The following is a 144,179-nucleotide window of genomic DNA, read 5'->3' on the forward strand; positions in this document are numbered from 1 at the left end:
AGAAACAATGTAAGTCCTTGGAGGACTTTCTGTGTATGGAATAGCAAATATTACTTTCATTTTGTTTGCAACTATTATTGTTTCAACCAGATGTCAACAGAGGGGGGAAAATCTCCAATCTCAGATAAAATCTGGGATGAAATATTTTACATCCCCAGTTTTCCACTGAGACATATATAATTTGATTGAACCCCGTATTCTGAATTATTTTGCTGCCTGGGAATTTTTTTTTCACTGACAGTTGGAAAGGGAATTTGATGTCTGTCAGCAACATATAACAAGGGAACTGAAGCCCAGACATTTAGACAGCTTATCTGAGAAATAGGCTGCCATACCTGTTTCCCTACAACACTGAAAATAAAGAAATAGTGATGACCTATGGCACTTCCCTTTGAAAAGGGGAATAAAAGGTATCAATGGGTCCATGTTCTAGGAAAGGTATGGCATGGGTAATCTAAGAGATTTATGAGCAGGTGAAATTCTATTTACCCACAAGTCCTGCTATGCTGCCTCATGTGATAGAGGTTGGTGGTGTGGCATTTCATGGGGCTGGATGAGCAAAAATTGTTTGGTGTATATGGCAAAAATATGTGCTTCAAGGTCCTCCTAGCTGCCCAACTAAAACAAGCAAGCCTATATCAAGCAGCAGCAATATGGAGGCAAATGATCACTTTTTATGGGTTTTGAACTGGGTGATGTGATCCTGACTGACAAACAAAAATGTTCTGATTGAAATAGTCCAATTCAAACTCTGTATCAATTCACTGATGCATAAGATGTACAGTGTGCAGTGTATAGTCAATTCATGTAATCTTTCATTGTGTTGAGCTTTTCCATGCTCATGCTTCTTACTTTCCCTCTTCCCACTTTAATTCTTTGTTTGCTCCTTTAGATTTTCTTTTGCTGAATTTACTTTAATTTAGTTTAGCCATGTTATAAAGATACCTCCACTCATTTTCACTGAAATACATAATAAGGAAATCTAGTGACCATGGCAAATATATCATTTCATACTGCACAACAGAATGATAAAACACTGATGTATTTTACCAAGAAAGCCACAAGGATAGATATGATAAAATGATTGACAATATTGTACAGAGTGATAGAACTCTCAGGATGAGTGAAACCCAATACGCTACTAAGGAACTTCTGAGTACTAATTGTGATTATGATATGATTAGAGTAAATTCTGCATACATAGGTGTCACTAGATGAAATACCCAGAAGCCAGATTGAATGCATTCTTGGTAAAAGATAATCTTAGATAATCAGAGAGCAAAAAACTGGCCAGGGGAACTAAAACTCCCATTATGCATGTTTCAAATCAAGCTAAAGCAGCAATTAGCCACAATATGATATTGATCACATGCACACAATTTTAAGGAGACCATTAGGATTTTTTTTTTAAATCATGAACTTTACTGAGAGGGAATCAGAGGAACTGCAGAAAGAAAGCAAAGAAGTTGTTAAGAATAAATGAGGGGGGGGAGAGACTTTCGCATACTAAGAAACAGAGGAAACCAAACTGGTTATCGCAACCTTCTGTGGAAACTGCAAAGAAGAGAAGAAGAAAAATGACAAATGGCAAAAAGACAAAGACATCAGGGAGGAACTTAGTAAAGAATGATGTTAGGAGATACGGAGACAAATATTACAATGACATTCAATATGTAAAGATATTGAAGATAGAAATAGAAAAAAAAATCTCTGAACTCAGAAGAAGATTCTGACCTCATATTAGTATCTTAACCAATGGACAGATAAAAATTGCTTCAAAGAAGAGTCTACAGATATGGAAATAATATTGTGACATTTGGTACAGTAGAAATGTCAACATCCACAGAACCTTAAGAAATACACACAAATATGGGAAAGGTTCCCTTTGCACATATGTGCTAGTTGTTCCTGACTCTAGGGGGCGGTGCTCATCTCCGTTTAAAAGCCGAAGAGCCAGCACTGTCTGAAGATGTCTCCGTGGTCATGTGGCCAGCATGACTAAACGGCAAAGGTGCACTGAAAGCTTTTACTTTCCCACCGAAGGTGGTTCCTATTTTTCCTACTTGCATTTTTACATGCTTTCGGACTGCTAGGTTGGCAGAAACTGGGACAAATAACGGGAGCTCACTCTTACACAATGCTAGGGATTCGAACTGTCAACCTTTCTGATCAACAAGCTCAGTTCCTTAGCCACTGAGCCACTACACACAAATACACACAGACAAGAAATCATGGAATATCCACAGAGACAAGAAAGCAAACTGTACCAGCAAAACTAGAGAATGACCCAGTGGCCAATAGTTTGGAGGTCAGTCTGAATGCTAATACCAAAGAATTAAGTGACAGAATGTGGAAAATATAATATAATATCCATAATTTCATGTCACCAATTAATGTTTAGGATCCTCCAACGCAGATTAGAGCCTTCGTGGAAAAAGAGATGCCAGATGTTCAAGCTGATTTCAGAAGAGACTGAGGAAAATAGGCTCACTAATTGGAAAGCCAAAGAATATACAGAAAAAAGTCATTATGTGCTTCATTGATTACTTGAAGGCTTTTGATTATGCCAGCCATATCAAGCTGTGGAATATCTTTAGAAAAGTAAGAATCTTAGAAAATCTTATTGTCCTCATGTAAAACCTAGAGACAGACAAGGAGCCACAATCTGTAAAGAATACAGTAAAATAGTCTTACTTCAGGTTGTCAAATGATTGAGTACGGCTGTATGTACTCTCTCCTAATGTTTTAACCTATTTTTAACCTATTTTTTTTTAAACTCCTAATGAAGAAATATATCACAAACTAACATTTGATAGGATAGCAATGTATGTCTTTGGCGAGATATTGAGATGCTATGATGGATCCATACCTACAAAGATAAGAATTGCTTTGAAATGAGATGGGCGGAGAAAGAAAGAAAGAAAGAAAGAAAGAAAGAAAGAAAGAAAGAAAGAAAGAAAGAAAGAAAGAAAAAAGAGAGAGAGGGCAGAGGTTTTTCTTGTGACACTTGATGGATATTTCATCCCTGTATAGTATAAAATGACTCATTCATCTAGAATTATATTATATTTTTTAAATATATTTTTATTTTTTATTTTCAAAACAAACACAACACAAAGAATCCTCCTTCTTTACATACTAAGTTGGTATAAGTTGGTTACAAAAGACTTTCATGCATCTCTTCCACAGTCATCAACTCAAGTATTTTAACTCAGATATTTATACATATTACCATCACCATACCTCCATTTTCATTTGACTATAATTGTTTAAATGTCCTTCATCATAAAATATACCAAGATTTAAAACATAACCACATACTGGCATTTCATTTCCTATTTCTAAAATCCTCCAATAACACTGAGTCCTTATGGCCTATTCTAACAAAACATCCATAATAATTAGTAAGAAAAAAAAATCTAATCCTCCTTTCCAAATCACTATTTACGATTTATATCCAGTTTCCTTATGTTGTACCCATACATATATATACATTGTTATCATTATCTCTCCTTTATTTGACTGCATCCTGTATCATAACATTTTCCCCCTAATAATCAAAACTTAACTAAATTTAACTTAGTTCTTTTTTATTAGCCTTTATATATAACCAAAAAGATTTCTAATTTTCCTTTCATGGGTACCATTCAATATTCATATCCAATTATTACTTATCATAACAATACATATTTATACATTATTATCATCATCAATTATTTATTTGACTATAGCTGTTGTCACTAAATTTCACTGTTTAACTAGTTTTAAATTATACACTTTCATCTATCAACTTGTATCTTTCCAGTAGCAAAACAGTCTCATGTCTTCTGCCATTTGTGATATCAGTCCTCTTATTATCTCTTTAATCAAATTTGTATGGACTCCTCTTAGTAACTCCTTGTTTATTAAGTCTCTCATGTAATTTCTATGCCCTTCTTCTGTTTCCTTAATCAGCTTATCTGTAATTGTCAGTAGTGTTATCAGTGATGTTGCTAATAAAATTTCTCTCTTTAAATTCATAAATTATTTTGTTTCTTCTTCTGTGTCTTGCCATCTGGGGTAGAGTTCCCCTCCATTTAATTCCTCTTTCAGTGTTCCACTCCTTCCATTTCCAGACACAAACCAATCACCATAGATATCAGCGGATTTAATTTCTTTATGGTCATTTTCCTTTTCAATTTTTAGGACTCTAACCTCCACTTTTTCCACTTGATAAACATCTCCAACTTCTTCATCATATTTTACTATTATATGCTTTGGTTTTCCAACTTCTCTGTCCTCTCAAGTGTGTTTTATAATTTCTGAATTTCTAAGAATATCTTTTGCAGACTTAAAGTTTCTCTCTGCTGTTGAAATTGTGCCATTATCTCCAGGTGACAAACACTGCTGCTCTGGCTTTGGAAGGTTTTTACAAGATTAAGCATAAATTCACAATAAGGTCTTATTTTCACTTTTCTCTGGTTAAAGATATACTTCAAAGGAACATCTGTATTCTTTTCTTCTTATCACTCTCTATAAACAAACAGTGAGATCTTGAAGTACTAAGCCAGAATAATCAGTGAGGAAAGTAAACGTGTTTTATTTGCAATACACAAACCTCCAGCCTCCAAGTAGGAGTGTTTTTCTTTCCCTCTGTTGTTACAATTTTCTTTGTTTACTTTTATATCTTTTTTATATTCCAAGTTAAAAAAAAGTCCAATTCTTGAATGAGTTAGAGAAGAAAAGGGGAAAAGCACTGGCAGTAATGAAGAAGGAGAATTTCAGTCCATGGTTACAAAGAATAATAATAAAAGAAAAAAAAATAGAAGAAAACTTAATCCATTCATTTTAAAAGGCTTGCATAAATTCCATCCATGAACATAGCATTTAAAAAGTAAGATAACCCACTGTCCAAAACCATTCAAAGCTTAATTCCACCAGTTATTTCTTCTGTTCTCAAATTTAAATTAACTTTAAGGTTTTTACAGGCAGACTCTTTTAAAACGGTAAAAATTCCTCACCAGCTGGAAACACTTTCTCTTTCCATATCCTTCCATATTTATAGCCTCCCTGACTTCATCAGCCTAATGGCTGGATTTTTTGTTGCCGGCTTGAAGAACTTCTCTTGGATCAATCAGGGACTTTGCAATGTCCTTGAGATCAGGAAGATGTATTCTTCCTGTTCACCATCTCTGTGGGACAGCTTAGGTCCGATTGGACCACCCAGTGGCAAAAGTATCGGTTGCAGTCTCGGAGCAGCGAGACTGCATGTCCATATTGCTGCAATGTTGGCTCCTCCTCCCAGAATTATATTTTATTGTGGTAGGCTACAGTTACAGAAATGTGCAAGTTTGACTGCTGTTCTTCTCTTCCCTCTTGTGTCCTGGTGAGTCAGGGAAGAGTCAGCCTTCCTCTTAATATGGTCTGTTTCTCTAGACTTCAATATCTTTTTTCCCTTTTTGTAGCATTTAGTAATAACAATAGATATTGTAGTACCTGAAGACAGTAGAATAGGAGAGGAAAACTGAAGAAAATGACAAAATGCAAAGACAAGCATATAGAAGTAGAATGACTGTGGAAAAAAAGAAACCAAACATAGTACCACTAATAATAAGTGGATGCAATCCCAAAATATCTGGAAGTCCACTTTTATTTATTTAGAAAATGTATATAGCTGCCTACTCGCTCACAACGACTCTAGGCAGCTTACAAACAGTAAAAGCACAGAATAGAAATAATAATAATTTTAAAAAGCAATGACCTCCTCCAGCCACTCTGGCAACAGCACATGATTAAATAAGCCACTTCAACATAGTTGGCATTGACAAAAATACTTTAGTAAGTAAAGGCAGCTTTACTTACAACCTGTGATGATGCCTCTAAGAGCATCAAACAATAATATCTCAGGCCCTTGAGAAAAACTTGAGAAGTGAATAAAAATGCCAAATTCATACTAAGCATCTGACTGATTGTGTGAGCAATGCAAATAACTACTTTTAAAAAATACTTTATTGGATCATTAAAACACAGAATGCAGTTATTCTCCCTTGAAATGGTAGTAATAGAAGGAAAAAAAATATGCAACAGAGAATGGGGACAAAATGACCTGAGCAAGGTAGCTTTTATGAGTCATTAAGAAAATATACTTCAAATACTCTTAGTAGAAATTGAGCTAGATTTTTTTTTTTGAGTGGATTTAGTTAACAGGAAAGCTAGGACTGTGAAAAGATATTAACAACATTTTAATAGGAAAAGTGGTTGATTTGAAATAATAAGTAAATAAATAGATAACCAATTAATCAGTGCATTGCATTAGCCTACTTTAACTTGCCAGGAGCAACATCTTCAATGTTCTTTTAAACATCTGTTCTGCCTTTCTTGTCTCCTCCTCTCTCTCAGTCTCTCACTCTTTTAAAGTCGCCACTTGCTTGAACATAAATCTGCAATTGTTTTCCAATTTATCCTCTTGTGATTTAGAATTCATAGTGTCATTTGCACTTGCTTATAGCCCTGGCTTATGGCTGCCTTCCTATGATGAAAGATCTCATTATAGTTAGCACTTTGTGTTGAGGAAAAGCAATCAGTTCTTTCAGATATCTAATTTGATCCCTTGGATTCAACCAGCTTCATTTTTGTCCTCACCTCTTATTACAAAACTCCTACTCACCCCCATCTCCTAATATTAGCCTATTTTAGTACTAGGCTTTGGGACCTCTCCTGGTGATTGGAAACTGGAGGGGGCATTAGTCTTATATTTGCTGAATACAGCAATTCTCTTCATAGAATCTGTTTCCTGCATTCTTGATGGTAGCATTCAATGAATAGAGTACAAGTCATTTCCTAGTGACAGATCTCCTCATGGTCAAGAGCTATTTTAAACTTTGTTTGCCAGTTACTTTGACATTGGAGCAAGCCTTAGTTTTCGCTTGTCTTCCCCCTTTCCATGCTTTCTAATCCTGTTCATATGTTAATTAATTTCTTCAGCAACTGAGTCCTGAATATGAAATTTCTTAGAGCAGGCAAGCTGCAGGCCAAGTATTATTTGCAAAGTTAACCAGAGGATATCTTAAATAAGGAATAAATTTGCAATGATAACAATATTCTTGCAGGTAATCTACAAAATAGCCAAATGATCAAATAAGTTTTGGAATTGCTTTGTGGAGTTGTATTTTATGTTATGTATCTAGTTCTTACTTCAGTAATATTGACATGGAGATAGAAAAGATAATAGAAAGAAAGGATAAGTAGAAACCATACAACTTCAGTAAAAATGAACTGCAGAGCAGTTTTTTTTAAAAAAAATCTGCTTATCTGAATGCATGCATTATAATTATGCCTAATATTTAATAATGGTGTCATGAAAAGTCTATATTGTTCGGACTCTGAATGCATACAATGTTATGAATAACTTTTATCTTTGATGCTCTTCATAATATCAAAACCATGTTGTCTAACACAGGTAATCCTCCATATCTATGGAGAGAGGAAATGAATTTAGGTTTGCTCTGAAATATTATGTAATTGCTTCTCTTTAATTACAAGCCCATTGTTATTAAGCACTTGTCACTCAAGTATAGAAAGGGTAACAATAGTCTCTATACCAAACTACTTTTAAGCAATCTTTAAAAGCAACCTTAAAAAGTATTTTATTCTTATTATTTGATGCTAGGGAAGTTTATTATTATATTTGCATTCTACATAAAAACTATAGCAATAATTGCAGATTACGGCATTTTTGTTCATTACTAAGAGGTTTTTTTGACAATCTTTTTAGGGGTGCATTAAACCCATCCAAGATGGCACAGATGACAATTAAATCCACAAAAGAACTACCAGATTAGTTTTTTTTTTAAAAAAAATCAGAAACTGTAAATATTAGCAGAACTCATATACTTCATCTGAGTGTAGAACAAGAAGCAATGGGTGGAAACTAATCAAGGAGAGAAGCAACTTAGAACTGAGGTTAAATTTCCTGACAGTTAGAACAATTAATCAGTGGAACAGTTTGCCTCCAGAAATGCCCCAACACTGGAAGTCTTTAAGAAGATGTTGGATAGCCAATTTGTCTGAAACGGTATAAGGTTTCCTGCATAGGGAGGGGGTTGGACTAGAAGACCTCTAAGGTCCCTTCCAACTCTGCTATTGTATTGTATTGTATTGTATTGTATTGTATTGTATTGTTTCAACCTGCATATTACACAAGGTTCTTTTAATAAACCAATAGAAAGACAGCTTTTCAGCTTGTTCTTGTTACTATTGTTTTTTCCTACTACTTTTTAATTCTTTTTAGATGAATAAAAAATAAAATCCAAAGGAACGGAGGAGAAATGAAGTGAATCATTCTTCAAAAGACACTTTAAGTTTTGATCTGAGACTAAGAACTGCACCTTTCTAATAAATGAATGAATGAATGAATAATTAATTACTTAATTAAATAAATAAATAAATAAATAAATAAATAAATAAATAAATAAATAAACTAACTCACTGTGAACGTTAACCTTTTTGAAAATGGGAATATAATTCTGATGGCTTCATTAGCATATAACAAGAAAGATGATAGATTTTTTTTGAAAGAAAAGATTAACATAGAAGCCTATTTTATGGCCCTGCTGTTTTAGACAGCTGTGATGTTTGTGTTAAAACTGAATAACTCATTCCTAATTCCTACTTTCAAGGCAGAAGATTATTATGGAATACAATAAAAGACCTGTATGTTATAATATCACTGAACAGCATAAATTTTGTTGAAATCTATATTACCAATTAAAGAGGCTTATGCATTCCATAACCTAGAAATATTAACAATAATGTGCAATAGCAATAGTACCTAATCTTATATATATCACTTTGTGGTGCTTTACAGCCCTCTCTAAGTGGTTTATAGAATCAGCATATTGCCCCAACAATCTGGGTCCTCATTTTACCCACCTCAGAACGATGAAAGGCTGAGTCAACCTTGACCCTGGTGACATTTGAACTGCCAAATTGCAGGCAGCCGGCAGGCAGCAGAAGTTGCCTGCAGTACTCTAACCACTGCACCACCGAATGCATGGTAAGTATACAAACCTCTCACAATGCTTCTATTAAGCCCTCTAACATTAACAGATACTGTTAGATCTGGGCAACGAGAGAACAGACTGCGGACACGAAGGCGGAGACCCTTTTCTCTGATTCTGGCCAAAACAGTTCTGACTCTTTTATTTAATTGCTCCTCGTTTGCAGCGGACACCAAGATGTCATCAAAATAGGGGACGACTCCCGGTATCCCTTGCAAAAGTCGTTCCATGACGCTCTGGAACAATCCTGGAGCAATACTCACACCGAATTGTAGCCGGTTGCATTTGAATGCTCCTCTATGCGTCACTATAGTTTGGGCCTCCGCTGTGGCCCTATCAATGGGCAGCTGCTGGTAAGCTTGTGCCATGTCTAATTTTGCAAATACCTTTCCTGGCCCCAATGAGTGCAATAAGTGCTGTACTACAGGCACAGGATATGCGCTTTGTTGTAGCGCGACATTAATTGTGCATTTATAGTCCGCGCAGATGCGGACTGATCCGTCTGGTTTGACTGGGGTCACGATGGGCGTTTCCCAGCACGCGTGATCCACCGGCTCAAGGATTCCTTGCTCCACTAACTTATCTATTTCCTTATCTATTTTTGGGCGGAGCGCAAAAGGCACTCGTCTCGGTTTAAGTCGGATTGGCGCCACTTTGGGGTCTAAATTAAATGAAATCGGTTTACCCACATACTTACCAAGACCGGGGCTGAACACATCCTCGAACTCCTTAAAAATCTGCTCAGCGCTGCTGTTTTCCACGGCGTTGATTCCGGTGACTTCTAGCCCCAAGGATTCAAACCAATCCAGTATTAGGAGGTTTTGTAATGGTGCGCTGGCGATGGTCACGGGCAGCTGGGCTACGATGTCCTTGAAACGGATCTGGAACATGCCTTGGCCTACGATGGGGACTCGGTTCCCCTGGTAGTCTCGTAGCAGGATGTCTGGAATGCGTAGTTGGCTCTTTTTGAGGCTAGGGATAGCCTGTTTCATGGATGCCCATGAAATGATCGTCAGGGACGATCCTGTGTCAACTTCCAGCTCGCAAGGTGAGCCCTCCAAGAGGACTGTGACTTTCAGCTTTTTAGGCCGCTTGGTGCGGACCTGGCTTATTGTTGTGAGATACGTTCGCAATTCCTCTCTCTGGGTCAACTCTATCTCATCATCTGTATCCTGAAAATACTCTCGTTGAGCGTCTTGATAGAACGCTCTCTCAGCTCTTTGTGTGTAGTCTCTCTGGGAATACGCTCGCTCAGCTCCTTGTGTGTAATCTCTCTGGGGATATGCTTGCTCAGCTCTTTGGGAATTTTCTCTCTGGGTAAACACTTGTGGATTTCTCTCTGGGCGCCCTTTTTGATTTCGCCAAGCCCCTGGGTTGGGCTTCTGTTGGCGGTACATGGGTGGCTGCCGTGAGGCAGGGACTTCGCTCCGGCACACTCGTGCGATGTGCCCAAGTTTGTTGCAGTGCGAACAAACAACGTTCCTGAACCTACAGGTAGACCTGGGGTGATTCCCTCCGCAACTTGCGCAGGGCGGCAAACGGAATCCGGGTCTCCCCCCAGGCCTCATGTGACTGCTCCGCATCAGGTGACTGTCCTCGAACTCGGAATCCTCGTAGTCGGGGCTTGTGTCCTCGTAGTGAACTCTGGTTTGCCTTGGTACTGGCTGGTTTACGCTGAAACCTCGTTGTATGGTTACCGATGATTTCTCTGCTGACTCTGACGCTCTTGCTTCGTTTAGAGCTATCTGTAGGGTTAAATTCGGGTTTGCCAACAGCTTCTTTTGTAGTGAAATGTCTCTTAACCCACAGATAAGCTGCGCTAAGATATGCTCGTCCAGATCCCTGAACTCGCAGTGAGTTGCTGCTTTACGCAGGGCTGCAACATATTGATTGATTGATTCTCCCGCTTTCTGGTTCCACGTTTTGAATTCCTTGCGGCAAACATGGCGGGAAGGTTTTGGCGCGTAATGGGTCTGTAGAGCCTGTTGCAACGCCGTCCATGATACTGCCTGTATTGGAGTAGGCGCGGTGAGGTCTCTGGCCGTGTTGAAAACTTCTTTCCCGCAGTAGCCGAGGAAGATGTTTTTCTTCCGGGCGTCGGTGATCCCCGTGTATTCGTTCGCTTCGAGAAAACACTCGAAACGAATCATGAAGGCTTCCCACTCGTCGTTCGCTGGGTCGAATGGAGCGGGGGGAGTGTGCATCGCCATTTTCTCTCGTTTGAATTTGCCGCGCTGCGGTGACCGAGATGGCTGCCGGAATTTCTGCCGAATTCCTGGGCTAGATCAAATCCGGAGATTCTGGAGTAGCGTTCTTCGTCCTATCTGTCTCTCGATCCCACCTTCGTCACCAATGTTAGATCTGGGCAACGAGAGAACAGACTGCGGACACGAAGTGACTTAACAGCTCTTTATTAATAGTAGTAGTGATCCAGCTTGCTCTGTGGCCGGAGGGTTCCCCTTTTATAGTACTCGGGTACGCCTCTCGACCAATCAGAGCGATACCTGTTTCCCGCTGTAGCAGCGGACCAGAGAGGAGACTTCCTCCGATATATGTTAATATCTAACAGATACTTTTTTCACAAATATTGTTAGTCAGGATTATTGGTAGATAAAATGACTTAAATTATGGAATGTTGGAAACTAGATTATAGTGTACTTTAACCTCCCTTTTTACTTTATTTATTCATTCAATGTATGTAGCCATATTCTCACCAAGTAACTCTGAATAGTTAGCACTAAAACAGCAACAATTGAATAATGCAATCCAATGAACTAGTAAAAAAAATCACCTCACACCAGGAACAATCATTCCCATACACATATTGACATAACGTGATAATTCACATACCATCATGGTTCAATACTTGGGGAAATAACCAGTTTTTTGGAACTCTGCTAAAGGCGAGAAGGGTTGGAGCCTTTCAGATATTGGAGGGATGGTGTTCCATTGTGGCAGAGTGACAGGAATGTCATGTTTTCTGGGTTCTACATAAAGAAATTGTTTAATGAGATCTGGAGCCTGGAATTCAGAGTATGTTAACCTGCCTGATTTCTTGGCAGGCAAAAAATCTTTGGAAATAGTCATTCTCTGAAATATTGGTATGTACCATAAAGTACTTCATAGATAACAACTATCACTGTAGATTGTGACCATAACCAGTACAGATTATACAATAGTGGTGTTATATGGGTATGCAAATATGTGTCTGCAATTACCGATACCACTCTGTTTTCATTTGTAGCTGTATGCTGTAATAATCTAGATGAGAGTTTCCCAAAATATGAGTGAACATGAACAGGGTCTCACCAATCAAGGAACAAATACATCTGGGACATAAGATGGTTCTGTGCAAAGGCCCACCTAGCCAGGCAGTCACCTAGTGTTCAAGAAGTCATCATAGGTCTAGTGGGACTCCTAGTTTGTTCACTCGTACTGACTGGGATAGAGCGGCCACATCCAAAATTTGATATGAAAACCTTCTTGGATCAGATTGTTCCAAAGCCACAGTAACTTAGGCATGTTAGCGTTGAAACTGAACCTATTCCAGACTCCCACAGTGTCCACAGTTGAGATAGAACTTGGGCACCATGACTTGATCAATGAGGATATGAGATGTTTACTACTGGATATAGTCAGAGTATTGATGTAACATTCTAAAAACTTAAAAAGTGTCTTATGATATCTCTCTGATGATGCAGCCTAGAACAGCATTGACTTTTTTGGCAACTAAAGCACACTCCTGGCTCATATTTAACTGGTGGTCCACCAGGACACCTTAATCCTTCTCACAATCTCTCTGTGAAATCAGGTACAGTATAGTCTGTACCTGTACATTTGGTTTTTCCTGATTAAATGCAGGGCATTATTTTTCTAATCACTGAATTGCATCTTGTTGAATAAGGCCAGTGCTTAAGTCTGTGTGAATCTTGAGTCTATCTTCCAAATCAGCAATTTCCCCAGCTTGCTGTTCTCTGCAAATTTGATGGGTAATTCAACCCCCATCATCTGGGTAATTGATGAAGATATTGAACAGCACTGGGCTCAAGACAGAACCTTCAGGTACCCCACAGCAAGCTTCCTTCAATGTGGATGTAGTTCCATTGAGGATCACACGCTGGGTGCAGATGGTCAGCCAAATGCAAATCCATATAGTGATGGTACTACCTATCCCACATTGTTCTATTTTACCCAGAAACCACAATATCAGTCCAAATAAAATAAACACAAAAATGTTAGAACATGACATACCTCAGTGATGGCGAACCTATGGCACGCGTGCCACAGGTGGCACGCGGAGCCATTTGTCAGGGCACGCGAAGTGCTGCCCTGCTAGCTGGCCAGCGTGCTTGTGCGCGCTGGCCAGCTGAGTTCACAATTTTTAAAAGCAATTTTTCGTCCTCCCCAGGCTCCAGAGGCTTTATAGGAGCCTGGGGAGGGCGAAAAGAGCCTCCCCTGCTCCCCCGAAGGCTTCAGGGACCATCAGGAGGCTTCCCTGAAGCCTTCGGAGCGCTCAAAACAACCCTCTGTCACTTCCAGTTTGCTCAGAGGGTTGTTTTGAGCACTCTGAAGGCGTCAGGGAAGCCTCCAGATGGTCCCTGAAGCCTTCGGAGCGCTCAAAACGACCCTCTGAGCAAACCGGAAGTGATTTCCAGTTTGCACTGAGGGTCGTTTTAAGCGTTCCGAAGGCTTCAGGGAAACCTCTGGACGATCCCTGAAGCCTCTGGGGGGCCTCCGTGGGGGGCTGGGGGGCTCTTTTTGCCCTCCCCAGGCTCCTATAAAGCCTCTGGAGCCTGGGTAGGGCGAAAAAATCATGTAAAAATGGGAGGGAAGTGCCTTTTGTGCGCGCATGCACACTGGGGGGTGTCATGCATTGCATTATGGGTGTGGCACGCATGCACACGACACCCCTGCGCTTCCCCCAGTTGTGGCAAGCGAGCCAAAAAAGGTTCGCCATCACTGACATACCTAGAAAAAATCAGCCAATAAGCTGATACTATTCTCTGGGCCAATCCTAGGGGGCAAAATGGGTCTTTAAATCTTTTCAAAAAGCAGGTAGAGTGAGAACCAATTAAAATGGGATGGGTAGCAACAGAGAAGGTGCATCTCTGATCCTGCTATGTGCCATTGCCCAAATAATACCCTAAGCTCAACCATTCACCCTTAGAGAAACATGGGGGTACAATAACATGCCTTCTACTTTAGATGGCTGGTGGAATATTATATATGGTGGAAAATAATATTTTTTTTCAACATCCAGATAATTTCATTACTTAGAATATTGCCATAGCAGGGTTTCAGGTTAGGCTAGGAAGACAGGCCATCAGGAAGATTTGCTGTAGCCATTATCTCATATATACCTATCAACCATGCTATTTATTTGTGATAGAAAAAAAATAGTGGAAAAGAAAAAAATGACAAGACAAATAAATCCTATGGATGAGATAAGAAAAGAAGCCAGAGATAAAAGTAGTTTACATGAAATTGTATCTCTATCTTTCTGTCCTTACAAACCATCCTTGCTTCTACCAAGTCCACGTCATATGGTTTTTGGTTATTTAAATTTCTTGTTTCTTTCTTTTTCTACAAATTCACATCATGCAGTGAATCACCTGGGGACAACCATCCCTCAGTGAATTGCCCAGGACAAGGGGACAGGGAAGGAGTACTGGCATTGCTGGTGGAGGGCCCACTGAGCATAAATATGGTTGATCGGCTGCAGTGGGGGCCTGCGGAGAAGTGTGTGCAGCAATGTGGCAAGTGTCAATTGTCCTAGAACTTCACAGACTATAAGCTGTTCCAAATAAAGCTGCTTTTTGCAATTGACTATTGGTGAATTTATCAATGCCAATTGTGTTCAAGTGGTGCTCCAGTTGTTTTCGGATTGCACCCAAGGCAGCTATAACTGTTGGGACTGCATTTGATTTCTTTTGCCACAATGGTTCTGTTTTTATTTGCATTTTGTTTTCTTCTCCAATTCTTTCTTTTCTATTCTGTTGTCTCCAATATTACCACATCCACTAGCCAGATTTTTTTTATTTCTTATCAACTGTTGTTAATTCTGGTGTACTATGTGGCAGTTGCTGTCTGTTGAATTTTAAAAATCCTGAGTGCTTCAGCTTCTTCATTTTCTATTGATTTCTATGTTTTATGGTACCACCAGTTCTTGCTTGAAGGCAAATAGTATACTGTAATTCATTTATTCATTGTGCTCCTTGTGTCATACTTGTTGCCAGCTAACAACCTTAGCCAATTGTTTTACCGTTGGATGATGATGATGATGATTTCTACTGCTTTTTTCTTTCATTCATTCAATGGCATTCAATTCTTAGAGACTGCCTGGGTTTATCCCTACCATTTTATTGGCAAGGTGTTTTTTTTTAACAAGTGATTTGCAATTGCTCTTTCCGAGGACTGAGAAAAAATCATTCAGAAGGACCTAGTCATCCTAAACAAGGATACTGATAAAAGTTAAGCCATATATTGTATGAAGATAGAAAAAAAATGTTTTGGCACTCTTATGGCCACCCTGCCACAATGTGGCTATTATTTGTGTTTGGTTGGACATGTTACTAATTTTTGTCCATTGATCTTCATTCGTCTCCCAGAACATCTCTGTAAACCCAAGTCATCTCTTGGAGGACTAACCCAAGGTCACCCATCTGGCTTTGTTCTAAGATCGGAACTAAAACTCAGTTTCCTGGTTTCTAATCTGGTCCTTAACCCCTACATCAAACTGGCTCTCATTTCTATTGCAGCTTACCTACATTTTCCATTTTCCTCTCTTCATAGTTCTGATTTAACAGTTATAATAAAGACATATGCAACATTTTGCTGGTGATCCTACCTAAAGTGGCAGTACATTAGGACATCTTTTGAAATAGTCATACAAATCATCCTAAGAGTTGATTCACTGGACGTATACTTTGTGGAGCACCATTTCAAACATTTTAGTGTATAGTAGCTCTAATATCAGAGATAATTAATTAGAAACCCAAATAAAAAGATGTTACAATGTTAATGCATCCTTCAAATAAACCTTTGATCTAATCCACATAGTTCTTACTTTATTTCAGTTTAGATGATGACAAAAGAAATTCTTTCATTTGTGCTTCTGCTCTTATTTCAGTATTGCTATTTAGCATTCCTAAGAAGCAGTAACAGGCCTTTTCCAAAAAGGAAAAGAATTTCACAAACTAATTTGAATTTATTGGCCAAATTTTAGCTGCAGGAACTTATGCCATCTTTCCAATGCTAAAGTATTCCTATCTAGATGTGATGATAAGATCATTCAATTTATCCCCTATCTCAATTCATGCAATTCATTAAGGTGTTCCAATATTGTTCCTTTCATTTTCACTGGAAAAGGAAACAGCTTTAGCCTCTTTTCAGAAATTAATGGGAAATGGCTACCATTTATTTTAAGTGCCTATTAAGTAAAGCATAACTGAAACTAAGTTACAATGAGTGCCTTCTGGGGATGTATATATGAATCAAGCACGCAAACAGTAAATGATGACAGTCACAATAATCAGCCTTTGTGGAATAAACATCAAAGCAATTCATAATATGAGGGATCCTTATGAATCTAGTTCACACAGAGAATTGGAGAGATTGTTTGGTTTGAGAAAATTTTTGTCTTTACCATAGACTCATTTAAACTTTATAAAAACATTTGGTTTTTGGCAGATTGGACTAGAGTATTTAAATCATTCCTTTGATATATTTCCCCTTAGCTAAACTACTATGGAGAGAGAAAGTCTCATAATGAGTGTGTGTGAGAAAGAGGGGGTGGCGGAGAGACCTAATTGATTTCTCCTTAATTTTAATCCGTTCCATCCTTACATTGTCTTTATAGGTAGGGTCATTGTAGCTTTTCTAATCTTTAGAGATTACTTTTGCATATTTTTAAAATCCTTTCATTTTGAATCATTTAAATATTTTGGCCAATTATTGGAGCTAATGAAGATAAATTGGATTAAGATTAAATATTTAATCAGTAGAAGGTGGAGGAGAAAAAAGTATATTTCATTTTCAATGAAAGGCATAAAGCTGTTTTTCGTTCATTCCATCTCTCCCTTTTAATATTGCTATATTTCATCTTTCTGTTTGTTTTGTCATCCTTTTTATTCTTGATTTTATTTGCATTTTCTCTGATCACATACATTTTAACAAGAATATATCTAAATATATATTTAGACCCGAATACAACAATATCAGGATGCATATATGTGTGTGTGTGTGTGTGTGTGTGTGTGTGTGTGTTGTATTTGTACTGATAAATAAATAAATAAAGGGAGACTATATATATATATGTGTGTGTGTGTGTGTGTGTGTTGTGTGTGTGTGTGTGTGTTGTATTTGTACTGATAAATAAATAAAGGGAGACTAGTATAGATCCATTTCAAGCTATTTAGCTCTCATCAGCTAGCCATATCCTTACTGGGATTCGAACCAGGGCATACATATTGGGCATACCAGGGGTTGTAACACAAATACATATACATACATACATACATACATACATACATACATACATACATATGTGTGTGTGTGCACACACACACATATGCATGCATACATACATACATACATACATACATACATACATACATACGCAGGTCTTGGCATATTTGGGTCTTTTCCTGTGTAAGATTGAGAGTATCTTGTTGACGTTTCGACGAGGTCCCATTCGCCATCTTCAGGCATGTGCCTTTGGCTTCGTGCTTGTGCAAGTAAAGCGTGATCAGTGCTGCCTTCTTTCTATAAATATTCTTGGGGGTGTGTGGAGTGCTGGCAGAATGCAGTCAGAAAAGAAGAAAAAACTTCCTCCCTCTTCCAGCACCTTAAAGCAACAGGACATGAAATTGATTTTGAAAGAACCAAATTAATCTTCAAAACTGAACACTTCAACAAGAGAATAAGTATGGAAGCCATCGAAATAGAGGAACACCCCCACAACATGAATAAACATGATGATACCTCTCGCCTACCAGACATCTGGAAACTAACCTTAGTCAACAAACGAGTCCCAGCCACAAAAACCGACACCGGACTCAGAACAACACAGGACGCAACCACCAATCACCCTCACCAGACTCAAACCCAAACCCATCCCATAGACCAAATGCAACCATCATCCAGAAGCCAAACCATGGCAGCATCACCAACTGCTGCACCCCCCTCCGACCCGCACACAAAGCAAACTGACACATGCCATGAACACATGGCCAGGCCACAAACTCTGAGCCAAACCAAAGCCTGGGATGTTACACCACAGCCATCTGCTCAGGACATTATATCACAGAACTCAGGAGGTTACAACGCAAAGTCTCAGGATGTTACAACGCAGCCAATTCCCCAAGAAGGTTGCAGCGCATGACTCAGGATATCACTAGAAACAGCTCAGAATGTCATCACACAGCCCATTACCCAGATAGTTACAACACAAAAGAACAAAGGCCCACAGCCAGCACCTCAGCCACACAGGATGTTACGAAACAGCCAACTAATCTGCAAACATCAACTCCATCAACTAATCAAGATGTTACAACACAGCCAACCAATCCATTTACAGCAACAAAGCCAGTACTCCTCACCCCCCCCCCACCAATATTTATAGAAAGACGGCAGCTCTGATCACGCTTTGCTCGCACAAGCATGAAGCCGAAAGCACCAGCCTGAAGATGGTGAGTGGGACCTTGTCGAAATATCACCAAGATACTCTCAATCTTACAAGGGAAAAGACCCGAATACGCCAAGACCTGCATACCTGTACCCATGAAAAGCTACAAATACACACACACAAACAAACACACAGAGAGAGATTATGTTTTATTAAATAATCATGGGATCAGAATTTCTTATTTACAGTGGAATATTGAGTGTTATTAATTTATTAACATGGGTTTCAGAAAATTTAAGCAGCTGGTAGACATCCTCAGTCTGGTGCCTTCTAGCCATGTTTAGATAGATTGTTTAGCCTTTCGTGTCCAGCATACTAGTAGTGTAAAGATAGAAATGCTGATCTAATGCAATATGTGTTAGGAGAAAACTAGATGTGTTTTCTTGGATTTTAGATATAACCAAGGAAAATACTAGTGATTGAACGCCGGAGGAGGGAAAGATGTTATAAATTATACTTTTTTCTGAGCTGAGAACCATACTTGACTACTAACTAGTGTCTTGGAGAGTTGCATTCCAAAATTGGTAGATTGGTCCAGGTAGATTTACTAACATATTTTTTGGAGAGCTCTGAGAGTTTCGCTTAGGATTTGAGGCTTGGGGAGTTTTATATCACTAGTATAAAGGATTTGTTTTTCACAAAGCCACAGTTTATGTATTGTCTTTTCATTAGATATGAAGAAAATTGACTTTTGAATCTCTGACTCCATGGACCCCCCCCCTCTCTCTCACCAAAAATTATACATTCTTCTATTTATAGATCATTTACTTTTACTTCCAGATATTCTTCTGAGCACCAATGCCTTCCATGCTTTCTACTGATATGTGTGGCTGAGGCTTCTTGGTGCAAAACATTGATCAGGGAATTCTGTCATGTGTATACTCACAAACACAGGAGTTCATGAGTTTGGGATAATAATGAAGCACTCAAGAGAACTCACCGTATTTGGAGTGTCTATAATATCTTAACAAAAGCTTTATTTATAATAGCTGCCAAAGCCTTATGCACATTCACATCAGGGGTGGGTTCTGGCTGGCAGTACTGCTGGTTCACTCATGTGCACCTGTGCTGGATGCACACTGCATGCACATGTGCAGTTCAATAGAAATTGCACAGAACTAAAAACTAAATTTTTTTTAAAAAACAGATGCGGCAATAGTGACTGGAGAACTAGTTTGGAGGCATGTCCAGCCTGGATTGCTGTTGGTTCTGTGACCCAGGCCGGCATACAACTACCATTTCGGCTGCACCAGGCCAAACCAGTAGGAAATCCCCTCTGATTCACATGTATACAATCATATTTACAGGTCTACTACAAAATTAATGAAGTCTGAACAAGATAAAAGCATTCTGTTGCTGATAGATAATAGTCAGAGGCCTATAAAACTTGTTCTTTTATCCTTCCTAGCTGCATTTATGTCAGCATTTTCAACTGTCCTATTGTTGATCTGTTAGGCTGCCAGGATGACCATGACTTGGTAGTACATGGTAGTTAACTGTAACTTCCTTACATCTGGTTGCTGTCCTCTGGTCTTTGTCTGATTTTGATGGATTATTTCCTTGGTAGCTGGTCTGGTGACTTTCTTTCTTTTCACCCTCCTCTGCAGATACACATTTTCCCCCTGGATTTAAATTATATAAATTGATTCTTCCTAATATTTTATTTCTTGTAACAGGGACACTTTAAAAAAAACACAACTTTGGCTCTATTTTGAGATAGCACCTTTGGTTTTAGAGGAAGGACAGATGGTATCCTTAATTTTAAAAATTACAGAAACAAAAATGTATACATTTTTTAACGAATACCTCAGATTTTAAAAATAAGGTTTCATGGAGTGGAATCAAACAAATCATAGCAAAAACAAATAACAATGTAGGTGATGATTTACATAGAATTTTGCAGGTGTTGTTTTTGCATTTCACATCTCATTTGATCCATTTTCTCTCCCTCCTTCCCTCCTGTTAATATTCCTACCAGTTGAAGATAAAACTTATATGTATCTGAAGAAGTTGGACTGTAGCTGGACACAAAAGGTTATTTCTTAATAAACAAACAAACCAGTCCTTAACATGCTATAAAGCTATGTGTATACATGTTGAATTTTGAGAAGAGAAGGTCTATGCATAAAATTGGTTGAACTTCCTTTTCTTGAGATAGATCTTTGCTTGGCTATCCTTTTTCTTTCCATCAACCAAAAGAATAATCAGAAATTCTGCTCAATCATTCACATTAAAGATAGTCCTAATGATATACCCTGTTTCCATGAAAATAAGACCTCCCCAGATAATAAGCCCAATCAGGCTTTTGAGTACATGCGCTAAAATAAGCCCTCTCCCAAAAATAAGCCCTCCCTGAAAATATTGCAACACAACAGCAGCCATGAGGTGACCATGCTTGCCACCTCCTGCACCTCAAAAATAATAAAGCCAAGTGCTTATTTCAGGGATCAAAAGAAAATAAGACCCTGTCTTATTTTTGGGGAAACACAGTAGCTATACCCACATTCACACATTTTCACTATGTCATTGAGGGTCAACTCCAAATTTCTCATTTTCTATACCCAATGAAATCCCTTTCATCTCTGTACAGAATTCTCATCTTCCCTCTCATCTTATTCATTTTGTAACTATTCTTGCACATTGATAAAATTGCAAGCTGAAAGGAGCTATGCCAGAGCTTCCCAGGCCAAGAAAAGCAAAACAAAGACAGAGAAAGCCAAATATGTATGCACAAAGGACCAAGTCCAAAGCTGGTTAAAAAAAATAATATTTTTGGGAGCTTGAGCTAATACAGTCATGCTATACAGTTATGTTAGAGAAGTGCCAAACATGCTTCTCTGGAAGCTTCTCTGGAAGTTGTGAATACCAAACCACAAAGATTCTTTATGTAGTTTACTTGTAAGAAAAGCTATAGGCCATTTAATGGCAAATTTATAAATGGCTTTGAATATGCTAAAATTGGATCCAAAAGGTTGATGACAGGAGATCCGGTATACTCAAATTGCTATTACTAACAAGGAAAACATGGCTGAAAAAGTGGAAGCTACAATAACATTGAGAGAAAGTGACCGTATCATCCTAGAATTCACCATATTGTAGACATGGACAGCTGGAGGTTGTGGGAATCATGCGATATGACTTCAAGGAAAGGAAAGATTTTAAACAGAAAAACAGGTGACAAAGGATGTTAAATTCTAAACAATGTTATCTGTAATTAAGAAAAAAAAAACTCACACACACTCCAAAGAAAAAGAAAAAGAAATTATTGATGCTCTGTGTGCTTGTGTGTGTGTATGTGTGTGTGTGTTGTCATTACATTTGTTTTAACTTTTATGTCTCTATTGTTTTTCAAGGGTTCTTTTTATTTGTACCTAATATGTTATTGCTGTTGTTTTTATTTGTAAACTGCCCAGAATTGTTAAGGAGTTGGTCAACTTCTAAATATGGATAAACAAATGAACAAAATGTTCTCTGATGTGCTAAAAGCAAGGTCAAGTTTTAAAATAGAAAGAGGGGCATATTGCAAAATCAGAATATCATGAAATAGACAAATATGCAAGGATGGCGCCAGTCCGGCTTCCGACCCGGGCACAGCACGGAGACGGCCTTGGTCGCATTGGTCGATGATCTCTGGAGGGCCAGAGATAGGGGTTGTTCCTCTATCCTGGTCCTATTAGATCTCTCGGCGGCGTTCGATACCATCGACCATGGTATCCTGTTGCACCGGCTAGAGGGGCTGGGAGTCAGAGGCACCGTTTTACGGTGGTTTGGCTCCTACCTCTCTGGTCGGACGCAACGTGTGTTGACAGGGGAGCAGAGTTCGACCCGGAGGCCACTCACATGTGGAGTGCCACAGGGATCGGTGCTCTCGCCCCTCCTGTTCAACACATATATGAAACCGCTGGGCGAGATCATCCGTGGTTTTGGAGTGGGATATCATCTGTATGCTGATGATACTCAGCTATACATTTCCACTCCGAACCACCCCAATGAGGCCGTCGAAATGATGTCCCGGTGCCTGGAGGCCGTACGGGTCTGGATGGATGGCAACCGACTAAAACTCAACCCTTCCAAGACGGAGTGGCTGTGGCTTCCGGCCTCCCGGTTCAACCAGGTGCTTCCATCTCTGGCCATCGGGGGCGTCCAACTAGCCCCCATGGAACAGGTGCGCAATTTGGGCGTCCTCCTGGATACCCGGCTGTCCATGGATAACCATGTAACAGCCGTGGCAAGGGGGGCGTTCCATCAGGTTCGCCTGATGCGCCAATTGCGCCCCTTATTGGACCGGGATGCCCTACGCACAGTCACCCATGCGCTAGTGACGTCTCGCCTGGATTACTGCAATGCTCTCTACATGGGGCTTCCCTTGAGATGCACTCGGAGACTACAGTTGGTCCAGAACGCGGCCGCGCGGGTGATTATGGGGAGGACCAGATACTCCCCTGTAACACCTCTCCTGCGCGAGCTGCACTGGCTGCCTGTGGTCTACCGAGTGCGTTTCAAGGTTTTGATTATGATCTTTAAAGCGCTCCATGGCACAGGGCCTAGTTATATGCAGGATCGCATCCTGCCCCACACATCCCTACGACCAATTCGCTCACACAGAGAGGGACTTCTCCGGGTGCCGTCCGCCAAACAGTGTCGGGGGGCGACACCCAGGAGCAGAGCCTTCTCTGTGATGGGCCCAGCCCTATGGAATGACCTCCCCCGTGACATCAGGATTACTTCCGATCTCCGCTCCTTCCGTGTACAGCTGAAGACCCACCTCTTTCAATTATCCGGCCTGGCTCAATCGCAATCGTAATTTTCCCATTCCTCCAAACTATTTTTTAAATTGTTCTTAAATATTAATTTTATTGGGTTTTTACAATTGGGGTATTTTAAAGTAGATTTTTAACTGTCTATTGATGTAATTTGTTTCCTCCTCCGTGTATATGTATATGTGTTGTGTATGTATGTACGTTTGGTGTTGTTATGTATTTTATGTTATATGCTCCATTGTACGCCGCCCCGAGTCCTACTTGGAAAGGGAGCGGCTAATAAATCCAAATTTATTATTATTATTATTATTAGGAAGATGAAGGCTTCAAAGGAAGTGAAATATGAATCAAAATAAATAAAGAATTGGTGAGACAAAATTTAATTGCTTTGAAATAGTCTGCTCCTGGACTTATGGGTACTTCATTTGTAGAGTTTTCAGGAAAAGGCTAGACTCATGGATTCATGAGTTTGAACTAGAGATATTTCCCAATCTATAATTCTTCCTCCCCCATTCTGTAGGACTAAATTAAGGAAACATTTAATTATCCTTAGCAAAGTCAAAGGTAGAATAGAACAAAAGACTAGATATACTGAATAAACAGTGGAATGAAGCAGGAAATTCTAGGTTTTCACATTTCCTACCAGCATCTTTTAGTTGTTCTCTATGCATGTCTGCGTAAGAGGAATTAGACATTCCTATATCCACATTCCTATAAATGCAGGCACTTGTAAGCTAGTGTCTCTTTTCAAAGGATACTATGGCATTTTCTTTCCTAGATTGTTCTATTCCATAACATCACAATTCAGCCTATTAAAGCCAGAGCTGCAGATTAGATGCCAGTAAGAAGCTCATCACCATCACACTGTACTGCATCTAGGTGAAATATCAACTCTATCAGCCCTGACATCCATCACCTTAATGAGCAGCAGAAATCAATCCATAATTGACAAAAACATTTTTAAATCAGATATGAGGCATTTAAAGCTTGGCTACAGCCTTTCATTTTCCATTCACACTTACATGACATAAATTCAAGGCGTTGCATGTGACGGGGCAAAATTTTGACTTTTCATAAACAAATATGGAGAAAGGAATATAGCTTGGCTAACATGTGACTGAATGGCAGATAAAATGTGTATTTAGCATTTTTTGTATCTAGCATTCTTTTTGTTATTATTATTAATATAAGAACATTGGAACACCTCATGACTCTTCCAGTGTGACAGCTGCAGGGAATGTAAACAGCTGCTACTTGAACAGATGTTCTGCTTACTAAAACCTGGAGCAGGTCAAAGAGGCATTTTTAGAACTCCTCTCTTAGATGTGTAAATCATCAGCAATGATTTTTTTTATTAACATACTTATTAACAAAAAAAAAGTTCTACATTTAGACAAGAAAAACAAAATGCATATGTTGTACTTTGCTCAATAGTAGTAACTGTGAGAGGGATCTTGGAGTCCTAGTGGACAACCATTTAAATATGAGCCAGCAGTGTATCACTTTAATGTCACTTTATAATGCCTTGGTAAGGCCAGACTTGGAATATTACATTCAGCTTTGGTCGCTACAATGTAAAAAAAAAATGTGGAGACTCTAGAAAGAGTGCAGAGAAGAGCAACAAAGATGGTTAGGGGACTGGAGGCTAAAAAAGATGAAGAATGGTTGCAGGAACTGGGTATGTCTAGTTTAATTAAAAGAAGGACTAGGGAGACATGATAGCAGTGTTCCAATATCTCAGGGGCTGCCACAAAGAAGAGGGAGTGAAATTATTCTCCAAAGCACCTGAGTGTAGAATAAGAAGCAATTGGTGCAAACTAATCAAGGAGAAAAGCAACTTGGAAATAAGGAGAAATTTCCTGACAGTTAGAACAATTAATCAGTGGAACAACTTGCTTCCAGATATTGTTAGTGTTCCAATACTGGGTGTTTTTAAGAAGATGTTGGATAACCATTTGTCTGAAATGGTATAGGGTTTCCTGCCTAAGCAGAGGGTTGGACTAGAATACCTCCAAGGTCCCTTCCAACTGTGTTATTCTTCTCTTCTCTTCTCTTCTCTTCTCTTCTCTTCTCTTCTCTTCTCTTCTCTTCTCTTCTCTTCTCTTCTCTCCTCTCCTCTCCTCTCCTATCCTATCCTATCCTATCCTATCCTATCCTATCCTATCCTATCCTATCCTATCCTATGCTACTTTTCTGTTCTGTTTTTTTTTTGAAATAAAATATTGTTTCCATCATATAAGCCCCATACCTTAATTTCCATCTTTATTACTATAGCAAGATAGAGTTACTTAAGCAATTGCTTTATGATTAAGCATCCATATCCATACCTACATTCCTTATTTACAATACACTCTTCTAATTATGGTACAAGTCATCCTTTTTGCTTGGTCAAAGATGTCTGACGTGAGAGCTTCCAAAATTTCCAAAGCCATGTTTGGCCCCTGCTGAGATGCAGGATGGATTTGTGCTAATGAACTACAAGAATTTTTGATCCAGGGAGCCCATGGCTCTTTCTCTTCCTAGTACACCCAGTTATCCCTAATTTTATATTTTAACTGCCACTGTTCTAATATTGCAAAGAAACAATATTGCACATCAATTGTTTTCAGGATGGCTTGGGGATGTGCTTCTCCTAGATCTCATAACTGATTGAGGTCAAAACCTTACCATTAAACATGAAAAGGAAATCAGCCAATTTCTTTCCAGGGAGCAGACTTTGCAAATGAAATTAGAAGAAAGCCACACAGAGTTCAGCAGACCCACCGAACAAAACACACATGAACAGATGTGGGAAGCAGTATGTTCTCTGTCAAATATGGAATCCATTCATTATTGGCAAACGTTGAGCAGGATTTGTTTTCATAGTTGGGTGGCCTTTTAGTCTCTTTTTATAGTCATGATATGGTTATATAATTATTTTATAAATCACAGACTTTCTCTGTAGTAGGCACAGTGTAATATAAAACACAATTATATTTTGTCTGGTATAAAATGAAGATGTATAATGATACATAAAATCAAATCAAGTTATTATTACAATCAAGCACGAGTAATATATAAATGTACATAAAGCTCTGTAATAAAAAAGACAATAAAATTAGATAGGAATAAGACACAGCATAGAGCAATAGTACACAACTCTGGCCCAGCATGTCAAAGTTCTCTTTTAGGAGTCTCCATAGCCCTTCCTAATTATGATTGATAGAAACTAATGCCACAGTTTCCTACTGTTTTTAGATAGGAAATTGATAAAAAATATAATGTAAGCCTTAAGATAAGCATATTGGTAAGTTCAAAAGGGAAACCCATATAACTCCCTTCAAATCTCATGATGATGACATGCTCAAGTTATTGCACATGCAACTGGCTTTCATTGGCCAGTTGAGCCTTCTATGGGCACATGCTATCACCACGGGGCATTTTTCTCCATCATCATTTTGCCTTAGGCTGCAGGAGAAACTGGACACCTACATTTCAAATAAAGCATGAGTCAATATAGTGCCATTTAAGCATTTTTCGGACTCCTTACATACTGTACATCAATATATCAGTCTTTTAGGAAACAAGTAGACCTGTTAAACAAATGCTCAGCAGACTTTGAAAAGACTAGTAGACATTTTTGTAAACAAAAAAGAGACCTTTGCTCAGTTTAATTTGGAAACAGACGCATCTTTGATTTTGATAGAGAAGAATATTTGTAGCCCAGGGTTGAAATGAAGGACCCTTGGTGTTCTCTGAGCTTGGTTATGTACTGTGATGTTACCTAGTTTGGGTAATGAAATACCTGCAAGAAAATCACCAACCTCAGAAAGCACCAAAGACTCTTCATCTTTGGTTCTATCCAAATTAAGTCTTTGATATGTTTTCTTCTGATTTGCAGACAGGCACACAATCTCAAGGGAATATTTCAGGAGGAAGCTCCTTTGTACAATGCAGATTCCCCACTGTTTCATTTTGCACCTTTCTTAAGCTCTGTCAACCTGTTGCTCATATAATTTTTTTTGGATCCAGGTCCATGAGTCTTCCAGATCCTCTTTACATGCGCGCGTGCGCGCGCGCGCACACACACACACACACACACACACACACACAGGGGGTGGTAAGGAGAGGGAGAGAGGACTGTGCTCATTTTGTCACAATTTGAAAGCAATTGATGGTAGTTTATCCAGCCAGCTGGGTGGGAGGAAAAAAACAAAACTAAATTGTTTAATGTCTAATAGTTAAGATGATAGGAAAGGATCACTGATGTTACTAAGTACAAATTAGAGTTTGGCCATTGGTACAGCACACATTTTTTTTTTGCCAGCTCAAGGGTTGTCAATATGTACATTAACGTGAGAGTGAAGAAGAGTCCCTAGTTCAAGTGTTTCCTGTAGAACCAAACTATGAAATGTGTTGCCATACAAGCTACACTACTCTTACATCTGAATTGTGACATCACATGCAAATATTAAGGAAATGAGCTTGTATCATGCCTTTGCGGCATATACTTCATCATTTCAGCGTCATATAGTTGACATCTCTGCCTTGATAGTTGTCTGTGTGCCTTAAGAAAACAGTGTTGGACTGAGTTTTGAGACCAGTGCAAACCTTAAAGGACAAACTAATTAAGCTGTATTTTATCCATGCTTACTGCATTATATTTCCCTTCTTTTTCTTAAGGCAAAATACATGGAAGTATGTGCTAAATTTAGTCCCTGTACCACCACACTTGTGAAATAGGCTGCATTAAGAAAGAGGGGTTGATCTTTTTCAATAATCTAAAGGGAGTTTAACCTGGATCTCCAGTATATTTCAGTATATTTACCACTAGTTTACACTGAGTATATCATTTTCTACTTACTTTGCCCCTATAGCAAAGTATCAGAAGCAAAATGAACCACAGACTTGTCATATGGAATTTCCTAGAAAATGTGCTGACTTCCTGGAATGACAACTTACCTTCCTTCTCAGCTCTGTTTGCCATCTCTTTTGGGGTGCTTAGTGGCTGTCAGTGTTGCCTAAAATAACCCCTATAGCAGTAGCAGTTGTTGCTTTTAAGTCTGAGCAATGCAATGTGCTATGTTGTTACAGCCAAGGTGCACCATCTGAAATGCTAGGTTGCCTTCCTAAATCATTGGATTTGACTCTAGGACCTTTCAGAAGTTACCCCTAAGTTGTAATTTTCCTGTAACTGAAAGATTATTAATGACATGGAAATAATTATGTTAGGTGCATTAATTTAATTTAAATGCAAATTTAATTAAATCAAATTTAATTTTCTGTGTTGACCTTACTTTTTTTTTTTTTTTTTTTGCGAACAGAGCCCCAAGCATGTTACTTAAACAGAGTCTATAACATGAGAAACGCTTTGTACTACTAGAAGGAGAGAATTGGACTGAAAACCATTTTGCTTCCCAGTTAGTTATAAAGCTCATTGGAGAGTTGTGGCCCAAGCTTCTTTTCTTAACAGGAAATTGTCATATTCTTTTGAAAATAATTGAAAAGTGGAGGGGGCTCTTACACAGTAAACATTTTATTATGCATTTATGTATCCAATGCATCCAAAAGGAGAGGTTGGCTCAGTGACTAAACACTGAGCTTGTTAATCAAAAAGGTCGGCAGTTCGGCAGTTCCAATTCCTAGCGTCGCGTAATGGAGTGAGCTCCTGTTACTTGTCGCAGCTTCTCTCTTCTCTTCGAAGATGGCAGGTGAGATCTTGCCGAAACGTTGCAAAGACAATCTCAATCTTACACGGGAAAAGACCCGAATACAACAAAACCAGCATACATACACCCGTGAAAATCTATGAAAACAATATCTATCTATCATCTATCTATCTATCTATCTATCTATCTATCTATCTATCTATCTATCTATCTATCTATCTATCTATCAACACAAATACACGGCTCATTGCAGAAAACCATCCAGGCAGAAAACCATATTTTTATTTTTAATGTTGCCTTTTTATATTTGTGTTGTATTTGTGCTGTAATGAGCCGAAGGACAGAAAGGGGGAGTAGTGAGCTCCCTCCCATATTTGGGCATACCAGGGGTTGTAACACAAATACATACCTATTTCCCTGGCTCAGCTGATAAGGAGGAGAGCCTGTGGCTTAGTGGCTAAAACAACTGCCTAATATGTAATACAGCCCTGGTTCGAATCCCAGTAAGGGTATGGCTAGCTGATGAGAGCTAAATAGCTTGAAATAGATCTATACTACACACACACACACACACACACTTGCGGTGGCTAACAACAATTTAAAAAAACTAGATGACATGCCAACATAGCATTAAGACTGTTGGTTAACTAACATTTACTTTGTAAGAATCACAAGAATAAACAGTCAAAAATCAAATATGAATACTGCACATCTGCTAGGGAAATATACATTGCTGCAGGCATTAATCAGATTTCACTTCTCCTCCCAGAGAGGCTTGTTAACAGTTCCTCCTTTGGTTTGTGTCATATACAGCATTTTCTAGGGAAAAGGCCAGGAATGCTGCTGCTGCCATGCAGTTTGGGAATTTGGCAGTCCTGCCATAATTTGTGGAGGAAACCATGGCTTAAAAAAAGATGCAATCACCGGCCTTGATTGGGGACCTTGGTATTTTTGCATATGTTGCAAGTAATTGGCATCTGCTTTGAGTACCTTTGTGTCATTGCCAGTGTTTGCAAAGAAAGCAATGGGGAGGTTGCTGTCATAGTTGGACTGCTTGATTCTGTTGGCACTATGAATTCTCACTGAAAATGAAGAAATATGGAGTTATAGTGATGTCTGTGCCTCTTGGCACTGTTTGTGGGGTTGTTGTGTTTTTTTTTTTTTTTTTTTGTGGGTTTGGGTTTTTTTTCCGCAAGGAAAGCTGGGGGAAATGAATGCATCATTGCCATCTACCCTTGCCAGTGTTTGCAAGGGAAAGAGTCCAGGGGTTGCAATGATACCCAGCTGCCATCTGGGAATCCTGGCGGTTTTGCAGGTATTTGCAAAGCTGGCTTTGGATGATGCTTTTCTTTCCCTCCATGGAGAAAATAGCAGAGGGCTTTGAATGCAAACTGTATATGTGTGTGCATGTGTTCATAAATATTTGGGTTTTTTCCCCAAATGGCTTGAATGCTTCTGGAATGTTAACAGCACCCAAACAACTTAAATTGCAGCCTTTCCAGGAGAACTTGATGTTTTTATCATTATAAATTGGAAAATTATTAGGTCAACCTATCCTCTCCACATTATATCTGGTTTGCTCCTGACAGCAATTTGTCTAGCATTTTGTTCAGTCTAAAATTTCAGCTTAAAGTTACAAAGCCCACTGCCTTGATTTGACATTCAGTGCAGCTGCTCAGTAGAGATTTTGTTTACATGGGCATGACACAAAAGGAAATCCAGTTTGTTTACTGGCTAGTGACAGCTTTTTAAGGGGAAAAGTGACATCTGTGTTTATTTGACTAATAGCAAATTCTGAGCATTACGATGGTATTTTCTTCTCCCACCCATTTGTAAGATAGAACAAAAAATAAATTTATTACTAGCAATTACGTTAATTTTCTGTGTGGTCTTCCTGAAACAATATCAAAGTATTTTCCCCCTGACTTATTCAGGCAATTCTCTTAGAAGGTCCCATCTAGTTCATGCACCTGGGATTTTCTAGTGTTTTGTTATTCAAATTGTAACCTAATGCAGGGCTTTAATGTAATGTGAATGAGTAAGTTTGTGTGTGTGTGTGTGTGTGTGTGTGTGTTTGTGTGTGTGTGTGTGAGAGAGAGAGAGAGAGAGAGAGAGAGGGAGAGCGAGAGAGGGAGAGCGAGAGAGCGAGAGAGAGCGAGAGAGAGATCCCAAACACATTGAAAAACACTACACATTAAAATACACACATATGAACACATTTGACCTAACTGGGAATACATAATTAAACTTTGGCTATATACTGTAGAATTTTGTTTGATTTTTCCATTTTACTGATAAGGAGTCAGTTAATAAACAAATACATATTTATGTAATCCCTATGCCATGCATAATGTATGTCATGTGATTAAGTAAAATTGATGTATGATAAAAATATAAGTTTGAGGTTGTACTCTCTACACCATTAAGGAATACTATTTTTGTTGCTATTCATGTTCATAAATTCACAATGTTTGACATAATATCATGTCCCATGTTTTTGGTGCTTAAGAGTACATTCACATCTTTAAACTATATGGATCTTTCTAACCCAATATTGTGGGGCAAGCACATATCATGTAAATATTTTTAGCCAGTTGTACATTTCCAACATAACATCTCAGTAATGCTTTCTTTTGTCAAGAACAGAACATAATAGAATAAAATAGCAGAGTTGGAAGGGACCTTGAAGGTCTTGTACTCCAACCCCTCTGCTTAGGCAGGAATTGATCTTAAAACCATGTGTATGATACAAAATAAGGAATATGGAATAAAAAATACCATAGATTAAAATTGATTTGGCCTCAGCATATACAGAGAGAGAACTATGAATTACCATAGTAATCACAAAGAACTAAAGCAGAAATTAAGATTTGTGTTAACAAAAAAGAAAGAAGGAAAAAAAATAAGGTAAAATTTCTATTGGACTAATCAAGATACCTATTGCACTAAGTGATAGTAGAATCACTTAGAATCGAAAACGTCATGTAGGGTTTCCAATTGTTCACTTTGATTTTGGAAGAAAGAGTCTCTTATTTCACATCTGCAGTAGTGAAGTGAAACTGTTTTCACTTTTGTTTCATTGTTCACAATGGAAAGCTGAAAAGCTTCCAGTTGCAAATGCCCTTATAGTTCTATTGTATCAATGAGCAAAAAGGAAAGATGTAGTGGATGAAAAATAATATGACACAAATAGAAATTGTGTCCTCATACATTTCAATGCACTCGCTCAATTCCGGATTGGGGGTGGGATGGGGGATTCTTTGCTCGCCAGTCTTGTTGTCTGTATCATGTTGCACAGATATGAAACAACTTTGTCATGCTTCAATTTTGTCTGATTTCTGATTTAATTCAAGCAGTATTTTATCTGCACAAAGATTCAATAGCCTAATGTTCAAATGATAATTATCTATAAAGGCCCATATGGCATAAGGCCCAGTTATTTGAAGAACCACCTATCGCCTCGTATGTCTGCCTAGTCGATCTGAGCTAACAGACTTGGCATGCTCCAAGTTGGTGTGATTAAATAATGTCAGTTTGGAATAAGCTTCCCCCTGAGATCTAGACGGCTTCCATTATGCTGGTGCTCTGAAGAGCCGTAGAGATCTGGCTGTATTGCCAGGCCTTGTGCTAGTGGTTGATGCCCTCTTTGTTATAAGTTACCTGTTAGTTAGATGTTTCAGGAATAGCAGTGTTCATGATCTTGCTCTTTATTCTTTTGCCTGTGTTTCATTCTTTTGAATTTTGTTTGTTTGTTTCTATTATTGTTATATTGTTTTGGTGTAATGTGAGCTGTCCAGATTCATTTGGAGTCACGTGACATCAATTTAGCTAAATAAAATAAATACAATCTCAGAACCTTGAAAGTTCAATGAGAATCTTCCTGTATTACTTCTCACCTGGTTCCCAAATTATCTTGCCATCAGTTTCTGAATACCATGTTCTGGTTATTAATTTTCCTTCAATGGGTATGGGTTATCTGTTTCTATGCTTTTAATTTTATGTGGATATACTACAAATATGTGGATAAGTACATCCCATAAAGCAACATTGATGCTCGTGTTCCTTCGGTTTATTACACTGCAACCACACAGGGGATGAATAGTTGCCAGTGAATCCAGAGATAAGAAGAGAGAGCTAAATGAAATTCCACATTTGATTAAAGTCTGACAGTGAAACTAAGGGCAAGATGGATGAGTCTGAGGAAAGTAAGGGGCCAGAAAGAATAATTTTATATTAGAATCAGGCTGTCAATGAATAGGAGAGGAAGAAAAAAGTGAGGAAAAAATCCTGCCCTTAAACAGATATTTCCACCAAACCCCAAATTTCATAATATCATAAGGAACAGTTGGTAAACTATGAATAAATAAGCAAAGAGGGAGGAGGAAAGTCTATTTTTGCATGTAATTTTTTTTCATTGTGATCTCTTTTCTGGAAAACAAAATAAAACATGATGTATATTTTCAAGGGTGTAGGTATGCTGGTCTTGTTGTATTTTGGTCTTTTCCCATGTAAGATTGAGATTGTCTTGGCAATGTTTTGGCGAGGTGTCATTCAACACAATATCAAGACAGCCTTCAACACTGACCAAAAAATAGCCAACATCTTAAGAAACCCCAAAGACACGATCCAGCTAGAAAACCAAGGAGTCTACGAAATACCATGTAAAATCTGCCTGGCAACATACATGGGACAAAATGCACGCATCTCAGAACACAAGAACACAGTAAGAAAAAAAATGAAAAAAAACTTCCTCCCTTTTCCAGCACCTTAAAGCTACAGGACATGAAATTAATTTTGAAGAAACCAAATTAATCTACAAAACTGAACACTTCAGCAAGAGAATAATTATGGAAGCTACCGAAATAGAAAAACACCCCCACAACATGAATAAATGTGATGATACCTCCCGCCTGCCAGACATGTGGAAACCAGCCCTGGTCAACAAATGAGCCCACCCACCACCCAGGCCATTACAACACAAAACAACAATTGACACACCACCAGCACCAAAATCAATATCAATCTACCAATCATGATACAGCCACACAGCCAATGAATCCACTTACTGAAACTATGCCAGCACTCCCCCCCCACCAAGATTTATAGAAAGATGGCAGCTCCGATCACGCTTTAAGCCGAAAACACCAGCCTGAGGATGGCAAGTGAGACCTCGCTGAAACATTGCCAAGACAATCTCAATCTTACACCAGAAAAGACCCGAATACAACAAGACCAGTATATAAGAGAGAGACTTGCTGGATTTCAAGGGAAAGAATGTTCCATAGGTCAGAGGCTGTCAGGGAAAAGTCATCCTTCCTAATTCCTGCAGGATGACAACATTTGAAGACCTGGAATTGTCCTCAGTATGTGATCTGATGGGATAAACAAGAATGCTTTCTTAATGATGTCACTTTTGAAAAGTGCAGAAATAATGAAATTTCTTGGATGAAGTTTCTTGGATGACAAATGAAACATTTTGTTCTTCTTCAAAGAAAAGACAAACCAGTTGCCTTTTGAAGAAGGGGAAAAAAACACTTTTGAGACATTATACAGAAATATTTTGGGATGATTTCTTAATACAGACACAGTGCAAACTGTGAACTTCTCTCTTTGTTTATTTCTACCGGACCTGAAATGCACATGCTTTTAGTGCTTACTGTAGATGTGTCTGTTCATCCAGGCCTTTGTTTCAATTGATGTTGCTATGCTTTCAGTCTATTATTGACAGTCTGGTTCATTCATAATAATGTTGTTGTAATCTAACGATGTTGCTGATGATAATAATGGCACACACCTGGAGGATGCCCAGATACCAGGATAGGAACGGCATTTCAATTATTTGAAAGAGAAAAGGAACAAATATCATATTCAGCTTATCTTTATTCTATTCATCTGAGTTTGTTCAATTCATAGATTTAAAAAAAATACTTTTCTTGCTGAAAAGAATTTCTTAATGCACATTCCTACCTATTAAAAAAGAAAAAGAATGAAGAGTCATAGAAAATGAGTGGAGACTTAAGAATACTTTTTTTCTTTTCTTTTTTCAGCATAATTACATGGGAAGACAAATGTACGCATTATGCCAATACAGTTTTTTTTTTCACATTTTGCTTGCCAGGTTGACAGAAGCTAAACTCTGTATGAATAAAAACTTGCCATTCCATAACTTCTGAGATGTGAAATAATTTTGGGACAGTAGTCCTCTTAAGTTATCCACCTATAGGTGTCTAATTAAAATCCCTATACTTCATTATTTGCCTTCTGTGAGGGGAAAACCATAGATTATAAGCAAGAAGTGCTGAATTACAGCCACCCACTGGGGAAAAAAATCTCTTTATGTCTTGACAATCAGGGGAAAGTAGCATGGAACCCTCTCCAAGGCAAGATTATCAGTCATTACGATTGGCAATGCTTCAGGTTTTGAGCTTGCAGTTCTTTCAATAAACCAGCCTTGCAGTTCAAAGTGTTGTGCATTCAGCTGAGGAAAATGGCATTTTCAAGCTTATCAGTTACTAGGAACAAAGGTCTGGCACTAAAGTGGGTGATTTTCTTATCCATATAATACTTGATTGTAGGTAAAATGATCAAATCTGTGTCACTGAATCAGATGAGAGTTTTATATTGCCAAATAATTTGGCTGTAATTGTGCCCATTTGGTACTTCTGGATATATTAGTGAATGAATAAAAACATTTACAGAGCAAAGGGACCTCTGCTGTATTATTGTTCAAGATGTATCAAGAGCCTAAAGTATTTGAGATAATATAAGTAGCTAGCAGTTTCTCAACTTTCTTTCCCTATAGTTGGGTTGGGATCACAAGTCCCATCATCCCTAGTTGAGGATAATTAGAAGAACTAATGCTAATTAATTCTTAATTAGTAGATTAATTAATTAGAAGATTACATTTAGAGGATATTAAAATGGGAAAGTTTACTGTGAGGAATCAAACTTTTCTTTGGATTCAGAAGTCGTTGTTTTATTCCAGAGCTTTCCTAGGTTTTCTGAAGTCTTTCTGACAAAAACCTCACTCAGAAAGCAAGTACTGCAAATAAGTCAAAGTTTGCATGATAAGGAGTTAATAAGAAGGGTGCTAAAAAGTTTAACCTTGCATTTCAGCCTTTTGTGCATATCAGTCTGATATTAAAGGCACCCAGGGAGGAAACAATATTATTAGAATTGCAACACTATAGACTTTATCAAAGAGTTACTGAGGTGCAGGAACCCTTTTCTTCCTGAGCTTTTTTTCACTTTGTCCTCATTTTAGCTTGGCTAAGGAAGAAAGGAGAGACATATTTGTGTAGTGTTAAGAGACTATGAGTTTTGTGTCCTGCCTTAGGCAGGAAGCTAGCTGGTAGACCTTCTGCCAGTCCCTGTCTCTCAGCCCTAAGAAAAAGGCATGTCAAAACCCTTCCAACGTCTTGCCAAGAAAACTGCATAGACTAATCCAGGCTGTCAGACCTGTCCCAACTAAGATCCTTAGGAAAGAAAGATTCTCAACTCAATTTGTTTGAAGTGATAGATTATTTTACTAAAGTTAAGTGGTTGGCAGCAGAAGTAAAGCAAGATCTGAAAAATCCCATGCAAAATGTTCCAGTTTTCCCCTTTCCCTGGTCCCCCCAACTTTCACCAATTCTGCATTGTCCAATAGCATCCCGTTTTGATGTTCTTGGAACCAGTCTGATGCTGGGCTCTTCTCAAAGTAGTTTCACATTCTGTTCCCAGGCCAGGTGTCATTGATGGCTAGGTTATTCTGGTTTGACACCTCTTATAACCTGTCAGCTTGTTTCCTTCCCCCTTTCATTTTTACTCTTTTCCCCCAGCCCAAGCTTCTCAAAATTCCTTTCCTCACCACTTTCAGTTTATGGCTGGATACCAGTGAAGAGAGGCAAAGCAGCTGAAGATGATATACCTGACACAGGCACTCTCCAGGAGCCAACACTGACTCAAAATCACAAACACACATGCACTGACACACACATATACAGACATTTAAAAAGGGAGGGAATCCCTCAACTTTTTTGGTTCAGTGAATATATTTGGAATTTTGAGAGTACATCACAAAATGGTCTGAGGCATTTATAAAATGGGAAACAAGTGAGGCTACTTTCCTTCTTTGGCCTTGAAGGATAGACTGTTTACCAAATGCCTCTTTTCTGCATCACTCGGCATATTTCCAAACAACCATTGAGTTTTATCATAGTTGTTTTTATATTTGGAAAATCCTCCTGGGCTTCATGTTGGCTCTGTGGCACTACTGGAAATTTAAAAAAAAAATGTTGAGAGACTGATGCTCCATTAAAATGGTTTTGATCCTTTTTCTTGTGCCTGGTACAATAGAAACAAGTCTAGAGTCCACCAACATAATTTGTTGCTACCCTGTCCACTGCATTTTTCATTTATCCATTGATGGAGAATTAGGTAATTTCCTTAGGGAAATTATTGAAATCTTGGCTGATATTCCATTCAAATGTATTCCCTAACTCTTTTCCATCCCATTGTTTCTTGTTAGCTCCTTTTATGCTCTGCCAAATAATTCTATGCCTTTCCTTAGCCTAATACTTACAGACTGATTCCTTTTTCCTTCATTAAACTGGTTAATGTCTGCTTCTTATTAGCTTTCTACTTTTCAATAGAATTTCTCTGACTGTGAAGCTCCTTTATTTTAAATTTGACAGTTTTGTGTCTTCTCTTTCTCGTCAGGCTCCAGATTTTATTCACTCTAATATTACAGACTTTTCCCCCCTAGAAGTTTCATTTCAGCTTGTTTCACAGGTGGAAAATTATTCAAGGCGGATAAGAACAAACATCAGCAAAGTTGGGGGAATAGAATAAAACATTGGATGTTTCTTTTTAGTTGGGTGAATCAAAATGGGATAACTGATAACCAGTCGGAAACTTGGAGGGAAACCATTACTGTAACTCAATGATAGATAATTTTTAGTGTTATTCAAGAAAGGTAAAGATAAATGGATGAAACTTGTTAATTTTGTACATTTCTTAAATGTTTATAGTTACCACCTAGCCATAGGGTTCTACCCTGATATGTGCTTAACAATAGTTTAGACATTCTTAAATATATCCAAATTTAAAGTAATAGCTAATTTTAAAAAGTGTCTGGCATATTTTTAGTTTTACTCAACTCCAGGCTGTAGTTCCCACAATTCCCCACTAGCATAACCCTGTTGAAAATTTTGGCCCATGAAGTTTGTATTTCCTTATTTCTCTACCATATTAGGCTAAAGTCTAGTTAATGACAGTTATTCAGTGGGACTGAACAAACCATGGTTCACTAAACTATGACCAATGGAAAGCATTCTAGCTTGCATAGAAGAGAATTAGATGTTAGGTAAGACTTTGTTTGCATTTGTAGTTGAGGCAACAAAAGTTGCAAGTGATAATCATAATGACAGCCCATGTAGGTATATTACCTTATGTCTTGGTAAGCAAGAGGTATGGAATATTGGGACTAATCATACATTGGTAAGATATGCATGTTATGCTCCAGTCAACAGTGCAATGGAAGAAGAAATATGACATTTCAGGAAATATCTGTTCAATGCTCTGAATTAATGCAATCAAGGAGAAAATTATTCTGCCCTGAATAGGAGCAGAGCAGAGTTAGAGCAAATGAAATAATACAGAATATTGTTTTTAAAGTGGAGAGACCAAACTTGTAATAGAGTAAATGGAATTAATAATGAAAGCAATTAAGAGATTGGGGTTCAACGATGAAAGATTTGTATGAGAATAATGATAATAAGTTATGTTAATGAGGAAAGCCAGTTTGGCCTAGTGATTTAAGTTTAGAAACTAGGAGACTGTGATTCCAGTTCCACCTTGCCATTAAGCCAACTGAGTGACCTTCAGCCAGTCATTTTCTCTCGGTCCTAGGAAGGAGGCAATCGTAAACTGCTTCAGAAAAACCTTGCCACAAAAGCTGCAAGGATTTTCCAATCAACATTGAAGAATCAGACACAATTGAATATAATAAAAACGTTGAGGAATGAAAATGGAACAGATGCTATAAGTGTTAAGACTCAAGGAAAAAGTAATGAAAAATAAATCATACATTTTTTATTTTATGTATGATTTCTATAGCCACCCATCTCAACAAGTGATTCTTTTTATAAAGACTGTGATAATGTCAAAATGTGGAAAAGCTTTAGATATAGCTGGTGTATCTGTAAGGTTTTTTTTTAATGTAAGTAACATGCTTATGAAATAGCTGTGCTTAACCTGCTTTTAAAGGCTGAAGCTCTGCCTAACAATTGGAAGAATACTCTTATTGTTTCCCTGTACAAAAGAAAATGTAGCAAGAATGCATGCAAAAACTACAGTAGAATTAGTTTATTATGTGTGCCTGTGAAGATGTTAAGCATTTCCCCCCTTGAAAATATACAATATGTGACTTAGAGGAAAAATACAGCTTTATATTTGCTAGGTCTATGGTCATGCAGTTCAAATGGGCAGTGAAAAATGTATGAATACAAAGAAGATTTTTTTATGCATTTCTTGACTTGGAGGAAATATGAAATCAAAAGACTAGATTTTGATTATGATTTTTTTCCCCATGAATATGTATCTGAACTTAAGTTGCTATAGGTGATAAGAACAGCATATGAGGGGACGAAAGCTTACATGAACATACATTGGAAGTTTATTAAACGGGTCAAAAATGGGTGAAAGATGAATAAAGAGTAAGACAAGGATGTGGGTTGTTCCCATGATTTTTTTTAATGTATCCATGAATAATACATGGATATGGTGGCATTATAGATGTGTTGCTTGCAGATATGAAAAATTGTATACATTTGTAAACAGATGACACAAGGTTATTGACTAACAATCTTAATCATTTATGGGAAACATTAAATACTGCAGATAGAAATAGATAGATAGATAGATAGATAGATAGATAGATAGATAGATAGATAGATAGATAGATAGATAGATGATAGATAGATAGATAGATAGATAGATAGATAGATAGATAGATAGATAGATAGATAGATAGATATAAACACTATGTTTCAAAGACAAAGATGCTGACAGAGAAAAAAGAATAAGAAGAATACAAGTTATCAATAAATGGTGGAAAACTACAGTGAGTATATGAATTTGTGAACTTTTGTAGCAGGTTTATTAAGGCCACTAAGTGTGGGAAAATTGCTGGAGAAATTTTGTAACTTACAGATGCTTTAGAGGGCAGAGAGAATGGGCATAGGGACAGGAGAAAGAGATGGTATCAAGGCAAGGATCAGATAAAAGAAATTCGAGTCTAGAGCAGAATTTCAATGTAACAAATTGTCTCAGACAAGCTTCCTAATTCACATGAACATAAAGAAAGAGAGGGAGGGAGGGATGGAGGAAGGAAGGAAGGTATTTTCAGATTTGCAAGTTTCTGTTACTATAACTGTATAATAAAAGTGGTATTGGCCTAAATGGTTTTGGTTTTCTAGTGTTAGAAATTAGTTAGAATTATTCTATTATTTCAATACCAATGACTTATAATAATGAAAGGTATATGACAGCAGGATTGGCTTGCAATAATAGAAAAGTAGGAAGGAGAAGAGTGATTTATGTTTTTGCAAACCAGTTCAAACTATATTTGCCATTGTCATCTCAAGATATTAATTTTTTGGGGTTACTATTCATTATTCCTTTTTTGCATGTTTTGCACTACATAAGCTACACACAAACACACACGAGTATCTGTACCTGCTGCAGATAGGCTGAAAACATTAGACTTTCCTTAAAACAAAGAGCAAAAACCCTCTCCCTAGATAACAAGAGCACAATCTTCAGAATTTCCATTGTGTGCTAAACTGTGTCTCAGGGCTTATATGGTACATTTATATGGTATACAAATTGTAAATTAATATTTTTGTTAGGGCTGCCAACCAATATGGTTTCATTAAATGCAATTCTCTGAACATCACAAATCTTCAGTAATGTTTTTAACATAATAAAAGGATAGAACATTTGAAATATGTGTTTGCAAGTTTTATTCTAATAACCCAAGACTGTTTTATACATTATATATAAAAAAACAATCACAAAAACAAACATATATTTTTGAAGGAAATTATATTTTTCCTACTTGTCATTCATGTTAAATGAAGTAATTACAGTAAAATACTTTCAAAATCCAAAATCTAATTAAACTGAATGATAAAACTTCAATTGATCCATTATTTAGATTGGTGAGATGTGAGCAAGCAAGTACATTTATGAGGAAATTAAAGTACTCTTTTTCTTTGGGAACTCATGAATGGAAGATTTAAAACTGTACAGATCAATTTGGGAGAAAGAGAAGCAAGAACTGGTAAAAGAAGCAGAGCTTTCCACACATCTAAAAGGTTTAACAATTTCTTCTTGATTGCTTTGTTGTTGCATATGTTCCCATTTTTCCAGTCCCAAAAGTATCCACAGTTAATACCAATAAAATTTTGGGCAAAATTATCTTCTTTTGCACCCAGCCTCCCTTGTATTTAAACCAAAAGGCACAAAGTGAGTGAGGTGAAAATATTTGGCCCTACAGCCCAACTCTTGAGAAAATCAATAACCAAAGTAAAAAAAGAAAAAAGAACAGCAGGAGATTGCTGTTGCTCTTCCATAGTTTCCTTAATATTTTGTGATTGAGAAAATGTGAGTTATTGATAAATTTGGCCTAAAAATTAGAAACCTAGTTTGATGAAAGAATGCATCCATTTTTTAATTTTTTTCATCAGATTTGACAGAGAGGGAGGAGATGAATTTTCAAAAGCTGATTCCAAGTAAAAAAAAATCTCAGGGCAATCAACCACGTTGTAAAAGAGAGGGGAACTTAAATACACAACAAGATATATAGAAAGAAAATAAAGGGTCAGTCAAAATGATTCAGGTGACTATACACTAATACTCAAAGTACGAGGTATAAACATGGTGAACTTGAGATCCTAGGACATGAGAACAGATATGACATTATTTAAATGGAACAGGATGAAACCCATAAATTATTTTTTTAAAAGAGAGAGGGACCTAATAAAACTAAGATGGAGTTGCGCGCGCGCGCACACACACACACACACGTGTGTGTGTGTGTGTGTGTGTGTGTTGTATTTGTGCTGATAAATAAATAAAGGAAGACTAGTATAGATCCATTTCGAGCTATTTAGCTCTCATCAGCTAGCCATATCCTTACTGGGATTCAAACCAGGGCTGTATTGCATACCAGGCCGATGTAATTGCCACTAAGCCACAGGCTCTCTTCCTTATCAGCAAGGCCAGGGAAATAGGTATGTATTTGTGTTACAACCCCTGGTATGCCCAAATATGGGAGGGAGCTCACAACACTCCAGAAAATAGGCTCAAGACTCAGAAGAATCATGACAGACTTCAGCACTGGGCCTTATCTAACAAAATGCAAATCAGTGATGAGAAAAGTAAGATTTTACACGTAGGCAAGAAAAAAAATGCACAGGTAAAGAATAGGTGATATCTGGCTCAATGGCAGTAACTGTGAGAGGAATCGAAGAGTCCTAGTAGACAACCACTTAATTACATGAAGGATGAATCTGACTGGACATGACTTAGAGTCACTATTAAGGCCAAATTCATGGCAATCTGAGTGATGAAATAACATTATATCTCCACTATTATTGTATTCACAGACTGTCCCCATCAACCCTGTCCGAATTACTCAGTATATCTTGAACATGGGAGCTTGTTTATTTGTTCCCAGTTGGAATACAAGTGTGATGCAGACCCTTGTGAGATGCTTGGGGAAATATCTTGCTTGGTGGTCTGGGAATGGTTTGATCTTTTTGGTCCTAAGGCGATAGACAGAATCTTCTGTCAACTTCAGAATACCCTCATGAAACAGATTTCCTTGACTCCTTTCAGTCAGCTTTCAGGTGCAGGTATGGGACAGATTCTGCATTGGTCACATTTGTGGTCACTTGGCAAGGGCAGGATGGTGGTAGTACAACCTTCCTGGGTTTTCTTGACCTCTCAGCAGTCTTTGATATCCTTGACCATAGTATTCTTTTGGACTGACTACAGGGGTTAGCATTGGACAGCATAGTTCTGCACTGGACAGCATAGTTCTGCACTGCACCTTTCTCCAAGGTGGAGGAATGGTAGATGCCCAATTGCACATAAATAGTGTTTAACTTACAATCCTAATGGAGCCAAGAACGTCTTATGCATGATGACCATAAGTCAAGGCACCCATGTGGCTGACCTGATTTTATGACATGTTTTGCTACTCTAATAAAGCAAATATTGCATATGCCACCATTGTTAAATTAACCCAATTTTCCTCAATCAGTGATTTTGCTTGAAAATAGAAGGAAACACAGCAAAAAAAATCCACATTGTAAATTGCAGTCACATGAATGCAGGATGCTACAGATGGTTGTAAATGGAACTTTGAATCCAGGTCACAAGTACCTTTTAGGAGATAACTGTCAGGCACAAGAAATTGGGAGCCAGGTTTAGGTCCAAAATGAATACAACCTTATTTCACACTATCTCTAAACAAGAATCTGAACTACTAACAGTTCACTGCTAGTTCACTTAGTAGTAACTACTACTACTATTGGCAATAATAAGAATCAATGGAATTCAGAAAAGGCTGCCCTTAGATCTCTTATGAGCAAAAAGGGGCTCTAAACTGATAAAGCACTTGAACCTTTCCTCAAGTTCAGCCTACATCAACTATGCAACTTTGAATTTGGTAATTCTGAACAGTTGCTTGGTGATAAATCATAAATTGAGAACTACCTGTATATTAATGTACCTTAATTTGAATATTTTCTTGCAAGCATCATTTTGTACCTGTAGCTTGTTGGTACTGCACATTTTGACAGAAGTTCATTAAATGTGTTAAAATTATGCTATATTAAGGAGCAAAGCCATATGCATTTGTGGTCATGAATGGGACCAAGAATATTTACAATCAACTATCATTTATTTCATTTTTATACAGCTCTTCTTCCTGCATCAAATTTTAGTTCTGTATTAGTGTGTGTGTGTGTGTGTGTAAGAACACAGTGAACTTTTTTTTCTTTTATTTATAAAAGATGTAGCCTTTTCTTGCAGCTTCTGACCTTGTACCAAAAACCTTTGAACATCAACATTCAAAACACTTGCCAGATTATTTCCAGTTAAGGCAAAGTGTATTTTACCCATTATGAAGCAATAGCTGGCAACTTTGGTACAACTACAGTACATGGCAGCAACTCGTTAAAAAAAAGGTTACTCTATCTAATTGGAAGTATATACCACTGTTTCAATACAGGGATAAAGAGGTCATTCTCTGGGAACACTGATACAGGGATAAAGAGGTCATTCTCTGGGAACACTGAAAGCCAGTAAAACGACAATGGCAGTGTTTGGTCTTTATATGGAGTCCTTTTCTTTTGTTTGTAAGGTCTTATGTGATCAACTGATTGAGCTCTTCTTATAGCAGCTTATGAGTGCTTTGGTGGTTTTAGTAGGTCTAGAGAGGATTTGGGAAGGAGAATTCACACAGCGTTATATCACAGCAAAGTTAACAAAGATTTGCACAATCCCTTATCTCCCCAACACTTGTGGTACACAGAAGTTTAGGAAAACACATCACACATTGTACTGCATATCATAAACATTATTGGAATTCTTTTTACTATTCCTGTTGCTAAATAGTAATGACAGAAGTGGTTGCACCTTTATGCTATTCTTTTTTCTATATTATAAGGTTTCTTATTTATTTTTCTATGTTTGATGTTTGCTCTTTTATTTAATAAAATGCTTGATCCAAAATATATAGCAATAGAAGTTAAGCTTATATATCACTTCATAGTGCTTTTACACTCTAAGCATTTTATAAAGTCAGCATCTCTCTAAGCCTTTTATAAAGTCAGCATCTTGCCCCCAACAATCTGGTTCCTCATTTTACTGACCTCGGAAGGATGGAAGGCTGAGTCAACCTTGAGCCAGTGAGATTTGAACTGATGAACTGCAGCTAGCAGTCAGCTGAAGTATCCAGCAGTACTGCACTCTAACCACTGTGCCATCTCAGCTGCCAATGGCATTTGAAGCAGTTGGTTTTGAAACAAGTTGAATTCAAAGAGAACTCCTTTCCTTAGTGGTTTAAACTTTGCCACTCACTTCCATATATTCTAAAATATAACTTGATTAGAATGCAGTTCTTTCTTTGTATGACTTATTCCCTGGATGGATTTAAGATTAGAATGTGTTCAGGTCTTTGCTATATATTTGTCTCCTTTTGGGAGAAAGTCAACTTTTTTAATCTAACAGTCATATTTTTCTATAGTACTTCAACCTGTAAGTCTTTAAAACAGACCCCATTTTTGATTTACTACTCTTTTGTCTTACCTTAGAGTTAGTTGTCAATAAAAACTCAGACAATTCTGGGTGGCCTATAGAATTTTGTGGATGAAATATATCCAGCAATAAGAACTTTATCAACGATTTGTGTCCTAGCTGGCTACAGCATCTTATTTTGCTCTGATTTCCTCAGGTGATAAGCTGATTTCTTTTCTTGTCTGTCAGCCATGAGAAAAGCTGCCATTCTAGAAGACCTCTTAATAGCTCTTACTGATGTTATTAAGATGCCTTTGATGTGTTCTTCTAAACATGAAGTAGCTGAAAATAGCTGCTAAATCGTTAAATCCAGTTTCATGCTTGGTTGTTGCTACGATGCTAAGTTTGTTGTTGACATAGCTTATGTGTCACTTTATAAAATCTCTGGGGACTAAATTACTAATTATAAAATCATTTCTGATAACACAAGACACATTCAGATGATTACTTTCTTTGCTTTTGTTTAGTATTTTGTATTAAACAGAGAGTCATTCTTGCACAGCCTCTTCCTTTGCATGAACATAAAAAATACGTAGAAGTTTGCACACATTGGTCCTATCCCATATCTTTCTGGTATTTCCAGCCTATTTTTTTCCATTCTCAGAACTCTTTCTATTGATCAAAAAACAAACAAACAAATGAACAAACAAATGAAAAGACAGATATATTTGCCATGTGTTACAGCTTTCTGTGCATTTGTACCACATTTCTCTCACCTTCATGAATTCATGTAATATGAAGAGAATGCAAGTGAACACAAAATAAAATGCAATGCACACTAGGAAAAAAAGGACTACATAATAGTCCAAATGATCAAGTTTTTCTTTATCTAGGGTGCTAATGGGACTGGCAAGGCAGAATTAAAATAAGATGAAATCTTATGTATTTGTGAAATACCAGTGGCTGGATGTTCATTCATGGATGATGCACACCCAGTAAAATGACCTTAGATAAGCGTCAGTCTGATTGCCTCCACATACTGGAAGTGCTGCTTGCTGAATTTTCACCCAGCATGATTTTGGGCTATACTGAATAGGAATTCTCTTAATTGTAGTCCAATACAACTGGAAGCCATACATTTGACAAGTCACTAATATATTCTTCCTTTCTTTCTTTCTTTCTTTCTTTCTTTCTTTCTTTCTTTCTTTCTTTCTTTCTATCTATCTATCTATCTATCTATCTATCTATCTATCTATCTATCTATCTATCTTAAGATTTTAATATCTTTAAAACATGCATTCACATTTGATTGTCTAAGGAACCAGTGCATAGACCTTCTGCCCACCCAAATCAGTTTAGACTTTGGCCCTCTAGTTTCATCTTCAATTATTACTTGTTTTCAGTGAATTTACATATTTACTAAATTTAGTTTTAATTTAGTTTAAGATTGGAATCATTAGATAATTTGAGTCATAAAGGGAGTGATTGGAGAAGGAAGGAAGGAAGGAAGGAAGGAAGGAAGGAAGGAAGGAAGGAAGGAAGGAAGGAAGGAAAGCAATTTTAAAACTCATATCTGCTTTTCTTCTGCTTACAACCAGTTTCCTCATTGCTCTCCTGCATGTATTGTCCCAAAATAACACATGAGACCAAAAAAGAAGTCTTCAATCCCAGAAGATTTGAGCATCTAAACTACAAAGGTTGAAAAGGACATTACAGATGAAGCTTTGGGGGGGGAAAAAACTCCTAAAAGAGTGAAAGAACAAGATTTTTTTTTATCAGTATTGTAATATTTCTGTGATATTTTTGATCAGATAGTGGTGACACTTCAATTCCGGAATAGAGCCTCAGATGGTTAGCGTACTATCTTGCTCTGTTGATGAATTATAATAATATGTCTCAGATTTGTCTGCTTTTCCATATTTCCCTTGTATTCAGAAGAAATCTTACCTTTTCTTTCACTTCAACTCCATCTGCTGTTTCAGGTGGTAGCTCATCTGGATGATAAAAATACTGTCTTGTACAATATTCTTGCCATAACTGATTTCACTTTCTGTCAGATTTGCTACAAATAAATGTTGTTGGGATCTGAAAAATATTCAGTGGAGATGATGAAATCTTTAACATCTGTATCTGTTATGAAACATATCCAATATAAAACCAACTTTGTTTTCTAAACAAAAGTATACCGGTGTTGATTGTTCTGCCTTTAGAACAAATGTTACCATATGGATTAGCAAATTTTAAACTCTAAATTGATACATATGGAATGACAGGGTTGTTTGATAAACTGATTGTGTTCACTCAAAAATAAAATCCAAATCCATGTTACATCTTACCATGGTGTATAATTCCAACTTCTGTCAAAGAAATATCATAATTTATTGAATTTTGGAACATCTCTGTTTGGGCAATTGAATATTTGGTTTATGTGTCATGTTCTGGTGTTCACGTTGCATACAAACAGAGATTCAGTTTGTTTGGTGAAAAACTTTTATCTCTATCTAACAAACTATGTGATAACCAGCACTAAATGACAATGATACAAAGGTAATCAAATCCAAGACAGTTCTAACCAAGTTGACACAATCACCCATATATATATATATATATATATATATATCATCCACCATCACCAATCACCATGACCCACACATCCAGCCACACTCCCACTCAGTGTCATCATAGCCTCTTTCCTGGTTAGCCGCATCCGAGCAGAGTTATATCAGAGTAGGCAGTTGCATCCGAGTAGAAGAGTTACATCAGAGGAGGCAGTTGCACTCGGGTAGAAGAGCCACATGCAGCTACAGGCTCGACCGACATCAGAGAGGCAACGTCAATGTGGCAGCGTTGCATGGTGGGCATGGTAATGGACAGGGTCCCCCTGGATGGCAGCCTGAGGGCTGACATTATGTTTGTGTTCTAATTAACTGCTAAAGGTTTTCACGTATCCAAAGAGACATATAGGGAAATAGGTTTTATATTATGTTCTCTTAGTTATTTGTATTTTCTGTCTGTCTGTCTGTCTGTCTGTCTGTCTGTCTGTCTGTCTGTCTGTCTGTCTCTCTCTCTTTTCTGTGTGTGTGTGTGTGTCAGTGGTGGGATTCAATTTTTTTTTTACTACTGGTTCTGTGGGTGTGGTGTGGCTTTGTGGGTGTAGCTTTGTAGGTATAGCAGGGGAAGAATACTGCAAAATCCCCATTTCCCCCCTATCCCACTAACTTGCTTTCCAGCTCCGTTCTACTGTTCAGGGCAACAAAAGAAGATTTGCTGGGAGACTGGGAGGAAGCAGGGGAGGGGGGGGGGGCAGTGAACTTGAGGCAGCCAGAAAATGCAAGCACTTTGAATGTGCTCATGCCCAAATGAAATTGTATACAAACGCAGAATCACTCATTAGGGAGGGAACTAGAGAACCCTTGAAAGCTGGATCCGTGTGTCACACAAGAAAAAATATAGAGATATTTACAGTTTCCAAATAAAAATGTCTTAGAAATGCAAACCCTGATGTATAAAAAAGAAAACCAAAGAGAAAACAGAAGAGGGAGGAAGAACAAACTGGCTTGCTGACAAGCTTCCCCAGCTTGCTTTGTTCACTCTCTTCTATGGCATGTTCCACTTTTTCTCTCTCCACGGAACTGAAGCAGACAAGGAAACAAATAAAAGAAAGATACATGGTATTGTATGACTATACACTATAAGGAAATAATTTCACATGGAATCCAATTAATGATAATCTGCATCAACACATATACAGAACCTGGATTAGCTTACTTTATCCCCATTAGTGCTTGTCATATAGATTGGAAGGAAAGGGCAAGATGCAGCATTTTAAATTAGAAGCATAACCTAGATTTATGAGTAAAGAAATAAACGAAGACATTTCATTTTAACATTTCAGCTACAGTCATCAAGAGATTGTTTCAAATTAGAAATGAATGAGTTAGAGTCCAACTCTACACATCCCACAAATGTTCTCAAGTTAGATATACAGTGTTTATCATGGTTTCATGGTATTCTCTGATTTATTATTCTCCTGGTAATTCTGTTACCAGATTAGGTAATACCATTAGTGCCCCAAAGCCCAACAGTTCAACCTTAGTTTACATGCATTTTCTACTATTGGAATCCACTGTTTTCTATTCATTTCATATATAATAATCATTCTTTGGCCACCTAATGAGAATGAAGGACTCACTGGAGAAGAGCCTAATGCTGGCAATTGAGGGCAAAAGAAGAAGGGGATGACAGAGAATGAGGTGACTGGATGAAGTCACCGAAGCAGTAGGTGTGAGCTTAAATGGACTACGGGGGTGGTACAGGACAGGAAGGCCTGGAGGAATGTTGTCCATGGTGTTGTGATGAGTCAGACACAACTCCACAACTAACAAGGAATCATTCTTTGCAATTGAAGTTTCTATGGATGTTGGCAGCCACCAAATTCAACAGGTCTCTCTTATTAACTGAAGGTCACACATATGACATCATATCACACAGCATTATTTTTTTGCATTCCATTGAATTGTCTTATGGCAGGATCATCACAGAAAGATCAGTTGAGGGCAGCACACAGCATTGAAGCTACAAAATCTGCATGGATGATGGATAGCATTAATCAGCAAGTGCTCATTTTAGGCATAGCCGCTGAACCTCTTTCTATATATATATATATATATATATATATATATATATATATATATATATATATATATATATATATATATATATATATATATATATATATATATATATATATATATATATATATATATATATATATATATATATATATATATATATATATATATATATATATATATATATATATATATAACTGATGATGGCAACAACTAGACGATATAAAATAATAGCATCATGCAAAAGAAAGTGCTGTGTTGGTGGAACAGTGAAATTGCAGCTACTGTATGAAGCTTTTAAATTAAAGTGGGTCCCTGATTGGAAATGGCAGTAAGCCATTCTATACATATCACCTGTCAGCATATAGAGGAAATCAATACAGTTTTGTTTTATTCCCCATAACTATTCAGATTTGTGTTGTCTTATTTGGTGTGTTTATCCTTAGCAAATATATGATTTTGCCTTCAGGCTGTAGAAAAATCACAGCTATTCCAACTCAACTTGCAATAACTGTTGTGCCTTTGAAATTCCAGTGCTACTTAGGAAGCAGTTTTATTTGAGCTAGCCTTGACAATAGTCGTGTAAAATGACACAACTGCCTGCAAACCACAACCCATTATTAGGAAGCTAATGATCAACTCTTATGCTTGATTTATTATTTTATTTCATCATTAGATATGCATTCATCTTTTCCTGCAAGAATAGAAAACAGTGTACATAAGCTCCATCTTTTCTAATTTTCTTCACAACAATCCTAAAATTATTTGGTTTGAGACAGTTTGACTGTCAAAAATTGTTGAATCATTTTCCTCAGCTGAGGACAGTCTTCAAGTTTGGTAGTCCCAGGCCAAATTCAAAATTCTTACGGTTTTGCACACAATTGCTTAGAACAGTTTGAAGCAGCCGCCGCTTCAACCAAATTAATTATTAATATTATGTAAAGACAGTAGAGTGTACGTTATTTAATTCATCACAATAAGTTTGTGTGTGTGTGTGTGTGTGTGTGTGTATTTGGGATTATTGAAGGAGCATCTATCTATCCAAATTTGCAAAAATAAATTGTATGTAATTTGGTACCATATAGAATTTGTATCAGTTTATACAGGGATTCATTGAAATAAGCAATTTGACAAGGATATCTCATTTTTTTTAAAATGCAGGCATTTATGCAAAGCCCCTTTAAATGGAATCTACTAGTAGCTTATTTGCATAATATTTGTCAATCTAGGCCAGGGGTGTCAAATTCAAGGCCTGCAGGCTGGATCCAGCTCCTGGGTGCTTAGATTTGGCCTGTGGGCCTGCCCTGGAAACATTGAAGGACTCGCCCACGGTGCCTCTGCCAGAAAAATCTATGCTCAGGGGAACACGCATGGTTCCCCAGGCTCCGTTTTCACCTAGCCATGCCCACCACACCCAAGATAAAACAAAACCCTGATGCAGCCCTCAATGAAGTCAAGTTTGACACCTCTGATCTAGCCAATCTACTTCAGCTTTCTGCTTTTGGTAGGCATTTCAATGCTAAGAAAAGTTTACAAGGAAGACATGAATGTAATATTATTTTCCCATGTCAACTAGTATTCAGAAGAATATTGGCTTAGACACTGGAAATAATCTATATGCATCATTAGAAGCCATGGGGTAAATGTGATGGTAGCAGTTAGATTTCCTGAATAAATAAAGTTATACACATTGGACAATTTAGTTATTGTGAAATGTGATCTGAATTTATCTGATTTGCGCCGTTTGCAGAAATATATGGATTGAATTACATTGTAGAACAAAATAGATTTGAAACATGCATTTTATAAAGAACAATTTAAAATATGTATTTGGGAAAAGATACAATATTTAAAAAAAACAACCAGTTAAAGATTATATGTAGAAGAGAGGTGGAAATTGGATAGAGCAGACTAATCATAAAACTCATGCAGGATTGTCATGGCATGCAATGTCAACCCTTATCCTCATTTTTCATATTATCGGAAACTTAACAGACATCTTCAAGCTATGCAATAAGAGGTCCTTTTGGTGCAATGCAGCTTCAAATTGTCCTATTGAGTTTCAAAGAACCTCTTCTTCATTTTCTAGTGTGGTTTATCTTCAGGAGCCATTTTGTGATAGTTAGCTGAAACTGTGGCAGGAAAGGGGCTTTCATTCATTCTAGTATTAAATAAATCAGGTGGAATTAGCTTGGAACGGAAAACAGCAGCTGGCTTTTGCAGTGTTGTGACATGCTTCTCTAATTATGCAACACAGGTAAAATCCATCTTATTTCCTTAGCTCCTATGCCATGACAGATCTTGAAAGCTTGTTTTGTAAATTCATCTGATCTAGTCAAACAGATTTCCTCTCTTGTGGAGTGGATTTAAAACTGGATTTTTTGGTCAGATCATTGCTTCCCAAATATTGGCTTTCCCAACTGTAAAAAAGGAAAGTATTTTAGACCTCCTAGAATCTAAATCTGAACACACAAGGGCCTACTGAGGCTGGACAGGTTTGAACTTTGCTATTCTTAATGAAGCAGGCTTTTGATTTAATGAGTTAGCCAAGCTGTCTTTTTTTTAATGCTTAGAGCAGCAAAATGAGGTCACTGTATCCAAGCCATGGTCACCCACCCTAATTATCTAGCAAGGTTAATTTGAGTCCGGATGTATGCTTGGAAGATTGATTCTGCTGGATGCTAATAGGAAAGGGGGGGGGGAGAAGAGTGGGATATTAGTGTGAAGAAGGGTTTTTTTGTTAGTGCTGTTGTTGTTATGGTACTGCATCGAGGACAAAGTGAGCCTGAAATAAAATTAGAGCTTAGAGGTTATTGTCCTGTAAATAGAGACCAAGGTGGCTCCGGAACAATGAACTTTTCAAGGATAAAGGTCTTCTCTGCTTGGAAGCTAATGACAAAATTGTTTGTTGAGCATTGCACTTGAGCTCCACACAGTTGTTTTTAAGGGTTGCAAGGTCGCAGGGAGAGAAGGAGATGTGTGCTTAAAGGGAAATTGTTAGCAAAATGCTCTTGTAAGCAGATTGGAGGGCATTTACCCAAACACATTGTTTTGCACTTCTTATTGGTTTTATACTGTAAATATAGATTTATTTATGCCAAAGGATTTTCTAGAATTTATTGAAAATCCTACTTATGAAAATAAGATAGGGACAATCCAGGGGAACATGCAGAAATCCAGAAAAAAAAATATATGCAGACAGGTGTGGTTACCAATTTAGACTAGGATTGTTCTTTTTTCTCCCATTAAGAGTTCAAAAGAAAGTATAGCTGATTGCTTCTTATGTAAAGCATTTTACCCCATTGTGTTTTGCTAAGTTCATCTTTCTGAGTCACATCAAAAAGAAGAATTAAGGATGCTTCTTCAATCTAATATGACATGTTAATATATATTAAATATTAATAATAAGCTATGATTGCCTCATTTTGAATCTGGAAACAATGAAAAAAAAAGATATTGTATTGGCAGACAAACGTATTTGTCCCTCCTTCCTGTTTCTGAAAACAACATTATTCTAATCCAAAAGGTCTAGATCCTATCCCACCAGGGATACATTTTCAGACAGTTCCAATTCAAAACTCTTGTGATTCATATTTAAGTGTCCTTTTTAATTGGTAACTATTACTGGAAATGTTCCTGTAAAGCAAGCCTCTTGCTCACAAGTGAAGCACTCTCTTCACCCTCCATGAAGTTTCAAAGTAGCCTTAACCATTCAAAGTCTCAGCATGGCTCTTTTAAAGTCCTACCAATGTTTTCTGGACATGCATAGCCATACCCAGATGGCATTTCTGCCAAGATGGTGAATTTATTTCCACAGACTATTCTTAAGAAAGGATATGTTGAGACCAAAATGATATTTGATGCCAATTTCTCTGGCTCTGACTAAATTATCCTTGATATGCAGCAATTGCAGAACAATTTAAACTAGGACCACACATTGTCTGTATAGCTTATATCCCAGAGCTATAATTGCACTCAACATGAACTAAATGGCCATCATCAGTGACCTATTGGACAGCACTACTTGGTCTGTTGTGCGAGTGTTTGGTGGGGAATTCTTTGGTGGGTGGGGGGGTGTTTGGGGATTGTTATGTGTGTTGGGCCTGGTCTCTGGGTGTAATGTGAATTTCGTTGTATGTGTAAACAGTGTATATACATACAATGACAATAAAGTAAAGTACTGTTCCGTTAAATTCCATTGGTACCAATGATGCATATTTTTATCTATTACCCAAATGTTAGTGCTACGTGTAGGACCCAATTTAGATTGCAAAATTATTCTAATTCTGATCCCTATCCCACCAGTAGTCTGAATCAATCTTTACAGTTGCTTGGGAGTCATCAGTTGCCTCTCTCACTTCATCAATAACATCATAAATCTCTAGTGAGATTCTCACTTATCCAGGTCATGGTTGTCCCAAAGATGCTTTTTCAAGAGGCAATTGGACTTTCTGTTTTTTCTTTGAAGATGTTTCCCTTTTCATCCAAGAAACTTCTTCATTTCCTGATATTCACCACCATCCAGTCAGAGCTGAAGAAGCTTCCTGGATGAGAAGCGAAACATCTTCAAAGAAAAACCAAAAAGTCCAGTTGCCTCTTGAAAAATCAGTCACAAATTACCACAGGGACAATGATGTCATAGTATCATCAACTTATGTCTTTGGAACATAATAGCAACTGATGTACACTTGGAAAAGTTGATCCTGGTATTAATTAGGAACATTAAAAGTTATGTTGGAATCAAAGTTATTAAATCATAACTGGGAATATCTGGTTCAGTCAAGTTTGCCCTTTGTTTTCTTTCTGCGAGCTTCTATTTAAGTTTCCTTGAAATAAGAAATAAACAGTGTGTATGTATTTTTCTTTTGAGGTTGGAAGAATTTGATCTAATCCAAACATACTATGAATCAATTTTGTTTAAAGTAAAATCCAGATCCCATCGGTTTTTGTTGTTTTTATAATAGTTATTTGAAAAAAGTGTAAAAGGAAAAAAAGAGATAAACATAATATATGGAGATAACACCTCATAGATTCAGGCTCAGAACAATATTTTCTAACCCAGAACATAGGAAAACCAAGTGTTTCCTGGAATAATTTCTTAAAAATAGAATTATATTTATAATATTGTTAATTATGAAATAATTGTTTCTTTGCAAACACTAGATTTAGTTGCAAATAGTGGGGCTTACCTCACATAGCACTTCTTTATTGTACAGCAAAGGTGGGTTGTTCCCAGTTCAGCCCGGATTGGTAGTAGTAGCTGGTAATAGCGGTGGCAGGATGCTCCGCCTACCCGCCTGGATGCTTCCGCGCATAGAAGCCTTGCCCATAAAGGAGCACATGGGGGAGCACACCCGAAACGGTAGTAAAAAAAAATGGCAACCCACCACTGCTGCACAGGTAGTCTTAGACTTACAACAGTTTGTTTAGTGACCATTCAAAGTTACAATGGCACTGAAAATAGCAACTTATGACCATTTTTCGCACTTATCACTGTTGCAACATCCCCATGGTCATGTGATTTACATTTGTATTTATGGTGGGTTCCTAATGGTTTGGCCCGGTTCAAACAAACCAGTAGTTGTATGGCAGCCTGGGTTGCTGGACCTGGCAGCAACCCAGGCCTTCCATGTCCCCGAACCTGTTTCCCTGTCACTGCCATCACCACCGCCATCTTGTTTTTTAGTTCTCTGCATGCACAGAACAATTTAATTGAACTGTGCATGCGCGCATAGTAAAGTCAGCCGGAACCCCCCTGATTTGGATGCTTGACAACTGACTCATATTTGTGAGGGTTGCAGTGTCCTGAAGTCATGTGATCCTCTTTTGCGACCTTCTGACAGGTGAAGTCAATTGGGAAACCAGATTCACTTAACCTGTGGTACTAATTTAACAACTGCAATGATTCACTTAACAAATGTGGCAGGAAAAGATGTAAAATAGGGCAAAAGTCACTTAACAAATTTCTCACTTAGCAACTTACATTTTGGACTCAATTGTGGTCATAAGTTGAGGACTACCTGTATTAGCATGGTCTTTTCAGAAGTGCCCCCCATTAACCTTTAGATAGAACTTGGTTTGGTAGGCCCCAACATTGTGCTTTTGGTACTCCTTAAAACATAAAACATACCTGTTTTAAGATATCTGTTTCCATAACATCCTTTTTAATGTAATGCATTAAAACTATTCCATTCTGATCTTTTTTACAAAAAATGTTATAGAATGAAAAAAAGAGAAAAGAGAAAGAAATAAGAAAAAAAGAAATATTTAAAGTTACTCCGATCTTCATCACAATAAGTACAAATTTACTAATGCTTCCCCCCCTCACCCCCCATACAGTTACATGCCTTTCATCAATTGTAACATTCAAATTTTGTTTTCTTCAAAATTTGCTAGAAAGTGCTTTGTCTGTCTGTCTGTCTGTCTATCTATCTATCATCTATCTATCTTCTATCTATCTATCTATCTATCTATCTATCTATCTATCTATCTATCCCCTCAGGGTGTGTGTTCTGTTAAGATACAACCTGTTGTACCTTAAAATGGCTTCTACTGTGCAGTGCAGTGGAGTTGCCATGGTAACGGCTTCACAGTACTCCACAAGGGGGCTCCCTCTGGTAAGGGGGGAAATCCAACATTAGAAATTATGTTTGGTCTGGACATTTTCCCCCTATAAATAAATAAATACCCGGGCAACGCCAGATTATCGACTAGTTGTGTATAAAACATTATCCTTTCATAATATATAAAGCTATGTCAGATCCAATAGAAGCACATGTAGGCCTCACTTACATCTATATTGCCTTAAATTCTTGATATCTTGAGGCATGTAGGAAGAATGTTGCTGTAAAAAAATAATGTCATGGAGAAACCCCTGCTATGATTGAGAAAGTAGGAACTTGCTGACAGTGTAACTTAAATGAGGATATCCTGGGTTTGAATTTGCTTCATCTAGACTACTTCTTTTCCTTAAGGACCTACAGTAGATCCTGGGGCCATGTTCACACCACCCGATTTTTATTGCAAAGCAGTTTAAACGAGTCCCTTTTTGGGAGAGGGGCGGTCTAAAAATCTAAGAAATAAATAAATAAATAAAAACCTTCAATTATCTTCATTCCTGGCAACCTTGAAATATGAGATTGCTTTAAACCGACTGCACTCTCTCCAACTGTCCCATTGAACAATGGAAAAAAAGGGGGAAAGTAATCCAATCAATGTCCTAAACCTTGCAAAACTGTGGGTCCTGAAGGAATAAAAATCCCCTTTTACATACGCTATGCAATAAAGACAACAAAAATTGCCAGAGCTCTCCCATCACTAATGTATATTGTTTTGATTAGAAAGTATTCAAGGGACATTTATTTTAAACACAGCAAGCATCCAAGCTACCTTGCTATCTTTAATGTTCTACATATAAAATCATGATGTGGAGTATTAGATGACCTCATAGCTGTTTGGACAGTAAGTGCTCTTTCCAATAATTCTTGCTGTGCATTTCTGTCCAATAATGGCAGACAAACTCCAGGAAAGTATTTTTAAATGCAATCAGGTTTCACCTGGATGGTTTTGACTATCTGAAGAATTTTATAACTCTTCCTATATGCATAGTAGTCCCACAGTGTTATCACTTTCCCCTTGTTTAGGGCCCAAAATTGTCCCTCTGAAACCCATTACTGTGGAAACATCGGGCTGCTTGTTTCTTTTCTTAAACAATTTTCAGCAGTTACTATAAAACTAATTGGCCCAGGAAGTACAGAGAGGCAAGAGTCTGTACCAATGGCACAGACCACCACATGTTCCAGTATTACAACAACAACAACAAAAAAAAAAAAACAGCAGCAGCAATAACATTTTTGTTTTATTTCATACATTAGTAAAAATAATCCTTTCAATCAAGGTTAACTCAAGAAGACTTCATATACCATATTTTTCGGAGTATAAGACACACCTTTTTCCCTCAAAAAAGAGGCTGAAAATCTGGGTGCGTCTTATACACTGAATACAGCATTTTTGCCTCCCAAAGCCCCACCCCCTTCACCAAAATGATAGCCTCTAGGAAGCTAGAGATATACTGGGGGCTGGGGAGGGCAGAAATGAGCAAAAAACAGCCCATTTTTGCTCAATTTTACACCCCCCCCCAGCTCCCAGGAAAACTCTAGAAGCTTCCTAAAAGCTATCCATGCCCTTCTTTTTTTTACAAAAAAAATAGGCCCGTTTTCATGAAAAATGGGACCATTTTTTGCTCTTTTTTGCCCCACCTCTACCCCAGGAGCACTCTACAAGCCCCATAAAGGCTATCCATGCCTTTGGGGGGGGGGAATGGGCCCGTTTTTGTGAAAAATGAGCCGTTTTGAGGAGACTTGCAGAGTGCAAAAACTTTTTTTTAATTTGCCTCTTCAAAACCTTGGTGCGTTTTATACTCCGGTGCATCTTATACTCCGAAAAATACAATACTTATGATTTTCTTGGTAATAATGCAAGCATGGTTTCCATTATTTCTTTTAAGTATAGTTTTCTGTGCTTAATTCTTGATTTCCAAGAGCTAAGACAATATCACTTGAAGTGGTGTTGTTCTGACCTAGGCTTCCTGAGAAAGCATAAACCACAATATTAGTCCCAAAAAACCCTCTTTTATTTATATGGCTGTGAATTATGGTCATTCACAGCCTATAATGATCCCTAAACAGTCTATGAAGAGTCTGACAGATATCTGCTTGAGTTGCCACAGTCTTCAGGGTATTGTTGATAAGCACCCACCTTTATATCCCTTGAAACACTGCCAGAGAACTAATTGCCAATTAGTTTTGCAAGGCCAAACTTAGCACAGAGTCAAACGGAACTTCTCAGAGCTTGAACCGACCATATGAACTAATTGCTTCCTGCAAAGGCTCACGTCCGTTTGCTCGTCTTTTAGGTCTAATGGGAGGAGCCAATCATCTCCAAGCCTTACGCCCGAGTCACCCCTTTTTTCTTAATTGTTCTTGCCTTCTGGCAGCTCTGCACATGCGCACACTGGGAACAGGTTCACACTGTTCTTCTGCCTCGCTGATATCAGACTCCAGAGCCTGCTGACAGCTTTGCAGGCCGCTGGTGGACCAATTTTGGTTCAGCCAATTTTGAACTCATACTTAGACATATGTTGTTGTCCAAAGTCATTTCCAGAGATCCAAATAAAATTTGTGCAAGAGATTCTCGCACAAACACATGTGTGCATGTAAAGAAATAGTGTTATATCTGTTTCCCAATAATCTTTCAACTTGATCCTGACAAAATGTTTCTCACTTCTTTCTGATTGATGTATAGAGTGAGCAGCTTGTTTTATTATTAGAGCTGTCTCTCTTTAAATGGTGTAGAGTGCTGCTGAAATTGCTAAAGAAGAAAGAGCGAAGGCACAACTGTATAGGTGGAAAGATGTTGGGTTCCATTCTGCCAGTAAGAGATGCTATTAAGTAACTTTGTATATATAGGTCTCAGATGAAAACATTCTACCTGCAAGAAGCTTAAGTGTTCTTTTTATCAGGGCAATCTGGTCTACACAGATATGGGACAGAGCATACTGCTTCCGCTTTCACCTTTCAGCCCCAATCCAGGAGCCTTCACAGGGCTGAAAGGTGAAAGCAGAAGCAGTATGCTCTATCCTATATTTGGGTAGACCAGGTTGTCTTGATAAAAAAAAAAAAATCTCGCCTGGTATAGCTGACAAAGCTAGGAGAGCCTGTGGCTTAGAGGTTAATACATCTACCTAATATGTAAGCAGCCCGGGTTAGAATCTCAGAAGGGTATGGCTAGCTGATGAGAGCTAAATAGCTTGAAATAGTCTCCCTTTCTTTGTTGGTAAATATAAATTTAATACTGAAATAAGCTTTTAACTAAAGTTCTGTATATGAAGAAAAACAATATAAAGGAAATGTGGACGGCATGCACATTACAGGCAGCCCTTGACTTATGACCACAATTGAGCCCAAAATTTCTGTTGCTAAGCAAGACGTTTGTTAGGTGAATTTTGTCCCATTGTACAACTTTTGTGGCTACAGTTGCAGTTGTTAAATTACTAAGAGGGTTGTTGAGTGAATCTGGCTTCTCCATTGAGTTTGCTTGTCAGAAGGTCACAAAAGGTGATCCCATAACCTTGGGACATTGAAACCATCATAAATATAAGTCATTTGCCAAGCATCTGGATTTTTGATCAGGTGACCATGGGGATGCTGCAATGGACATAAGCAGAGGTGGTATTCTACCAGTTCGGAACAGTTCACCTGAACCAGTTTCAGAAATTGCGGGTATCCTCAGCCATTTGTCCCAGCTCTATGGCATCCCATTTAGGTCCCTTTTTAGCAAAAAGTGCTTGTACGGAAGGCTTAGCGCATTTGCACATGCTCACATTTGCAAACTGGTAGGGAAGGTAAGTAAATACCAACCCTGGTCATAAGTGTGAAAAACAGTCATAAGTCACTTTTTTCAGTGCCGTTGTAACTTTGACCAGTCACTAAATGAACTGTTGTAAGTCAAGGACTACCTGTACTTGAATCACTGTAATTTGTATTTGCCAAATTACAATGCAAACTGAAGTACAATGTTCCTTCACTTTTTTATACTGCACTGCCCCAAAATTTTGTGATTTGAAAAAGAAGAGAGCTAAAAAAAGAATGTATAACCTTTGAAAAATAATACAAATATCTGTTCAGATCTTTAAAGCTAAATACAAACTTACACTTGTGCAAATCAAATGTGATAGGAAGCAAAATGAGCTGATTTAGAAAGGTTCCTTATGAGCTTTCATGGAGAGTTGGGGGTCTTATCTTACTTATCTTGATTCCAGTCTGAAGCTGATATGAAGGTATTTAATGAATTTTGTCATACATCTCCTAATAGGCTCAGTTGACAAATATTGAAAGAGAAGCAAAGAAAATGCATGGTTGGTGACCTCCATTTGTCACGAGAAAGTTTTGTACTGCCAGGGAAAGACTTTGTTTCAAGAAGGAAAAATAAGTAAAAGAAAGTAATCGTTGATTAATTTCAAACTAAAGCCATGTATGCTAACCATTAAAGCAATGAAGGGAAAGAGAAAAAAAATGAGACCAGATGAGCTGCATGTCAAAAGTGTGGTATTCCAAGGGTAGCAGAATGAAAGAGCCTGGAAAAAAATAGAATTAAATGTCAAAGAAACTAAATTATTTGAGATGTGTATTGGGAGTGAATAGGTCTTTGAGCTTTGTGGCTTTGCTATTTTTTTTCCTTGACCCTGGAAAATGTGTAAATAAAATCAATTAAAGGTCCTAAAAAAGAATTACTTTAAAATCCTGTAAAGCAGAAAACCAAGGTGAGCAGGTAGATGAAAAAATAAAAATAAAATGGACTTGTCTAAGTCAACTGGTCCTTACATGCACCATTATTGACAGATTTAATTGCACTTCCATTAACAACATAATCTCCATAGACAAAGAGGTTTGCTTCATTCAAGTTAGAGGTACAAGCATTTTATCCCCTTGTTTAAAGTTTACATTAAACATTTATGGAATTATATCTTATAATTTATTTTATACAATCCCATATCAAAAGGCTAATAATACACAATGGGTCCCCCAACTGCAAGAAGGGCTAAGAGCCATACTTAGTAATTTATCAAGTGTGACTCTCCCAAGTACATATATCATCTAAAGAACATGGTATAAAATCAGACAAGCAAAAACTGCCTAATCTCTGAGCTTGTTATAAGTGTATAATTATCTGTCACATTTATTTTACCTACATTCCTATTCTGGAGCCAATCATTACATTGGAAAAGGCAATCTAAAGCCAATAAATAAACCTGCAAGGAAACGAGGAGATTAGTCTTCATAGCTCCATAGGAAAGCTAATGTTGCTCAGAAAAGGAAATTGTGGTAGGATTTAACATATTTGTATCTCTTTTAAATAATTCAATTGTTTTGACATAATGAAATAAAATAAAAATAAATTAGGCAAGGAAAGTCTTGGATGATAAGGTAGATACTTGACACAAGTATCTGTACACACATATCTTAAAGTCCTTCCCTGTGGAATGAAACAAATTGGACCATTCAGTGTGATAGTCATCGTGATCAAATTGATGCAACAGTGTATTTGTAATTGGATAATACTTGATAATATTCTCTGGATCCGGGGAGGGTGTACTGCTCCCTTAATTCCAGGGACATCATTCCATCACATAGTACATTAATCCTGTTACAACAGGATTGAGGATTAAACAATAGAGGATATTGGGAGGAAGGGAGGAACGAAGAAAAAAAGAAAAATGCTCTCCTGTCCCTAGCATTGGGATAGGTGAACTGGAAAAGAATACAGTTGTTCCTCGAGATACAAGAGGTCACTTAACAAATGTTTAAAGTTACAAAAGATGTCCCCAAATTGCATATGACAATTATGCCACTGTTATGTTGGCTGCCCGCCCCTGCAGCCATTCATCCACTCTACAGGGATACTGCAGCCTAATCCTGGCTTCATGTTGGGGAAGGAGAGTAGACCATATGTTTCTGGGCCACATGGCAACAACCCGAACACAACTGCCTCACAATCAGGAGATTGTGAGTTCGATCCTAGGTATAGGCAGATGTATGGAATCCTGCTTGGGCAAGGGGTTGGACTAGATGACCTTTAAGGTCCCTTCCAACTCTGTTAATCTGAGCCATTTTGTCCTTTCTGCCTGTGGGCAGAGACAAAATGGCAAATATCAGACAGCCTGCTTCATTTTGCTGCCTTAACAAGGATTGCACAGTGCTGCAGGAGCTCCTGAATGTTACTGAAAGCATCTGCAGCACTCTGCAATCCCTGATAAAGCAGTGAAGTGGATTATTTTATTGTGTGATCACATGGTGTGATTCTGGAAGGAGAAGCGATACCAAAAATGCAATTTGGCTTCTGGAAGCCTGGCAGCTGTTTCCAGCCACACAACAAAAATGTCTATTTCAGCCCTCTAGATAGCTTTGGAGCACTTCAAAAGGTAAGTGAGGAGGAGGCTATTTGGCCTGGTGCAGTGGGAATCAGGTCTAAAGCTTGGGCAGATCCATTGAGAGTGAGAAAGGCCTGGGGGGGGGGGACCCAAAGGGCAGGAAGCAGAGCACAGGCCATTTGGCAGGGTGGGGTGAGCCAAGGCCTCCCTCACCCTTGAGGTACCCCATGCTCCACTTCACAATGTGGACACTTGTTTAATGATTCATTGGGGAGAGCAGGGATGGGTGTCATTAGTTGAGATGCTTCATTTAATGACTGTTGCAACATGCGACTGAAATGAACAGACTCCATCATTTCAAAGACTACCTGCATTTTGAGTTGTATCAAGGCAGTTTAAGTATGGTACCAGGTTTGGCTGTTTTTGCTGTTTTGTAACTTTTAATTTTCTTTGTGTTATTACTTTCATATTAAGTTTGGGAGTTGTCCAGAGTATTGATTTTAAGAAGGGTGGCCATACAAGTATAATCAATCAATCAATCAATCAATCAGGTAGGAAGCACAACTGTGTAAAACCCAATTCGCCTCAAGGTAGGTATTATACAGTTTGTCTCCTAGACATCTTCTGAAATGCTTCATTGTCCAGAGCGCCGAAAAAAAACTAAGGCGAAATCTGGGTTCCAATATTCCTGACAGGATCCAAAAAGGTGTTCATTTTGTTTTCCTTATCATCATCCATGCTTAGCCTTTGACTAATAATAAGGGAAATACAGCTGTTGGGAAATGAGAACATATAGAGGTCACACATAGAGTCCCTTCGGGGAGAGGGGGCGGTCTAGAAATCTAATAAAATAAAATAAATATTTGTGTAGAAATATCAGTCTGAGAATTCAATTGTTTGTTCAGGATCTTGGCTGGCTCACTACTTTCAAGCGTCTTTTAAAATGCATGTCTCTAATGCAGTTCTGCCATTAAAATCCAGCAGCCAGGTGAAAACAAATAACACCCAGGAAATCCTCCAGGTTATCATGAGAATTGCTAATGAGACTTACAAACTTCCCACCATCTCCTCTTCAAAGTCAAGCAATAACACGCCCGTTTGAACACTGCCATTCTCCTGTTTTTAAATGCCTGAAAATTTGAATTCATTGAGTATTATATTTTAAATCAGTTCAGTAATTATATTTAATCAGTCCAATATAATCCATTATGCCAATATGGCAAGTGCAATTAAAATCAAAACTATTTGTAAAAATGCCAGGGAGAAAAAAAATGTTTTAGAATGGTGCCAACATATAATTGATAATGCAGTCTCGAATATATTTTCACATTATAAACATTTAAAAAAAAACCATTACAGTTTATTCATCCTAAAATAGTATACATTATAGCCCCTCTGTCTCTTCAAGGTGTGTGTGTGTGTGTGTGTGTGTGTGTGTGTGTGTGTGTGTGTGTGTGTGAAAGAAAGGGGGGAGAGGGAGAGAGAGATTGCTGAAACCTGAATAATTCAGAGAATGGAAAAAGTCCGGAAGATAACAAAGTTCTTATCTTCTTATTTTTAGTGGAAGTGCAAATTAGGTCAGTTCATATCAAAATTGCTTAAGCCTCCCTATCTGGTGCTAAAATAATAAGATTTCAGTTTTGGTGATATCAGAATGTAGAAGAGGAAATTCCCTATGCAAGTCACACACATCTATTTGATTTTTCTAGAATGATTGAAGCAGCATGAGCTGCTTCATCAACTGACTTTCTGGACCATGAGTGCAATAGATACTCCCTGAATATATGCATAAGAGAAAGAAATGATTTCTTTCCAGATTCCAGATTTCTTCTCTAAAACATTGCCATTAGCTAAAGGTATGCTCCTTACAGTGGTGGGTTGCAGGTGGTACACCCGGTACAGGTGTACCGGAGCCTGCCCGGAGCACCGGGTACCGTTCCAGTATGGTGCTCCGGAGGGCCCACCCGCCTGCTCGCCTATATGGAGCCATTTTTGTTATTTTTCAACCAACTCTTGTTACTAATTTCTACTACCTTTCTGCCAGCATTTGCACAACTTAAAATTTCACATTGATTTTTCCAGCTTTCATAAACATTCCGTCAAGCCAGACAGACATTTCTGCATGCAGCAGTTTTCATCCTTTATATATAACTGGTAATCATTCACTCAATTTTTTCCCTGTCAAACACAACTACTTTGGTCTATGATACATTAATTTTCAAATCCTTAGTTCTCACTGTTCAAAAATTACTAGGGATAATTTCTAGTTTAGTTTGTACATAGCAAACTGCCAGTCAATTCCTACATCCAGATCAGAGCAGTTCCATTCTTCATGAATCTGTCAGTATTTTTATTGCCATAAGCAACTTGCAGGCCTGCATATCTTTCCTTTTCCTGCATATCTTTGCTCTTCACTTCAGATTCTTTACATTCTTAAGCTTTTGAAAGATTAAAGGTAGTCTCCCTCATAATTTACAAACCTGCCATTCTGAAGGACTCTTAATAGTTTAAAAATAGTTAATGAGCAATTTCTGAAATTGATTAGCTTATTATGGACCTATCTAATTATATGCTTATACCTGAAGAGAAGTCACTTGCAGGCGAATGCTTGGTTCTTCCTCCAGATTTGTGCCAAACCCATTGTTCATATGGCATCATTTTTCTTTTGGGAACTGAGTTGATTTATTTCTCTTCACGGTTATAGGAAACTGCAACAAAGCCATTTGTGAACACACTATTATTTCACATACTTTCCAGAAAGCTCCCATTGTGGGTCTTGAAGCTGTTATAAAGTGGCCCATTTTTTTTCATTTGAGGGAATTCTTGTCTTCCACCTTCTGGTTCTAAGCTTAAGTTATGTTACACATACAGCCATAATGGCTTTTTTTTCTCCCCTGGAAGAAGCTCTGTCAACTTGTTCCAGGAGCTTGTCACTTCATTCATGCATTGCTTGTAACTAATCTTCCTTCACTCCTTCCTCCTTCATGAATCTAGTCACTGTAGCAATGTGCAAGCCTGATCACCGCTATTGAGAAAAGCACCTGGCTGCAAAATTGCTGGTAAACTATCATACCACCTTCACAAAACATAGAAGCTTTATAATGCAATAGTGTACTGGCCTTATATGAATGGGAAAATTTGGCATGTTTTCAGTGGATTTCTTTCCAGTATTCACAATCCACCTCTCTCACAACTCTTTTTATAGCAACGTTTTTGATTATTTTTGCAGCCTTCAGGAAAAGCTATGATGTAGAAATGTGAAAAATAGATTTTGAATTTGGGGGTAAGGAAACAGACAATCCGCACATGACTCATCAAAATGACACTTTAATATCAGGGAAGATATCTTGGATCTAAAAAAAAAATCCTTTCTTCCTTTTTTTTCCTTTCTTCCTTCTTCCCTCCCTCCCTCTCTCCCACCCTTCTCAATTTTGTTTCAATTCTCTTTATGCATTTATTCTATTAAAAACCATACTTGCAAATGAAAAATGTACCCTTCTTATTGTCAGTCTGCCAAGCCACATACATTTGATTATTTTCATTTTCTTATCCTTTCTAAGCTCTTAATAACATTTTTCCCCCTGATCTCCTTTGAATTCCAAGTGCTGTTCAATATCTTGTTGTAAAAAGTCATAAAGGAACATTCCAGTTGTTATCTTGCCAGAAATGCCATCAATACATTTCATAAATTTACAATTTAACATTTTAACATCCATTCATGTCTTATTCAGGTGTCATGATGCAGTGGTGGTATACATTTAGCATCCAGTTCTTACTATTCTACAAGTTGCATTAATTCTGTCCATCAATCCATCCACTCATTCATAAATACATGTATCTACTAAGTTACATTACAGAAAGTCATTGCATAGTAATGCCTTGTTTAATGACTAGTCTCAGTTATGTTCATGATGAAAAAAGCAACTTTATGATCAATCCTTGCATTTAGGATGTCCATGGGTCTGCAAAGGAAAGGAAAGCTGAATTAAGATCATAAGATCAGTTGCTTAGTTTTACTTAGTGATCCCTTCACTTGACAATTGGTTTATAGCCCCAACTGTAATTATAATTACCTATACGGTAAATAGGATTTCATTTTCTTGGTTGCATAATCTTTTTAGGTTCTCTTTATATTGTTCAGTATCATCTTTCATTCACTTTGCTTTCTAAATATATAATGTAATATTATTGTCATTATTAGTCACAGAATTCCTATTCTTTGCCAGACCACGAATATTAACAGATGGTGAGTTGCACCTGGTCTCTCAAGGAATGGCAACGAGCATCTCTTATAACTTGCCCAGGAACAGTCACTGCTGAAATGTTCTGCCTAGCCAAGTATTAATGCTAAGCATGCTTGGCTATTTTACATGTTCCACAGGCTGCCGGGGCTTCCTTCCATAATCAGTCTGAGCACTGCTACTTCTCCTAATCTCCTGCATTTAATTGACCAGTACAGCCAGACATATGGAGGAGCACATCACAAACCAAAATCAGCAGTTGTCAGAAGAAATTAACTCAAACAGGAAACAGAAAAACACTGGATTTCTCTCCTTTTCATGTGCTGATGAAAGCAGTGACTAATAATATCCGCAGCTGTGCAGCAGGCATATGCCAAGATGCTAAAATGCAACCCCTTTGCCCGTCTTCTCATCTGCCTTATGCCTCAAAAGCTTATGTGTATCTGACTGACAAAATTGATCTCAAGAGTAGGTTCACCAGAAATCACTCTGGATATATTAGTTCTTGTGTTAAATGCGTGGACATCATCTGACTTTGGAGAATAGATATTTCCTTATGCATTTCTGGATTAAACTGGAAAGGGAAAAGGGCAATTATGTCTGTTTAACAACTTGTCAATCCCTATATTCATTATGATCCCGTTACTTATAAGCCCTGATGCAGTGGTGCGTTCCAGATCCCATTGCAACAGATACGGGGCCAGGCGTCTACCACATGAATGGCCGTAGCATGCGCGCATGCATACTTACCACCTGCAATGCTCTACAACGCTCCAGCTGTTTGGCGGAGCATCACACAGGCGCGGAAGCCCCGAACAGCTTAAATACAAGTAACGGGCGGGCGGGTGGGCTGTCTGGAGCACGGTACCGGAACAGTATCTGGTGCTCCCAGCAGGCACCAGTATGCCCGTACAGGGGCGTACCGGTTGTATTCCACCACTGCCCTGATGGCACACTGGTTAAAGTGCAGTATTGCAGGCAAACTCTGCCCACAGCCTGGAGTTTGATCCTGACCGGGCTCAAGGTTGACTCAGCCTTCCATCTTTCTGTGGTTGGTAACACGAGAACCCAGATTGTTGGAGATAATATGCAAATAATGCTTACATTGTAAACAACCCAGAGAGTGCTGTAATGTGCTATGGGGTGGTTTATAAGCCAAAATGAAATTGCTATCGCTACCCCTTTTCCGAGCCACTGAAATACTGGATGTTCTGGAATTCTTTGCTATGTCGCTTGCCACAGAAACAAGAGAGAAAGTACATGACTGCAGAAGTGGGACAGTGCACAAATTGAGATGTTTTATTTATTTAGCGTATGATGAGAAAATAGCAGAAGAAGAAGCAACATATATACACACTCTACATAATTATAAGTAAAACTTTTATGGGGATATGGCAGTGGACTCATAACTGGATGTCCAATTCAGAGATTACACCAATTGAGAGAAAGTCTTCCACAGGAATGCCACAGTATATCGGAATAAAAGAAATAAATCATAATCTTTATTATTATCATCATCACTACTGCTGCTCAAATATGGCTCATGGTGGATTAAGTTCTGGGATAAGCATTTGTGAAATTCAGCAACTTGTTCCCATCACAACGTTTACTTTCTTATGCTAAAATGCCTCAATTTTGCTTATAAAACTGTTGCTAATTGTTAATTGTGCCATGAAATATGAATCTTTTAGTAGAAGGAAATGCTTAATAGTAAAAAATAGAGCCCTAGGGAATTTATTTATATGGTTTTTTTTTCTGAAAACAGATTCTTTTCTTTCTATTAATTCAGTATTAAGCAATGTTTTCTAAATAAAATTAATGTCCCAGTCTGTTGCACATGTGACTTTGCAAAAGCCTAATAATTTCATAAGAGCTGACATTTGAGAACCTTTCTTATCTATAATGGCCATTTAATTTTGACAGCATTGGTATTAGCCAAGGGTATGTGGAAATTGTACATTTAAATTTAAAAAAAAACAATAAAAGGGGAAAAGGTGGTTTTCTAAATTGTTTAAATTTGCACGTAAGCATGCCAGCATGCCACTTAATGCTGGTTTTGATTCAAAATTTTCAGATTTTGCATTAGAGATAACATGAGGGAATTTTAATGCCATCAAGCTTCTGACTGAGATTCCAATTCATATTGTGTGTGTGCGTGAATGTGCATGCACACACACACATTCAAGTATATACAGTATATACAAAATTAGTATAAGCAAATTCATTTTAAGGACAAGGTTAAGATATGGAGATGTGAAGAATATCAGAATCCTGAACTCTAACCTTTGTATTAAATTTTGCAATTTTGGCTCTGCAGCCTAGCCTAGAGGCACCTACTGATTTCTGGAGTATCATCTGTAATAGATGGCTTCATGATCTGAACAGCTGGTTTATTTTGTATAAATATTTTAATTTTCCTTCATTTCAAACAGTTAAAGTATGAAGTCACACTCACACGATAAGTCAAATCTAGTAACTGCACAACAGCCTAGTAAGGCTGGTATTATTAAGAAAGTATCACAACATTGATGTAAGGATTATCTTAAGTAGCACAGAATTTAGAGCACAGAATTGTGCACTATAGTGCCTGAGGATACCGTAATAAACTCACAAGAAATATTAAAATTTTATGGAATCTATGAATTGAGAACATTTGGGTATTTCTGACATATATAATGAAAATCAACACAAGAACTGTAACTAGTGGTTGTAGAATACTCCTAGACTTATAATCACAATTGGGTTTAATAATTTCCATTGCTAAGCAATGGAAGTAAGTCATGCCTGATTTTGCAACATTTTTGCCATAATTATTAAGGAAATCACTGTAGCTGGTAAATGAATCACATGACTGTTAAGCAAATGTAGCTTCCACCATTGACTTTGCATGTCTGAAGCTGGTTGGGCAACCGCAGTGGTGTTAATAACACTGAAACTGTCAAAAATAGATGACAGTTGCTGAATGCTCAAACTTTGTTCATGTGAGCATGCATATTATTATTATTATTTTATTATTATTTATTTGAACTTGTTAGTCGCCCCCTCTCTCCACAGGGACTCGGGGCGACGTACAAAAGCAACAATCAAAACAGTATCATATAGAGGAGGTAAAAATAAATAAATAAATTACAGTGCTTAGAAAAAATTAAAACCCCAATAACATTAAAAATTTAAAAACTAAAATTAACAGTTAAAAAATGACCAAGGGGTGGAGAAGCTATAGAGTTATGCCAGGCCGGCTAGCCGAAACTGGTAGGTCTTCAGTTTCATACGGAAGGAGCGGAGGTCGGTTGTTGTCCTAATGTTTGGGGGGAGGTCATTCCAAAGGGTAGGGCCCACCACAGAGAAGGCCCTACTCCTGGGCACCGCCCTCTGACACTCTCTAGAGGACGGCACCCGGAGGAGTCCCTCTCTGTGTGAGCGAATGGGTCGCAGGGATGTATGGGGCAGGACACGATCCCGCAGATAACTAGGCCCTGTGCCATGGAGCGCTTTGAAGATGGTGACTAACACCTTGAAGCGCACCCGGTAGGCCACAGGAATATGGTATGATGTGAGGACTGATCATCAGTCTTCTGCTAACTTAGGTGCCATATATAAATTAAATTAAGATTAGACTTTGGACGATTAATTTAGTTAGATGCAAGTGACCAACACAATCAATTCACAGTTCTAACCAGATTTTACTAAATGTAAGTAACTACTTCTACCTGTCCCTCTCCCTCCCTCCCCCCACTCTATCTCTCGTCTTTATGCAACGTGCTGAGATAAAAAACAAATCGAAGCCTCCTTGTTACAGTGTTCCTTTAGAGAAGGCCAAAATACATTAAACAAAATTGAACAAGACTGGTAAGTATGATCTTGGGGAAAAAAAAGAAATATTTAATGAATGGAATACATTGCTACAGAAAGCAGTGCCACTGTAAATTTAGTGAAATTACAAGTGTGGTTTTAAATTCTAGAAGCATAAAAAAGTATATCAAATGAAATTCAAATCTAAATATAATTTTATATGAAAGTAAATAATCTGCAAACAGTAGGAAATACTTTTTGTTTATTTTTAATCATTTAAACAGGCTTTTTATATTTCTGAATACCGCATACAAAAAGAATTATATTTTTCCCATTTAACTATTTCAGTATTACAGTTCTAAATACAGATTTTTTTTCACAAGATCTTTAAAGAAAGATATCCTCAAGAAAATGTCGTCTTCTCTACTTGCAAAATAATGAAGTTCTGATCCTAAAGTACACAACCTATTGAAGACCATGTGTCACCAAAGATAATCTGGTGGGACTATGCTGAATGAAGTAAAGAGAGATAATCTACTCTCTCTCAAACTAGCATCTCTTCTTCCTCTTACTCCTCTCCCTTTCTGTCTAACATAATATCTCTCTTTGTCCTTTTCTCTGGAGTTGAGGCTGGTAATTCTTTCTAAAATCTAAACAGGTGGGTTCTGGAAAGATTTTGATATTAGATGAGGGATAGATGCATTTTGAAAGAGGGTGATATTACCCCTTTAGGTTTAAACTCACTTTAAATCTTCTCCCTTCAAAGCCATTGTTTGTTTCATCTTCATTAAAAGGATGTTTTATTACATTTAATATACTGTGTTTTTACACCATATCCTCTCATTTTAAAAAAAGCCATCAAGTGTTTTACAATAAAATACCATTTGAACATGAGGTTGAATTCAATTGCTATGAGTGATTAAGGATGTTATTGCTTATTCAACATTTCTTCAATTAGAATAGAATAGAATAGAATAGAATAGAATAGAATTCTTTATTGGTCAAGTGTGATTGGACACACAAGGAATTTGTCTTTGGTGCATATACTCTCAGTGTACATAAAGAAAAATTAAATAGAATACATTCATCAAGAATCATAAGATACAACACTTAATGATGATCATAGATTACTAATAAGCAATCAAATTATACTAGGAAACAAATAAAACAGTTTAAAATTTAAAGATACAAGCAACATGGTTATAGTCATAAGTGGAAAGAGATAGGAACTAGTAAAGAGATAGGTACTAGGAGGGAAGAGAAGAATAATAGTAATACAGTCTTAGTAGCTAATTTGACAGTGTTGTGGGGATTAGTTGTTTAGCAGAGTGATGGCATTGGGGAAAATTGGTAGAAGTTGAAACAATTTATGTCCAGGATATGAGGGGTCTGTAGATATGTTCACAGCCCTCTTTTTGACTCTTACAGTATACAGGTCCTCAATGCAAGGCAGGTTGGTAGCAATTGTTTTTTCAGCAGTTCTAATTATCTGTTGAAGTCTGTGTCTGTCTTGTTTGGCTGCAGAGCCAAACAAGACAGTTATAGAGGTGCAGATGACAGACTCAATAATTCCTCGGTAGAAGAGAATCAGCAGCTCTTTGATTTAATTTGATTTATAACCCACATTTCCAAGGCAGTCTACATTATATCCTTGCTAATCTTTTCAATGCAGTAGGAACCCTATGAAGTAGGGCTTAGGGATAATATCTTGATCAAAGTGACCCAGTGATCTTCCATGGACAAATGTAGATTTGATCCTTGGTCTCCTTAAACAGTATTCATCACTTTAACTGCTGATTCAATGCTGCTGCCTCCCTGATTTTCCCATCTGAAAAGTTAAGTGGTAACTCAATGATATCTCCCTTTAGGAATCCTCAGATATCTCTTGATGATGTCATAGTTAATATAGATGTAGGAATGTATTATTCCACCATGGGGTTAAAATTATCTTTTCTATAGATGGAAGAAAACTTTTTTTTATTAGATGAATATGGTCCAAAACTATTGGAGAACAAAATTATGCATTAAGCTGTAGGCATATATCAGAATTACAGAATGGAAGTTGTGATTAAAATAATACATTGCCTCAGATCTTTGAAAGGTTACCCAATGTCACCTCTAGGACAGATTTTTAAAAAAGGAAAAAGTCTTATTCTGGAGATACCATGGAACAAATTAATCAGTCATTCCACACAAATACCCTTCTTGTCTGCTTTATCTTGCTTCTCTGAGATTTTCTTTTATAAAAAAAGCTGCTGGCCCATACTTACACATGAATGAATATAAATGTGCACTGCACCTGAATCTTTTAGAAAAAGTTAGCATGCCACAACGGAGGTGGAGTAAGGGGGAAGGGGTGGGGGGTGGGAATGATAGCTGCTTTCTAGACCTGTATACCAAGATAGCTTGTTACATTTCATAATTGGTAATTAATGCAGTGATAGATGTTGGCAACTATGGCTAACACACCTCCAGGATATACATTAAACTGTCCCAACACCATATCACCATTCAGCTACTGGGTTTCCAAGTTAGGCTTTCTAAATAGACTCAGGTCAATGCATTTACAGCAAAAATAATTGTCAGCATCAAATGTAAATGCAATCACAACCATAAAATCTAAAATATATCATAGAAGTCTGTTTTTAAGAGAACCCAAAGTAAAATAATGTATCTTAGTAATAAAGCTGTCCTGGATCATATGTATTCTAGTAAAAATGTTGAACCTCTCAGCACTGTTTAAGATTCCAAAATTAAGTTGAAGTTCTTCTTATATTAATATCCTTGTTCTCTTAAGCAGAAAAACAAAATAGAAGTAAGTGCCTCTACCACTAAAAAATGTAATACATTGCTTTGGCCTCCAAATGTCTATAGCAACTCTTAGTATATAACATGTCTTCCCATATTTAATCACCCCTTATGTATTAGGAAATAGCAGTGCATTTCAACTTTTTCAAGCTGGAAACAAAACTCGGTTTGATCCAGATGTCTTCCCCATTTGTCCTGCCTTACAAACTTATTTGTTCTACATTTTTCACTTGTTCTGCCTTTACAAATTTTTCTGGATGGGATAACTGGTGAAAAGTAGACTCAGGATTTCACCATCTACCTGCCTGTCTCTCGCATAGAGAGTCCTCTAATGTCTCTATGGGGAAAGATTGTAAGTGAGGCCCTGAGATAAATGAAGAAACAAATGACGGCTATTCTGCAGTGCCACAACAGACTATGAAAAGATGCATCAAGTCTAAGATTTTTCCAGTGCTCAATATCAGTTTCCTTCAGGAAAGAGAAAGGGAGAAATGACGGGAGAGAGGGAAGTGGAATGGAGTGGAGGAGAGGAGAAGAGGGGAGAAAGGCCGAGGGTAGAAGAGAAGGAAGGAGACGGAAGAAGAGGGAAGCAGAGAGGGGAAAGGGGAGAGGGAAGTGGAGGGGAGGGGAGGAGTAGGAGAAAGAGAAGAAGAGGGAAGTGGAGAAGAGGAAAAGGAAGGAGAGGGAAGGAGAGGAAAGTAGGAAAGGGAGAAAAGAAGGGGACAGGGAAGGAGAGGAAAGTGGAGGGGAGAATAGAAGGGAGGAAAGGAGAAGGAAAGAGACAGAAAGAGATGGAATGTCATTGTAAAATTGAAAATGTGATATATTATAAAGGAAAATGGATAGTAAAAACATTTTTTTAAAATATCAGTTTCCTTCAGAAGCTACTATGCGTGGAGAATGCTGTCATTGGACACCTGACTGTCTTAGACAAATCTTTCTCTTTTACATTTACTTAACTTCCATGGTAATCAATCAAATGCAAGCTTGACCTGAGTTGTAACTGACAACCAAATATCATTAGCTTCAGACTACTGAGTAATAGTAAAAAAAAAAAAAAAGGTTCCATAGTGAGACAATATGGACTTTTATACTCTTTTTGTAACAATAGTTATTATAATGGTAATTGGACTTGTAAATAACATACACATTCTTTTTGTCAGAGATATGTTAGACAATGGTGAATGGAATTTCATCAGTAATATTAATGCATGAATAAAAGAAATAATATTGCTTATCAATATTTGTCATTGGCTTCCCAGATGCTTTTTTTAAACCTTTATATATCATGTTTTAGATCATATACAGTTTTTTTTTTATTTCTAACTATCCTCTGTGATAGGATCTTTCCAAGTGCATACCTACAGAATGATTGGGTACGTATTGAAAGGCAAGTCTGAGGTTATTATTATTTCTTTTGTTTTATTTTTCATTCCTGAACAGTATTGTGTACAAAGTGATCTGTTAGCAATTTTCTGTCTATAAAATCAAACCAACATTCACTTCTGTACTTATGGTCAAAGCATTTAAATAAGTGCTTCTATTATGTTCTTCACTCCTGTTGTAAAATGAAAATAAGAAAACAGGAATGTCTTATTAAAAGCATAGGATGAGATGTTTTTCCCCTTGATATTTCTATTTGGTAAGAATTGATATGGAGGTGTAAACTAGACAATTCTAAATTTTGTCAATTCCATACAAATTTGAAATTTGAATCAATTCAATGAAAAAAATTCTAAATTTGCATCTAATTGACTTAGTCTTCTCTAGAATATAATCTTTTTGAATGCTCACTTAAGAAATTATTTCCAGGATCAATTTAATTTCCTCGGGGTGGGGTGGGGTGATGGAACACTGACACTTTGAAATCAATTCAGCTTTGTTGTTATATGTGAAATGTCCAATTCCATGATGGCAGAGTGACTAAAATAGAATTGCTGATGTTTTAGCATTAGAATAACTCTATTTCAAAGGGGATTCCTTTTCTCATGCAATAGTTAGTTATTGAATAAGCTGCTTTAGATGACTTGCTATGCTAAAACTGGCTTTGCAACCAAGTTTGGAAACATTATAAACTTAGATTCAGGAGAAGCGGGGCCGAAGTTGCGACGGCGCGACATGCGATCTCAATGCTCCGGGATCGCAGTCAACACTTTTGCCACTGGGGGGGGGGGAGGGGTCCAAACGGATCTAAACTGTCCCGAAGAGACAATGAAGAGGAAGAATACATCTTGCTGATCTCAGGGATATTGCAAAATCCCCAAAAGAAGCAAAAGAAATTTCTTCAAGCCGGTGACAAAAAATCCAGCCAAGGCTGATGAAGTCAGGGTTGCCTCAAAATGGAAGGAATGGAAAGTGAAAGTGTTTCCAGCTGGTGTGGAATCTTTATTGTTTTAAAAGAGAGACTGCCTATAAAAACTTAAAAAATGATTTAAATAGAAGAATAGAAAAATCAAGTGGCAAAATTAAATCTGTAACGGTTCTGGACAGTGGTTATCCCATTTCTTTATATACTATTTTCATGGATGGAATTTTTACAAGCTTTTTAAAATGGACGGATCAAGTCTTCTTTTTCTATTTTTTTTTCTGTGACTCTCTGCGATTTATAGACTAAAGCTTTCCTCTTTCATCGCTGTTGTGCTGGGAGGTTTTGTTGATTGGAGCTTTGTGTATTCAAGCGGAACTTTTCCATTTCTTCATGGTTTGTTTTTATGGCTCATTATAGAGCGATAGGGGTAAGCCAAATGTCCCTTTGAAGTGTGTTTTCAACCAGAGAAGAGGGGAAAAAAAGGCTTTTGTGAATCCATGTTTTAACTTTAAAAAATCTTCCAAGCAAGAGCACTTTTGTTTAAGATGGCAGAATGTCAAGAAAATATAGAGATTGTAAGCTTGCAGACAATATTTTCAGAATTACTAAAACTAACAAATATAAATGAGAGAATTGAACAAAAACTGGAATATTTGGAACAGCTAACAGAAAAATTTGATGAAAAATTTGATGATGTTCACCAAATGCAAAATGAGGGGATTAAAATCCAAAGAATTGAAGTGGAAAATGAATATAAAGAGATTAAACTTGCTGATATTTATGGCAATTGGTTTGTTTTTGAAAATGCAAAGAATGGAATATTGAAAGAGGAAATAAATGGAGAGGAAATCTATTTCAAAGGGCAAGATATAGTAGTAGTAGTAGTAGTAGTAGTAGTAGTAGTAGTAGAAGAAGAAGAAGAAGAAGAAGAAGAAGAAGAAGAAGAAGAAGAAGAAGAAGAAGAAGAAGAAGAAGAAGAAGAAGAAGGAGGTAAAGAATTTATGGACTATGAAACTTTATCAGCAAAAATATGGATAACACTGCTGACAATTAAAGATAAGTGGAATAAAGAAACAGAAAGAGGGCATCAGGATTATATGAGAGATCTTACAAGCAAGGAGTTGCTAGGAGTAGTCCATACAAAGCTGATCAAGAAGAAGCTCAGAAGATTGATACCACAAATGGCAGAGGACATAAGATTGTTTTGTTATTGGAAAGATACAGTTTGATAGATGGAATACTATAATTTAAAATTACTAGCTAAACCTAGTGAAATTTAGTGATAATAGGTATAGTTAAATAAAAAAAAATTAATAATGATAATACTGTATACAATGTGTAGTGTTATGAAAAGCAATAATTGGATATGAACATTGAATGATCCCCTTGAAGGGGAAGACTAGAAATCCTTTTGGATTATATATAAAGGTCAATAATAATAATAACAATAAAAAATAAGAACTAAATTAGACACAGTTAAGTTTTGATCATTAGGGGGAAAATGTTATGATATAGGATATAGCCAAATAAAGAAAGGATAATGATAATAATCTATATATATGCATGGGTATAACATAAGGGAACTGGATGTAAATTATAAACAGTGATTTGGAAAGGAGGATTAGAAAACTTTGTTATTAAATATTATGGTTCTTTAGCTAGAATAGGATATAAGGATTTAATGTTAATGGAGGATTTTATAAATAAGTAAATGAAATGCCAGTATGTGGTTATGTACTAAATTTTGCTATATTTTATAATGAAGGACGTTTAAACAATTATAGTCAAATAAACGTGAGGGTATGATGATGGTAATATGTATAAACATTTGAGTTAAGATACTAGAGTTAATATGAATTATACTTGACGGTAGAAGAGATGCACAAAAACCTTTTGTAACCAACTGATACACTTTCTACAGTATGTAAAGAAGGAGGATTTTTATGTTTGTTTTGAAAATTAAAAATAAATAAAAAAGTTTTTCAAAAAAAATAAAGTCAGATTCAGATTATGCATTTTTCTATATGCTGCTAGATCATGGTTAAGCAATCTGTAATTACTATGAAAGAAAACAAAACTGGGATGTACTTGTCAATATAATTTCATGATTTGCTATGGAAAAGTTGGTGAGGGAGAGGTTTTTCCATTCTCTAGTGTAACTTTTCTTTAACGAATGAAGGCAAATATATGTGTCCCAGGATAATGTTGCAAAATCCAGTCTGGGTCAGGGACCAGAGGTTTAGTCTTCTGAGTTTACAGACTGATGCTGGAAGCCATCCTCAGGAAACTTCTCTCTCACCAAAATGTGTGTCTGTAATTCTTAATCTTCTTTAACCTTTATTACTGTTCATTAACTTTAGTTGCCTGGGAATCCACTTCAAGTTTCTCTTTTGCCTTGCTTAGTAGATTGCAGTTATTTTATTCTGCTTTAAATCAGCAGTTTCAATTGGTTATTATTGTTCAAATCAAAAGCCCATCCTTGTTCACAGTAACATCACAATCTATCCTTCAGTCAATAGCCTAGGAATAACTACAAAGAACAGTTTCTTTCTATAGGATATATAGCTAACCACAAGAGGAGTCATAACTTAAATTATAACTGCTTATGATATCTACAATGTAAATTTGTACCCTGTTTTCCTGAAAATAAGATTTTCCCGGATAATAAGCCCAATTGGGCTTTTGAGTGCATGCGCTATAATAATCCCTCCCCAAAAATATTGCAGCATAGCAGCAGCCATGAAGTGACTATGCTCGCTACCTTCTGTACCTCAAAAATAATAAAACCTCCCCCAAAATAAGGCCAAGCACTTATTTCAGGGATCAAAAGAAAATAAGAACCTGTCTTATTTTCAGGGAGAGATGGTATTTACTAACAAAGCAAGGAACAGCTTCTGTTTTAAAAATAATATTTGTCTCTGTTTTAATTCTATTGTTAACTGACAGGCACTTAGAGAAAATCAGAATGTGGAAGCTGAGTCACATTTGAACACTCAGTCGTTGCTTTTTCTGTAGATTTATAATTTTATGTTAAAACTGAACTGATTCATTCAATCACTGGAAGCATGGTAGCTATAATACACCTTCTTTAAACTCAGGTCTATATATGCTCATGTCTTTTAGCAGGGCCTCCTTGTTCAGAAATTGGGCTGAATTGGTACACAAGATGAATCTTTACCAAAGCTCTTCTCACCACAGTTGCCAAATATTCCTCAAGCAGGAACCATGAGTACAGAAGGAGCCTTAAATTGCATGCCAACTCTGCTCAATAAGGTGCAACCCCAAAACTACTCCATCTTACTGATGGGGTTGAATTATTCCTCCATATCCAGGAGTTTATTGGAGCTGGCTCTACAAACTCTAGGGTACTTCTCAGTTTTGCCATATTATACATCTGTTTCATGAGCTGAAACTCCCAGTTTCTTTCTGCCTGGAATTCTAGTTGGGGGGGGGGGGGTCAAGTTATTTGCAGGTCTGCTTCTCCCTGGGGATATCTCCACCAGGTTGGGTTGAGTTATCTTGCTTCAAATACCTTTCTTTAAACGTTGCCATTTTGTAAGATCTAGGAAGTGTCCCTTTTCCATAGCAGCTCCTGTCCTGTGGATCTGGAAGACTCTCATGATTTTAGCCTTTCATAAGGCTGTCAAGAATTGGATCTTCTCTTAGCATCTTGAGATGGTTGTGTTGGAGGCATACAAGAAGGATGGCTGAAGTGCCAGGGTTTTTTTTATATGGCATTTTAAAAAAATGTTTTAGTGCTGTGCTGAGCCACTTAGTTATATTCTAAGCTATACAAAACCTATAAAAAATAAACATATCTTTAATATCCTTTAAATCTGCTTTTGTTTTTAAAGGAAAGTACTTTTTTAGCATTTGGGCAAAGTAAGATGGTTGTCCATTTTGTAGGAATGAAACCTATTGAAAAGTTAAAGAAAGAACGACACTAATGCTCTGCTAACATTTAGTTTGTTATCAGACAGAGCAATGAACAGAACTAAGCTGATTAAAGTGCTGTGTAAGATTCTGTACCCATTTCTTCAAGAATTGTGTGAACTTCTTCAAGACTCTTAAACACAACTACAATCACTCCATGCACACACGGAAACAGCATATGGATAGGTTTTTTTTCTTTTTTCCCCCTAATTATTTGCATAGGGATTATTCTTTATACTGTTTATGCTGTTTGTATTGTTTGTCATGGATTGCACCAGTGAGGTAAAAACCAATTTCATTGTATACATGATGTACAATGACAATAAAAGTTTTACTATACTATCCTTCCTCCAAGATTAAAACATTCTTGGTGAATAACTCCTTGTGATTAAATGATCTGTCTATCACTTCACACTTCTCTCCCCTTTTTTTCCACAGTCCTAGCATTTTCTATACCCAGTGAAGTGTGAGCAAAATATTGTGCAAAACATTTGTTATTTTCTAAGGTTCTCTGGTTTGCTTCTAAAATGTCCTGATAACTTCTGAGAAGTAGGGTTCACTTTGCCTTGGAGACCTTTTCTTTTATGCCTTATCTTGGGATGTGGGTCTTAATTTCATTTTTTAAAAAAGATTTCATAATCTGTAAATGAAAGAAAAGAAGTACAACAGGCTAGTGTTTTGTTATTTCTTCTTTGGTTGTGCATGATATTTTCCTCAAACTACAACTATAGTTTACTGAAACAGTATTCACATGTCTAGAAAATTGCACATTCATGCTAATATGTTTACCATTAGTTAAATCTCTTTGTTTTTCCTTTACAACTGTTTGAATGTTCAGAACTGAAAACTTAATTACTCAATATTGATGCATGCTAAATGAGGAACATTTACAGCAGCTACTTAAGATGGAAATGGAAGTAAGAGAAAATAACATGTGTCACCATTTTGCTTCAAGGTGGATCATATTTTATTGAAAAATATCAACAAAATGCCAGGCAAGGAAGGATTGGAACACAATGTGCAAAAGGAAATCAATTTTATTTCTCAGATAAATGTAAATGATATTTTTAAAGACGGAAAACCAAGTTTTATATTTCAGTGCTCATTGTACAATGAGACAAAGAAAGTTTAGGGTGTTTATATGAAAAGAAAACAATATAGAATTATGTTCCTTTCATTTAAATATAAATCACTTCTAAAGTGATATTAGAACTACTACCGACTTCCGCTCCTTCCGACAAAAACTTAAGACTCACCTGTTCCGACTAGCCGGCCTGGCCCACTTATAGTTCTACTCTTACCTCCTGGCAGATATTTTATTTGGGATAGCTTTTAAGGTTAATGTTTTTAACTTTTTTTAAAAAAAATTTAAAAATTTTTTAATCTAACTTAACTAAATTGTACAGGGAACTTCTACTACCTCCTCCAGCCCTATGTTTAATTTATTTATTGTATTCTTATAACATGTATATTTACTGTTCAACTATTTTAATATGACTGTACACCGCCCTGAGTCTCTTTTGAGAGAGGGGCAGTCTAGAAATCCAATAAAGTTAAGTTAAGTTAAGTTAAGTTAAAGGAAAAAGAAAAAAATAAATTAAAAGATAAATTAAAAAAAAGACATATCCAGTGCCAGATTCCCCAGCATGTCAGTTAAGAATGCCAACTCCAGCTGAATCCTATATGTTTTTCCTCCTCCTTTTTTTTTAACAAAGAGGCTTCATAGCAAATATAACATCAAATAAGTATATTTATATTAATTGAATTAAATGACTAATTGCCACTTAATGCCTGTGAAATTAGGTACCTTGTTTACAAAATTAATTGATCCCCATCTGACTGTGTCAACTATTTTTTGTCACACAAATGCGAAGGGTTCCATCATGCAGAAAAACATTTCCTTCCCCTCTTCCAGGAGAAAGAGAAAGATCTTGGTCACATTTATGATATTCAGGATGATGATCAGGATGATAATGAGGAGAATAATCAATGTGGTTGAGGGATGAAGGTTAGAGGGGTAACTGAACTGGGGAGGGAACAAAGGGGTTAAAAGGGCACAATAAAGTGGGGGAAAGGGATATAAAGAGAGCAGGTGATGATAGGAAAAGAAAGGAACCCATATGTAGTCATATAAATGTGTATTTCAGCACCCCTTCTCCTATTTTAAGGGTATCAACAAAAAATGTGTAATCTAAGTCAAGGCTGCTGCAATTTGTATTCATGCCTGTCAGGAAGGCTATAGAACAAGCTTTTATTTTCCTTGTTATAAACTCTTTAAGTTGTGAGTCTTGAATAGTGATGAGTGTGTTTTTATTGTAACCCACGGAATCAAAGTGTTTATATGATTTATAAGGCTCCCTTAAATAGAACCACATGATGTCTCCTATCTGTAGGAAACAGCTGAGAATATGATAGTTGCCAGATGATATTAGTCAAACAGCACTATGTAGTCAAACTTCATCGGCATCTGCCAATACCTGGCTTCTAGGGTTTTCCCATTTTTGAAATCTGCAGATCTCTTCAATTCTGTATAAAGACATCTGCTTGGGAATTACACATCCTAACTTGAAGAAGGATAAGATTGTGGGTGCGTTCCATCAGTGATTTTCTAGGACAAGGGTCTCCAACCTTGGCAACTTTAAGACCTGTGGAATTACTCAGCCAGCTTGCTGGAAGTTGAAGTCCACAGGTATTAAAGTTGCCAAGATTGGAGACCCCTGTTCTAGGACACATTCTAAAACAATGTGTATAATATTTTTAATTGCAATTTTTTTTGTTTTGTTTTGAAGAAGGTAGCTGTTGGAAATAAAGAGGGGGAGGGGGAGAAAATAAAAAAATATATTGAATACTTTTAATCTTAAATACGTTATGGCCTGATTCACATTTTGTGTCAGGCCTCCTTGACTGGAACTCAAGAGTAAGCTGTGACTTCTTCCTTTTATCTTTCCCAGGTACTTATCTTACTATTTGGATACTTGATATGATGCTTGGTGAATATAAAGCTGAATGATTTTTCTATGTTTACATATAAGTCATTCTATTCTGGTAACTGCTGGTTTCCGCTTTCTTTCTTACACTGAAAAGACATAATTTCTACTAAGAATCTTGGGATGTCATTTCTTTCCACCCAATATTTTCAAAATTTCTAAGAATTTTGGTGCCACAATTGGACACAGTGACTCAGTGGCTAAGAAACTGACCTTGTCGATCAGAAAGGTTGGCAGTTCAAATCCCTAGCACCGCATAACAGAGTAAGCTCCCATTACTTGTCCCAGCTTCTGCCAACCTAGCAGTTCGAAAGCATATAAAAATGCATGTAGAAAAATAGGGACCACTTTGGTGGGAAGGTAACGGCGCTCTGTGTGCCTGTTGTGGTCTGCTCGTGGCTTGCGGAGCTGGCAGCAAGGTCAGCCAGTGAAGAGGTTGGGGAGGTACATGGGCCAGTCCTGGAGTCTGGGGAAGGCTAGGATGAGGCCTCTGTGTTGGAGGCAGAAAGGTGTCCAGGGCCGTCTGGGAGTTATGTGCTGCCTCCGGAGCCTTGAGAGATAGACATTAGTGAGGTAGAGACACAGGGGGAGTCTGTTTCCAGTGAACGCATGCGGAGAGCTTCCAGAAGGCAAGAACAGTTAAGACAGAAGGGACAGCTCTGAAGTAAGGCTTGGAGGTGATTGGCCCCTCCAATAGGACATAAAGGAGGAGCAAATGGACATGAACTTTGTTCATGCTGGTCAGTTTACATTCTGGAGCTCCGTTTTGACTCTTTGCTCTGTGAGGCTTGCAAGCTAATTGCCAATTAGGTCTTTGGCAGCATTTCAAGGATGATAAAGGTGGGTGCTTAGCAGCATTATCCTGAAAAACGTTGACAGAATACTGTTGGATTCTTTACCAACTAATTTGTGACTCATTACAGGCTGTGAATGACCATGTGGATGAGCCTTTGAAATAAAAAGAGGGTTTTTGGGACTAAGTATGTGCTTTTTACTGTATCAGGAAGCCTAGGTCAGAACAGCGCCTTTGGCGTTTAATCATGATCACGGAGATGTCTTCGGATAGCGCTGGCTCTTCGACTTTGAAATGGAGATGAGCACCACCTCCTAGATTCAGGAACAACTAGCACATGTGAGCGAGGGGAACCTTTATTTTTTAATGAGGTTTACCTAGAGTCTGGTTTGGGGCAAATATGTCCTCCACTATTCAGAATTGTAAACTTTCCTTCTTAATCGTACCACAACTTCTGATAAAGTATGAGGTGGGAGAAAGAGGCAAGGTATGCAGTTCATGTTATAATTAGTCAGTGCATCTATTCTCTCTAATAACTTTGATAATCTTTATTTATTATTATTTTTTATTTATTGGACTTGTTAGCCGCTCCCTCTCCACGAAGGGACTCGGGGCGGCGTACAATAAATACATCACATGTTACACGTTAGACATTACACAGAGGAGGTATAAAGTCACAACAACAATTGTTACAATACATAAAACAACAATAATAATAAGGTTAAAAAGCATTAAAATACCCTAAAATTTAAAATTTAAAGTTTAAAATTGCCAGCAGGATTAGGAATAGAGCTATAGTTGAGCCAGGCCGGCTAGTTGGAACAGGTGGGTCTTGAGTTTTTTACGGAAGGAGCGGAGATCGGTAGTAATCCTAATGTTGGGGGGGGAGGTCATTCCAGAGGGCTGGGCCCATCCCAGAGAAGGCCCTGCTCCTGGGCGCCGCCCTCTGGCACTGCCTAGTGGACGGCACCCGGAGGAGTCCCTCTCTGTGAGAGCGAATTGGTCGTAGGGATGTATGGGGCAGGATGCGCTCCCGCAAGTAACTAGGTCCTGTGCCATGATATTAAAAAAATAAACAATCAATAAATCCCCCCCCCCCCCGTCAATGTGTGTGGGGATATTTGAATGAGTTAATTCCTGGACTTCTTGAGTGGTTATCTGTACAACTGCTGTACTACATCAGAAAAAGAGAAAGTCATGTGGTCATGGTCCAGCATATAATGTGAAGTAAAGTTTTGTAGACATAGACTCTCATTGTAGTTTTTGTTTTGGTGCTAATTATTATGTGAGTAGGGCTGAGAGCTTGTAAATGAAATAATTAAAAAAATAGAATTTGAAAGGATGAAGTTCAATCACACAAAAATCCCTAAATGCCATATATTTTATATTTAGTATAATTGCTTTGACATTTTTTGATATTTGATTAAGTGAATCAAAGATTAATTGGTCTCCTTTATGAACAGCAATGTCACTGGATAAGCATTCTATGGAATTACTCCACATCAAAACATGAAAGATAAGTTGTATTTTTCTGTATCTATGATGTTACACTCTCTATTTCAAGGGCTCAAGGGTAAATGTTGTTCTTTGTATGGCTAAGAAATATAGAACTATAGAAAAGTATAGACAAAGGCAAAAGTTCTGAGTTTTATTTCAGACAAATTCAAAAGTTGGGTAGGTTTATGTAACAGAAGGCAGGTCTTTAAATAGAAAGGAATGCACAAGACTGAAGTAGAGCTGTAAAACTCTTTAATCATTAATATTAATATTATTATTAATATTATTATTATTATTATTATTATTATTATTATTATTATTATTATTATTATTATTATTATTAATAATAATAATAATAATAATAATAATAATAATAATAATAATAATAATAATAATAATAATAATAATAATAATAATAATAATAATAATACTTCTGCCTATTCCATGTCTCTGGGAGGGACTCAATAAATGGATAAAAATGCCAAATCCAGTCTGACTATCTAGCTGTCTGTGTGATGAACTATAATAATAATATGACTTTACACATCCTACATTCTTGGGAAGAACTTGATTGATATAAAAGCCAGCTAAATACTGGCAGCTGTTATTTCTCATTGTTGTGAACAGATAATAATAATTTATTAAATTCATATGCTACCCAACTCTCTGCAATTCTGAACATTTATTTTCATAGAAACCTATTTTTATCACTACTTCAAAAAGATTATGATCCCCTATTATATCTGTCCGTTTCATAGCATCTTACATACTGGCCTCTTGCAAATAAAGATTCATTTTTGAAATAATATATTCAATTTGAAAAGTAACATAACTCTTTAATTATTGTTGATAGTCATGATTATGAGAACATGCATAAATGTATAACCTGGCATTATCTTTGCTATACATATTTTTGTTTATATTCTCGTACAAAAGTGTCATATCATTATAACATTGCGTTGTGTTTGATGTTGTTCATTTCCTGCCAGGGCAGAAATACTAGAGAACTATCTGTTTCCACACCTTTGCATCTTGTTCGCTTTCAAATCAGCTTTGGAGTTTTATGGGACACTGTGAAACAGTATCAAGGGCATACATGGAGGCTAGGAGGAAAACTGGGTGAAGTCATCCTGTTAAGCAGAAACCCACTTGCATTACATTAGATGAATATCAGCATCTAATATTGGCTAGAAATATATTATTTAGAATAGAATAACAAGAGTAGGAAGGGACCTCGGAAGTCTTCTAGTCCTACCCTCTTCTTAGTCAGGAAACCTTACACCACATCAGACAAATGGTTATCCAACATCTTCTTAAAAACTTATAGCGTTGGAACATTCACAACTTCTGGAGGCAAGTTGTTCCACTGATTAATTGTTCTAAGTTGTCAGGAAATTTCTCCTTAGTTCTAAGTTGCTTCTCTCCTTGATTAATTTTCACCCATTGCTTCTTCTCCTACCCTCAGGTGCTTTGGAAACTGACTTGACTACCTCTTCTTTGTGGACAACCCTGAGATATTGGAACACTGCTATCATGTCTCCCCAGTCCTTCTTTTCATTAAACTAGACATACCCAGTTCCTGCAACCATTCTTCATATGTTTTAACCTTCAGTCCCCTAATCATCTTTTTTGCTCTTCTATGCACTTTTTATAGAATCTCAACATTTTTTAAAAATATTGTGGCAACCAAAACTGGATGCAGTATTCCAAGTGGGGCCTTATCAAGGCATTATAAAGTGGTATTAACATTTCATCTGATATTGATTCTATCCCTCTGTTTATGCAGCCTAGAATTGTGTTGGCTTTTTTGGCAGCTGCTGCATACTGCTGGTTCATATTCAAATGGTTGTCCACTAGGACTCCAAGATCCCTCTCACAGTTACTACTGTTGAGCAAGGTACCACATATACTGTATCGGTGCATTTTGTTTTTCTTGCCTAATTGTAGAACCTTACATTTTTCACCATTGAATTTCATTTTGGTAAATAGCGCCCAATGTTCAAGACTGTCAAGATCCTACTGTATCTTAAGTCTATCTTCTGGAGTGTTAGCTGTTCCTACCAGCTTGTTGCCATAGGCAATTTTTTTTTAAACAAAGTTTTATTGGTTTTTTTAGAAATTTACAGGGAAAAAGGTAGTGGAAAAAGTATACAAATTTTGGCAGTTGCGAAGTGCGGTAGGTGCCCCCTCCCTCCATATTCATGATATACATCTAAACAAAAGCATTAGTACATAGTGGTATATAGTCATCATATTAATTCAATTGGTAATTTCGATCAGTTTATGTCAAAAAGATTTTCTTGTTCATTTTTGTGATCTGAGCTTTCTTGGTATTGCCCCATCTCCCCCCGCCGAGCGAGCTCCGGCCCCTCCTGTGTCCTGCGTGTCTATTGTAGGATCATCTGGTTTTTCTAGGTGTGCTTTGTTTTTTTCCATAAAGGCCTGCGCCTCTATGGGTGTATTAATTCTAACTCTTGTCTCCTCCCAGAATATTAGCATACCTTCAGGCATCAACCATCTGAACCACACCCCCTTCTCGTATAATTTATTCGCTAATTGTGAATAGCTTTTTCTTTTTTCCCTCACTTTCTTGGGGATCTGCTTCAGAATGGTTATTTCCTTATCTTGATATGTCAAGGCTTGCCCCCTTTGTGTACTCAGAATTTCATCTCTTGTACTTTTTCTGAGAAATTTAATGTGTACCTCCCTGGGTACGTTGTGTGTTCTAGCATAAGCTGAATTCACTCTATAAACCAGGTGCCATAGGCAAATTTGATGAGTTCCCCATTTATTCCCTCATCCAAGTCATTGATGAAGATGTTGAAGAGTACTGGGCCTAAAATAGAGCCTTGAGGTACTCCACTGCATACTTCCCTCCATGTAGATGCAGTTCTGTTGAGGACTACACATTGAGTGCAGTTGGCCAGTAAGTTATGAATCCATCTGGTGGTGATGCTGTCTAACCCATATTTTTCTACTTTATCTAGTAGTAGGTTATGGTCTACTTTATCAAATGCCTTACTGAAGTCCAAATAAATTATATTGACAGTATCCTTTGGTCCACTAATTTTTCCACTTTGTCAAAGAATGCAATAAGATTTCTCTGTCATGATATGTTTTTGACAAACCCATGTTGGCTTTTGGTTATTACTTTGTTTGCTTCTAAGTGTTCGCTAATTCATTGCTTGATAATCTTTTCCAGAAGTTTCCCTGGTATTGAAGTCAGGTTGATAGGTCTGTGGTTTCCTATATCTATTTTTTTCCTTTTTTGAAGATGGGAACTACATCATCTCTTTTCCAATCCTCTGACAGTTTCCCAGCAGTCCAGGATCTTTGAAAGATATAGTTCAGTGGTTCTGAGATCTCGTATGCCAGTTCCTTCAGAATCTTGGGTTATAATCCATCTGGTCCTATTGATTTGAAGCCAGGTGTTCACTTACCATTTTCTTCCCTATTTTAACGTGTTCCTAATTTGTTTTTTGTAGTGCTGTTTTTGATAGATTGGATTGTTTTTTCTCTTTGTGTAGATGCAATAAATGAGTTAAGTAGTTCTGCTTTATCCCTGTGGTTTGTCACCTTCTTACCACTTTCTCCCAGCAATGGACCAATTGTTTTCTTGATTTTTTTTCTTGTTTTTAATATGTCAAAAGAAGCTTTTTTGGGGTATGTTTTACTTTTGTCCCAAGCCTTTGTTCATTGTGAGCCTTAGCTTTCCTCACTTCATCTTTACAGGCTTGGGCTATTTGCTGACATTCTGCCTTAGTTCTTTGCCCCTCTTTCCACTTTTTATACTTGTCCTTTTTGTCTTTCAATTTGTCAGAGAGTTTTTTATGCAGCCATGCTGGTTTCTTTTGAGAGTTGTTATTTTTCTTCTTCATAGGTATTCTGCTAGACTGGGCTTTCGTAATCTCACTTTTCAATTTCCCAAGCTTCTTGAGTTGTTTTCCCCTTGAGTATTTTCATCCATGGAATCCTTACTAAGTTCTCTCTAAATTTATTGAAATTAGCTCTGTTAAAATTCAACAATGACTTTGTTCTACTACTTGTGCTTACATAATGTTGGATTTGAATATTGCATGATCACTTGCCCTTAAGGTTCCTGTAGCTTCAACACCTTCTATCATTTCATCTCTGTTAGTAAGAATTAAGTCCAATATGTCTGATCCCCTTCTTCCCTTCTCTACTTTTTGGGAAACAAAGTTGTCTGCTAGGTTTGTTAGTAACCTATGGATGTTCCATTTGGGGCAGAGTTTGTCTCCCAGTTGATTTCAGGGTAGGTATAATCTCCCATTACTACTGTGATGTGCTCCTATATACCTTAGTTAGCTGACTAGCAAAACATTCATCTATTCTCTCTGTTTGGTTGGCAATCCCCCCCTTAATATTGACCGAAATGCATTCAAGATAATTTTCATCATTGTTGTGCTGTATTTCTGTAGAGATTTGGTTATTTCTTACATACAGTACTCCTATTTTATTTGGTCTATTTCTTTTAAATAATTTAAATCCCTTCTAGATGTTATGTTCCATTTGTGGGTTTTATCCCCCAAGTTTCCATAATGGCAACAATATATCTGCCCTCGTTTACTTTAATTTCTAATTCATCCTGTTTATTCATCATACTCTGCATTGGTGCATAGACATTTGAGTCCATTTTGATTGAGCCTGTGTTTACTGTCTACATAACCTGTGTTGTGCCTGACTGCCCCTACTTTCTTGCCACCTGCTTGATTAGTGTACATGGTATGGCACTCACTATTAAATGCTTGGTTTTGCTTGACAGCAAGGTTGATAATCTTACATGCACAAACATCTATGTTACATACACTAATGACCCTATTAAATTTAGACTGCTCTTTCTCTTACTGTTTTTATTATCTTAATCCCCTTGCTCAAATGCAGTCTATAGAACAGACAGTATTGTAAAGATTGTATGTAGTTTCCATCTTTAATCCTACCCAGCACTATGCATTTGTGCAATTCAACTCTAATATAAATTGTATTATGCAATTTTCTCTTTCCTGTGAACAAATGCACTGTTCAAACAAATGTTTGATCTTTCTAGACTACTAGAAGCGGCTGTCCCACAGCAGTTGCTACCAATTTAATTTAACTGAGGTGGAGGCTGTGGCTGTGACCTTTTGTATGAAAATCTTGTGTTTTTTCTTTCTTCCTCTGTAAAAATCTGTTTCCTTGTGTCTGTAAATAATGCTGCCAATACTTTTCCCCAAGGTCTTTAAAATAATTTTTAGTAATGGCTTTTTTAATGTTGGTACAACACTTTTCCCTCCCATGTTTGAATCTAATTGCTTTGAATTTGAGTACCAAAATATGCTTCTCTCCCACTTTAATTTTTTATGATGGGAAAAGAGGCATTGGTTCTTTGTTATGTACTTAATCAGATGCCTACATAGCCTTGATACCAATTGTGCTATTTAAGCTAAGGTAAGAAAATGAATGTATTATTTCACTGGGCTGTTTCAAATAGAAATAGTTTCTGATATTAAGAATAGATTAACAATAGTGAATGAATGTGTGGATGGGAACAGGCTGTGAGTTAATGATTCTATAAAAAATGAATGTCACAATACATGTGAGAATTTGAGGTTAGCCTTATGTGATGTGTCATGTGTAAGAAACCAGGAACATGAGCGGAGTTAAAAGCACAAAATGTTTATTTTATGCTTCCTATAAACAATAATCTGATATACTAATGATCAAGCCAAATTGGTGAAAGATCAAGGTCAACAGGATTCATGAGAGCTGACTTAGGTCTCTTGTGGGAATGTAGGGATTTCAAACTGATGACACATTTAACCCCACCCTTGAGACTAGACTGCTCATCTCCTACAATTTACTTTCCAAGGAATAAATCAACTTCCCAAATCATCTTGATTATCCTGAAGACTCTCTCCCTATATGATTATTAAGAATGAACAGTTAACTGAAGACAGATAATCAATTAATATTTACATTACATATAAAAAGACTGTTATTGCTTTGTTTCAGAATTATTGCAAAACAATAAAGTTCTCTATAATATCTCCATCTAAAAAGAAAACATCATATCTGAGCGATGGATAAAATAAAATGTAAAAAAACCAAGCAAACAAAATATTTTATCTTTTGGGGAAGCAGATCTAGAAGATAAAGCATTCTATTTCAAAGATTCTGCTTGCTGGATTAAATGCAGAACATGTTCCTGTACTATAGATAGGATTTCTGTGCTGAATGGAAAAAATAAATAGTTTAACTTTCCAGTTCTTTTCCTATTTGCAGCTAAAATACAGACATACAGAGAAGACAACTAAAACACATTTTAAATCCTTATTTAATTTCAGCACTAACATCTGTAGCAATAGAATATCTATAGCAGCATTTTCAATCTGGACTATTCTTTTTCATGTTAATCCAGAATTAAGAGTTTTATCCCTGCCACATTTTAACCTAAAGAATCATGTCTGTCTTTACTCCCTGCTGCTTTCTGCATTGCTTTGTCAGAAATAAAGTCAGGTTCAGCTTTCAGCTATTCTTCAACTTCAAGAAGCTGATACCATTTTAATGAGGAGAGACGTGTTCCTTGTCTTTTTGACTTTGAATCCATAATTTGCTATCACAGTGCAGTAACTACAAGAAAAAGGGAAAAAATTATTCTTACCATTAAATTTATCTTAGCCGTGAATCATACCATACCCACATCATTATACAAAAATCCGAAATTTACCACTTCTGACTTTTCCTATGTGTAGCATAATGTTGAATAACATATTGGGTAAGCATCAGTGTACATGACAGAGGAACTGGGATGGGTAGAGTGAATATAAGCCCAAAGGATCACTACAAAGCCTACTGTTTTAGGATACTTTTGTTATCTGCATTATCTGCATTACTATGGCAAAATACATGAATGTTGCAAAGGCAAGGTAGACAGTAACTTGGATTCCTACACCCATCAGAACACTCAATCTTACTTTTTTCCAAATCTGTAATTTCGTATGCTGAAAAGCAGTGGTGGGTTGCTCTTACCGTCGCTGATCATGGTCTGTTCGTGCATGAGCCTGACATGTGCTGCGCACACATGCGCAATCCACCGCCCCTGTGACACCCAGCTGATTGTTGAGGCGCACACAGGCACTGCATGCTGTGTGCAGTGTGCCTTTTGGCATAAATACAGCTATAGAGTGCGGGCAGAGCAGGAGGGCCAAATGAGCCACTGTACTGGTACACTCTCAGCTGCTCCAGGGCACAACCGGTATGGCCGTATCGGTAGGACCAGCAGCAATCCACCACTGCCGAAAAGTATTTAAATTTAGCTAATACAAAAATCTGATAAGACCATAAGGAAAGGCCTTCAAAAAAAAAAACCACCCTTGTGAATAGCCTAAAGCAGTGATGGCAAATCTTTTCAGCACCCAGTGCCCAACCTGAACATGTGCACGTATGTGTGAGCCATGTGCACACCGGAAACTCGAAGACCAGCTGGCCGGTTTCTGATGCATGCATGCGCACTGGCCAGCTGGTCTTCACATGGGCCAGAGCACAAGAAACCTGTGACAAGCTGGCTCGGTGCACATGCGTGGGAAACCAAAAGAGCAGCTGGCAATGGCGTGTGTGCCCACAGAGAGGGCTCTTCATGCCACCTCTGGCACACAGGTCATAGGTTCGCCATCACGGGCCTAAAGTGATCATATTGGAACCTGTGAGCTTATTTCAAGAATATTTGCTTTTCTCCCACCACCGTTTTGTTGGAATCAAGACCCAAGAGCAATGTCTATAGCATTGTCCTTCCTTTGCAATATCAGCAAAAACAAGCTGACATTTGAACAGATTGTTTTCAGTTAAGAAATGTCAGGAAAGTGCTTCATGTTTTCAAAAACTACCTCAGTGATGTAGTGGTAGTGAGTCACATGAGCCAAAGTTTGCTATTGTGGCAAGTCCAGCCGGAAAACTACAATTCAATCAAATATTTCAGTAGACGTCAAAAACCAAGGAATCATAACTTAACTCCATTTGAAGTTTGTCAGTTGTGAGTAAATTTAGACACAGTCATCATTTTGTCCCCTCCAAGTCTCTGTCCTATTTTCTTTACCTTTGTTTTTCTACTTTTTTGTCTTTCTTCTATATTTTCTACTCTTTCATCTCGTCTGCAGTAAAACTATGTCCCTCCTACATGTTTTTATTCTTTGCAAGACATTCTGTCAAGATTTCCTTTATGTTATCCAATTTTAATCCATTTAGTTTCTCATTTTTCTTCTCTCACCCACCTAAAATTTTATGGAAGTCCAATAAGGTTGTTCTGACATACACGTGTGGGTTTTTAAAGTAAGCTTGACTGGAATAATGCATTTTTCTCCCTTTTCATTTTGGAATGCAAACAAATCTTGTCAAATATATTAAGAGTATAAATGCATCAGTTCCATTATTCCTCAAGTAAGCTGCTACAATCTCTGTATCTTTTTCTTCCCTGTTATTTGTACAGTTGCTGCATTATACCCACAAAAAAAAGTTTTTTCCTGCGGTGATGGACTCAAACCTATTACTGTCACTTAAGCCTCCATGCAATTTACATGATGTGAATATGTGAATAAAACAGACAAGAAGATGCCAGGACTCTATAAAACAATCACTTCCATTTAGATTAATATATGTATGATATTTGGCAAGTGAAATATGTCATACTGAGATAGGACTCAGCCTTTCTTTGTTCAGGAATCAGTTATATTTGGCAGAAAGGGGTTGTATAAGCAGTAGATAGGATGCACAGCAGAAGTGAGGTTGAATATTAGACTAAGAAAATTAGCAGTTAGCGCTCCATTAGAGATGAAGGATAAAATGGTTCTATAGGTTTGGCTCACATTATAAGGAAAACGTATTGAATCCAGTTTCTATTCTTACTAAGCTGGCAACATGACTTTTTATAGAAGTATAGTTGAATAACTATACCTTTATTTACAGGAGCCACACATGAAATATTTAATCTATCAGTCAGTGATGAAATTCATATGATAAAAGGTGTTATTTCATCTACTTCAAATTTATTGGTCATGCAATTTATGTGAATGGTCCATTAATACATAGTTAGTGACAAATAATTTATTTATGTATTATTTCAATTTAAATAGCTGTAAATCTCAAATACATTACTCTAGTTGACTCACAGCAATTATATGTATATATAATAACTCGCCATCTTCAGGCTGGTGTTTTCGGCTTCGTGTTTGTGTGAGTAAAGCGTGATCAGAGCTGCCGTCTTTATATAAATCTCGGTGTGTGTGTGTGGAGTGCTGGCTTTGTTTCAGTAAGTGGATCAAGCCAATCAATCCACTTCATTGGCCGAAAATACCAGCCTGAAGATGACGAGTGAGACCTCGCCGAAACATTGCCAAGACAATTTCAATCTTACACGGGAAAAGACCCGAATACAACAAGACCAGCATACCTACACCCGTGAAAATCTACAAAAACATGTCTGTGTGTGTGTGTGTGTGTGTGTAGACACACACACACACACACACACACACACACACACATATATATATATATATATATATATATATATATATATATATATATATATATATATATATATATATATATGAATATACAACAACAATATTAAAAATAATATTCACAAGAACACAATTAGTGGCAAGATACCACTACCCAACTTTATCATCTCAATCCCTAGTGATCTATGTAATGCCTTAACGACCCTCTTGTGTTGTCTGGGGCTGTAGGGCTTTGGGTGAGGAAAAAGAGGCTTCAGCTGAACCCTGGAAGGATGAAGTGACTGTGGATTCAAAAGGAATTATCAACTGTATTCTGGATGGGGTTACATTGCTCAAGACAGACTTGGTGTGCAATCTTGGGTTTTTGCTAGCCTCATGATACCCAAAGAGCAGTTGTAGCTAAGAGAGCCTTTAAACTACTTTATGTTATAAGCCAGTTTTTTTCCCTTTCCTGGATTGTGAAGTCCTCTACACAGTCACTCATTCCTTGGTCATCTCCTGATCAATTGCAGACTGGGTATTTTTGAGATGTTTGGCTGGTATGGAAGTCAAAGTAATGGATCACTGGACACTTCAAGTATTTAATTTATGTATGGTCAAAACAGACAATGTTAATTACTGATTCCTGTGGGAGGCATCAAGCTTATGTTTCTACTTCTCTGACTTACCACATCATCCATAGACTATTTTGTTCAGAAGCATTAACCTAATAAGCCAAATTATATGTTGGCTGATGCAGGTTAAAGAGCTTTGATGATAAAGCCTACAGGATAAAACAAATTATAGACAAATAATACATTCAATAAAGATGTCACTTGAAAACAAGAACTGGTTGTCTATTTCTGTAGCAGTTTTGAGTATTTAATGACCTTCCCATTATTTGCTTGTATTTGTATGTTACCCATCCTTTTAACTTTGCTACCCATACTTCCTGATAAAGAATTGTTGGTCGCAGAGTCCAGATTGGCAAAAAAAAAGTTAAGCTTAAAACAGGGTTGATGCTGGAAATATTATTGTTCTATGAAAAATAGGACATACACATATAGACTTTTATCATTTAATAACTATGATATATGCAAGATCCCATATCTCGTCCTTGGAAATTTAGGAATGCCTTCTGTTTTTTCGAGAAAAAGTTAAATCAAAAGCTTTTTGTTTTGTAAAAAATATTTGAATGGTCAGAAAACATTCCCAAAACAATTCTGAGATTTCAGAACTAATTTAACTGGTTTTAACATCTAGAGTACTGCATCCAGTTTTGGTCACCACACTATACAAAAAGATGTTGAGACTCTAGAAAAAGTGCAGAAAGCAACCAGGATGATTAGAGGACTGGAGACTAAAACATATGGCGGAAACTGGGTATGGCTAGCCTAGTGAAGAGAAGGACCAGTGTTCCAATATTTAAGGGGCTGCCACAGAGAGCAGGAGGTCAAGCTACTTTCCAAAGAACCTGAAGGCCAGACAAGGAATAATGGATGGAAACTGACCAAGGAGAGATTCAACCTGGAAATAAGGAGGAACTTTCTAACAGTGAGAACAATCAACCAATGGAACAACTTGCCCTCAGAAGTTGTGGGAGCTTCATCACTTGAGACTTTCAAGAAGAGATTGGACTGCCATTTGTCAGAAATGGTGTAGTGTCTCCTGCTTGACCAGGGGGTTGGACAAGATGACCGATAAGGTTCCTTCCAACTCTGTTAATCTTGTAACTTTCATATATGTACCGCACACACACACACACACACACACACACACACACACATACACACACAGACACACAGAATAGATAATTATGGGAGATAGTTAAGATAAAGAAACATTTGCTCTAATTCATTCCAATCTTTTTCATCATGCAAGATCTGGAGCATGCTGTTTGATGAGGAAAATGTTGCAACGGGAGGAAAGCAGTGGGACAAAGAGAATGAAATGCTGCTAGCATTTATTGAAACAGGAACATCAATCATCTGAAGAGCTTTGATGTTGTCACCGCTCTTGCTTGTCTGTTTGATAAGCTGGAAGAACAGACAACTTCTTCAGCCCTCGCTCTGAACAACAGAAATCAATTTCTTAATAGCTCAGGTATATAAAAAATAATAAAAATTCAAGCAGACTTACACCATTAACAATCATTTTTTTGCTATTTTCTATATAAAATCCTCTGACTTGTTTTAATTAATGACAATCGAGTATTTGGGTTTTAAACATGCTGGTGGAAAGATTCAGTCTATATGCTTACCAATGGTCAAATTATTACATTATTTTGGCCTTTTGTGCATAAAACAAATTTGGTAGTTCGGAGGTGTACAACAGTACATTGACTTAAAATCCTAGTTTGCATACTCTGATCACATTTGAGATAAATTTGATTGTGCTTGTGTCATACTGGCCAAAATGTTTGAAGCTATAACCTCCTTATTTTTAACACAGAATGTTGCAGGTGGCAAGGTATAACCCAAAGCTTGTACCCTGATCTCTATTACACAAAAGCCACCACTATCTAAAAGTGGGTTGAAATCCATGAGTTCAATTTAATGATGGAGTAATTTTGAAGTATGTGGCTTTGAATGTAACAGGATTTTCTCTCTCTCTCTCTCTCTCTCTCTCTCTCTCACACACACACACACACACACACACACACACAGAAAGAAAGAGAGAGAGTAATATTAAACTTCTTTCTTTCTGTATATACAATATGTATACATGTATATGTATGTGTATATGTGTGTGTGTGTGTGCATATGTGTTTGCATGATATGTATGTATTTTATCTCATTCATGATGTTTCTTGCCACAGCTGTTAAGTGAATCACTGCAGTTGTTAAGTTAGTTATTAAGTGAATCTGAATTTCCATTAACTTTATTTGTCAGTAAAAGGGATCACATGACCCCAAAACACTGTAACCTTCGTAAATATGAGCCAGTTGCCAAGCATCCAAAATTTGATCACATGACTATGGGGATGCTGCAAAGGTTCTAAGTGTGAAAAACGTTCATGTCACTTTTTCAGTGCTGTTGTAACTTTGAATGGTCACTAAATGAACTGTTGTGAGTCAAGGACTACCTGTACAGGTTGGCATGTTAGGTAAAATAAAAGTAAGTTGAATGTACTGGGAATGGTGTCTGTAAGTCAGTGCAGCACGCATATGCGACTTAGCACCTTTGCGAGCCTCTGCAACGCTCCAGCTGCTCAACAGAGCATCGCGCAAGTGCCGTATGCGCCGTGCACAGAAGCGCTGAAGACTTAAAAGACCGGTAAGGAGCTCGGGCGGGCGGGTGGGCCCACCAGAGCACCGTACTGGAACAGTATCTGGTGCTCCCGGCAGGCTCTGGTACGCCCGTACTGGGGCGTACTGCCTGCAACCCACCACTACTGTAAGTGCAGGTGTGGAAAAAAAATAAAAAGGCATAGACTCAAGAATGTGTGTTAAGTGAATGTCAGTTGAATGACAGTAGTAATCATTAAAGTAATTGATTAATATGAAAATAATACATTAAAATGGTTTAGTGACATGAATAAGTGTGGGTAAAATGTCAAAGCATTGTATGAATGAAAAATGGATATTTGTGGAGATGGTTGGATGGAGTTGAGATACTCAAAACTGGAGAGGTTAGAAGTTGAAAGGACAAAAAGCAATCTATGAATATGATGGAAGAAAGAATAGAAACTTGTGAAGAGGTGTAGTGAAAGGCATGGTTATATAACAATGTTCTGTTTATCTCACAGCTTTGATTTATTCCTTTTATTTTTGTTAATGAATTCTGCATGATATTGCTTACTCAGGAAAGAACTAGCACAATGGGTATGTAGATAATTGTCAGCATTGTTTCTTACACAATTGAGGTTATTTATTTATTTTTACTGACATACAATTAGTTTTTGATGAAACATACTCATTACTGACAGCCAACATGTTAATAATGTGAATAGTCATAAGAAACTCATCAATTCTGGAAACATTACACGAGAGTTCATAAATAATTTTCATTTCCTTTCTCAAGAGCTGTTTTCCCTCATCCAGTAAGAATTCCGAGGTATATTTTTCTTTTTAACTGAGAAGCAACCTTTAGGCAAAATTGAGTCTTATAGTTAATTCTTGAAATCAGTGCCTGGAGTTTCTCTAAGAATTACAAGCTCTGTATTCTCTGGATCCCAAATAGGGATTTATAGATCCCCTCTGAGAACGTTAACTAGTATTAGCAGAACATATTTTTGTATTTTCCATTAAGCCATGCTGACTTTTCACCAAGGCGGAAACCTCCAAATCCACCTTGAAAATTTGTGGTGTTATCACTCAGAAACATACCTAAACAGAAAGTAAGAGGGAGGAAAAAAGACTCCCCATAGACCCCAAGCCCATTACCATAATATCAGATATTGAATCATGCTGTATTTGCCAAAAAGTATGTTAAACTTCAAAATTGCCTCTTTCCCCCTTCCCATATTTGTGGATTGTCACCCACAACTTGAAAATTATCAGGTTGTTCATTGTTAAAGTGACCAACTTTTTTACAATGAAAAGGAGGACAAACAAATTGGAAAAAATATATCTTAAATAAAAGAAATATTTTATTCATTGCAACAATAATACACTAAAATATGATATATGCATAATAAAAATATTTGCAACATTTTATATTGTAATTATGCTTACATGCCTGTTAATTATTATTTAAATGAGTACTTTTCCATTGAATTAATATTTTTTGTCAATGTATCATCTTCTAACAATATATTGGAAATATCTGAACAAGAAATATCCTTCATATTGAATTTTACGGCAAGTGCTGCAGCTAGAGTATCAACATTCAATCTCGATTTCTCACTTGTCAAAAAATCATTGGCAATTGAAAAAAACTCTTTCAACTGCTGCATTAGTTCCAGGGCAGCACAACGTAAATTGAACAAGTATAAATAAATGTTCACATGGAATATGTTCATTTTTGAAATGGCTGAAAATATCCACCCATCTTTTATCAATTTCAACATGTTGATTTTCCCATTGTATTAATTTTTCAGAATTTAAATATACATTCAGTCTTCTAATTTCTTCAAAGAGACAATTGTCGTCTATTTTAATGTCTAGCATTTCTTTAGATAAAAATTCTTGAGTCTTGACGAATTGTCATGTCAAATACAAATACATCACATAACGCGCAACAGATTAGTCTTCAAATATCGAAAAGGAGGACATATAGGAGGACACTTTTCGAGGGAGGACAGAACTTACAAAAGAAGGACTGTCCTCCCTAAAGGAGGACGGTTGGTCACCTTATTCATTGTAAATATATTATTTAGCTGAAAAAATTTATATGGATAGTTGTGAAAATATTTTTTTTACACATTTGGGTTTTCCCCCCCAGCATATACTTTGGCCTGTTTATGCACAGAATTTGAGTAGAGTTTATTATTTCTAAAAGAACAAATGCATCCAATAATATAATCACATCTGCCTAATTGCATACATGCTGCACAGGGATGGGTTGCTGCCAGCATTAATGCCTCTTCAGTGCACGCAAAAAATTTTCTCCCCTCATGTGTGCATTTGCAAATAAAAAGGTCTGTGCATGCGCAAAATCTTTAAAAATGAAAAAAAAATGAAAATTGTTCTGCGCATATGCAGAACCAAAAAACAAGACGGTGCCACCGTAGGAGAACTGGTTGGGGGCGTGGCAGGCCTAGGTTCCTGCCAGTTCCAGCGACCCAGGCCATCAAGTTACTATTGGTTCGGCCGAACTGAGTCAAACTGGTAGGAACAGATCTCTGATGCTGAATTACAGCAAGATGTTTATTATGATTATTATGATTAGGATGATTAGGATTAGGATTAGGATTATTGTTGCATAATCTTTGGTGAGATTCACAGCTTGTGGGGCTGGTTGGTAGCTCAACACCTCCAAGGGCTCCAATTATAATTGGACAACACTCAATTTCTTTTTCCAAAGTCGCTCAACTTCAATTTGCAAGTCCCGGTACTTTGTGATTTTTTCTTGCTGTTTATCTTCAATTTGTGCATCACCAGGTATTGCAATGTCAATGAACCCATACTATTTTCTTTTCAGTTGTTATTATTGTTGTTGTTGTTGTTATTATTATTGCATCAACAGAATTGTATCACAGCGGCCAGTTGTTTCGCCGGATTTGGCATTAATTACTAGTCGGGCCCCACCCAGGGGCCTAGGACGTCGTAATGTATTTTCATAATACGTGTGCGGACCCAAGCAGTGCGGCCTTTTGCATTTGACTGATGGTGATTTTGTCAATTTTTAACTGTTTTAAATGTAATTCCAGTGCTTTGGGAATAGCACCCAGTGTGCCGATTACCACTGGAATTACCACTGCTGGTTTGTGCCATAATCGTTGGATTTTGATTTTTAAGTCCTGGTATTTCGTGATTTTTTCATATTCCTTCTCGGCGACCCTGCTATCACCTGGTATTGTGATGTCTATGATTGTAACCTTATTTTTCTCAACCAGTGTGATGTCTGGTGTATTATGCACCAGTATTTTATCCGTTTGTATGCGAAAATCCCACAAGATCTACAATAAATAATTATAAATAATTTTAAAAATTATTATTATTATTATTATTATTATTATTATTATTATTATTATTATTATTATTATTATTATTATTATTATTATTATTATTATTATTATTATTATTATTATTATTATTACAGTTTCAGTACATTTGAAAAAAATCATTTTATTGGGGCATAAATTTCCAGATTAATTTCTGATATTTAAAGATTCAGCATTCATAGATTTCCCTCCTTCTAACGTTTGTAAGTGAAGGAATTTTCTGGAATATTCATGGAGAAATCACATAAATACTATAAATAAAGCTAAACAATATTAATTAATGTGTGTGATATAATTATCATCTCCTTTTTCCATTAAATTAACTCCCTTATACTTGCAACTGAGGAATGTTATGTACTACTGGCTAATATTATAGTTTAATTTTAGATTGTTTCTTGCCATGTATTTAATAGGCCAACTGGATCTTCTCTTGCTTCCATAAGATATCTTTTAGGGATAATCTATATTTTATAAGCTATTTTTGATACTAGACTTTACCATTTAAATATATCACCATAGTGATAAATTGAGGTAAATAATTTTGTAGCTTTTAAATTGATTTGGGACAGATTTTCAGGAGTTTGGTGACATTTTTGGTGGCCGCAACACACTGCTGGCTCATATGTAAGTGATTGTCGACCAAGACTCCAAGATTGTCTTTCAGTATTTTTGTCTTACTTGTAATATGCCCTGCTAATTTCTATGTCACATCTCTTTTAGCAGCTTTTCCTAATGTTTCAGTTCCCTCTTTTATTCTCTACTTCTCCCAGATAAAAGAAACTTATTTAAAAACCCTTTTTTTATTTCTGCTACTTGTCTTTCTCTGCATGCTCTTCTCTGACTGAGATTTTTTTTTTCATTGCATGACTATATTTGAGACATTGTGCTTGCTGAAATACTATTGTGAATACTGCAGACAAAATATTTATATAATGTTTAATATATGGTAGGCAGTAGCAATAGCACGCTTTTTCACAATCAAATGACTAAAGCAATACATTAACTTTCATCAAGCAATATACCAAGAAGCAAATTGTCTGAAGATGGTGGACCCTTTGAGCTTTCTTTTCAAGCTGTTTTGAATGTTTTTATTTTTAAGTTGGAATAAGGGACAGTTTTTATTGGTTCACAACTTCTGGTACAAAATGTCTCTGTAGCCCTCTGTGTTAATAATTTGTAAGTGATTTTATTATCTTTTCCCAACCAAAATTATGTTTACCCCCAAAATATACAAGGAAAATATTAAACATATCTAGCTAAAACTCTACTATCCATGCTAAATTGGATTTGGGATTAGTTATACAGACCTAATGGATATAAATATATTAAATAATCAGTTTTAATTAACATTTTAATGTATGCTTCAGATTTGTGTCCACCCACAAACTCTAAAAAGGTTTACATGTACTTCTATTCTATTTAATGGGGAAAGAGCATGGCTAAGTAAGGGAACATAAATTTTAATACTAATTTTATTAAAAATCACAATTGAAAATAAACAAACTAATGCAATCTAACAATAAAAAGAATAAAAATTAAGATTTGAGAGTGCAGAAAGTAGCCATTTCAATCCTGATCAGCAGAAGTCAATTAAAAGTTACTAGAGATAATAACAACTTATCTATTTTCACCTTGATCAAATAAACCAACTTTATATTCTTTCCTTTTACTTTTAATAATCTTGATCTCTCATTCCTTCAAATAATGACCTGGAATTTTTTAAATTTTTTCTTTCTTACTTTTCATCTAGCAATATTCTTCAAAATGTTAACAAGACCCTTTTGTAAATCTGATATAGGAAAATTATTCAGGTCACTCTCTTGTTGTTGTTGTTGTTGTTGTTTTTTGTATAAAAAACAAATTTAATTATTAAGGCATGAGTCAATTTCAGTGACCAGTGTAGCATGTTTAGTGTAGAATATATTATTCTTGTAGCCTTCATTTTTAAAACCACTTTCAGATCAGTCTCAGGCTTGTTTAGCAAATTGTTTTCATTAAACACAGTATACCTATAGTGGCAGACACACTTAAAATTCACTTCTGGATTGACTGTTCAAAAATATCCTTCAATATTTCCAATGTTAAGATATTTTGGTCCATTCAATAGTAGTAAAATAAATTTAAATGTTGCACTCTAATTGTAATACTTGCTTCCTTCTGGTTCCTTCTAGTTCAAACATTCAAAAATCCATTTTAGCATTATTATTTTTTAAAAAAGAGTTCAAAACAAAAACTTTTTCCCCAAGGAAGGATTCTTATAATTAATTCATACAATTCAATACAATTTGCTGCATTCAAAAAGTAAAAAACAAAAACAAATGTATATTCTATAAAATTTGTTAATCCAAAGTTTCCAAATAGCTGAAAATTAATTAAGATGCAATTTCTAAAATTGAAGAATTTTCATGAAACTTTGGTCTGAAATATTGTCCTTGTGAAAGTTGTGGATGATTTTTAAAATTGTAATATGCATAATATCCATATTATTTTATATTACAATATATTTTTCATTTTATTCTAATGAGTCATGTTGCTATTTTACTGCTTCAAGATGAATATATGTGGTTGAAACCTCTTTCCTACCTATTTTCTGAAAGTTCCTTTTTTTTAATAATAATGTTTTTGGTACATTTATTACTTTATATCTTCTGTAAGTTGCCCAAAGTCGCTTTTTGTGAGATGGGTAGTCATATAAATTGTATATATATTTATTTTTATATAAAAAAATATATCTTCATCAATCTATCAATCTCACTATCTCTATGTCTATTTGTCACATATTAATGCAAATGAAAAAAAAATGCTATGGATTTCAGACATTTTCCTTGTTTTCCCATGGATGAATATTGATAGCTTTATTTTCATTATTCCTGCTTAAAGTAAAACTGTGAATTATATTTCTCCACTCTATTATTGGTTTTCACAACACTGCTGTCCTTCAATTTTGTTGGAATTTCCAAAATTTCCAGCAGTATATCTGATCTACACTGATTTAATCAATGTCATGTTTTTCTTTTCTTGCTACCATAACTTTATTTGTGGTTTCCATCTTCCAAATTAACTGAGGTCATATTGCCTAGTTATACAGTTTTTTTCTCAAATGCCAGCACATGCTACCTCTTTTTCAAAGAAGACACCAGATGCATAATTAATAGCTTAAAATGAATGCAAAACTAATGTTATAATTTTATTAGTGAATGGATTTGATCCCATGTCTTTCTTGAGCAAAATGATTGCTTCCTTCTGTCAGGAAATCCCACAGAAAATAACTAGGATTTCTAACAATTAGCCAGGAGATTAACTAAATTGATGACAAAGCCACAGCTAAATTTGTTACAGGGAAAGGAAAGGAACAAATATGTTAAAATGGTGGTGGCCTATTAGAATTGAATCTCATACATTCAGCATTCACACCATGAGAGGCTATAAAATCTAAGGCATCTCCACACTGATTAGTTAGGGTCAATCCAGATTTTATTACTTTAGTTTAGTTATGCCAGACTGGCAAATGTGACCTATCTTCCTTCAACGTTCTTCAAAAGGAGATAACATCCATGCTGTTTCATTATGGATTTAGATGAAACAGAACTTTCTAGGAGTCTACAACCATTCTTATTTCTAGTTTATCTTTCAGGTGTTTATTAATAGCTTTGTCCTAGTCAAGAATACTGACATCTGCAGTTTTTATTTTGCCATCTATTATTAACACCTTACCTTGACACTCAATTATTCTCTAGGGATTTATCTATGTTCAGCAACATATTCTATTTTATCTTGAGATGGTTGAATCTATTTATTTTTGAGTCAGGGCTTCTTTCCCATCTATTCATTTATAAAACCACATTATTATAATGGTTTATTATTAATATGATTTAGAAAACTGCACAAAATTTTATGTGATACAGGTTTATAAATAATGTGTCTCAAAATGCATTTCTAAATGCATTTTCTTTTAAAATAAACATTTATAAACCTATCTTCACTAATCTGAAAACTGTTGGGATACAAAGAGGGTGAATAATCTTTTTATTTTGCCTGCCAATGTGTTTAGTAGCTGTTCATATCAGAATTAATATCCATAAAATTCTGAAGCACCTAGGTGGTATCTTTTAGATATTTACAGAGGCTACATATCATACTAAAGGCTGATTTTCAAACCCCCATTGAAAATCCTTTTCATAAGATGCCTTGGTAACCTTTTGGCAGTGGTATGTTCTTTTAATTTCACCTGTATTTCATCTTTAAAGTGCTGCAGAGACAGGATGAAGTTGCCTTTAATTGTTCCAATATTAAAATAATGTTTCCTTTCCTTCTTAAAACAACACTTGTTGCATGAACCTTTCACAATCATGGCAGAGATCTACTTAGCTCCAGTTGGTTGCCTGCTGTGGATATACCTCCTTCCCATTCCGTCCTATAGCTTTTTTGATTTAGCCTGCAGGGAAGGCCAGTTTGGTGTAGTGTTTAAGGTAACTGGAAGATTTGGGGTTCTAGTCCTACCTTAAGCATGAAGCTAGCTGGATAACCTTAGTTCAGTCTTTCTCTTTCAATCCTAGAAAGAAATGATAGGGTTAGGAGAATACAGAGAATAGAAGTACCTATTTGCATCTCATATTATTGCCAAAATTTACACTTGAGATTTTGCCACTGATATTTCATTTATAAGAAGAATGAAGCTTTCCATGTACCATTCCTAAAATATTCTCTGAAGTTAGACTATATCTTTTTCTTTCTCAAGATAAACACATGAGTTGCGTTTTATCTTGACTTTCTCATTTTGCATTAACAGCAACTGAAGCAATGATGTTCACTTTTTGTCTGTATTTGGAAATGTCTCCAAATAATTTCAGCTTTACAGATTCTTAAAGGAACAACAACAACAACAACAATAATAATAATAACAATAATAATAACAACAACAATAAGTCCACTGGTTATTATGTAAAAAAAAATGTGCCCTACCTGTATCCGAAAAGTCATGGAACATGAAGTGAAAAAAGTTACTGAAAATGAGATGGTGAGAACCTTGTGGGACTTTCGAATACAGACAAATTGTCATTGGAACATAACACGTTATATATCACAGTTGTTGAGAGCCGAAGTGTACAGTTTATTGATATCGCTGTACCAGGAGATGCCAGAGTATAAGTAAAAGAACTAGAAAAAATCACGAAATATCACGACCTGGGCATCGAAACTACACAGTTATGAATGAAACATGTAACAGTGACATCCATTGTCATCAGAACACTTGGTATCATTTCCAAGAATTTTACAAAACACATCAAGAAATTGCAGCTTCCTGAAATTCCTGCAACACCAGAGAAACTGCAAAAAACGCGCTACTCGGAACATCATATATTTTAAAAAGATACTTGGTTGATGCTGACAGCAACCCATATCAATTATCAGTGCCAGTTAATAATATTTGTGATACATTTTTAAATGTTCAGTTGACTGAGTTTCATGTTTAATGAATAAAGTATATAATAAAAATATCCCCTTGAAGGGCTGTCCCATTTTAACCATCAGAATGGAAAGATCATACCATTTCACTTTGTTCAGTAAGAGAAGCTTTTGTGAATGCATATCATATGCATAGAAGCCATCCCCAGTTAAACAGATCAGGCAAACAATGTGAATCAATCTGATTTGATACTTTGTCAGGATGGAGCAGGCACTTCACCATGCTGAGCAAAGTGATATGCAGCTGTGCCTTAAAGTGTCTCACGATCTGTACCTCCATATCAAAACTAGAACAAAGTTAGTTAAATTCTGCAAAAAATATAAACTGCTAATTTCGTATGCGTGCCACAGCTGTTCTGCTTCATGTCCATATTTTCTACTTTTTAAAAAAAATATTTTTTTGCTCTGGTTTTGAATTCTTTCATATATATTTTTTTACTGTGCACTGGAAGGATGGCTACTCGTCAAACTATCTCTGGATCTGCAAAGCTAGTTTCAGAATAGAGAAAAGGTTTTAATGCAAGCCTCTTTGCTCTAAGTCTCTCTGCTGTGCACTGTCCATTGACTTCTCACACAGTAGAAAAGTTATTTGGAACAGTGGATAATTCACTATAGGACAACTATTTTTTTTTAATAATCAAATTGCTAACTCATAGGACACATTTCTTTTTTCTAAAATATTCTCCTATTGTTTAAATCAATGGACAAAGATGGGATATTTAGTTAGTAATGAATTTACAGAGAGTGGATTAATGTCCTTAATCTGTCTGACAATGAAAAGCAATATGTCTATTATCAATTGTGAAATGTTGGAGGGATGATTCTAAAGGTCAATTTTCCTGCCCCACAGCTTGGTTGTTATCGCACCACTTGAAATTGCTTCTTTCAGTTACTGCACATGGTCGAAGTCTATGTGTCCCTGTTTGCCATTTCTATAAATAATTCTGCCTATCTGCCTGTTCTGTAAATCTGGATTCAGCAAGAAACGTGATATCCTTCAACCTTTCTGTTAGGCAGCACAGGAAGAAAATGCCAAATACCCCCATCCTTTCTTTCTCTTTAGTGTGTTTGACTCAGCACAGGGATGACAGTCATTCTGACCTTAATTTGCAAGGAGAACACAAAGAAGATGAGAAGACAAGAGACTAAAAGGAACAATGTGGAAATAAAGGCAATGAGGAGAAATTCCCAAGCTACAAAGTATGAAAAAGGGAAATGCTATAAAGCATTGTTTTGGAAAATGAATGAATAAAATAAGTCTTAGAGTCAAGTCTGCTGCTTAGTAGTCCACTGGGAGTTGGCCACGGTGAATGCAAAGCACATCCTACATCATTACCTTGGATAAGTTTTTTGTTCTTTGATTGTAGATTAGTATGTTGTATGAACTCAACCTTCTGTGGTTTATCCACTAAATTGATAAAATTGAAGTGAGCTACCTTGGCTTGGATAGATTTAGAGCAGACATTGTTGGATACAAAATGGGCAGCAAATAAATTTCTAAATAAACAAATGAGTAGAACTTAATTCTCCAAGGCCTCATGTAAGCACAAACCTAGCATTTACACCCACTTCTCTTTGATTAAAAAGGAGAAATAAAAAGTTTCCCACCATTTATAGGTAGAAGACACATGAAAACCATTCAGCCTGCCTGTAGTAGGCTTAACATTAAAATAAATAACCCTCTGGAAACAAAAAACTCCACCAATCCCAGCAAGGAAAGGCAAGGAAAGGACTTGCATCATCCAACACTTCTCAGCAAATAATAGCTTTGTGCTCCCAAAAATGTTGTCCTTATATGTGTTATTGCATCACTCAAAAGTCCCATTTGAAACTAGCAACCAATTTCACTTTTTATAACACCAAGATGCCAGTGAATAGGTTTAGAAGCTGCTGTATGACTCATTTTGGTACACCAGAAAATATATTGTCTCAAATGTATTTCACCAGCCCAAAGATGGTTTAGATCGCCTGGGGGGAAAATGTTTACATAGAAACCACTTTTCACTGTAGCTGCTACAATAATACACTGAATTGCTAAAATTAACAGCAGGTCACTTAGAATTATAACTTTTGGATAACATTATTGCAACAAAATCAGTGATGGTTTCATACCTCATGTTTTTGGATGTAATATTTCCCACAGCTAGTTTTGTGCCAGCATTTGGATGATAAATAATGGATGGAATGTTTGTTTGGTTCAACTGTATGAATTACACTAACCTCATTGTGAACAGTTCTGAACTCATGTTCTGCCATGGTTTATTCTGGCATGGTTTAGGGAGAATAGTTGTGAAGCACTTATGAGTCCTATGAAAATGGTTTAAGTTTCAAATAAAAATACCTGATGAAACAAATGGCAAGCAAAAAATAATGCAGAGTTTATATAGCCAAAGTCACAAGTTATGATATAAACATCAATAGCACTTCGACTCATATACCGCTTCACAGTACTTTACAGCCCTCTCTAAGCAGTTTACAGTGTCAGCATCTTAACCCCAACAATCTGAATTCTCATTTTACCGACTTTGGAAGGATAGAAGGCTGAGTCAACCTTGAGCCCAGCTGGTGAGAATCGAACTGCCAAATTGCAGGCAGCAGAAGTAGCTGCAGTACCTCATTCTAACCACTGCACCACCATGGCTCAAATGGTGGAGTTTGCAGTTGCAACATTGCAAAACATGTTTGAGCATTTTGTCCTTGCTGTCCTCCCTATAAATGTCTCTGGGGCCATTTAGGTCATAAAATGCTGCCACCTACTTAATGCAAAAATTTAAATCAAAGCACCCATGAAAGATGGCCTTTGAATAAAAGTATCCGGTAAAAGGAGCCTATCGCCTCTCTGGGTAATTGATTATCTTGTCAGGTATTTGAAGAGTGATATTATAGTTCACTTAACTTCTTATCTTCTCAAGGCTGATCATCAGGATGTTAAGCATTTGGGATTCTAAAGCAAACAGTTGCAATGGGGCTTGCTTGTTTGTTTTCCTTCCTACTTGTAACTGATCAGACACTCTGAAATATATTCTTCCCTTCGAATGAAACTCTGCACAGTCCTATGACCTCCAGCTCTTTTTAGTCTAACTTCAGATTCCCTGAATCTATGACGTGTGGGGTCCAAATTGGGATAGAAGTTGAATCTAACCAAAATAAAATAATGTCAAATAATTATTGTCTATGGTTTGGAAACTACATATTTCACTTATGAGGGACTCTTCTGTTATTTTTCCTCCTTGTTCTGCAAAATCCTAAGTTGATTTTCATATATGGAAAATATATAAAATTGCCCTGTCTTCAACTTCAAAGCAAAGTCAGAGAAACACTGCACATATTTGCTCTAACACAGCATATGTTTACTATATAATTCATTGGACTAATTTGTTTTCATCATTATAGTCATGATGGCAAAACCAGAACAGGGTTTGTGGCAAAAGTCCTATTTAGGAGAATGAGCAGGCCCACGTCTCTAAATAACTTTTTAAACCATGTGAAAAGAAACTAGGAACATGAAATCCAGAATTTTATTTTATTTAACAACATCTCTGAAAATATGCTTTATCTGGATAGCCATAGTTATTTCAACAACCAAGGATAAAGAGGAACAAAAGAGAAAGTATTGAAAAAGTTGAGATCTGACAGGATGTGGGCAGTGAATATGAAAGAGTGGCCAACAACGAACAATGGGCTTTACCATTTGCTTGTCATAGAGGAGAATAATGGAGCTTACCAACCATCCTCAAAGAATGGATGGAACTGTGGAATTCTCAACAGCTAGCAAATCAGACGGAAAAAAAATCCTTAAAGAAATGACTGGAAATGATAACATTAACTATAAATAATTTATAAAAATGATGTTTTTATCCCGGCTGCACAATTTTTTTTCCTAATGTGGTCTCAACTGACCATTTTAAATCTAAATGTAGCCCACTTCCAAGGACAAAAGAATAGATAATTATTTTCAAACTGTAGGTAAGAACCATTATAAAAAGGGTCATGAGACTTAGAAGAAGATATAGTGAAGAGATCTTTGGATGTATCATGTCAGTGCTGCCTGCATTTAGGTATGAAACGGAGTCTCGGATAGTAGATTTCTGGTAACTTGTGTATGTATGTACTGTATTCATCTCTCCCTCTCACTGTCTCTGTCTCTGTCTCTCTCTGTGTATGTGTAGAAAGAGAAGGAAAGAAGGAAAAAGAGAGACTGCGATAAACTCAAGCCCCGCCTTACAGTTATATAACTTAAAATGACAGATGACAAGCCTTCAAAGGAAACAATGCTTTGTAGTTTATTTATTTCTCATACTGTGAGCTGTGAATTCCCCTATTTATGGAGCCACATTTTTTTTCTCTATTGTTCAGCTCTGTAGGTGGTCATCTATTATCAAGTTGCATGCCACAATTCTGTCAGTTTGATGTTAGGTTGTTGCTAGCATCAGCTGACTTTCATTTCATTTCAATTTATTTTTTACTTCAAGAAAAGGAAGATGAAACTGGAGTTTTGTGTACATGTGCATGGGTGGATGAGTAAACAGCTGCTGAATGTTTGACAATATAGGCCCTTGCCTCTTTCTTGCATTCCATATTAAAAGTTGTGTGCTGGCATCAATGGAACAATGGAATTGGTTGGCCAATAAATCCAAACAATTTATTAATAATAGTTTGTTTATTTAAACTGTATAGTTTATTACTATAGTGACCAATCATTGTATTGAATGATAGTTGGTGGAGATGTAGGTAAAGATACCAGGGCTTAAAACGGACTGAAAATAAAAATCTCAAGGTCATTTCTTTAGAAGTAATTGGCATCTCCTTTCAACATTCTTTAATATTTGTGAGTGCTGAAATTAGCAATGGCACTGAGACTTACATAGTACGTTGTAGTGTTTACAGCCCTCTATAAGTGGTTTTACACAGTCTATATATTACTTTCAACAATCTGGGTTATCATTTTACCAACCTCAGAAGAATAAAAGATTGAGTCAAGCTTAAACTGGTCAGGACTGAACTGGCAGAATTATCCTGCAATACTGCATTCTACCCACTGAACCAGTATGGCTCTTAGGAGGTGACATGTGGTCTGTAAGGAAGAAAACTGATCCAATAGTTCTGGAAGATATTAAAATATAAAGAAAAAGAATCATAACCTATTTCAGGTAAATTTTAGCTGAGCTTTAAGGTGATTTTTTTTTTTGCTACCACTAACTGCACTCAGTAGGTAGGAATGACAAGAATCTTCTGTTTTGGGATGGACTTCTTGGAGATTCCCAGACATCTAGGTTGTGGTTGTCCAAAGGTGCTTTTTTTTCAAGAGGCAATTGGACTTTCTGTTTTGTTTTTTAAAGATGTTTCACTTCTTATTCAAGAAGCTTCTTTAACTCTGACCTAATGGTGGGAATCCTTCCATTCCCCACCATCCAGTCAAAGATGAAGAAGTGTCTTGGATGAAAAGCGAAATGTCTTCAAAGAAAATCCAAAAAGTCCAGCTGAAAAAAAAGCACTTTTGCGATGGATATTAAACATTTCATTTTAAAAATTACATTAAACATATAATAGGATTTATACCGTAAATTTTGTGTGATTCCTCCTAAAAAAAATACAAGAGCCAATCTTTTCAATAATCATGGTTTAAGCACTCTTGAATTGCAACATATTGTGGAAATCATATATGAATTTTATACTGAAATAAGAAAAGACTGAATTCTAGATTTAGAGATTAAAAAGAGATGGGGGAAGAATAAGACAATAATTAATTCATAGAAAGAGTGGAAGAGGTAAACTATGTGTTTTCTACTCTTTTCATTCTTTTTTTCCTTTTTCTTACTATTTGTTGTTGTTTTGTATATTTTTATTGTATTTTTAATGCCATGTACTATGGAATTGAAATGCTCAGACTGCACTCTCTAGACTTGGGAGGGAATGGAAATCTGGCAGATTTGGAAATGCAAGGCACATGCTGCAACTTCATAGGAATTATCTAAGGACGGCAGATTGTATAAGTGCCAGAAATGTATGAATCATGACAGCTGAGGTAAATAGACTTCTGGGCTAGAAGCAATAAATATCTGCATATAAGGTACTAAAGGACACATATTATGAGCAGTCTCACCTTCTTTATGACTCCTGCTAGGAAAAAGATGCTAGGATAAATAGGTCTTTTGGTCTGATACAGCAAAAGTTATACTAGATTCTTCTGAATGCTGTTGATAAAATCAACTTCCATCAGCGCCATCTTTATTGAGAATAATTTGATGCTGGGGAAACTGCATTTTAAATCAAATTTTATGAATGTTATCCAGATTATGAATATTCCATTACTCCTATTTCCTATATAATTCAAGACGGGGGAGCAGGAAGCAAGAGAATATCAACAGCTTTCTTTGTTTCTTTTCTAGTCTGGTATCGTTTGCTTTGTGGATTTGCATACACATTGCCTTTGCAAGCTACTCTAATTAACATATATAAATACAAAAATCTTGTGGGTTTTTGATCAATGTAATTTTATATTTTGGCAACAATATTTTTGTCTCTGTGTGTCTATATATCTATGTGGAATAAATATATTCAGTGTATAACATATTAGATTGCTAAAATTATATTATAAATATACAATTGAAACCATAACACATTAATGAAATAATTTTATATACCTTTCTAAATGTTTCAACAGCAGCTGATTAGGGTTAGGGTTGCATTTGCGAAGGCCACAATTCTAGCTCACGGATGTGTATTTTGGTTGTCCTATAAAAGTCTGTTTTGATTTGAGTCAGTTACGGTGCTTTTATAAATTTGCTTCATTGATCCATATGGACGTTTTCTCTATATCTTTCCATCTATCTCACAAAGTTCATAGTCTTCTTTTCTGTATGTCATATATTGTACATATAAAAGTGAATGGACAGTTCCACAAGAGACATTAACTGAAATGTCTTCTGTGCTTTGCCTAAATGAGCAATGTATTACAACAGGACTGCTGGAGTAACATTTTTGATGAACCATGGCAAAACAAAATGTTGGTGAAATTCATCTATATTTCATCAACACCAGTTTATTGGGAAAGCAATTCCCAATTTCATTTGTAACTAAAGATCTGCACAGTATCACAGTAGTAAAATAAAATATACATATTTGTCATAATAAGCCATAACTTGTTTTTTGTTTGTTCATTTATTACATCTATGTCCCATCCATCTCATCAGAGATAATTCTGGGTGGCTTACAAACATGAAAACTAGTACACATAGCAATAAAAATAAATAATAATAATAGATACCATTAATAGATGAAGAAGGGAATATGAAGCCTACAGGGAGAGGTATAGTTTTTTTTCTAATTCAATAACCCCCTCCCAAATGGGACACCCCTGTTGGCGCTCCAGACCAACTGGCGGAGCCAGGTCTTCAGGCCCTTACAAAAGGTAAAAAAAGGTGGGTGAGGATACTTTCCTCCTGGATCCCATCAGCTGAAAATTATTAATTGATGGAGCCTGCAGCATGCCTTTTCTGCTGGCATTGGTGACATGAGCCAATCCAAAACCTACATTTTTTCAATTAACCTGGACCCATGCAATGAAGGTCTTTAATGGTGATAACTAACACTTTGAATTACACATTAAATTGTAAACCAACAGTTAATGACTCTCATGGAAGGGGGGTTAGCATGGGCCACCCTAGGAGCCCCAAAACAACCTGTGCTTCTGCATTCAACTCTAGCTGTAGCTTCTGAATACTCCTCAAGGGTAGGGCAGATTACAATAGTCCAGGCATGAGATGACTAGGGCTTCAATGACTGAGCGCAGGGACTCCTGATCCAAGAAAGGACCAACTGGTGCACAACATGGAGTTGTGCAAAGCTAGTCAAGACTTCCACCTACTCTTTGAACTTTTGGATTATGAACCTCCAGGTATCCAAAGCCATTCAGTCTTGCCAGGATTCAGTTGAATCATATTGTCTCCTATCCAGATCCCCATAGGTTCCAGGGACCGCAAGAAGGCAGCAACAATATCATATAAGATTCTCTTGGACAGTCTCTGGTCTGCCTAAAACTCAACATAGCGGAGGACTTCTAGACATCTACACTATGTATTGTCTCCTAATGCCACAAATAAAATAGTATTTAGAAATGATTAGGTGTTGTGCTTATGTATGTGTATGCAGAAATATACAGTATGTATGTATACATACTGTATATGCAGAAATATACAGTATGTATGTATTTTCCTTCAACAAAATGTATACCCTCTAAAATGTTTCAAATCTGATTCATACTATTTATAAGCCTAGCACAAAATGCTGTCTACAGCACAGGTATAACTAAGTTTGATAGTCTTCTTTACATCTTCTCTTTCATATTAAAATTTTATATGAAATCTTTGATTGACAAAAGCAATGATTATAGCTTTTGGGGAAAAAATGGAATATAAGAGACTATATGGGGTCAAGGGAAGAAGGGGAGAGATGTATTAAATCTGAATGAAAATTAGAATCCATAAGCATAAACATTAGAATTGATAAATGCATGCATGGAAGCTATGGGTTTGTTATGAATTTAAACATAAGGATAATAAGTAAACTATAATTTATATCTGTCTGATGGTTGCAACAATGCCATTATTGATCTTCCATAAATAGGGAAAATAGTGATAGTGAATGAAAAACTATAGGAGAATTAGTTTAAGGTTGTTTTGGAACCTATTAAGCAGGACATTTTATCACAATTATATGAGAGATAACAAAAAACAAAATTTAGGAAGAGTTTTTTGCTGAACAAAGATGGTGAAGATTTTTCCTCTACAGTACATAGCTTCACTTCTCATCCAAGAAGCTTCTTCAGCTCTGAGCTTCTTGGATAGGAAGCAATTTTTTTTCTAAGGGAAAAAAACAAAACAAGGGACAATCATGAACTGGATGATTGAGAATGTCCATAGGAAGAGTTTTGCAGAGTGATGATATTTTATTTGTGATTTTCCCACTTTGCCATGTCTCATCACCACATTTGAAGAAAATTGTCAAGATATGGAATACTGTCTGTTAAGAACTGATTCCTTCTAGTGCATTGAGTATTGTAGGGTTGGGATCTTTGAAGTGTCACAGGCAACTTGCCTTATTATGCTTTTTCTCTAATTGTATATATCACCTAAACCCCACATTATACATAATAATGTGCTACTCCTTCTATTTTAAAGAGCAGAATTTAGTCATGCTTCCACCTCATATTTTTTACTCCCCACTATGGACATTATTGCTATGATTATATGCAGTATACCAATCCATTTAATCAGCTACCCCTTGCTTCTGAAAAGCACATTGGTGGCCCAAGTAAGAGCTTTGTATTCTTTGTAATATTTAATTTTTTTCTTCAATTTTCAATATCATATCTGAGGGAATATTATTAGAGTGTATATTGTTTACTATAAAATTTTACAATATGTGAGAATATTGGAAAACTATTCTTTTCCTTTTACATTTCCTTGCCTGATATTAAAAATCTTAGGTGTTAAGTTTATTCATTCCACTAATGCTGATTTTCCCCTCGCTTCAGCCAGCTAAAATTATGACAGTCCAGAAGTATGATCCCCTCACTTTTCAGTGTTCTTGTTGCTTTAATTCTATGCTAGTCCTGCAGAGAGCATTTAATACATATTTGTTTTTAATTTGATTGTTATTTTTGTTTGGTTTTGATTCCAGCAGAATGTTCCTATTGGTCTGAAAACATAGTATGTATGTTCTGACATCTTTTCCTTTTAATGCAAATTGGAGATTCAATCTATCTATGCGTGACCTTGTAATGGAGGGCAGTGCAACATTATAAATGGAATATTTGGCTATTTGCCATGTGTACAGCAAGGGCAGAAACCTAATCCTCCTTCAGTGCTCCATTCTTCTTTATAATGTATCCAGAGTTGTCAAATATCACTAAATAAATAAACCACATGTCATTTCTGGGCTGTATGCTGCATTGAGTACCAACTGCCCCCCCAAAAAAATAGAATCTAGAGAGGAAAGAAAGACAGATGTTACACTTCTTCCATTTGTATTAATATATTGAAGGATTGTTTTCAAGCCAGAACTTGTCCGTGGCTTCTTGGGAATAGATAGATTCTGTATACATGAAATGTACACTGTGTTTGTCATTTGGGTAGGTTATTTTGAAATACTTGTATCTTGCTTTTCAGTTTTAAATAAATATTAGTGTCTAATCAAAAAGTCATTGCTGTACAAAAACAAGCTAAAATGCTATACATAAAAACAAGGAAAGCATAAGAGAATTAAAGATGTTTGGTGAATTTGATTAAAGGATGTTCACAAAATTACATTGCATCATGTCCATTGGATTCCTTGTGACATAGTTCCATCTACAATATTATAGGCTTTGTGATTGAGTTCCAAGCTTATGCAGCAGTATAAACAGAGAAAGATTAGAAAGCAACATTATTTTTATGTTATGCCCACTAGCTATATTTTATGTAAAATTGTTTGTAACTAATTTGACTTTATCTCAATGGCTGGAACAGTTATGTATGTGTATGTATGTATGTATGTATGTATGTATGTATGTATGTATGTAAGGAAGGAAGGAAGGAAGGAAGGAAGGAAGGAAGGAAGGAAGGAAGGAAGGAAGGAAGGAATTGCAGAATGTTAGCATTAAAAGTAGAAAATAAAAAGTGCACATAAAAGTTTATTTTTGTTTGTTAAATTTATATGCCATCCTTCTCACTGTCCTGAATGACTCTGGGTAGTTCAAATCTGTTCAAAGTATGTTTGCTTGGAAACAATTGGAAATACTATAAGGATGAATACTCATCAAAAGCAATGTGGTTAAAGCTGGAAATTGGGACTTCTTCATGAGCTGGAAACCAAGAAGTACCACACTCAAGTCTTTTGAAATTGTGAGAATTCAGTTTCCATAATAACATGTCTTTAGTTTTTTTTCATGTTCTGATGTCATCTATTCTTACCTTTGGTGCTCTGGCAACAAATTGTCTTGATGTAGGTTTGAGTTGCTTTTGTTTTCCAGAAAGATGAGTAATTGGATTACCTAGTTAGATAATCCTTGTGGAGAGGAACATCAATATTTGATAACTAGATTTGTTACTTTTCCAATTAAAAAGGGGAATGGGACAAGAGGAGCTTTAAACAATTGAAGTTACATCAGTCACAATCATGCATTCATTGGACAAGCAAGGCAAGAGAAATTCAAACAATATAGATATATTTGTCTCTTTGCTTGCTGCTCTGTTACGGGGTCAGTATTTTGGATGGAACAACAATTTGCCTTGTTGTGCATCTTGACCACACCCAGGCTTATACTTTACAGAGAAGAGATTATGTTACTTTAATGCACCTTAATATTGCTCAGTTTAACTGTATATACTGCACAGCTCAGATATATTTCTTATGACACTATGCATTCTAGTAGATTGCTGTGGTATTTTTTTCTCCTTCTCACACCAGGCCAAATCAGTGATAGGATAACTATTGCATATACCCAAAAACTAGAAAATTAGTACTCTAATTTGTGGTATCAGTAGTCACGGAACAGACATTGCAAACTATTACAAATTCTGTTGCAAACACCATTAGAGCAGGAACCAAAGCATTGTAAACTAACTTACCTGTTTTGGGTGAGGCTCTTAGTGGATAGTACCATCATAAAGCATTGATTGTTTTTAACTCTTGTGATCATTCTTGTAAGGCATACACAGCTTTCTGGAATTGAATGGTATGGAAGCTATAGGAAATGAATACATACATATTTTTGTACAATTAACTTGTTTTTTCTGATTCCTGTTTTGTGTATACATCAGTTCACCCAAACCATAAATCACTTTTGTTCTTGTTTAATATTTTTCATTTAACATTCTATATAAGTCCAATCAGGAAGTTAATTCTCTATAATATGTTTGTTATTATTCTGCATAAGTAATACATCACTTTGGTCCAAAGAAGGTCATAAGAAAGCTTAGAAAATAATGTGAATGTTAGAATAAAAGCAAAAGTAATACAAATAAACTAAAACAGCAACTTCCAAATGTATAGTAGGACTATTCCCCCTATGAGCTCTAATACCACTTCTATAAATCTAGGCTGATGATTTGTCCATCTTTCTATCTCTCAGATCTTTTGGGAATTGAAGATCGCCATAAATGATTTATATGAGGGGATTCTCAAGCCCATCTTTCAAAGTGTTGACTGTTCATCCCAGCTTGGTGTCATCTGCACATTTTATGACTTTCCCTCCTATTCCTTCTTTTAACTCTGATATCTGGAAAAGAGTTACATCCTGATGAATGGAAGGAGCTTTACATTCTTTCTAAGCTCACCTAAGTGTATTTTGGGCCACTTCCCCATATTTCTGTCCATTAGATTTTCTTTAATTTCTATTTAAAAAATATAAGTTAAAAACAAATACAGAACAAATAACAAAAAGACAACAAGCAAGGAGAAAGCAAAAAGTTCAGGAAAAGGAAAGTTTTAAAAATATAAAGAAAAAAAATACAAAGTAGTGGCTTTTGATATTCTTCACAGCAATTATAAGTAGAGTTATATTTTAATCTCTCTCTCTAAAGTTACATCATTAATACTTTTCTTTCCGTATTCTATCCTGTCTAGTCATCCAAACCATAAACCACATTTCTTTTGCTTTGATTTTTACACAAAAAGTCCTTAAGATGTTTCCAGTCATCAATAAATGTAGATGCCATATTTTCTTTAATCAAACAAGTCAATTTATTTATCTCAGCAAGACTTGTCAATATTACTAACCATTTCTTCATAGAGGATAGTGTCAAATCTCCATACTAGACTATCTGTTGCAATGAAGTGACTATTCTTTTCATAAGGCCTGAAGCACTGGTGGCACAGTGATTAGAATGTAGTATTGCAGGCAAACTCTGTCCACAGCCTGAAGTTCGATCCTGGCAGGCTCACTATTGACTCAGTCTTCCATCTTACCAAGGTCAATGAAATGAGGAGCCAAACTATTGAGGATAATATGCAGACATTGTAAACTGCCCAGAGAGTGCTGTTAAGGCACTAGGGGACAGGGTATGTAACTCTAAGAGCTATTACTATTGCCATAAGGACATGCTGTGCACAATACATTAGTTCCTTTCTTCTATTAAGTCTAATAATTCCCTCAAAATGAATAAAATTCTTTAGGTAGAGTGTGATGTTCTTTCACATAATCACATTCTAGCCAAAGATTATGCATGTTCTTGCCTTCCCTTGCTAAAATCAAAGTTACCATGAATGAACTCATCCATTTGGGCTTTTCCAAAAGTTAAAGTGTGAATAGACGGGGAGGCCTTCAAAGTGATGGAGAGGTATAAAATAGAAAAGAACAAGCCTACACTTTCTGCCACCTCAGGTAATAAAATAATATTCAAAACGCTGCTGAGAACAAAGTATAAAGCAGTTCTCAGGTTCTTTAGGAACAAGCTGGAGAAACAAACCTATTTCATAGGGAAGGGAATGTTTGGGAAATGGCAAGGCAAAACGTCTCATGTGCCTCTCTTTGCTACGCTTTTCACTTCTGCGAGCTCTGAATAGGAAAGAAAGACTTAAGGCAAGAAGCATGTATGAAGCTACCAATGGAATAATAATTTTAACTCTGAAATAAATGATACCTGTGGGTAATAGGCCTAAAATTGCTGGGTTTCTTGGTAACAGTATATAATTATAACTTGCATAGGTTCTGTAGGGCAACGGTGCAATTATCACCCTTATTTCCAACTTTCAATAAAAGTGTTAGCGCAGTGTTACTTGTGATTCAGTAGCAGGGGACAAGGAACATTGGAATTATAATAGCAATACTTACCATATATGCTTTTATAAACTTTCCACATAAAGTACTTATGTACTTATTTCCTTTCTCTCGCCTTCCTGATTGGGCAATCCAAAAATGCACAATGTTGTGTGATTACATCCACAGAGCTACCATGCTTTAGCACCTCAGCCAGGCTACCATAGAGGGGTTTTCCCCCCCATAACTTCCAGTGGGTGATGAGTGATAGGGCTGCATTATACCAGCAGGTAGGTTGTCATGTGATACTGTACAATTTCTCAGTAATTAAGGCTTATTGAATGATATTGTCTCTCTACAATCACAAGGAGGTCTGTTCATGTTGCTACATAGTAACATGGTAATTACTGGCAAAGGGTGATAGTTGGTGTTTTAGTAGACTGCTTACTATTTTTTTTTAATTTTTAATTTGCTCTATAATATCAGAAGTCGCTGTTCTGAATGTTGCTACAGAATTCAATGCTCATGTCCATCTGTTATTGTTTTGTTACCCAGCCATCATACATAAATTGTTGATTTAGTTTCAACCTGGCTGGAGTGCTTTGTTTGGTTGACTAATTATATGAGAGAGAAGACTGTTTTGGCTGTTTTCTTGGTTTTGAATAAATCAAAACAGTGTGATGGTTTTATCTTTGCCGACTTGGACATTCAGTTCAGGATTTTAAATTTTGGGAATTTCATAGGAGACACTTGGATTCAATGTTAAGTGGACGAATGGTTACTGCTTTTAGACTTCATTGCAGTGTTAGAAGCGATAATGGGAAAGTGTGGAGAAAGGAATAATTTCTATGTTCGAAATATAAGATTTTGAAAAAAACAATTAATGATTCATCTTGTATCTATTATTTCCTTTAATTTATTATTTTTTTAAAAGAACACGTTATTTTGTTTTCAAAATTAATTTTCCTGCAAGTAAGGGTAGTAATATGCAATGAAAAGAATAACTATTACCAAACAGCAGGAATGTCAAATTCAAGGCCTGCAGAGCTGGGCTGGAATTAGCAAAGGACCAGCCAGTGGTTCCTCTGGCAGCCAAAACAGAACATGCTGGGCTATGCGTGCCCCCCTTGCACCCTTTTTTTTTCCAGCCTGGACGGCCTGCTGTATCACTTTTCTCGCCAAAACAGGGCACAGGGTGGTCTCATGTAGTACCCCATGCCCCATTTTGGCCGGCAAAATTTTGCAGGGAGTGTCCATTCCCCGGCTGACCTGCGGAGGATAACTTCAGTGCTGATCTGGCCCTCTAAGAAATCCAGTTTCACACCCTTGCCATACTATTTGTCTAGAGTCAGTGTTTCCTCTTCACACATTGGAGACATAGATTTTGTTTCTTTTGAAGTAATTATTTAAAAATGTAAATTTGGAGCCATGGAGGTTCTTCCTTTTTTTGGAACAGACATAAGTAAAAGGTGTTACCATTTGTTATGCATAGCCACATTGAAATTGTGTTCTTATTAACATGCAGAATGATTTACTTAGATTATAAATGCAAACCTAAATGTGGTACTTCAGAAATCCTACTGAGAAATCTTAAAGCAGTATGTTTAAGAATGCAATGGTCTTCAACTTAAACAATCAGCTACCTAATTGAAATGTAACTACCTAAGATGCTTTAACAGCATATTCTTATCTACTCAGAAGTAAATCCTACAAAAATATGTTGGGCTTCTCTGATAAGTATTGTATCATTAATTAATTCTTTAACAGAAAGAAAAAGATCCTTACCTAATTAGCATTTGTACTGAACAATTAATATTTGGTACACTTAAATCTCTTAAACAAAAATTAAGAAATTCTGGAAAGAATTGAGAAATGGTCTTTTTCCAATAACACTTAAAACCATGTAACAAAAATAGACAAATAGGACAATAGTACATTTAAATAAAGGCAGTGAAGTAAACTTACCGTAATACATAGAGATTCAAAACATTAACAGATGGGACTTTCAAAGATTAAGCATTTTCCCTCTGTTCATTTATACTCAGTAGAAAACAAATATTCTTGAAGACTTGAGCTTCCAGGAAGCAGGATTTAGAATAGATCTTGCACTTTACAAAATGAAAAACAAATGATTAAATTCTATATAACAATGTCTGGCATTTGAACAGATCTTATTTGAAGAAACTAGTATGCATAGAAGTGTATTATCTATGTGAGGAGGATTTTGAAGGCTGATTACGCTCTGTGATCAAAATGTCAAGAGCTGGGTAAATTATTCAATAAAACATTCCTAGTCACCATGTTTTGAAATATTCTGATGTGACTTTCACTAAAGGTGTTAAATGACAAAAATAACGAGAATGGATGAGTAAATAATGCTAGCTTTACTGATCAAAGCGTAGATGTTAACAGCATATATTCCAGTCTATTTATTTTCATAGGAAATATGTGAGACAGATGAGTTTACAAAAATAGTAGTTTCTGTGAATTAGAAATCCCTTTTGATTTTTTTTCTTAAACAATATTAATTATCTCATTTTACAACTATAAATAAAAATAACACTGGATTTGGACAGAGGTGGAATATTTTATTATATCTCTTTCCCCCCCCCTTAAAAAAAACTTTTGTTTAAACAACCTCTGGACAGTTATTCCTTGCGGTAAGAGTCACTTTATTTCTTGGCCATATCACATGAATGAATCTGTCCTTTTCTAAGAATAACGAGGCCTTATTATTAAAAATGTAACTTTTAGGTCTTTGGAATAGAAATGGATTTCAATCTCCCTTTATATATTAATTATTGATAAATGGAGCCTGGGAGATGACTATGAAGCTTGGCATGATTAAAGATGGAACATTTTTAATTTCATATCTCTAACAGTGACAGAGGAATCCAGTTTAATCGAGTCATTTATCAAAAGGGGATAAATCAGAAGTATATCAGTGGATTGCAGTGAGAACTGGAAGTGAAGCTGAAGTCTAAGTTAATAAAAGATGATGCACTTCTAAACATTGGAGGGGGGGAAAATATTCAGTAGCCTTTTTATATTAATTGTGAAGTACCAGATTGAGGATGTATCTATTCCAATATAGGTTGAATCTTGTTCATACATTAGTAGAACACGCTGAGCTTGTTGATCAGAAAGATTGGCAGCTCAACGGTTCAAATTCCTAGTGCATGAGCTCCCATTACTTGTCTCAACTTCTGCCATCCTAGCAGTTTGAAAGCAAGTAATAATGCAAGTAGAAAAATAGGGACCATCTTTTGGTAGGAAGGTAATAATGTTCCATCCACCTTTGGATTTTAGTAATGCTGGCCACCTGACCACAGAGACGTCTTTGGACAGCATTGGCTCTTTCGGCTTTGTAACGGAGATGAGCACTGCCCCCTTAGAGTTGGGAATGACTAGCACATATCTGTAGGGGAATCTTTACCTTTACATTTAGTTCACACATTCTTTTCTGTACATGTATTAGAAATCAGAGTTAATATCCCTATTATTTGTGAGGTAGACATGATGAAGATATTGAGATATTCTTATTAAATGATTAGAACCCATATGTTTCAAAGGCTACATGAATTATTTTTATTAATAATAAAAACCATTTGATCCCTTCTATGCAATTTTAACTTTATAGGATTTCTCTTTTTTATATAGTTTTGTACTCTATATAGTTACATATACCATATATGTAATAATGTTGTGCTGTATTTTTTAAATTCTGTTACTTGATTTTGGACATAAATAAACAAATCATACTGGACTTCTGAGTTTTAATTCCGGTTCAGAAAATCATGGATGATTAATAACAAATCAGAGGCAAGAGAATGTATAATATGGAATTGATGTTCATTTTAAAGCATTTTAATCTTATCTCTACAGAGTAAATGAGCTTCCATTATACATTTATTTGCAGTGCTGGCTAGACTGATGGAGCTCAATATCTTGAGGGCCACAATTGCCATCTCTGATTTAACCTGCAGGTGGTCCTAGACTTACGGCCACAATTTTCTGTTGCTAAGTGAGACAGTTGTTAAGTGAATTTTGCCTCATTTTACACCCATTCTTGCAACATATATGCAACATATGTTCAGTGATATGAATCACTGCAGTTGTTAAGTTAGCAATACAGTTGTTAAGCGAATCTGGCTTTCCCATTGACTTGGCTTGTGAGAAGTTTACAAAATACATTGTGATCACATGACTATGGGGATGCTGCAACTGTCGTAAGTGTGAAAAATGGTCATAAATCACTTTTCAGTGCTGTTGTAACTTTTAACAGTCACTAAATGAACTGTTGTAAGTCGAGGACAATTTGAATGCTTTAGCTGATTGTATCAAGTCATCTTGTTTAATGGTTACTCTGATATATTTAAAATGTTCCTCTATAATTGAGTTGGGTGTTTTTGAACATTTCATGTTACATATGGATAAGATAAATGAGCAGTCCTATAGAAGTTTGTTGAAAAAGGTAAGCTGATAGCAGTATGTTTCTATGTATTCATTGTATACTGAAATTATTTAGGAAATAGTCCTAATTTTGTTGGAATATAATCAACAGCATGAAAGGTAATTCAGGAACAGCTTTAGTGGTTGTCTCAAAGGTCCTTTAGCTGTCAAACTGAAAGTGAAGCAGGTAGATCCTGAAAAACTCTAAAGCAGAATTTTAAAATGATTTTAAAATATAGTGCATGTGTGTGGGTGTTCAATTGACTAATTTGAAAACATACTAAGATATGATTTCAGTGTGATACAACATTGTTCATTCTATTTTAACCATACAGATGCAGATTTTCATCCATATTTGCACTATAACTACTTGTGCATGGTCTTTCGCTGTTAGAACTGGATTAAAGAATATGCTATGACAAGCATGAGCAATAAAAGTTGTCTATTCTATATATAGTTTGTAACACTCACTCCAGTTAAGATAATTTTAGAACTTCCTAGAGTTTTGTACATATTTTTTTCTTTATTTTGTAAAGTTGGTATATCACCCACCGTTGTCCACAAAAATAAGGAATGGACTTTGTCAGAATTCAGTATCTACTTAAAAATGATATTATAAGATTTCTGAGATGCATATCCAATGAGTCTGCCTGATCATGCAAATAATTTTCATTTGAGTCCTAGTGGCTACCAAGAATATTGATTTATATAATTATAATTCACTCTTTAGGATGCGGTGGCTCAGTGACTAAGATGCTGAGCTTGTCAATCAGAAAGGTCAGTAGTTTGGTAGTTTGAATCCCTAGCACCCAGTAACGGAGTGAGCTCCCATTACTTGTTCCAGCTTCTGCCAACCTAGCAATTCGAAAGCATGTAAACATTCAAGTAGAAAAATAGGAACCACCTTTGATGGGAAGGTACCAGCGTTCCCTGCGCCTTCGGCATTTAGTCATGCTGGCCGGGCCACATGACCACAAAGACATCTTTGGATAGGAGTGGCTCTTTGGCTTTGAAACAGAGATGAGCACTGTTCCTTAGAGTCAGGAATGGCTAGCACATATATGGGAGGGGAACCTTTACCTTTAATCTCCAAAAGGTCTGAAGATTTGTGATTCGTCCCAAACCAAAATGCTTAGCCATTATTTGCATTGTTCAAAATTATAAATACTGGTATTAATGAGAAATGTTAAGTTAAACTAATGGAATAAGAGGATTTGTGTAGGAATACATTGACTTCTTGTAAGAAACCTTACTTTTTAGGAATAAAATATGGTTCAGATGAACTGAAATTAAACAGGAAGGGAAAGGAAGGCAACGAAGTTAGTAGTGAGTGTAGAAGTGGTGGGTTCCGGATCCCGATCCAACCGGTACGGTTGGAACGGGCACAGCGGCATCCACATGGACGCTCATTATGCACATCCATCTTAGTGCCTTTGTAACACTCCAGCTGCTCAGTGTAGCATCGCACAGGCTCTGTACGTGCCATGCATGTGCACAGAAGCTCAGAAGCCTTAAAAGACAGGTAAGGAGCTCAGGTGGGCGGGTGGCCCCTCCGGAGCACCGTACCAGAAAGGTACGGAACGGTTGGCTCTGGTATGCCCATACCGGGGAGTACCACCTGCAGCCCATCACTGGAGTGTAGATTTTAAGGTCAGAAGTGATATGAAAGCAATTTTGAAATAGTTGTTTCAGAGAACAACCATATAATACCTTGGAATCATTAGAACTCTCCTCCAAGGCATAGGTTAAATATAGACGTTTCCCCTCTAATTTGAAATATACCAGATATAAATGTAACCTGTGTGATTACATACCACCAGACTGTGAAAAAGGAGGTTTTTTTTTCCTTTTCACAGTAAGAGAAGGTTGTTATAGTTAGGATGGTCTGCCAAGAACATGGAGAGGAAAAATGTGATTAGCTGTAACTCAAGGTCAGTGTTAATTCAAAGACTTTTTTTCTCATTTCTTTTTTTTCCCTATAAGAATAAAGTTGTTACCCTGTGGATTGGTGTTAAGAAGCAGGAGTTTGCCTCTGGGGGGAAGAGGCAGTTTACTAACCATAGGGGTCTCCCTTCAAATCCAGCTAGTCTCAATGGTCTTTGGTTTAAATAAGTGATGGGCAAGCTGCCTATGGATTCTCTCATAATTAATTCATGCTACCCACTTCTTTTGAGCTTTACCTAAGAAACCTTTAAAGAAAAGAAAATAGTTTGTTTCTAAGCTTTGTCTGAAATCTTAGTAAGTGCCAAGACCCAGGAAGCTTCTATCCTTCACTCCAGTCTTCCCTGCTAAATCCTACTTCTCAGTAAACTTATAATTTAATACCTCTAAGCAGTTTGGTAAGCTTTATTTTTGTCAAAATGCATGAGAGTTTTGTTTCCTTGTTCATCTAGACCAGCGGTTCTCAACCTGTGGGTCGGGACCCCTTTGGGTGTCGAATGACCCTTTCACAGGGGTCGCCTAAGACCATCGGAAAACATAGATTTTCAAAAATATACGAAAAACATAACATAATTTTATGGTTGGGAGTCACCACAACATGAGGAACTGTATTAAATGGTCGCGGCATTAGGAAGGTTGAGACCCACTGATCTAGACTGAGTTCACTCACTGGGTTGCAGTTTGTCATATTTGCTTCTGTTTGTCAGAGTTTGTTGCATAAATTCAAATCCAGAAAGGACACACATATAACATTCAGCTGGATTCATTAACTTCTTTATATACATAACAATAGATGAATAAATGTACAATACCAGCAGGTGGTTCTTCCAAGTAAACACAAGGCAGGAGAGTTACAGACAAACACAAGCAGATAGTTTTATTCAGCAGACAAGCCCAGACAGGTTGCTAGTTTACTTCTCAAAGCAGCAGACTGCTTAATGCAGCTAAGCCACACCCACGCTTCTTACTTAAGTTTCTGTTTCAATTCTCTGCACAGACTCAGATCTGTTTAAGCTCCCATTGACTGACTTAGTTGCTATGCCTATTCTTTGGCTCACTTTGTCGCCACGTCTCTCTCAGTCATGAATATTTTAACCCAATTGTGTATTTAATTTATTATGTTAAAAAAAATAACAGGTATAAGTATAAACATAAAAGTGAACAGAGTAAATGGGTACAAATAAACATAGACAGTAGGACAGGGATGGTAGGCATCCCGATGCGCTTATGCACACCCCTTACAGACCTCTTAGCAATGGGGTGCCATTTTTATAACAAGGTTATGAGATTGCAGCATTTGCACTTTCTTCATTATTACACATTACTGCAGGGGGCACCAAGAAATTTTGTCTATAGTGCTTTTCATTTAAAATATATCAATAAGACTTCTCCACATATAAAAAAGCAATAGTTATGGAATTTATAGCTTCTAATAATCAAATAGTCTTATTTTCTATTTATTTATTAACTATCTGGTTTCCCAACTCCAGAGGACTCTGTACAGTTTCCCAAAGCTTAAAAAAAATCATATTATTATTACAACAACAATGCTCTGAGGAAACAACAATATACCATCTTTTCACATCACCTTCCAACTTAATGGGGCTTGTAAAAGCAACCTAACCTAGGCTTGAGGGGAAAGCCAGGTTTTCAAGAATACTTGAAAGTGGGTGGATTTGGGGTACTGTGAAACCCTAGCCAAATGCTTTCCCAAAGAGCAAATGAACCCATCTCCTGGGTCCCATGAGGTAATATTACTTAACCATGTAGGCTCTAAAACAAGTCATGTCTTTCAAAGTACTGAATACTTCCTCTGATAGGCAGCTGCTACAAGAAACAAGTGGTGTCTCAAAAAGATGGGTTATATGCCTGATCTATATCTTTGGGGGCATGTGGGGTCAACCTCAAATACGTTTCAGAATAAAGTAAAAAGAGAGAGAGAGATGGTAACAAGAACAATAATTATGTCTTCAATTGCTCATATCTAAGCGGTTTTCTGAATGTCACAGGGACATAATTGAGATTTTATCAAATATTGAAATGAAGGACAGAATCAGCCTTTCTTTCTCCCTGTGTCCCATTTCTTTGAGCAAAAATTTAAAAAAAGAATTAAGGATATGCAAAGGCAGCATTAATGGAAATAGCTTGCCTTCCATGTTGATATTCGCTTTCCTCTCCTTAAGTTAGTCTTATTTCACTTGGTAATTAACCTCTTGAATAATCTTACTTACATAGCTGGATTAGTCTTTGTTCTGACTCTATCCTGCTAAAAGTCCATAAGGCACTATCTGGATTTTTAAAGTGGGTTTTATAAAGTGAATGATTTAAGGCAACCCTTTTTGTTTTAGTGTCACCAAAAGTTATTTAATAGAAAATAAAAGTTATATCCAAATACGACCAGAAATGTTGAGATAAGTGAAAGAACCATGTTTTCTTCAAGGAAAAGCAGTAAATGAGAGCCAGTTTGATGTAGAGGTTAAAGCATGTGGCTAGAAATTGGAAAACCATTAATTAGTTTCACCTTAGGCATGAAGCTAACCTTGAGCCAGTAGCCTGTCTCCCAATCTTAGAAAAAGGCAGTGGGAAACCATTTCCAAAACTCTTGCCAAGAAAACTGATTGGAATAGTATAGGCAGTCACTAAAAATAAGGAAGGGAGGAAGGGAGGAAGGGAGGAAGGAAGGAAGGAAGGAAGGAAGGAAGGAAGGAAGGAAGGAAGGAAAAAGGGAGGGAGGAAATCTTAGTTCAAATGCTCTTAGATCAGTTACGAACAATAATTTATGCTAAAGGATACATTGGGCAGTTATTCTAAGCTCATAGAAGATCAAGTCAGAACTCAAATATTCATTAAGGCTTTGATATACTAAAAGAAATCTAAACAACTCCCTTTATTTATGCTAGTAAAAGCATTCTGTATTTAAATTTTGTTCACCACAGATTTGGAGAGAAAGTACTTAACTGTATTTTCTAGGCTGTGATACTCAAAATCTGAATATGTTGATGATTCTATTATAATGGACATTCCATATCTTCAGAATTTGTGGATAAATGCTCCTGCATTCTATGGCCTCCATTAAAAGGAAACTGTTGAGAGTGTACTGAAAATCCTTTTCTGACACTAATTTCAAAGCTTGTAGCTCTTTGTTACTATGGGTAGGATTGTTTTTTAAAAAATCCCTCTATGGGGATATGTATGTTTGTATGTGTGTGTTTGGTTTTTGCTTTTTTTAATTGGGTATTTTCCAGATCCACAAGGCGAAAATTGATCTGTTAATATTACATAATTTTAGATAAGACAACACATTTTAATTGTCTGGATTATACATGGGGAAGGACAAAAGAATTTTAACAGTCTCTTCTCCAGTAGTTCTATGCTAACTAGCAGTCATGCACAGAGCTCTTCTAACATAAATATTGCACATTACTTATTAGCTTATATTTTTCAACCTAACTAAAGAGGATAGTTTGAATCTGGAATGCTTTGCATGCATGTGTTGTTCCTTGATGAAATCGCTTCCCTCTCCAGTCAATCAGTTTGACTCACAACTTGTCCTCAGTTGCTCTTTGAATAAAGTTGATTTTTATTGAGCCAGAATCCATGCAAACAGATAATGTTAAGTCATTAAATAAGTCATTAGGAGTCTAACAACTGTAGTTTTTATACTAGTAATCATGGGATCCTTCTGGATTAATTCACAGTTTGGATCTTGTAGGCATTCCTTTTCAGTACAGGGAAAATGGCTTTGATTCTGCTCCAAATGTTTTTTAACATCTACATAAAGTAACCAGGGACAGTCATTTTGGAGCTTATAAGACAGTGATGGCAAAACTTTTTGGCACCAAGTGCTGAAAAGGGAACGCAAGTGTGCACACTCTTCTGGGCCACAACCCAGAAAAGGAGCTGCCCAGGGCGTATGTGTGTGCCAAAAAATGAACTTCTGGTTTCCGGCATGCGCACCACCCGGCTAGTCCTCTGGTGGTGAACAGCTGGCCGGTGTGCATGCTCACACAGGAAAACGGAAGAGCAGCTCTTCCAGTTTCTGGCACTGCTGCAAGCAGGGAGACCAGCTGATCGTTGCATGCGCATGCACGCCAGAAACCCGGAAGAGGAACGGGTGACATGGCTCGATGCCAGGTGACATGGCTCCATGTGCCACTTCGGGCACGTGTGCCATAAGTTTGCCACCATGGGTATAAGATGTTATTAATATCATCCATAGAAACAATTAACAAGTTTCACTTTCAGCTCTTAATAACTTCAGATCAGACACCATCAGGCTCTATCTCAATCCTTTTGTGAACTGCACAGTTACCATGGATCACCAGGAGAGGTGAAAAAATCCCCCTTGCCAGGAATTTAGTATTTGGATACTTGGGAAAAAAAAAAACATTTCTTGTATAATTCCCAGGTAGATTATTTTGAATCCCTGCAGAATACACATCTCCATCACAGATCACACAGAGTTTTTCATAATGTATTACTTTAATAATTGTTTAATGTTCTTATTTTTAAAAAATAAATTAATTGCACTGATTTCATGATGATATTTTATATTTTGTTTGATGTCTTCTGAAAGGCAGTAAATAACTATCAGGCAGTTCCTGTTTAGAAAACTAGGATGAATAAAAGCTGAAATTGTAAACTAAATCAATATAGAGAGTAATGTGTCCATATGACAAGTTGGATTAAAACATCTGAATACTGAAAGTCAAGGTCTTGGTAAAAAAAAATTGCATATGATCTTAATCTTAGAAGTAATTTTGAATAAAATCCCCTCTGATGCTCAGTATTGCAGAGAGGAGGGGAATATTTCTGCTCTCTGTGTGTGTCTCTCTCTCTGTCTCTCTCCTTGGCAATTTTTATCTTTCACCCCAGAATCTTCCCAAATTAGAGTTGAGTGATATATTTGTGGTACAAAATGTATTGAACATTTTTCTCTTTTCTCATTTGGCAAATTATCAGTGAACAGATCATGATTTTTACTAATTTGTTCATTATTCTCAATTGTTAGATGAATCTTTGTGGGAACAAATGTTGCTCTTGGAACAATGATATGAAATGTAGCTTTTTCTGTATATTCACTGTTCATTAAACATACTTTTTAATGTCTCACTTTCATCACCTGCCCCCCTCTCCCTTCCTCCCTCCCTCCCTCCCTCTCTCCCTCCCTCTCTCTCTCTCTCTCTCTCTCTCTCTCTCTCTTTCTCTCTGTATTTTACAGAAAAACCCAGAACTTGAGCAGACATGTCTGCCTAGATTATTTAGGTTGGATATGGATGGCTCCCAATGTCTTAGGACGATGGAGGAGGAGGGAAACCAGATGAGAAAGAAGAGAGATGGAATGGAAAGGAAGGGCTGGACATGAGAAAATATTTTGTTCTTGGTGAAAACAGCCCCAGTGTTTAATACGGATAGCACATTCTGGGCCCCTATGCTTGGATGGTTTCTGGAGTTTTGGTGGTTTTGATATCTGTTTGCTGCAGTTTAATGCCAGACCAACTTTCCCATCTCTGAAATGTGTCTCCAGATTTTGAATATCACATCAACCACAATTCTAGGGTAGGGGGTGAAGGCATAGCAGTTCTTATACATCAGTCTCTGGTAGCCTCCATGGTTCCTGCAATAAGATCATTAGATGTGAGACTGTTTACATGAGGTGCAACTGTACTAATCAGTGGGATTGCTGCTTACTTATCTTCTTCATAGCAGTTTAGCTGCATCCATGCCTATGTTCAGACTATGAGGTGGTGGTGGAATTTCCAGGCTTAGGGTTCTGGAGGATTTGAATATGTTGTCTCTTGACTTGAAGAAGTTCATGCCCACCATGGCAGCCATGGACCTAGTTAAACTTATCTGTGACATTACTCAATGTGTGTGTGCGCGTGCGCGCACGCGCTGTGGCATGAATCTGGTAAATTATGATCTGGATTGGGGGAAAGGTGTTAACATCAATTTCCTGCCAAGTATATGTTGGCTCTAGAGTTTTCCGCTGCTCCTCAACAGATGGAAGTGGTCCTATTTGATCAGAGTTCCCCAGGCTCCAGATAGATCCAATGAAGTTTCCGAGAGAATTTGGATATTTTCCCAAAGCTTTGACACATACAGTAGTTTGGCTGATAGCCTCATAACTGCTTGGCATGAGCAAGTGACATGGGTACTATACTAAATTGCACTTGTGCAGTCTCTATGCACATGTATCTCATCAAGCACTATGATTTACTAAGAAGTGCCAAGAGATAAAGCTATACAAGAGATGACTAGAGTCTTTCTCGAAGAAGACAAAGAGTAAATCAACTGAGCCCAAGTAGCAATCTATATTAGGACTTAATTTGTGGTGATGAGGACAGCAAAGCATGCTTTTTCATTCTTATTGCATCTGCAGTTAGCCATTGATGATCCCTGCAGGGTTGCTGTAATGTGTTGTGGCCTGCCAGTGGAGCTGGCAGCAAATTTGGACAGTGAGAAGGTTGGAAAGGAACAAGGGCCAGTCCTGGAGTCTGGGGAAGGCTCTGATGAGTACTCTGTGTTGGAGGCAGAGAGGGGGCCAGCAGCATATGCCAGTAATCAGGTGCCTGATCAGACATCAGTGAGGCAGATGAACATCTGGAGCCTGTTCCCAGTGTGCTCATGCACAGAGTTGCCAGATGAAGGGAACAGCTAAAGAGCAAGGGTCAATTTGGGAATAAGGCCACAGGTGGACAATGAATGGCCCTCCCAGAGGAAATAAAAGAGCAGAGAAAGGGGAGTGGAGTTTGCAGGAGACAATTAGTTTGCTTAATTGGTTCATGACTCTCTGAGACTCCTTGCCAAGTTTTACAGATATCGGCCTGTCAACTCTCCAAACCAGATAAGGTCTGTGACTGTAAATCCTCCCTTGAATGACTTTACTGGATGTGAATGAACAGAATTCACAGTAAATTAATAAAAGGGTTTTTTGTCGGGACAAGGACTTGCTTCGTGCTATTGGGAACAAATGGGTCTCATCGAGCACTATGGTTTACCACTTGTCTTGAAGCAGGTAGTATGGACTGGGCTTAAGGCTGCTATCAGCTCTTTAAAAAAAAGTGAGATATTATTCTGCTGCTATAAAATGAACAGATTTCAAGAAATATACAGCTAAATATACTCTGATATACCCAGAATAGAATTCCTAAAGTCAGTGATTTAGGATGGAACTTAAAGTTCAGCAAGCAGGATTTTTATTTCTGTGCAATCAGCAAGGGGTCAGACAGTCAACCTTGTCAATTCAAAGACATTGTATTGATTAATAATCACAAATAATTATGCTACACTTTTCTCTTCTTATTTCTGCCTACCAATAGTGTGGAGACATAAGGACATATTGTGCTATTTCATGACATATTAAAGCAATTTTTGTGAAATCTAGCATTTCATTTGAAGCTAAACTATGATCAAATTGTTTTTGCTTTAGTTGCTTTAATATTACCTTTTGTCATCATGCAGTCAATAGAGCAGGACTGATTGATTTTTAAATCAGCTTACAAGAACAAAATTGGAAGCTACAGAAGTCACAGAATGGGACCACTGTAGTTGCAACATCTTTTCTAATTCCAAGGGTATAGGGGGAGGAACAGCCTTCTGTAATCCATCTACATAGGTCCAATCTTTTTCTTTAACTGAAACAGTAAAATTAAACAAATAAATCAGGAAATGCCAGCTTTCATCACAAAGGTGGCAGGGATACCTGCCCAGATAAATAATGACTGTGGTTCAGAATAAGAACGATTGCAGATTTCATGTGTAATCATTCACATTCAGTGAAAAAAGTTGATGGGAGACATAATTAAATATTTAAATGCCTGTTAAATGCCTGTGACATGAACTTTCCTGTAGCTGGTGATTGGAGCTGCTGGCTGCAAGGGGGGGGGGGGAAGCAAAGAGACAAAGAGGAGTATGTAGTGGCCCACGCGCCTAATGACGTGCAAATCATATGTCCGTAAACCAAAATGGTAATAATACATTCTGGATTAGTGCGCTTGAAATTATGATTTTATTTTATTTCAAAATGACCGATTTAGTTAAATGTAATAGCTGTCTTGCAGCTGTCTTTCGCAGTACTCTTTTCAAATTTGGATACTGTCTCCTTTGTATACAAATTTCTAGTCTACATAGACATATTACCTATCTAGTATCTCTAATCTGTGCTCTCCAAGCAGAAATTAGGTGCCCAATTCAGCCATTCCACTCTATGGAGATGCAACACTATCAGCCCCCCCTACCGCAAAGATCCTGCAGGAGAAGAGCAGTCTGGACAACCATGGGATCTGGCAGGATGAGAGCTGTGAACCATAAAAACAAAGCTTTTGCTGTGACCCAGCATAACAGATATGACCCTAATGGGGACACTAAAGACACAGGTCAAGATAATTGTGATAATGATGACTCAAATAAGCAGGGGATCATGGTCCAAAATGAAGAACATACTTCAGAAAGGTGAAATGGGGAACCAGGTATCACACATCAGTCACACAAGAAGAGCAAGGTATGCAAAAAGAGAAGTCACCTTCTGGTTGGTGATTCAATCATAAGGGATGTAAATTTAGGAAAGGTTATGGAGGTTTTAAAAGAGGTCAGGTGTCTGCCAGGTGCTACTGCCAGCAGAGACAAGAGGCATATTCTTAAGATACTCAATAATGCAAGTAAGGACTGTGATGTTGATGCTATTATACATCTTGGCACAAATGATCTGTCCCAAAAAGATATACTTTCTGTGAAGAATGATTTCCAGAGCTTGGGGTATGAACTTAGTAGTATAGGTTGTAGGCTTATCTTTCTCCGACCAGTGGACGAGTGATCTAGGAGTAGGGGATCTAGCCATCACGCCCCTGTCATGGTCAGATCACTCACTTCTCCGGCTCGATTTCCCTGGCGCTACCCCCCACCGCGGGGAGGCGGAACCAGATTGTCCTAGATGGTTCCGCCCCAGGCGTCTGATGGAACCAGATAGGTTCCAGATGGAGCTTTGGCCACTTCCTGTGGACCTGACCCGCTCCCGGATGGAGGACTTGGTGGCTGCATGGAATAGTGCGGCCACCGGGGCCTTAGACCGGGTTGCGCCTTTGCGGCCTCTCCGGTGGCAACGAACCGCCCTGGCTCCCTGGTTCAACGAGGAGCTAAGGCCGATGAAACGCCACAATACAATACAATAATACAATACAATAGTAGAGTTGGAAGGGACCTTGGAGGTCTTCTAGTCCAACCCCCTGCCTAGGCAGGAAACCCTATACTGTTTCAGACAAATAGCTATCCAACATCTTCTTAAAGACTTCCAGTGTTGGGGCATTCACAACTTCTGGAGGCAAGTTGTTCCACTGATTAATTGTTCTCACTGTCAGGAAATTTCTCCTCAGTTCTAAGTTGCTTCTCTCCTTGATTAGTTTCCACCCATTGCTTCTTGTTCTACCCTCAGGTGCTTTGGAGAATAGTTTGACTCCCTCTTCTTTGTGGCAACCTCTGAGATATTGGAATAATGCTATCATGTCTCCCCTAGTCCTTCTTTCTCTTAAGCTAAACATACCCAGTTCCTGCAACCGTTCTTCATATGTTTTAGTCTCCAGTCCCCTAATCATCTTTGTTGCTCTTCTCTGCACTCTTTCTAGAGTCTCCACATCTTTTTTACATCGTGGCGACCAGAACTGAATGCAGTATTCCAAGTGTGGCCTTACCAAGGCATTATAAAGTGGTATTAACACTTCACGTGATCTTGATTCTATCCCTCTGTTGATGCAGCCTAGAACTGTGTTGGCTTTTTTGGCAGCTGCTGCACACTGCTGGCTCATATTTAAATGGTTGTCCACTAGGACTCCAAGATCCCTTTCACAGTTACTACTACTGAGTAAGGTATCACCTATACTGTACCTGTGCATTCCGTTTTTGTTGCCTAAGTGTAGAACCTTACTCTTTTCACAAGAGACGCCTAGAGAGCAGATGGAGATCCTCTCGCTCCGAATTTGACCGAACACAGGTAAGAACCTATTTAAGGACTTACCTTGTGGCATTAAGAGCGGCCAAACGTCGATATTGCACCACTCTTATTGCATCTGCAGAGAACCGCCCTGCTGCCCTGTTTCGGGTGACCCGCTCCCTCTTGTCACAGAGGCAGCAGGAGCCCCCTCTGCAGGGCAGGGAAGAGGAATTTGGGGAATATCTGCAGGATAAAATCGCTCAAATCCGGAGGGAATGGGCCCCTTTCAGTGTTCCTGGGGGGACGTCCGAGGCGAGTCTTGAGAGACCATGGTGGGAGGAGTTTGACTCTGTTGCCACCGAAGATTTGGACAGGTTGCGTGGGCGACTGCGAGCCACCACATGTTTATTGGACCCGTGTCCCTCCTGGCTTGTGCTGGCATCCTGGGAGGTCAAACGAGGCTGGCTATTGGGACTTGTGAACGCTTCATTGAGTGAGGGGTTCCTGCCAGCTGCCTTGAAAGAGGCGGTTGTGAGGCCCTTGCTCAAGAAGCCTTCCCTGGACCCGATGGAGCTAGCAAATTATCGTCCTGTCTCCAACCTTCCTTTTTTAACGAAGGTTGTAGAGAGTGTGGTGGCTCAGCAGTTCCCATGTCACCTGGAGGAATCTGATTATCTAGACCCGCGCCAGTCCGGCTTCCGGCCCGGGCATAGCACGGAGACGGCCTTGGTCGCATTGGTGGATGATCTCTGGAGGGCCAGAGATAGAGGTTGTTCCTCTATCCTGGTCCTATTAGACCTCTCAGCGGCTTTTGATACCATCGATCATGGTATCCTATTGCGCCGGCTGGGGGGGTTGGGGGTAGGGGGCACCGTGTTGCGGTGGTTCCGCTCCTACCTCTCCGACCGGACGCAATGTGTGTTGGCAGGGGAGCAGGGGTCGACCCTGAGGCCGCTCACTTGTGGGGTGCCGTAGGGGTCGGTCCTCTCACCTCTCCTGTTCAACACATACATGAAGCCGCTGGGCGAGATCATCCGTGGTTTTGGGGTGGGATACCATCTGTACGCTGACGATACACAGCTGTACATTTCCACCCCAAACCACCCCAACGAGGCCGTCGAAGTGATGTCCCAGTGTTTGGAAGCCGTACGGGTCTGGATGGGAGACAACAGACTCAGACTCAACCCCTCCAAGACGGAGTGGCTGTGGCTACCGGCCTCCCGGTTCAACCAGTGCATTCCATCACTGGCCATTGGGGGCGAGCAACTGGCCCCCGTGGAGCAGGCGCGCAATTTGGGCATCCTCCTAGAAGCCCAGCTGTCTATGGATGACCATGTGGCAGCCGTGGCGAGGGGGGCGTTCCACCAGGTTCGCCTGGTGCGCCAATTGCACCCCCTATTGGACCGGGATGCCCTCCGCACAGTCACTCACACGCTGGTGATGTCTCGGCTGGACTACTGTAATGCTCTCTACTTGGGGCTCCCCTTGAGATGCACCCGGAGACTGCAACTGGTCCAGAATGCGGCCATGCGGGCAATCATGGGGAGAACGAGGTTCTTCCATATAACACCTCTCCTGCGCGAGCTGCACTGGCTCCCTGTGGTCTACCGGGTGTGCTTCAAGGTGTTAGTTACCATCTTCAAAGCGCTCCATGGCACAGGACCTAGCTATCTGCGGGATCGCATCCTGCCCCATACATCCCTGCGACCAATTCGCTCTCACAGAGAGGGACTCCTCCGGGTGCCGTCCACCAGGCAGTGTCAGAGGGCGGCGCCCAGGAGTAGGCCCTTCTCTGTGATGGGCCCAGCCCTATGGAATGACCTCCCCCCAGATATCAGGACAACGACCGATCTCCGCTCCTTCCGCACGAAACTCAAGACCCACCTGTTCCAACTAGCTGGCCTGGCTTAACAAGAACCTTCTAACCTCCCTGGCAATTTTAATATTTTAATATTTTAAATGTAAATTTTGGGGTTTTTAAACTGTTTTAATTGTTTTAATTTACTGTTATTTATTTGAACCTAGTGGCTTTCATTTGTATTTGACTGTTAAATATTGATGTCACCTCCTCCATGCCGCATTTGTATTTTTGATTTAATTGTACGTCGCCCCGAGTCCCTTTGTGGAGAGGGGGTGACTGATAAATCGAAACAAATAAATAAATAAATAAAATAAATGGAGACTAAAACATGTTGGATAGCCATTTGTCTGGAATGGTATAGGGTTTCCTGCCTAGGCAGGGGGTTGGACTAGAAGACCTCCAAGGTCCCTTCCAACGCTGGTATTGTATTGCATTGTATTGTATTAAAAAGAAGAGGAAAAATAATAATAATAGTACTTAGGAATAATAACAGTTTTCTTACCTTCTAACAGCAGAAGATTTGCATATACAAAATCTGGTGTTAATGTTAAAAGTAAAGAAAAATCCTGAGGCAAAAGCATATAGACAACAGAGCAATATTTTCAATTGAAAACATTATATGAACAACTGAAAAACAAACTAAAGCATAGCATAGCAAAGACTGGGTTTTATTATTTTGTTTCAACTGTGTTTCAGCCAGGAATTCAGTAAGGAATTGGCATTGGTCACACTTAGCAATTTATAATGGTCTCAGACAATAGATCCCTTTTTGTGTTTCTTCATTTGACATTGGCTTTTGATACTATTGATCATCGTATGTTTGGTGTGGCTTCAGGGCTTAGGAGTTGGGGACACTGGATTACATGGTTCTCTTCTCACTGACCTTTTTTACATGTCCCCCCATTAGTTAAGTGTCTCAGGACCCAATAAGTTTCCCCCCCTTCTGTTTAATATCTCCATGAAACTGTTGGAGGAGGCTATCTGCTGGGTTCAGGAGTGGGCACCATAATGCCCATGTGACTTCAGTGGTCTATGATGTGCACTGGTTACCAGTGAGCAATTCCAGATGCAATTCAAGTTCTTGGATACATCTAAAAAGTTATTTAGGACAAGGACCAAGGTATCTTAGTACAACATGCCTCCCATGGTTTTGCCCATCTTGTAAGAGTAGGCAGATTTGGCGCACTTCAGATCTGTTTGATCAAATAATGCCACCTATCAGGACCTTGGAAATATGCCATCTGTCATGGCAGTTGTTTTCTGGAATGATGTAAGACAGCAGCCACCAATCCTTTGGGCACCAGGATACCGGTTCCATAAAGAGAGCTTTTTCTATGGACTGGAGGGGGCGTGGTTTCACATACTCCCTGCATCCCATGGATGGGGTTTCACCTGTTTGTGCACACCTGTTGCTGATATGCTGCGGACCAGTGCTGGTCCACAGACCGGGGGTTGGGAATTCCTGATATAAGAAATTCATGTGCATTTTAACCTAATGATGTTCCAGAAGTGATTAAAGCATTTGTTGTTCTCCTAGCATTTGGATAACATGATTGTGGAACTGAATCAGTGTCCTGTTATGTGGGATATTCTCATCTAGGTACATAGTTACTTTTTTTCTGTTTCATTACTTTATGTTGAAAGCACTCAGAATTATTCTGGAGTTGAGCTTCCAAACCCAACAAATGAAAGAATAAATACAGATATATATATTTACAACTGGAATGGCACTAGGTGAATTTTGAAAAAGAATGAGAATTTATGAGAAAATGGTGTGACAGCAAAAAGTGGAAAGCTATAAAACACATTAAAAAAACTCACTGATTCCAATGTTAATAAACTTGATCCTTGAAGTATTGTGATTCTTCCCGTTTTACTGTTCTTCAGAGAGGCAGCAACAGTATAACACATTCTATTATTATAACAGTCTTGTGGATTTTTCTATAGGAATGTTCGTTTCTACTCATGCATTCAACCAGAAATAAGTCTGGTCTCAGGCCTAGAGTTGATGTTTGCTATTTATTGATGGCGTCTATTTTGTTTTATTAAATTTTGTTGATTATTAGATTACTTTAGTCTGGGAAGTCTATCGTTTTTAATGTTTTTAGCTGTTTTTATTTTTTTTCCTAGTATTTATGCTAGCCAGGTCCACTGAAGTTGGGTGACCAATAAATTTAAACAAATAATAATAATAATATCCTTACCCTTTAGTGATGTTGCATGATAATGGTGTGAACTTAGATCTGATAAGCTGCATAAATTAATGCATGAAGCTATCTAGATATAGCTCTTTAAACAACTGGATGATCAGGTTTATACCAACTGATTGATTGTTTTAATAAAATTTATATCACTGATCATCTTATACAACATGACTCTGGATGGTATACAAAACCAGCCATCAAACTCAAATATATATAAAAAAACAATTAAATAATCAGCATATATAAAACACAGATCAAGAGAGGATTAATTAAGATGTTATATGTGGTTATACTTACGAATTATATGCCTTTAGTGTTCTTGAACGTGATTGACTAGGAAACATGTCCAATAGATGAAAAGCCATTAATACTCTAAAGCTGAGGGTAAAATCTTAGTTTTTAAATATTTATGGACATACTAGAAACATCTCTCCAGAGAATGACACTTTCCTGAATGCTTTCACAAATTTCAATAAGTATTTGATGATTTTGTTCCAGGAAACCCAAGTTCAACATTTTTTTTCAATCTATCACAGAACCCATTGGGTGATTTCCCCTATTTTTCAGACCAACTTTTTCAATATATAGGGTTATTCTTATGGAGAAAGCAGTTAGGCATGATGTGGCGTTAATCTTAAGAAAAAAAATGATATAATAATTTAAAGTTATACAGCTGTTTACCTCAGTGCTTACTCTGGATGATGTACAAATGAAAAGAAGATATAGTATATACAAATAAATCAAAATGCCAACATTTTATTAATATAACATAGGAAAAAGGCATAACACAACCAAAACAGAGATTGCACAGCACGTGCCTACACTTCAACCTATGTCAAACTTTGAAAAATAGAAAGTTTTCAGACATGAATTTAAATCAGGGTAAACTGAATTTATGGAAGGATGATATTCTAGAGTGCAGATGCCACAAAAGAGAAGGTGCACTTCCTAGTTTCCACCAGATAATATTGCTTGAGAGAGAAGAAACAAAACATGCCTTGGCTGTCACATCTTATGGGACAAATAGGTAGGGATTTAGGTATTAATTAAAGTTCTGACCACTTATCTATTATCCATTTTATCCAAGTGCACTAGAGATAGATATAGAGGAAGAGACTGGAAAAGTCATATAAATATGCTTATGCATGTATGCCAAAAGTAGAATGGGATGACAGAAAATGAGGTGGCTGGATGGAGTCATTGAAGCAGTAGGTGTGAGCTTAAATGGACTCCAGAGGATGGTAGAGGACAGGAAGGCCTGGAGGAACATTGTCCATGGGGCTGTAATGGGTTGGACATGACTTTACAACTAACAACAACATACATGCATGTATGTGTACACAAATGCATACTTCTTTTTCATAAATCAACGTTTATAGTTACTAATAATGCTTGCTAGCTTATATTTCTGGATTGATTTTTTATTTGTCCTGGGTATATTTTTCTTAAAGTATTGCTATTTATTTACTTTGATTACAATGGTTTTATCTTCATAAACGATTCAGAATGTTGTGAATGACATGAAAGATTGTAAAAAATAAATATCTATTTTCATCTTATACTGTACCATAAAAATATAGAAATGACAGAATAATTTAATAATAAAATGGTTACATGCTTGAGCTAGGTTTGGCTGGAAGTGTGATTATGCTACAATTACCCAATCAATTTTGTGAACTAAGTTAACACAATATGTTGGCTTTAGACCAGTTGATCTATGTTCAGATTGTCATTTGTTTAGAGAGCTTACTAGGAGCTATTTGGCTATGTTCAAGATCAAATAACTAAGTTTGTTGTGGTGACAATATAATTTAGTGCGTCCTTTACATATGAGCCCTAAGAAAAAAAGTATAGTATTAATACAATAAATACATAAACAATATGTTTATTTATTTATTGTAGTAATACTCTTAAGTTTATGATTGATTGGTTGATGATTGATTGGCTAAAATGAGATTTGAATCCAATTTTCTAGTCAAAAGCCAATATTTTAACTACTTCCACAATATTCTTTTAATATTAGACAATTAAATTCTAAAATCAGTTCAATAAATTGCTAGTTTCACTTTAAACCAGTGACGTGCAGTCAGGTGAGGCAAGTGAGGCACAGCCTAACCTCTCATCATCAGGGCAGCGAGTCATTCGATGGGAAACTTGCCTTTTGGGAGGAATGACCCAGCTTGGCTCCCGCTTTCGATCTGCCGCCCAACGACCGAACGGAGAAGCGAAGAGGCAGGAGTGACAAAGCAGGAGCCAAGCCGAGTCATTCCTTCCAAGAAGCAAGTTTCCTATCGAATGACTCGCTGCCCTAGACTCGAGGGGGGGAGAGGCTTCCTCCGCTCCGTCCGCTCCCCATCTGCACTGCCCTCGCCCGACAATCGCACCCTGGATTCCGCGCAGCTCTGGCAGGCGGTGCCGTGGCCGAATCCCAGGGCAGAGGGCAGCAGGTCGCAACTGAGCATGCCTGACTGTGGAATTCTGGGAGTTGAAGTCCACAAGTCTAAAAAAATTGCTGCCTCACTAGCTATAAACCTCACCGCACGTCACTGCTTTAAACTATGTGCAAAATAATAGAATTCAGTCCTTCTTTTCATTTTTAGACAAGAACAAATTGTACATTATGTTACACCAAAATGTGCACTAGGAACACTTTTATCCATTTATCATTTAGATTCCTTCATACTGTGCACTACTTTATTGTTTCAAAAAACTGTAGCAACCCTTGCTTTGCCTTGCATCACACGAACATGAAGTGATTCAGTGTGTGCTTTTCTTTGGTCTTTATTTTAAAAGGTCACTCATAACTATAAGAAGAATCCTTATCGCTAGCTCTTTTCTTCTCCTTTTTTTCTTTTGCACCATCTCATATCTCTCTATTGCTAAGATTAAATGAGTGAGGAGACAGAAAAGATCTGTAGAATTCTGGATTACCAGAACTTGCTGGCTGGTCTATCTTTGTGCCATCATGGAGAAGTGATTATCTAACTTGCTATGTATTTTTATCCGTGTTCATCTTATTTAATCCCTTTCCTTTTGCTTTTTTCTTCCCTCATAGGTAAGTCCATTGTCTACTAAACTTTCCTTGACTCACTGTGGTTTGATCACAAAGGTGAGTTATTTTTCTTCAATTGATTATTGATGATCATTTTACAGAAAAT

This window comes from Natrix helvetica (genome assembly GCF_964273705.1).
Source record: "Natrix helvetica genome assembly, chromosome: 4".
In the NCBI taxonomy this organism is placed as follows: Eukaryota; Metazoa; Chordata; class Lepidosauria; order Squamata; family Natricidae; genus Natrix; species Natrix helvetica.